Raw genomic sequence first — 141,895 nt, 5'->3', positions numbered from 1 at the left:
TTAGGTAACCTGTAAATTTTCTGTTGCATATCTCAAAACTGGCAATTGCAAAGGCCGCCAAAAATTACAGGGATTTGTATGAGAAAAACAACTCTTGCCACCCAGTCATGCTTGAGTGGTTTTCCATACAAGTCCTTGTAAATTCTGAAATTTTTAAACTGTTGTTAAATCTTTCCCTTCCCCATTTAAGGGCTCAAATTACCTGTTATGAATTAAAAGGAGATTTGAGCCCTGTAATAAAAGGAAATATTTTACAACAGTTTGAAAATTTTTAAAGTCCTTATCAAATCCACCTATGTTGTGCTATGTTGAGCACCTATGTTGTTAGAGGGTCTTCCATTAATAATAATAATAATCATAATAATAATAATAACATTATTATTGTTATATATTGTAGAATCTAAGTAGCGCGACCGTGGTATAATGAATGTGTGGTTTAGGAAAGTGAAATTATTGTCATAAACTCTTTTTCCACTTTCAACCCTATAACTGAAAATGTAAAAACAAAGTCTATACTTTGTGTCTGAGACAATGGGATCTGAATAACTAATGAAAAATTTTAAAATGGCCAGCATTAATAACATTACTAAATTGGTCATTCCTTAAAGCAATGGTTTGCCAAGTGAATATAGGACGTCACACTTCTACTATGTTAAATATCATTCTTTTTAGAGCTTTGCTCCACTTACCAGGATTATCATTGTAATGAAGCTGTTGTAAATTTGTGAAAAAAGTCAGTTTCCGATCTATAACTTATTAAATACATCCCATTCACAATCAACTTCTGTAGGATTGCAAAGTATTGTTCTCTGTTTCAAATTTAAACCAAAATTTCAAAGGTGGCGATGAATGACACAGGCAAACTAGTCACATAATTAAGTTAAATATATACAACACTATCATAATTGTAATATTCCCATTCACTTTTGCAAAGTCTGTTTTCACTTTTGTACTTGTTAAAGACTTCCACATCCCAGTTATGAAACAAATAATATCAAATATGTACAGTATAAACACACAGTGTAATACTTATAATATCAATAATAATTATCAATAATTATTATCACTAAGCTTAAACTGTAAGTTTATTGTTCTTCTGCATGGCTCTTCAGTTCTCATCGGCAACTTTCCAAGACTTTAACAATTTTCTCAATGGCATGTCCACTTGTACCGCTCTGAAAACATCATAAAAACACAAGTAAAATTAATTAACCCTTTAAGTGTAAAGAGTGACCAACATCAATTTTCTCCTAACAACATCAGCAGATCATCAAGAGTAAAGGTCATGAGAATCACTAAATTGATTACCAAAGAGAGAATGCTATGATCTTAAACCAAATTCTCTCAACTATTCTTAAAACAATTGTATGGAGATCAGTCTGGAGAATTTGTATTTGGATCTTGGGGCTTAAAGGGTTAAGTGCTCAAGCTACCGGTAGTTTACAGGCACTCCACCGAATTAACATCCCAATAAAACTGTGTAACACAGGTTACATGTAGTTTTCCCAACCTTTACTCCTGATGATGTTTTGAAATTGTTGGGAGAAAATTGATGTTAGCCACTTTTGGGACTTGGCAGGACGCAAAACATAAAAAGTCCTGGTGAGTTAAGGTTATGTAAATGTTACTTCTCACAGAGTGAAATAAGCCTCAAGACCTCATGCACCATAAGTATTAAGAAACACAGGAATTTGGATTACCTCAGTCAGGGCTCAAAATAAATTTTGGACAGTGGCCTGACACGATGACGGGCCAAAAAAATGTTTGCTTGGTCAAATCTTATTTTCTGACCAGTCAAAACTTGGAAAAAAAGTAAGCTAATCGTTCTGTAATTTTCTGTTAGTGAACATGATTCTATTTTTACAAAGAGACAAAATCTAAAATTTGCAGGTGAGGATTTGGCTGTTTGTCCATGACATAAGAGTCTGTGTGCACCTCCAACATGACTGGCAAGCAGAGTTGTTGGCTGGTCAAGACGCCATTCTGGCCAGATGTTGTCTGTTAACCAACCATGATTTTGAGCCCCCTTAAATAACAGTTCACAGAAATCAAGTAAATGCAACATAATAAAATAGTACTCACTGTGAGTTTAATGAAGCGGAGAAATTTTCTTAAAACAATAACAAGCAAGGAAAAATCTCCATCGGGCAACAGACCACGGATAAAGCTTTGGTTTGCCTGTGACAAATTTTAAGAATTTTAGTTTTAGTTTTTCTTTACTATATCAGTAGCTATGGTGTGTTAGATGAGTGGTTCAGTATTCTTTTATCCTTGGTTAAGTTATTTTCCTTGTTTTTTGGTTAAATATGATAATGGTGGAAACAAAGAAAAATTAAATTGAGCATAATCGCAAGGACATTCTCAAACTACTGGTATCATCAAACAAGAGCAACATATGTTATATCAATGTTAAGATTTTATTTTGATATTTTATTGATTAATAACCACAGCCTCACCTCATTATCTTGTAATATGCAACCAAGGAGAAGTGAGACATATGCAGCCACAACGCTGTCTTCCATGTGCTCGCCAGCTTTTTGTAGAGCTACACAGAAAAAAAAAAAAACTCACCAGTCAGAATAAATCTCTCATGAAATGGAAACAATGAATTATAAAATGTAAGAGCTGAAATCTAAGTCTGTTTTTGAGCCCTACACTGTGTGGTATTTGAAAAATATTACTGGTATATATCATTTTGTGGTTGCACCATCTGCGACAACAAGAAACCATCAATAAAACAGAATGCAGGCACCAAAAACTCAGCCCTCACCTTTGCCAAGCTGCACTTCAAGTGGCAGCACTTCTTCTTGTATTTCAGTGTCGTTTTTGCTTCCTTCGTCTACAGAAACATCAATGTCTTCTCCACAAATCCAACCCCCATCTTTGGTCTGTTTCAGGGAGTCTTGACTGCTCTCCTCTAATCAATAAAAAAAGACCAGTTGATTAGTAGATGAAACACACTCCAGGAATCAGTTTAAGTCAAACAAGGAAAAAAAGGCAAACAATTTACTCCATCTGTTCAGAAACCTGAGCACTAAGCCAGTATTGTAGACTTTATTTTCTGTGATATAAAAAACTTTTCTATAAAATGTCAGACCTGTTGTCATCACAGGTCAGTACTCAACCCACCAAAGTGGTTTAAAAACCGTTTAAACCATTCCTGATATCAACAGACATTGTAATACTGTTCTTCATACAGTTTCTATGGTAATAGTGAGAAGAATTTGATTAACAATCAACAACTCTGTGAATATTATTTTCCTTTTCTCTCATGACCTTTAGATTAATTAAGCGGGGCATTTTTAAGGAGAAATATAGCCTGCAGTGCAGGCGTTTTCTTCAGGCGCACAATTGTTTTTGGTTGCAGAAGTGCCATGTTGAAACTCCAAAAGAGTTAAGGGTTACTATTTCTACTCTCCCCTGTCTTCCTCCGTCATAAAATCCAAGATGGCAGCTACAACAATATGAACATAAACAAGCAGCTTTCGTCCGCCAAAAATAATCCTGCACTGCAGGCTTGGAGAAATAAGATTTTAGTCACCGTTAGGGGTTTAAGGCGTTACCTTCAGTTGATAAACCTGACGTCATCTCATCTGTATTTCTAGCAGCTTTCTCTCTAATGAGGAACAATTGCACAAGAGCCTCAATAGCACTGATCTTGTCCCCCTGATTATCTACCTCTTGACTCTCAAGACAGGGGGAGGTACGTAGCTGCACCAGGGTGGCAATGTTCTGTTTACTATCTTCAACAATGTTGTACAAGAGCTCCAAACTCTGAAATAACAAATCAAAAAAATGTACTAAATGACAAACTTTTTATAATAACATTTTTAATGAAATGATACTTGATCACAGCCTTACACTTTTTCTTGAATGGACAAATAAACACTTACCAGCAAGTGCAGGTCAAACATTTTACTCTCAGCAACAAACTGTGGCAACTTAAATAACAAAGACAAATCATAATGTTTGTGTTAAAAATGGCACATAATAACAAAATAACAAAACAGTCATCCATTGCAAATTTAAATTTGAAAATGGATGGTGACACCAACATGCAGTTCGATGTTATAACTGACTTTTACTTTGTTTATGCAGTGACATTTTTCTTGCATTACAGTAAACTCTCTCCTAAGGGACACCTCTATAAGATGGACACCTTGCTCAAATAGACACCTCCAGTTGGTCTGTCTTTCTTTGCTCCTTTAAGTTGACTTTCTATAGACGGACAGATAGTGCCAGTCATAAAGGCATCTGTCTTACAGAGAATTGATTGTAATAAATTACAGTTCTGCCTACAATATAACACCTCTATGGACTGCTCTTATGATACCAAAAAATTAGTAACCAAATTTACAATTGAGATGCTCCCAACGTCAGTGGCTTCATAGCTCAGTGGGTAGAGTATTGCGGGGTCATGGGTTCAAACCCTGTTGAAGTCCTGAATTTTTTTCAGGCTTCTTTACGAAATTGCATAAATTGTGTTCACTGCGATGATCATTTCTTCATTTTCATTAAATTTACAACATTATGATGCAGCATCACTTCTAAAAGCCAAAAAGGTGAAAGAATGCTTGTCAACTGAAACTAATAATTTTATTATCAAATTACAAGTATGGTAACATTAATGTTTTCTTCCAAATGCTTGTTGAGGTGTTACTAACCTGTAAAACAGTCAAGAGAAGAGAAGAAAGGAAACCTTCTTGCTGTCCAATACATGAGCTGCCTGCCTCTACAAGAACAAGTTTTCGAGTACTGTTCATAGATGGTGTAGGTCAAGAGGAATGGTTTTGCCAAGGATAACTTTTATTTTTAAATCATAATGAATAATAAATACACGGAACCTCACAAAAATGACCATTTTTGGCTAAAATGCGAAACATAATCACTCTAGCTTAGTTTAAGTTCTTGGTATTTTCCACCAAGTATCTACAGAATTCATGGTACTTAAAACATTCTTGATAAGACGATGGATATTGCTGTATCTTAAACACATTATCAAAACTTTAACACTGTGCTATGTTCTTAACTGCTAAGGAAAAAAAAAAGATACACAACACATAACATAACACAGGGGGCAGGGTGGGGATGGAGGGGGACAGGGTGGGGGAAACAGGTAACTCCCCTCATTTACCTCTTACAACCTTGATCATCAATAACTCAAAACAAATACTCCACAGTACTCCATGGTACTTAGGCTACTAAAAATGTGTTAATCATTGAATGGAACCTAGTTTAGCTCAGTTGGAATAAGTTGGACCAGGGAGCAGGGGTGTTAGTCACACATTTGATTGCAGGGGGCTTGGGACTGATATGCAGGTGATCTTAAAGAACTGAGGAGGATGGTATGATCTTTGGTTGGCAAATGGGTGTGAAGAAAATTATGGTTCTGGAAATCAGATATGAGACTTGAATCTTTAAAATTGAAGCATTTTATTTGCAAGAAAAAGGGACCAAGAAAATCTTTGATGCAGTTTCACTGAAATCCAAGTTGCAAGTGGACTTACCAAAGTTGTGAGTAAGATTCAAGAAAACTTTCAGAATACTGAAAAAGCAATCTTCAAAAGCTTTGTCTGGTTTCACCTTGACTTTCTTTTGTGAGATGCCATTGTTCAGGGCATTGAGACATAGTTGTAATAACCTGGAAAATAACCAAACAGTATTAACTATTTAGCTTAACTTATTGGATCGAGCTGAGACAAACAAAATCACCAAACAGAACAGTATGTTTTTGCAGGATTTAATAACAAAGAATGTTTGTCCAAGCTTGTTCACTGAGTATAAATATACCAAGAAGCTGACATTAAAATAATGTACATGAAAACCACAAAAATCATTGTTCTGTTCGAAACATGACACTTTTAAGTTTGCTATCAGGCCACAACACTAAAAATGAACTTTGATAGTCTAGCCCCAGTTCTTGCTCACTTAGCACAGAACATTAACATTATTTACATGATCTTCTTACTATTTATAATAATTATTAACAGTAAGAAGATTATGAAAATCTTCATACACCATTTATCCACAGAGAATCTGCCTTACCTGACCAATGCAGAGACAAAATAACCTTTCTCGTAACTTATAATGTATTGCTGATTACTTGAGTTCTGGATTGTAACCTATCAGCATAAGATCATAAGTAAATGAAACAAATGTTAACACCAAAGGCCTGGCATACAGTTTAGGGGAGCAAAGGACTGGTGTACAGTCAGGTGAGAGCTCTTGCCTTAAACCAATGTGACCTGCAACAGTGACGTTGTATGAACATTGAGTTTGTTGTTGGTACCTTCTCTTGATTTTTGGTTGAGGTTTTTCTCCGGGTTACCTGGTTTTCCTCTCTGCAAAAACCAACACTTAAATATTCCAATTCAATCTGGAATGCACATAGATGTTTGGACAAGTTCTGAAGAGCACAAGCACAGCAAGCTGCAACCATTTTGGTCTTCAAGGTGAGTACAAAGAAATTTTTTGGCCATAATTTGCCAAGCCAAAGAGCATGTTTTAATAAGTTCCTCTTTATGATCCCAATGATAATGAAACATTTGCAGGAAACATAAATAATTTCTTAAGCTCGATTTTCTTTCTAATTCACCTGGCTGTCAGCCAGCGTGCACCTCCAAATTTGTTTGTGATGGTTTGGCAGTCATTTTGATTATCTATTTATCTCTTCATTGAAATTTGAGGTTCAAAGTCTACTTCGGAAAAAGTTGAGCTTAGAGCAGTAAGTACCTGGGTGTTTTGTAAGGAAACAATTGAAGGAAAGCGTGGAAAAAGCCCTAAGAGACTTGTGGTCTCGTAACAAATTCTCCTTTGTTTCTTATGAAGTTACGGACCAGTCTGAAAGTCACTTTAGGCTTTTCTCAAGGCACACTTTAAACGAAAATTACTGTTTTTTATGATCAATTAATTGCTCACGTTTTCAAGTAGTTTCATGCATCTTGTCATCTTCTTCAGCTTAGAAATTGGTACATGCTCAGACTGTACTTTGCCATCTGAGTATCTTGTTAGAAGCTGGTCAATAGTGTTAACACCTAAACAACAATGGTAGGTATTGGAAATAAAGGTACCATCACTTTAGCAACATATTCAACAAGAACTTACTCTTAATTTCTTCCCTTATAATACATCTACACTACTGTCCTGCAATTTGACCTTTACTTCTCAAACTTATTAATAATTCATACGGAAATTAATGTTTAATGAGCGTTTGGAAATCAGATGAAAAACTGCTCATTTTTGCAACCTTAATTTCTCCTTCTAAAATCATTTTGTTTCTTTTCTCAGTGTTACATCTGGTGATGAAGCACTGCATCTCATTCTTGATAATATTTCACCATCAATGAGCTTCATCTTTGTCTCAGGATAAACACTTTGAGGTCCAAAAGAGCTGATGTTTACTTTTGTTACTTTGATCAATCTCAAGTTGTACCAAGGACACAAGCAGGAATGTACATTCTCTCGGTGATAATCTTTGCCTAACCAGGGCCCCAGTGTTATTCACGTTTTGCCCAAATTCATTGATGAACGAAGGAGCTTGTACTTTGCACCACTTGTATGAAGGCAGAGCTTGCATTGTGTAACCTTTGTATTCAATATTTATCATTTTATTACTGGTATTTATAAGAAGACTAAGCTCTTTGGCATCAATAATTGTTATTATAACTGCCATATTTGACCTACATTTTACAAAAAATGTGCAAGTATGTGTATTGCATAAAACACAGTAGTTTGAAAATTGGCATCACTTTACCTATGTCCATAATATGATCCAGTCCTTGCAGAAGTCGGATCTCTTCCTTGAACCACTCCCCTGTTCTCTGTGACGTCAATGACAGCAAGGACTCGCAAGCCAGAGATGCAGGCTGAAGTCAAGATGAGAACAACATTACTACCTTCTCTGTTTTGATGGATAATGAGCATAAGCATTTTACTTATTGCTAAAGTATCATTTTTTTCTCACCACCAACAACAGTTTATTCAATTTGGAAATAATTTATAATATGACTATGTTACCCACAATTCGCTAGAATTAGGGACGGACCATTAGAAAACTTATGGGGGAGCGGGCAAAGTACAAAAAATATATTCGCACAAGGGAAAATTAAATAAATGAAAAAAAATTCATGCAATTAACCCTAAAAAGTATTCATGCTATGGCCAAAAAAAATTCATACAAGGAATTTGATAACGAAAAAAAATTCCTGCGTCTCGAAAATTCCCCCCCCCCCCCCCCCATAACTTTTCTAATGGTCCGTCCCTTAGCTATTATAGGTGGGTGGCAATAATTCTGTAAGGCCCACAAAATGTTCCCAACCACTCAAGATATAATCAGCCAATTTATCTGCAAAAAAGTGATTAAACTGTGCATAATTACTCTGTGGCTTACATTGATATCATCACCCACAGTTGCCAGTAATTCATCTGATGCACCTTGTTTTTCTAGTAATGTTCTACAACAAGCAAACAAAAACAAATTTGGTATAAAATCAATACTACCTGCAAAAACATGTTGCGGAATAATAACATTTGATTGTCATTAACAGGGCAGCAAAAAAATTTGAAATCCACTTGCCCAGTGGGCGAGTAAACTACATTTTTCACTTGCCCCCATTTATAAATATTGCTTGTCTCTAAGGTACTGTCTATAATAAATTCTAGATTACAACAAAGTGTATCAATTAGATGACTAGTAACCTGCGATCAGGCAGTATTTTTTTTTATCTATAAAACACAAGGGAAGAAGGACTGCCTGATTGCAGGTTAGATTGACAAGTAATTAAATGCTGTGCCAGATACAGAGTAACTACAGGATTTGACTCATCGGACTGCTAAGGATAAAATTTCTATTTTTACTTTCCCAGCATCAAAATCTGCTTGCCCCAAGCAATCGGACCTGGGGTTTTTACCTGCCCAGATTGAGGTAAGGTCTTTCCTGTCCTTCAATTAACTAAAGGTCTTTTGGGTAATGCTCTAAAATTTAAAATTCATTCATTATATTTTTGCCTAATAATGAACAGAAATAGAGCTTAAAACAAACCTGACTTTAGTAACATATTTGTTGTAATCCCTCAGTATCTTGGACTGTTGATTGTTGCTGTCAACTGCCAGTAACTTAATTATCAGCTCTGATAAACAAACCGGAGTATAAAGTCAGTCCACTAACATACCAGTATGTCAATTATGAAGGTGGCCTAGAGATCATGTTAACTAATGATATAGCAAAGGTCATGATGGCGACAACAACAAGGACATCAAAAAAGAACCACTACAATGTGACATTCCTGCGTGGGAAGTCTTATGGATGAAAACACACAACAACAAATGATATTATTTGTCTTTCTTCTTCTAATCTTCAATAAGGTGCCCATTAATTCAATTCCAATGATAATTATTTAACTACATTTGACATTTTGTTTAAGGGAGCTGAATTATTGGGACAAAACTTTGAAACAAAACAAAGACTTTTAATAGCGACATTTTTGCTGCCATCGCCATCCTCGTTGCTAAAACTCCCTACTGTCACAAAGACATTGGACATTATTTGAAAGCTGTGTCAAATTTATCTCATGACACTGCCGAAGGGCATGGTTAGTCCACTAACAGGCAATAAGTGCATGGTATATGGTACGCGACTCTTTTTTGAAAGAAATAGAAGAGCAATCTACATGACTACGCAGATGATAATGGGTCTCACCAAGAGCAAATCTGTCCAAGTCAGCATTTTGACGATCTTGAGATAACATCAAAGTTATAGCTGATGTACAAAGAGCAAGGCACTGGAGTGGCAATAGAATGAGTAAATAATTAAAGTATTAACCAAGCAAAAGTGCAAAAATGCTAGTCACTGCACCAACATACATACAGTCTACTCTCAATAACTCGAACCTTCACGGGAAATCAAAAAAAGTTCGAGTTATCGGGAGTTCGAGTTATTGGGAGCTCAAAGAAAATACCTGGGAGTAAAGAAAAAAATAGTTTTTACTGCAGGGTGAATATTTTAAACACAGTTAATTGTAGAAATGCTAAGTGAAAATTGAAAGATACTTCTAGATTAGAAATCAGAATGTAACATAACAAAGCAAAAGCCTAAATAGAGTATGCGTTTTACTGTTTTGAGAAGTAAACCTTTTTCACGTTAGATTTGTGACAAACAAAATCAGCCTCCACCAGTAAACTATATGCCTACAACACGTCAATGGGAAATTCAAAATTCAATGTTTCGGACACCAGTACACTGTTTTTCCCAAATTTTTAAGGGCTCAAAACATGGTTTGAGTTATCAAGGGTAAAATTATATAGAAATGATCTGAGGGGGAAAAAAACTATATCGAGTTAGTGGGAGGTTCGAGCTATCGAGGGTTCAAGTTACCAAGGGTAAAATTACATTAAATGTATGACAGAAATCCAGGGGAAATTGATTTTGGTCTGAGTTAGCGAGGGTTCATGTTATTGGGAGTCAACTGTATTTATTCAATAAATAATCTTAATTCATACATTGCAAAAGGTGAAGGTTAAGTTTGTATTTGAGCCAAGTGGCTCATCAGGCCGTGTCTCCTTCTCTTTGGCATTGTCAGTAATGGATAAATATACCACTTCCTGGGAACCATGGATAAATCCTACATTATTACAAAACATTACTGGCATTGATTCTTGTTAAGACAATGTGATAACTGTTTCAATTTATTGGAATCCTCACCTTATCGGAGGGAGCATCTTGAAGGGATGAAAAAATCTTGGGTGAAAATCCATGGGCTCTTAGACTCACTCTAAACAATGTTAGAGAACAATGTGATGCAAAGTCCAGTGCACTAAGGCAACGTGTTGATATTGATCGGCTCTCTTTGAGGCCATCCAGAAGGTACTCGACATCATCAAAGAACTAAGAAAAAGTCATCACATGCCAGTATACATCTCTATGTTATCCTACATTACTATCTTTCAGGGAGCAAAGAAAGTCATTCAGGCAAGCTGTAGTTAGCATGTAATAGCCCAAAAGTCATTTTAACCAGCCCGATGATGAGCGGGTTGATAACAGTTCTTTTTTGATTAGAATGCCTTAAAAAATTTCACTTGCCAGACAGGCAAGTTAAGAACAGAATTCACTAGCCCTATAGTAAAATCCACTAGCCCCAGGCTATCTGACACACTTTTCTTTGCACGCCGACCTTGAGTTATAATGAAATGAAAGCTAAGTGTTTTTTAAAAGATCAAGGTTTCTTAAATTCAGTATGACATGCTGAATGAAATAGGAGGAGACAGTACAATCTATTTAATATTTATTCTAAGCTAGATTGGGTAGTTTCCCAAAGATAGTCCTGGAAGGTTATGAGAAAGTTCTCAACTGCAAGAGGCAAAGAGTTTTAAACCAGGAAAAGAGGGAAGCAAGTCATGCTGCCAAATCTTATCACCTTCCATGTATAAAACAGTACAGACTGAGGTTACTTGGAATCTATAATTATGGGCTTTTCCCCACATTTTCAGTGATGATTAATCTCTCCAAGATCCAAACTGTTAGCCCTCTGTCAGCTGGATTTTTAATGAACCTGAGTGTACATAATTGACTCATCCTAACAGAAGTGCTAATTGAACAAAAATTCAATAACTAAAATCAATTTTATTTAATTTTTTTTCTGAACTCCTGCTTACTTTTTTTGTTTGTTTGTTTTCTTTTTCCAACATGAAACTGCTATTATTATTAATATTACAAGGTTTCATTTTCAGTGTCACACTATATCACACCTGCTGATCCTCGCCAGACTCCAAGCACTCATGAACTTGTTTCACATTTCTTACAACTGTAAAAAGCTAGAATTGTAAAAACAAAATTGTTACCCGTCATAGCAAAGGCAAAGACAGGAAACTGTTATGCTATTTTAAAAAAATAATAATAATAATAGTAACAAAGTTTTTCACAAACTGGAGGTTGGAATTCAAAAAAAGTCACAGATGTTGATGTTACTTGCTGATCTGTAACAATAACTATTGACTCACTGGTTTCTCTGTTCTTTTCACTCTTACTGCACTCGCAGAGTGTTCTTTCTTTGGCTGTGGCCATGATGAAGTTTGTTTGACACTTGGAACATCAGCGTACTCATCATCTTGGGAGTCCTCACTAAAATCTGCACTAGTTGGCTTCAAACAAAATAAATAGAGCCAATGGGTACAATAAAAACTGGGTGGCCATACAAACAAGGATGGTAAGAGGTAAGAGGAACTACAACGCCCAATCAAAACAACACATGGGACTGGTTTAGGAACGACAAACTGAATCTAACAATAATCAGTGATAAAGTAAATCAAATCATTACCAAAATAAAACAAAGAGGGCTGTAGAGATAAAATGTTGTGGTCTACGCTATACATGTATGCTAGTCGTGGACAGTGTGCAAAGAAAGTCATTTTTACAGCTTGCCATTCAGGCAAGCTGAAGCTAGCAATTACTAGCCCAAAGGTCATTTCAACTAGTCCCCCCAAAACTTTTTGATGAGCAGAAATGATTTCACAGTTGTTCTGTAGGTTGAATTCCTCAAAATACTTCACTTGCCTGTCGGGCAAGTTAAGAACAGAATTCACTAGCTCGATAGCAAAATCCACTAGCCCCGGGCTATCAGACACTACTTTCTTTGCATGCTGCATGGATTTCTTCCAAGATGATTCCCTTTAACCAGCGTGCAAAGAAAGTAGTGTCCGATAACCCGGGGCTAGTGGATTTTGCTATCGGGCTAGTGAATTCTGTTTTTAACTTGCCCGACGGGCAAGTGATGTTTTATGAGGAATTTGAATAACAGAAGAACAAAAAGTTTTTGGGGCTAGTTAAAATGACGTCTGGGCTAGTAAATGCTAGCTTCAGCTTGCCCGAGTGGCAAGCTGTAAAAATGATTTTTTTTGCACCCTGCTTTAACCCAAGGAAAAGCAAAATTTTCATCCCAACTTTGTAACTTGAGGTTCTTGTTAATTCAGGGCTGTCATTAGGAGCTGGCAGCTGGCTTTTTTAGCCACCTACTGCAGTAAAATCAGCAAGCTACTCTAAGTTTGAAAAAAGTTGCTAATCCCAATTGTATTGTAAACCTGAGTGACTGCAGCCTGGCCTATGAGTAGCCGGGTCAAGGAGCAAAGTTCTCTTTCAAGTATAAGAAATGTAAGTCGGGTAAACATAATAATATTATTAAGCTCTTACCAAGGCTGAAAGTCTCCTTAAAGAGTTGCTTTTATTTGGTGATAATGACTTGTCATTGTTCTTTAGAAAATTCTTGAAAGGGGACTGCAAAGTAACAAAGAAACAATATGAAAAGAAAAAATACTACAGACAAACAGTACCATCTGTGGTCAATACCAGGATGACAATAGCACCTGTAACATCTCTACAAAGCCATTGACATGAAAATGAACACAAGAAATGTAATACATTAGAACTGTGGGAAAAAGATTTAACACAGAAATGATAAACATGTATAAAATGTAATTTGCTCATTTTCACATCTTCATTTGGTATATTACAAACCCAAAAAGTGACCAGCTTATAATTGGCATGATAGCTCAGTGGTAAGAGCACTGCAGCACTCGACATCACAAAGGTCATGGGAATCTTGTTCAAGCCTGAATATGTTTCAGGGTTTTTTTTAACTGCTTAAGAAGTGTACACAACTGTGATGATTACTAATGTGTTGAAGCCAATGAAGTTCACAATAATGGACATGTCACAGTTTAAGTCATTTTGTTATGTCTTATGTTTAATAATTAGTTTATTAACTAATTTAAGTTTTTTGGGTATACTGGATCCAGGGTGATTTTCTAATAATACCAAATACTGTGATTTTTTCATTGACAACAAAAGTAATACATTTCTTAGAAGACCCGCGTGATAAAACTGCACACATCTATGAACCAACTCATCTGTTAAAACAAAAACATATTATACGAACACTGTGATGCCTGATCATAAAGCACTTTTGGGGAACCTGTTGCTCTTCTCCTGGTGTTGTTTTATTTTTCATTCGTTCCACGCTAAAATTTGATGAATAATATAATAATTGCAAGCTCGATAGTTCACTGAAATTGGAGAATTATTTTCTCTCCATCTCTCAGCAAAATATTTAAATATGCTTAGACTTACACCAGTTGGCTTTTTCCTGTAATTACTGGAAAACTTTTTTTCACCGCCCTGTGAGGAAGTTTCACTCCATTCCTGTGAGCTACTATAAGCTTCATCATCTGTACTTTTATCGGTAAATTCTGTTGTTAATGCCTGGTTTGTGATTCGTTGTTTAGTGATGGCGTTACTTTGAGATACGATTTTCTTTGAGCCTTGGGTCGTCACGTCATCTTCGTCAAAAGCGAAGGGGTCTTTCTCCTCAATCACGTCTAATTTCCTACGTTTGTTTGTTTTTGATCCGTCTACAGTTGCTTCCTTTGCCAAGTTGCTAACACTTAGTTCAACGACCCTACTTGTTCTCGACCATGGTGACTTTCTGCTGAGTTTTCTTGTGAAAGTGTTTTCTGAAGTAGAGGTCGAATTCGAATTTTGGCTCTTCTGAATTTCATCAAATTCCCTGGAAATTTGCGACTCTTTGCTGCGATTTCGGCCATAAGTCCTTGTGCTGTATTTTGGCATGAGTTCTAGCTGGTAAAAAGAGTTCTTTTCAAGAATCAAGCAGTTTTACAAGCTCATTGCTGTAACTGTTTTCTCCACAACGAAGTAACCTGAATATTCATAATTTACCGGGAAGTGGGGCGCGCATATTATTACCATGGAAGCCGCTGCTATTGATCACAGGCGCGAATTTTTGGCGCGAAATCTTAAGAACGATGGCGCGAAAGGATGAAATCTTTAACAGTATTTTTGTTTTGATCGTTTTATCTTTTTGGTCCAAGTGGTGGTTAATTTGCCGATGATCCACGAAGAAAAATTGCCGGTAAGAATCTATATAATAGCCAGTTAGTTTACAAGTAATTATTCTTTTTGAAATAATGTGTTCCTTTTTAAGTTATATCGAGGAGATGGTCAAGTAAATCATGTCATTCGCGTCCAAAGAAGACAAAGAAACTTGGTATGGACAAATTCAGGCGAGAGGTCCGTATTTGAGTTCGTTTTAATTCAAATATTTCTAAAAATTTTTGTCCATCAGTTAAACATCAGTTTTTCGCTTGATAACAAACTAGCCTTCGAAAACAGCCATCTCTCCTAGCTCGCTCCTCATGCTGTTAGCGAGTATAGTAGGCGATCGAAGAAAGACGACTGTATTCGCAATCCACGTTTATAAAACAAGCGTGCCTTCAAAATAACCTTTCCAATGTGTTTTTTAATAGAAGGGCGACTGGTTTACACAAGGAAGATAAATTTGCCTATGTTTCTGCGCTATGCATTGGCCGTGATTAGCGAGGACACATAGCTTTTAAAATGCAGTAAAAGGCTAAACTAAACAGCTGTTTCGTTAACGCTGATGCTAGCGAAAACAAAAAGCTCCTCTCTTGTTCCATAGGAATTTTGTAGAGCCCTGGCAGTGGAATTAGGCTATTGTGGGTGACTGGTACACGGGCTTTACTAAGTATGAGCATAGTTATTGGCAACCGTACAGTAGCTCTTTCATAATTCACACTTGGTCATATTTAAAATGCTACAAAGATCGTAGCCTCTGGACCACTTTTGGCTTTTTTTAAAAGAGGAGTGCAACTGAGAAGCAAGCACTGTGGATTGATGTAAAGAGCCTGGGGTCAGGCAGCTTTAGATCATACTGCAGCTGTATATTGCTTATCATTGTTATTCGTAGCAGATTCAGTGGCCCATTTTGGCGCGCAGTCACGGATCAGAGTGCAGTTATAATCTGCGGACGAACAGTGTGGTCCGCGAGGCAAGCAAGGTGGGCACAAGTGACGGCGAAAGTGCGACTAGTAGGAAAAACTACTGAACTCGGGCTTCTCAAAATCATACCGTAAACTGCCGCTTATAAGCTTGGCCTTATACGTCTTCGTAAGTAGCCTCCCCGCAGACGTCCTTTGGGGTTCGTTCGTCACGCATTCATTTTCCCCCCGAGGGGAAGAAATGAATGCGTGACGAACGAACCCCAAAGGAAGTCTGCTGGGAGGCTACTTCGTAAGAGGTTTTAGGAGGGCTTATAAACGGAGGGGCTTATATCCCAGGAGTTTTATACATCTTCGTAAGGGGTTTTAGGATGGCTTATAAACGGAGGAGCTTATATCCCAGGGGTTTTATACATCTTCGTAAGGGGAGGGGCTTATTTCCGCAATAAAAAAATGTAAAAGTAACTCGGGTGAAGAAAAACGACGACCGGAAACAAGTCTGCGTTCGCAGGCTAGCTTATACTCGGATGTATTTTTTGTTTGCAGGTATCGGCATCAAACATGTAGATGGGCTGAAAACAAAACTTAATGCCGCAAGGCTGACAATACGGTAATGCTCTGATTCATTTGAGGCCAATATTTCGGCTAACAAAATTAGCCTTCCTGCTCCTAAAAAGGAACCAGTACGTTTTCTTTAAAAAAAAAAGGGGGGGGGGGGGGACTGGCCTATGCATTCAAGGGTTTTGTAGGATGGCTTAGAAGTGGGGAAGCCGGCCCTATAAGCGGTAGTTTAAGGTACTGTATACAAGACAGAATGGATTACCGTATTCTCTCTTGACAAATGTAAGAGAAGCAATAATTATAATGGCCCATCATACTGATTTTCTGGTAGTCACATAAACGTGATAGTCAAAATGGATGGGGCAGTTTCCAAGTTATTTACGACATGGAAGGCATCCATCTAGAAATATATTACAGTCATGTGCTGTTTAAGAGGGTGGATGTTATCGGGTGAACAGTGACGAAAAAAGGTGAATAATAGGTGTTTAACCAAACCTCGCGCTTGTAAGCGTTTTCAAAGTTGGCCAACCCCGACATGCAGATTCGTTCAATTCTGCTACCAGAGCGTGCTTCTTCAGTGCCATAGATCTGCTCAGAGAGTGGGTAGAAAGATTCAAGCTGAGAGCATTACCCCTACACTCGCTGTATCTAAGAACGCGATAACCTGAAGTCATGCGATGGCCACATTTTATTTTCATACCAAAGATGAGGGCTAAGAAGATTGTCAACCGTTACAATTCAACCTCCTAGTCAATACGTAAAGATGAACATTCAACTAGTGCTTCCCTAAACATTCTTTATTCTTCCCTTTCAGTTCCCCGGCCCAGCCCACTTATAGTGTGTAGGCTCTCTGTATTGGTTTAGTTATCCTTCACTGTGGACCTGAAGTGTTTAATGCTCCGTCTCTTTATGATGTATAGCGAAATTTTCTACCACTCAAAAAACGCTCCACCCCTCACGTTAACCTTGATTTTGATCGTTTCAGTAGTGGTGTCCAAGGAGAACTGGCAGTTTTTAAGGGGAGCAAAAGTGGGGAGCACAAATTTAATCAATGGCTCATGAATAAAATGCTCCGGAAACTATTGTTTCTCAAACATGAATTGAAAAGACACCGTAAGTGTGCGGGGAATAAAAGAAAAAAACAAAGCATGTTTAGGCAAGTAATGGTTTAAGAAGAATATTTGTCTTATACTTCTTAACTACAGTAGGTTGTAATGCACTATTAAAAACCTTCTTAGCCCTGGTCTTTGGTATGAAAATAAAATTGGTTATCAATGCAGATGTAACTGAGGCCCTCATGATTTTACTAGCTCCTCCTATTGTTGAGTAGATCTTTTGTTCCCCGCCCAGCCCACTTACAGTGTCTATTATCTCTGTATCACCTTACTAATCCTTCACTGTGGTCCTAAAGAGAAATTTCTACCACTCAATAAACGCTCCACCCCCTTGCGGTAGCCTTGATTTTGATCATGTCTTCCCTTCATATTGTTATTGTTGTTGCTGTAAATTATTATTATTATTACTACCTCGTATTATTTTTTTCCCCACCATATATTCTCTCACTTCAAAATGCAGAATTGCCGGGGAAAACTGATTCTCAAAGTATCCCCTAACTTCTCGCGCAGAACATGCTCACAAGCAATCCAAGAGAGAAAAATGTCCTATGAGTTATCCTTGCTTGTCGCTGGCTGTGAAATTTATGTGCCGTCCATTGTTTTTTGTCGCCTTAAGGCAAAATCGCTACTTAAACATTGAAGTTACGGTAGAAAGCAGAGTAATCGGTCCCTGTAAAACTGTGGACAGAAGAAAGTTGTTACAGTCAGTTGAGCTGTGAATTACGATGTAGGAAGATAGTAATGTTTGCCTCTAATTTACGACATCTCCAGGGCAATTGCCCTAGAGATAATCGACAGTCCATTTTTTCCAGCTTAAAATTACCTTTTTTAAACTTTTGGTGCCAGCCTGTCTTGATGCGATGCCTAATGTCCCTCCTCCTTTGACATGATATGGAGCCCTACATGCAGGTTCACATCAACACCGGTTGAAACCTGCTTACGCTCGCTCACCGCTATCTACTTGAGATCAATCAATTTGATAGCGATTTCCTCATATTTTTCAAGCTGTCGCCGGCCGGTCGGAAAATCCCATATCGTGATATAAACTCCACCAGCCGCCTCGCATCACGTACGTCCAAGTCTCTCACGCTTCACGCGACATACGCCCATTTTTCTGTTCGAGCAAGTAGTTTTCTAGAGATGTAGATATCGGCTCATTTTTTGATTTTATTATATTTTTTAAAATATTGCAAGTAATTGTTTACAGCGGTATCGCACGATTTACAAATGCATTTCGTTTTTTATGTACGTTACCGTAGGACTGATTTACTCATAAATGTCATAAATTGAATCATACGATTACTGCCCGATTTCGACTATTTTGTTTTTCCTAGTTTGGGAAAGAACTTTGACATCCCCCACTCGCGTTCCTCTGTTTGCTTTAAAGGCATGTTAAAACCACTAGGGCACTTTTTTGATTTTATATTTATTTTAAAACTCAGTCTCGCAATAACGAACCATATTTTAGTTTTTTTATCATTGCTATGACCTATGATGTCAGCCTAAATCGTTGAAAACAAAGCTGGAAATATGATAGAAGTGGGATTTATAAAGCCCGTTGCAGATTTACAATATATTTTATTTGTATTCACACGGTTTGAAATTTGTAGGCAATACGGACCAATACGGACAGATGGAGAAGTTGTATGGCGGGTGATCTCTGAGCATCATGTATTAAGAGTTAGCGACTTAATCCGTCCTTTGACGATGAATCCACCAAATAAATTGGAAATTTATAAATCAACTTTCAAGGGAAAATCATATTCGTGTTCGCTCGAAAAAGCAATGTCGTCTATTTCATTTTTATGAAGCTGTTTGATTGTTTTTTGAACAAATCGCTAAAATGGAGCGCGCCGGATATGGTCCCCGGGTGAAAATGAAAAGAGAAATCATAAAAGAAGCGTGAAAATTTGATGAATCAGAAACTCACATGTGGGTGTTAAACAACGAACCAACTCCTGCTAAATGATACATGAAAGTTGAATAAGGCCAATTGAAATGTAGATGAACTTGAACTACCAAAAACTAACAGAAAAACAAAACAAGATTTACAACAGAAAATTAAGTGCTTTTAGAAGCAAGAAGTTCACTTTACTTAAGCGGAAAATTTTGCATTTATTCTTCAAAAGTCATCTGGTACTCTTGAAATTAATAAACGCGGTCTTAAGTTAACAGTGTCTACTCTGTCATTTTCTATAACAGTCGAACTAAAATTAACGCCTATTGCAAACAAAAGCAGCTGAATTCCTGTTCAAAATAAATTTGCTTTTGTGCAATGTATCTGCAAAAGACAATGTCACTATTGGAAACTAAACTCTTTCCTTGGCAACCCATGAGTGCATAAGTTGAAACTGTCATGCGGTGTAATCAAAAAACGGAGAAAAGCCATTTATTAAAGTGAATTAACTGGAGGATTGAGGTATCCAACACAATTAATTCTAGCCCCATTTCCATTACTCTAAGCTCAAAGCTGTCGAGATCAAGTCAACTTTTTTCCTGAAGCCTAATAATCTTAACCGCGATGAAAGGTTTCACTCAAGATCAAATAAGTTACCGACAAGCACTGTTTGTAACCACTGCCCTGCCATCAACATGTCGACTTAGTTTGATAACAGCTAGCATTGAATGACTACATCGTGGTGTACGACTTGCTATTAAGACAAGCTGACAGCTCAAAGTTCAGCTGTCGGGAGCTTTCTAAATTGCCTTGCATGAAATATGTACAAAATCTAAGCAATTTCAGCGATATTGACCACAGTATCACGCACAATGAAAGTGAATTGACCAAGACATGATCCATATCAAAGGGGCACTTGGCCTGATAAAGATCAATGCGTTCTATCGTGTTCACAAGATTGATAACACTTTAGTGAGGCTTTTTTAAGACGCCGGCATTTTCACAACCCCCAGAAGCAATTTTCATTTTTCATTTGCGTCGGCACATCGCATTGACCTGCCAAATTCTGTACACTTTTCGTTCTTGTTTGACAAGTTGGACAAGCGGCCTTGTTTTAAGTAAAGGTGATTTACAGTCACTAATGTTATCTCATTAAGATAGATCAACTTGAAAGTATTCATTTAATTTTTAGTTAGGATTCCGACAAGTGACAGTTCATTTCCTTAGCAGCGACAGTGTTAGATTGGTTTTCGCAGCGGGCGAGCGACGAACAGTCAGGATGATTGGCAGCAAGTAATTGATATTGGGTGAGACGTGGGTTAAGATACGACAGAATAAATAAATAAATGTTAATCGCCGTTTTCACCCTCAAACCGAAAATTGAGCTCCCTTGTAAAAACTGTTTGGATATGTGGCAAAACTCATGAAAATGTCTTTAATGTCGCCGCTTCCTTTTGATCTGTCAAAACTGTCAAAAGTGATGTGAAAGGAAAGATCAGTTGTTAATGACAGCAACTTATAGCTGTCAATCAAACGTTGAAAAGAGTTGTTCAAGGATAAAGAGAAAAGGGCGAATTTATCCGTACGCTACTTTGTCTATAGTGAATGCCCCGCAGCGAGAAAAAAACCGCTATCTTAAAATTGGCACGTTCATGATGACTATTTTATCTAGCATGTTCTTGGGAAACATCTTTGCGGTCATTTTAACTTTTGAGATAAATGTCTCCGGAATATTTCCTTTCCTCGATCACGAACTAAAAACTTAGCAAGCGGCAGGCAAAAAAGATCCTGAAATTGATAAACGCACTCCCTTTCCTCAAGCAAAACAAACCAGACAGCTTTTTTAAGAGAAAATAACATGTTTTATTCATCCGATGCTAAGTTTCTTTACCTTCACACTTGCCAAGCAAACTTTTGCCGGCAAAATCTTTTGTAAGCTTTGTTCTAAGTGTAAAAATTACTCCCCATTAAAAAAGCGCACAAGAATATAAGGAGAAGTTGGTTCCTATTTACACCTTGACTCTTTTGAGTTTTATCAGTATACAACGGCTGCTAGCATCTCAAGTGATCTGTTTTTCTCTTTGTTTGAAATTCACTACAGTCACCAGAAGAGTTTCCGCTAGTTCATTTTCCTGCAATAGAGTCACTTTAACCTACACTTGACACATTTAAGGCAGTCATGAAATTAGCAGCCTGTACTCGGCCAATGTCCAATCTTACGCAAGTTAACCGTGCGCTCCAATGTTCAAAGATTATTTAAAAAGTCGGTGCGCGTCATATCCGTGAAGTGGATATGGTGAATAACAACCTGTTGGTCCGGCAGGAAAACCCGGTGGCTTATAATAATACGGTCGGTATCTCGCGGAGTGCAGGCTTGATTGCAACGGGCTTGTTCTTAACTTGCAAGGACAACCATGTACATTACAAGTCGACTGCGCGGCGTATGCAGCCGGACTAGCTTGGGTTCCCGCTTGCGTATGAGTCCGTAAATGTTGGAATAAATCTTCAGAAGTCGCAAACGATTTTCCGCAGTGTTTAGTGCCCGCTACCCAGTTACACACATAAGGGGAGGTCTCGTCCGCTGCTGAGGTGGCGCCAGGCTTGTACAAGGCCATGTTATGGGGATAGGTAAAGCACGGGAAAGGCGATGGCGGTGTTTGATCTGGTTTGACACTGTCGCATTGAGTGCAGTGTGGTCCACATTGAGAAATTGGGTTTGGAAACGCATAAGGTGAATATTGTGGCTTGCAGTTTGTGCAATTAACATCGCGGCATACAGCAGCCCTCTGAAGATAATCCATATAGGGTGTGCTTACTGGATTGTGAAGTAAATGCCTGCCTGTGCTCATATTATTCAAAACCGGAGCTGTGTCGCTTGGATGTGGAGAGCAAAATCCGCAGCCACACTGCGGGAAACTTGTAGGAAAGCTGAGCGGCATGGAGGTGGGAAGAGCGTGTGTTTTCAAAGTAGGAGACGTGGGATCCTGGCCGGTTGATACGGGATATGGTTGTATAGTTCCCTTGAAAGGTAGAAGGGAGGCGGGATGAACGTAGCCAGTCAGACCGCACTCCTTATGAAGTGCGTGAACACCAAAAGTCTGTTGGCTTGGGTCTACAAACATTCCACATAACCTGCTCTGTGGACTCGAGTGATTGCTTCCACAATGTGTCTCCTTATTCGACGAGTATGCCGGCATCACAGAATTCTTCGCTCGATCTTCCTTGATGCTCGTGATGGGCGAAACGGATGTGTTATTCTCTTTACTAGGAGCTCGAAATCCCGCTTTTTCGGTGTTCATGTCGTCTATTTTCTGAATCTCTCCGGCGGTGTGTTTGTAAGGTTTAAAAGAAGATCTTGTTTCGTCGTCGCTTATCTTACGGCCTAAAGATGTCTTATCTGGCTCAGTGGACTCGCCTGTCTCCTTTGAAGGCTCGCTCTTACCGATGCTACTACAAGTCGCAGCTAGAAGAGCTAAAGGAGACTTTTTCTGTTCCTCTTCCTGTTAAAAAAAAAGTAATAATAATGACGCGGTTTGAATCGACAGTAAAGTGAAAATCAAGGGTAGTTTTAGTAAGATGTTGGCGTGGCGTACGACTTGATAACAACCGGACCTCGTTTAGATATTATAAAATATTACAACCATAGTTTTACTACCTTAAAGGGAAGTGGTTGGATATACTCCTGATTGCATTTAGAAACACTCTGGGTCAACATTTGTAAGGCCTCGAGGGGTACTCGGTGAGACGGGGAACGAGATGTTTCAGCCGAGCTTTCAGTTGCTTTGAGAGCGATTGTTCGCGTCGGCATATCTGGACTATGTGTGTGTGCGGTAGGCCTTGTGAAATATTAAATACTACACAATGAAAGGTGTAGATTTTAGAAGAAAAGAGCCGACTTCAGACAAAGCCTGAGCGCTCTTCTGTCGTAAATGAATTGGCTAGATTAGAGAACATTTGCCGCCAGCCAATCACCAGGCGTTGTTAGCGATATTTCACTCCTTGATTGGATAATCAAAGTGACAAAGTTGTCATCCTTGGACATCAAAGTAATTGGCTATATAAGATATTGATTGATGATTTGCTCCGTAACCAATCAGAGCACAGAAGTTAATTAAGTAGTAGATCGCCTAGCGTGTCAGCGCCATGTTCGTAAGCAATCATCCTGTCAATCTTCGTCAATTATTTTTGTCACCTATTGTTTGGATATACGTGTTGAAGTGAGTTGTGTAAAACTTGTCAATTTCCAACCCGGTGTTCGTTGTATGTTTAAAATCACGCTTTTGTCCTTATTGTTTCCTTAGAAGGGTTTCGAACAAAGGGACCTCCAATGGGGTCCTTAAGTGGCACAAGGAGCTATGGCGTCGCGTTGACGTTAAATCGCGGCGTGCACAAGAGTCTGAGATACTGTGTTTACAGTTCGGCACTGTTTGATCCGCTGACATTTCTTAGTGTTATCTTATCGAGCTATCAATCAAGACTACAGGCGTTCAGGCATTATCAATGAGATTCGATAATGTGTTGACATGTCTAATAGCCTTGACAGATCTGTCAAATAACGCCAAAAGCCTCACCGAACATTTAGAAACTATTAGTGTTGGGAAAAGTACCGCCACGACATGTAATAACACATCCTTCAAACACGGTTATTAATCAAACGGACCTCCTGACCGCCGGAAAGCTCATTTCATAACACAACCTTGCCAATATAGCAGTTGGAAACAACGCTATTCCATCTTTTACTTACCTATATTTGCATAATTAATTCTGAAACTAATAAAGCAATTATAAGAAGCGATAACAGATTTTAAGAAGCTTAAAACACAAACGAAATAAAAAAATGTCTTTATTTTTCGTGAACGAGGGCTCAACTGATCCCGGTTTTATTAATTTTCATTCTTTCGGAGGACTGCCCAGCAAACTGTGTTTGTCGAGCTTTCGCTCAGTTTGAAAAGAAGACAAACTTCATGGCACATACAAAACAGACCTCGAACAGCTGTGGAGAGTTTTCAAAACACTCTTTACAAAAACTTCGGACGAATGTTTGTCTATACCTCAAATAAACCAGATGAGTTCATGAGATAAGAAGTGAAAACTCTTCTCGGAAAGTTATTAAAAGATATCATCTGCTTTAAAAGAGGGGCAGGCACGCGGCAGAAAGACGGGAAATGCGATATCATTTTGCCTAAGTAAAGCCCTTAATCAAACAAGGCAATTATTTTTAAAACGCAAGATTCTTTGCCAGCCTCTAGGTGTTTTTTTCATCAAATATTCCATTAGAAACTACTAAATCCCAGTAACAAAAGAAGTTTGCGGGTATCTGGTATTTATTGTAGGGCTATACATTGAAGTGGTGAAAAGCTTTCACAAAGCAAACAAAAGCGCTAGATAATTTGTTTTTCACAGCCACAACTCATTCCAGTTTTGACAGGTAATCTATAGTTATCAAAAACAAACAATGCACTCGCCGCCGCAAATGTCATCCATCCATCCAGCCGTCTTGGTTTTTATTACGACCGAAAATATAACGAATCTAAAAGCAATGAAGACACGGCCATTTTTTTTAGTTAAAAGAGCTGGAAAGTTTTCAAAACAACTTTTAATAACTCTATCAAGCAAATAGAACACAGCTTTGCAGTAAATTGAACGCGAAAATGATTAAAAACCCAACGTAATTAATTCATGCGCGAAACGGGTGTCACAAGTCTGTGTTACGCAAATAGCTCATTATCGCCTCTGCCTGTCACTCGTAAAGATGTTTGGCGCTTTTGCAATATGACGGATCACCACCGCACACGATCAAAGGCGACCGCTCTTAAGTAGCTGTCATTTTATGCGGAAATGTCAGCCGTTTTTCAAGTGGCCTGTCGTAGTCGTCTGCATATCAACAAATCCAACTAAATGCTCTCCGGTGATCGGCGTCAATGTGGCTACACAAGAAGCACGTGTCAGTGTATCTCTGTGGTGTCCTGTAGCGCCGGAGGGAGTACAATGTACATTTTTCTAGGGTAGTGCAAGATGTGTGGTCCCGGACACTGATGTTTTTCAATATATGGTCTATATCAGATCCTGCTAGGCTCTGTTTTTGCCTCCCTGCTGGAGATTAGACACTAATATCTCTGATTCCTGAGTTTCAGATTTTGTAGGCTAAATTTTTAATATCGTTGATCAGTTTCCCAGTAAATAATACCCGCATGTCTAGACCCAAAATCTCTGATTTCGATATCTTATCCCAGAATAAACTGGATGTAAACCAAGCCCAGTAAAAACGTATAGCTTATACGTGCCCCTCCTTAGCTCTCCGGCCGGCCAAACAGGCTCGATATCAAAGAGTTAAAAATAATGAAAAAACCACCGCAAATTTGTGTTGCTCTGTTTTTCATTATCATTCATCTGCCAGCCCCCTTCATCTATTATAAAGTGCATTACAGCTCAGATATGTCAAAGATCAGGCAAGACATTTTCATATCACGCGACTTGGCTCCGTCAAACAGCTGAAGGAGAGCAGATAGTGCCAATATATTTATTCATTTTCTCAAAAAAAGGAAATCTTTTGAAGTGTTATGTTATTCGACTTTAACATGTATCATCTTACGCCCGCATCTCAATCAGCCTTATCCCTCGGGATACGAAAAAGTCTAGATCCCAGAATAATTCTACATTTCCGTCACTATAACTAAAATACGATAAAGGTAACATAAAAATAATAAATATCTGTCATTGCTAAGTGCTGAGATGTCACTTAATTTATAATGGCAGGAACTTAATACAGAGAAAATTTTCTGCACCCTTTGTTTGGAAATAGAATTTCAACCCAGCTTATCTCCCAGACTTTGTCTTCAACAAAGTTTAACCAAAGCCTTCCGACTTAACCAGGAAACTGTACGTTGTGTTGACCACTTAACTTGTTATTCTATGAGTTAACTCCAAACTGATTGTTAAAACGCACTAAAATATTGAAAAAATCAGCCTCTGAAACAGCTGTGGGTTGACTCAAGAGAGGAGTTAAAGGATGGATTTCATCAGTTAAAAGTTCCTCTCCTAAAAACGTGCTACAACTGAAAGCCGTAACGTTGACAAGAAAGTTCCGGCCGTCAAAAGTTGTGTCAAAAGACTTAAAAGCCATCGAGCATACTTATCATGCTAGTGAGAGATGAACTGAAACCAAAGTATCTGTCCTTGACTGATATCCTGTGGTAAAAAAGATTTTTAAGTGTTTCCTGTGTGCATAATACATAGCTTAAAGTCGGTAAAATACTTGGTAGAAAGTGACCTAAACAGCATGAGTGCAAGAATATCAATGAAGTTCATTCACAAGTGACTAACGCTGGCGTCAAAGACGAAATCGTCTGAAACTGTAACTGTTTAGCTTCAATTCTAATATTTTGCTGTTCTCTCAGGGTGAGTAAAAGAAAAGAAAATAATAAATTTCAGGCCTGTTCCCGACGTGGGCGGCTGTTGCCTAAATTGATCGAGGTCCAACCGAGTATTCATGATAATTTTTGACAAGATATCTGCATAAGTTTCAGTGTTGTGTTGATGGTTGGTGTGCTGGTCTCACGGGCTCGCGTGGGACTTGCAGCTCCCAGGGCTCTCGGCAAAACAAAGCTCTTGATTATACCCAAGGAACGTGCTGTGTTTCATCTTATTGTGGCTTATTGTCTGCAAATTTTTATCTTCCTATTTAGAAACTGATTATTTCAGTGGTGAAGATCGATTAACACACCCAAGCGATATTCAACCATCAGAAAACCCCCCACGTAAAAGGGAGCCATGATTCCATTCAGTAAATCCGTCTAGGAATAATATTAATACAGAGGTCGGGTGCTCGAGTGTGGGAAACTTTTTCAACTTCCTGTACCAAAACTGAAATCTTATTTTAAAAGCCATCACCAACTTCGGTATTAGCGGCACTTCACTCGACTAAACAAAATTGAACGTCCTAATATAGCAAAACCTAGTCCCAGTCCCATTCGATTTTACTGTCCCTTGTTTATACATTGCTTTACCTGCACTTTAACTGAAAACAATAATCTCTTTACGTTGCGGAACACTAGTAACTGATTCAAATTAATCCTAATTAATACAGTGACAGCGGCAAGATGTATTGAGAAAAAACTGCGACTTGAAAAAGTACGTGACTCTGTTTTAATGTCTTTTTGCGAACACATTTGCTTCGATAGTCGACTAAGACGCCATTATTCTCTTCAAACCGGAATTTTAAATAACGTGTCAAAATTTTCTATTCGGCTTTACTCTGTGATCGTATGTATATCTTCTGCAATAAAATCCTAAAATACTTACAAGTAGCAAAAGTTAAAGGAGGCATAACATTTCTTAAAATCCATCAGAAACATGACTCTACTTGACATGTGTCAGTTAAAATGATTAGTCGACAGTGTTGACAAGCAGTATCAGCGGGAGATAGAGGCTGTGCGCAATTGCTTTATTTGCTAGCAAGGCCAGCCAGACTGTAGGTCTCCAAATCAGAGATAATCTGCTGGCTATCATACCAACTTTGCGTATAATTTTGACTGGTAGCAAATTGATGAATAGAGAAAGTTTTAAGACTTGACAGCTGGAAATAGTCGAGAATTGATGAAATCAGACACGAAATCTTTACTTCTACAGATTACCCACTTACATAATTTTCAGAAATCATTTCATGAGAGATTTCGAATCTCGAAGAAGGGAGGTTTTTATTCTCGGTTCAAAAACTCTTGCCAACTGTAACTGAGTATTGTTTTGGCTTCAAGAACGGAAAGAGCTAGTGTAACAGTAGTAACTCCTAAGATGAAACAGATGAGTTGCCTCGTGACAAAGAAACATGCACTCAATTTTTGCATACGTCAACGCTTAAAGCAATATATATATCTCTTTGTCGGAATGTAATAAATCTAAATCAAATGACAAGTAATACCAGAAGTTACATTAGAAAGGCTTGAGGCCATGGTTCACCTAGAGAAAAAGCAGCACTCCGCATCTTCCCACCCACCTCACCCCCCCCCCCCCCCCCCTCTAAGATACCACACACACGCAGTAACGAGGCCTTTTCATGGTGCTTAAGCTCTTCGTTCATCGATAGAGATAAATAATTCCCAGGATGCCATTTCTAAACAGCGTTTTACACACTCTAACAAAGCACGAATTGGTCTGCTTACAAGTAGACTTGCACTTGGTCTTGACTACTCCCCCTTCTGTACGTAGTAAGCAGTCCACTCCGATCGATAAGTTGTTATTCTCCCTGATGACTGTATGGAAAGGCTATTGCCTCTTCTTATATAAAGTTTTGCTCGTGCTGGTGCAATGTTTGATTAGTATCTTGAATTTGCCATGGCTTTTCGTCCTTTCAAATTCTAAGTACTGAAGAACACAGCATCCGCTTTGCCTTATCTTGCCCTCTTTTATGTACAGTCCTTTCAGGGCATTCGACATTCAATTACAAGACTAACACTTAACTGAGAACTTTCGATTGCAACATCACGGATTGTATAAGCGACCCACCAAAACGTTTCGTAATTAAATCTGAACAAAGGAAAAGTTACTAAAATAAAATCCCTTGTTTTTCAGACTAGAGAGACATGATTGTCGCCGTGGGTACAATTTATGTAAAATCAGTAAAAATAATTTGCAGGTTCACGGTACCCTGTTTTATCCTCCGCTTTTCTACCTCTACTCTATGGTGGAACTGTTCAGTTCATTTAACTCTTTCTTTACAGGCAAAATGATAAAATTAGTTAGGACTCTTTAGAATTTTCCTCAGCGAAGTAGAACATCCCTCACTGGGTTTTACGAATTTCCACTTCACTTCTGAATTTTTCAGTTTTAAAATGGACATGTATGTCTCCCTCGACTGCAGCCTACCCGCCATGAAACCCAAATAGTGTTTTTTCCTCTCATATTCACTCACCGTTACTGAACTCGCTGTAAACCTTTCGTGGGATTCCAGATTTAAATCCGTTCTTGGTCGGTTAGCAACCGGAAGTTGTAGTTGAACGTACTCCGGATCTCTTTGCTCAGCCGTCTTTTCGAAGAGTTTCTTCACTGAGATTAAACGACGGTGTACCGCTGGAACGGAACAACACTAACAACTGGAGTAAAACAGCATCGAGAAACCTGTGACGTTTTCACTGGCTTAGAAACCAACCGAGGCTATATTCTAATCGGTGATCTTTTAACAAGGTTTAGGAGACGCAAGTTTAATCTGAATATCTACTGGAGAGTTATATTAGAAATGACTCTACAATTGCAAACAGTTGGGTTTCTTTGGTCGCCTTGAACTAAGGCGCTTCATGCTGCGGCCTGTTTTGAAAGCAGACGAATTAAAGTAATTTTTAAAAAATTACCCCGATTTAGAACATGGTGTAATTATCAGTGACTGTGCGATCTTCTTTTGATGACTGGAGAACGAAAAACACTGGTCCTCAGTATCAATTGGTTTTACTTTTATTTGATTGAAAACTGCAGACGAAATGTATTGACTTTGCATCTGCTCGTATACACCTATTGCCGGCTGTGGATTGGGAACTGTTTTGACTGTTTTTGATAAAATATAGCTGAATCTGACAGAAACGTTTTATGTCATTTCCACTGCAGTTTGCGTTTTTGAAAGACAGAGTTTGTTTTTTTAAACCGGAGTCTTGTCCAAATTGAATATATATTTGAGAGACTGCCTGATTTTGTGGCACGCGTGCTGAGTCGATCAAAATGGCGGGGGCGTTCAGACATTCGGGTAAAAAGGAAGGACTTTGTTAAGATGCTTTGCCGGATTTGACAAGGAGAAGGTATTTTAGAGAACAATCACAGTGCCGTAAAACACAGGCAAAAACATTTCGAGGACCCTGTCGACAACTGAACATTTTTTTTTCAACAGAACACTTCTCGTCCAGAGTATCAAAACAAGCTTCGACGTTCAAAATCGCCGACCTGGAATGATAATTACTCTTTGCCTTCTCCTTATTTAAATAGAGAATCAAAGCATGGTGATACAGTAAAACCTCGACATTGAGAACGTCTATACAACGAATTGAAGTTCTCGGTATAACGAACGATTTTCTTTACCCCGGTAATATTAACATTTATTAAAAAGAACCTCGATATAACGAAGCCTTGTTATAGCGAACGCATTTTACCTGCAGTCTCTTGGCCCTTCCATGTTACGTCGAGGTTTTACTGTAGCTCACCTCTTTAAACGAATCCCTTACAGCCGCCATGTTAATGACACACCACGTGACACACGACAGAAAACAGTCTGGGGCCAAATTGGAAGCAAACTCTGCTGATAAACTCTGATTTAAACTCTGATCTCAAAACAAAAGTTAAAAAAAAGGAAACTGAAACGTATTTGTTGCTAGTCAAGCATCGTCCGTTGTAACCGAAATCTCATTCTTAGGCTGAGTTTTTCTGCAACTAAATCTCCTCCTATCGCGGACGGAGCCAGTTTGCCAGCGAATTGTTCTTGTAATTCCCAAACAAAGGAGATTGCGTCACTGTACTATAAGGCCTTGCCGTATCTTGAACTGACTGAGCTACACAATAGGTTCTATAAGACGACATTAACACAAACAAAATATGACGAAAACCAAGGAGTACTAGGCTTCATAGTATGCTGTTGTGACGTTTTCTTTCCTTGCACACATTTTTCTTGAACTCAAGTAGTCATCTTCAAAAGAGCTTAATTAACAACAGCGAACAATTGCACCTTAATAAAGAGGTGAGTTGATGAGTCTCCGACCCATAGTGGTAGCTACGTCAGTCCGCTTTGTCTCCTCTCGCAGACAAAGCCGAAATGCTGCCGAGGAGACTATGAACCAACACAACTGTGCTTATAAGATATGTCCCCGAAACGTCATTCTAATTAGCACAGCTGATATCGAAGTATATTCAGTATTTGGACTCTCGGTGTTTCTAAATATTATGGTTTTCAGCCAAGCAGTTTCTGAGCCGTAACAGTAAAGAGTTTTTAACTTTGATAGTACAATACCTTATAACTTTCCTTCTGCGTATAGCTCTGACGAATACCTCAGCAAAATTAACAAATAAATGTCGCCGAGCAGTGCATACAAGTACGTTTACATGGTTAAAAATATTGATATTCTAGACTGTAAGGAATGGAATATGCAGGAAAAAAATTAAAAGCATCAAACACATGCCCCCTCAAGGATCGATCCGCTATCGAATCACTCATCAGCTAATACACGCAAAGTTAACATAATAATATATAAATTGACAAGAGTTGCCAGAGGTTCAGCGCTCATTTGCAAATAGATATATTTTTAACTCTTAACACTGTTTGCCAGAACCTCTTAAGAACCACTAATTTGATAGATTCTTGTTGGCCCAAAGCTCTATTGTCTCAGAGTTGGGGTTCATTGTTAGTTTTGTTTGCGTTAGGGCTATCTATTGTTTTCTAAACCAATCCTGTGAGCCGTTCTTAGAGCTTCCGGCCCACCCAACAATTCTCTGCATGATTGTAGATATGTTTATAAAAGATATGTTAGACAAAATAGCAATCTTGAAAACGTTTAATTTCATTATGTATCGGGTAATTGGTCGCCAGCGGAACGGTAACTGAATATAAATATTTTAAGGAACAAAAATGTGCAACCAACTCTTGAAATGAGTTAAGTTTTAATCTTCAAGTTATTTCCCTTTTGGATTTAACGGTTGTGGCCACAGACAACCCAATTTTTCTTAATCTGTCCACATGTCTTTCCGAAAGACAAACCTAAGCAAACAGTTAGATTATCGAAGTCGCCCCTAACTTCAAGTGGATAATCACATGCACTTAATAAGAGAAAACGATCAAACAATTGATGTAAATTGTTAGAACGACAACCAACCAATGGAGGTCAATCAACTTAATGAAGGCCTTGTTTTGAAAACGAGGTAGGTGCAAATTCAGTTCGTGATTCAAGAATTGCAGTATTAGAGTCAACTCTCTCCAATACGGACACCTTTGGACCGGCACCAAGTGTCCGTCTTAGAGAGATGTCCGTCTTAGAAAGAGTCAAATAAGGGAATAAGCAAAGGCAGGGACCAACTCTAGGTGTCCGTTTTACAGAGGTGTCCGTCTTATAGAGGTGTCCGCTAAGAGAGAGAGTCGACTTAGTCAGGTACGTCTTTTTCAGTAATCTCGCGCTATGTGCCTTTCGTACTACAACAGAATGTTAAAGGACAATGATTAACGTGGAAGACAGAAAAAAAATGTCAACGTTGAACGTATAATCATAATCTTGGGGCTTTTGATGGCGACCACTTGAATCCCTCGTGATACACTACTCAGATTAGAAGTGTCACTCATTGCAGAGATGTCCAGCTTGTAGCTAGAGAGTCAAAGAAAATGAACGAAGAACGGCAGAGATCAACCTAGACGTAGGAGAGCGCCTTATAGAGGTGTCCGGGATAGTTGACTGAAGAGTAGAAACTGTTTTCAGTGAAAAACATTTTCCCCAAAACGTATTAGCTTTAGATCTCTCTTTCCGACCTCTTCGTAAACACGGAAGGCCGCATACCAGAAGGTAGTTTGAGAGTACATTTACTTAAGACGTTTTAGTTTCCGTGGATTGGTATTATTTAAACAGGAATTGATTATATAACAAAGACCTCACAAAAGGAGATCGATCTGCGCTGTTCTCTCCTGCGGAAGATGTATTGTTCTATACATATATGGTGGAAGAGGCAGCGTGGCTGGGGTCTGATCCTAGCTAGCACTGGACTTCTATTTGTAGTTAGCCAGTCTCAAGTCCCACTCTAGCCGCTAGCTGTATTTTTTTACAGCAGAATAGTCCCGAGTTCAAATTCTCGTAAATAGTATAAGCTGCTTTGCCTTAGGTGAGCTGGGATACTTAACCCTGTTATGATTTGTTTGAAATGCTTGTTCCAGGCATTTGCTCAGCCCCACTAGCCTTTGCTCTATAAATACCTCCAAAGGTAAATAAAGGAAGTTTTTGTTATGATATATTTTTTTCAGTTTGAACGGTCATCCACACGGCTAAGAAGAGTGGATTCTATTTGTCACCTGGATTAGATTTTAGAAAAAATGGCCCTAATATACAGTCGACTCCCGATAACTCGAACCTTCAAGAAAAATCGAAAAAGGTTCGAGTTGGCGGGTATTCGAGTTATCGGGAGTTCGAAGCAATTAACCGGAAATGAGAAAATGGGATATGGAATGAATGCAAGTAACAGGCACATTTCAAGACCTGATAAATACACTGTGCTGGACACTGTATTTAAACTGGACTGACAAAAAAAGTAAAGACAAAGAATACATAGTAGTTAAAGTAATTTCAATAGTTCAGACTGCAGTGCACTTTTTTTCGACTTGTCAGGCGCTTTATAGGTTCGAGTTATCGGGGGGTTCGAGTTAACGACGGTAAAAAAAAAGGAAATCCAGGAGAAATCGATTTTGGTTCGAGTTAGCGCGAGGTTCGAGTTAGCTTGGGTCGAGTTCTCGGGAGTCAACTGTACACTGACTGCACTACATTCTAGTTTTACTTACTGGGAAGAATTGACTTTTAAAATTGCTTTTGAGTTATCGTAATCGGGTTCTAATCGGTACGCGTATGACACACACAAAAAAAACAAAACAAAGCAAAGAAACTGACGACCCATCTTGCATGAAAAACTTGCAGGTGTACCAATTGATGCGTCTTATAACAATAATCCTCCACATCACGGATCACACGGTGATTTATATCATTTTAAAAGGGAGTCATTCTCTGTGCAAGCAATCCCTTGGGCGAGACCTTCGAGCGCCGTACAGGGATTTTTAACAGTCGGCAAGTCAGTCATGGAAACGTCTATTATTAGTCACAAAACTATATATAGGATAGCTATAAAATGTCTTCTTTTAGCAGGTAAGTTTTCATTTCATGTCAATGTGGTTTTTGATCCGGCTATAAATCGAACATAAACTGATAAGTCTTCTGTAAATCCCAGCACATGGCCACAGACGAAGAAATGATTTTCCATAACAGGAAAAATCATTTTTCTAGACCAGTGCTGCGGTCCGTGCTCAAGCTATCGTATTTATAGTTTAAAGGAGAATAGTTATTAAAGAGTATTCTTCTTTCCTAGTATTTCATCACGTTTTGCCGAAAGTGACCCGTTCGTCAACAGGTGTTCGGTCAACATCGTTGATGTCTAAGAACAATTTTTGTTCAGTAGCGTTCCAAGGTTACAAATGGTGCCAGTGTTATGTGATCTCCCGCTGTTAAAAGAACAGGTTACTGTTATAAGTTGCCAAAACAATTATTTCACCGAAGGATAATAGTCATTCTTGTCCACAGATCATGTGGTCTTCGAGCGAAGCCACTCGTCAAAAATATAGCCGAGAGGCTCCTGGAGACAAGACTAGTGGGATTGTTGCTTGGCAACCAATTTAGAATAGAGGACAATAACTCATTTTACAGTCACAAATGGGAAACGAGCCCGGAGTTGACCTTGTTTTGATACATTCCTTCCCGCTTTTTTATGTAAATCATGTTCTTCTCATGCTAGCTAGTGTTTTTTTTTTTTCAAGCATAATTTCCATTAGAAAAGCGGATGAAGGTTTATATCAAAACAAGATCAACCTCGACCTCACGTTCACTCGAAGGCTAGGACACTAAGCCAGGCCCGGCATGATGGCTAGCTGAATCCGCGGGGCGCCAGATAAATCGAATCCTGTGTTCTGATTGGCTGATTACCCGTATTGGTCCCGAAAGAAAAAGTTATCTTTTAGGCCATACAATATGATTATATGCTCTATTGGCCAAGTCTTTCATAGCGATATTCTTTCTAAAGTTGTTAACATTTCGCTTTAATATTGCGTATTTTATTATTTTATATCAATAACCGACAATTCATATTACATTTTGATGAATTAGGTCTGTGCCAAGCATTGGATCAGTCGCTCTTAGACAACATAGCTACTAGTCTTGATCTGAGATTTGACGTGTTAAACAACCTTATTGGTGGATGCCAAGTTCGTTTAACTTTCACGAATAACGGTCGCCGTGTTATTAGTGGTGATAACTGGACAGTTTATTTTAACTCCATAAGAAAAATCACTCCCGGTTTTACACCTCGGATAAAGATGGCTGTGGTTCACATTGATGGTTATCTCCACAAACTGACGCCTACCAGACATTTCCCACGTTTACTGCCTGGTAAAGAACTGAAATTAGATCTTAAAGCTGAATACTCAATTGTTTCTAAAACCGACGTTATGCCAAACTGGTACGTGGTCGCGCGTGGTTTGGAACCTAGAATAATCCACAGCACTGCAGGAGAAAGTATGAAATTTGTGGGCCCGTTTGACACTCCCTCTAAATGGAAACGCTCAGGACAGGATATGTATGATCCCCTTACGCCAGACAAACGGTTCGACAACATCAAAGTCAACGATATTCGCAAGGCTGGAAACCTTATACTACCCACTCCTTCGGCACTCAAGGTTAAAAGTATATCAGAAAAAGTGAACTTACGTTGCGGAAATTGGAATATAATTGCCAGGAGAAGTTTAGTTAATGAAGGTCAATACTTAGCAGGTTCGTCGATGCATTATTATTATTATTGCTGTTGTCGTTGTTGTTGTTGTTGTTGCTGTTAAAATCATCATCATCATTATTTATTTTGGGGTATGTAGTGGTGAGAGCACTCTCCTTCTAACATTTTCTGCCCGTTTTCAGATCCCGGCGTCGACACCATAAGTAGGCGGAGTTTGTTGTCGGTTCTCTCCTGCGTTCCGAGGGGTTTTTCTCCGGTACCCCTGTTTTCCCCTCTCCTCAAAAACCAACTTTTCCAAATTGGAGTTTGACCAGCTAGGAATCAGGTAGACGAAGAAACACTATGTGAATGGCTACCTCTAAATCGATATTTCTTTATTTCTTTATTTATTTATTGCACACGTTCCATTGGAATATGTCTTGGTCATTGAAGACCAAGCAAAACTGGTCAACAAAGACAAAAAATGTACATGGAGATAAATTTATGACTTATAACTGACCATTACCTTCTAGATAAGCGGTAGAATTTACCAATACTAATCCCTTGACAGGAAAACTTAACATACCAGTACTGAAATCCGCCAAATCAAGAAAGTTTATCGAACTCAAAATTGGTACAGTGTACATAGAAGATAAGAAGAGCGAATGCGATGAAGCTTACAATTTGAATGTCGATCCTCAGAAACTGATCATTCGAATTGTTGGTAATACACCAAAGGCTGTGTTCTGGGGAATTCAGTCGCTTTTAAGTATGTTGGGCGATGGAGAGGTACCCTGGGTTACCATTGAGGACTCACCAAGATATAAGTATCGAGGACTGAGTATAGATGTGGCTAGAAACTTCCTTCAAAAGAACGAAGTTATGAGGATACTCGATGGCATGGCTATGTTTAAAATTAACAAACTCCATCTTCATCTAACGGATGACGAAGGTTGGCGGCTGGAGATTCCTGGACTAACAGAGCTCACTGAAGTAGGTGTACAAATTTAAGAGGTTGGTGGGGTGTGACATCAGAGGGACAAAAGCTTGGAGAAAAGGAGAGAGTCGTCATGCATTGTAGAAACCGGCTGAAGCGACTACAAAAGATTATTTCAAATGTTATTTGCTAAAGTTTTTTTTCTCAAGTTTTTGAAAGGACCTTGGAAATCCAGCAATGGCCATGTTCAAACAAATTTTGCTATCCTGGGTCTGATACATGATGGTGGCAAAAGAAGAGACAACTTTACTTAAAAGACTTTTATGTTTCTCTTCGCCTAAATTTTTCAAAAATGTATCTGTTAGTTGCTTACAGTCAAACCTCCCATTAGACGCACTAAAATTGGAGGCCTGCGGGCTCCTTTGTGCCGTCGTTTACCACGTTTGACCAAAGGACAGAGCCAAGTATCCAGGCTTTACAGATATGTCCAAGATTAGTTTAAAATTGGTATCTTCAGGACCAAAACGTCGCCCCATGTGAAGGAATCGGGATTCCGGAATCAGGGTAATTTTTGCTTGTGAAATCTGGAATCCTGGGCTTTGGATTCCGGAATACAGCTCAAGGAACCCATTGGAAAACCAGGAATCCAAGTTTCACTGAAAAAGAATCCGGAATCCAGGACTGCCTTGGATTCCCTTACATGGGGCGAAAAAACAAAGTTTTCGAAATAGAGGGATATCCTGTACAGAGGTAGGGATTGTATGAAGTTTGGAACTTTGAAACCAACAATGCATAAGGAGAACTTTGATCGTAATTTTCCCCGTTTGTTATTGCTTAACTCCTAGATTGCCTCCCAGCGGTGTCATGACCTTCAAGAGAAGCATTGCATTGAGCCTCAGTTAGGGTCAGGTCCCTTTAACAACACCTCTGGCACCGGTCATTACTCGGTAAAGGACTATCAAGAAATTTTGACATATGCCAAACAAAGGCATATTGACATTATACCAGAGTTTGATCTCCCTGGTCATTCGCATGCCGCCATTACAGCCTCCGTGAACCGATACAGAAAGTACCGTGATATGGGCAAATCTGAGGATGGATTGAAATTCTACTTGAATGATCCGGAAGACAAGTCATTTTACGAATCAGGTCAATTCTTCCGCAACAATTCTGTAAATCCATGCTTGGAGTCAACCTATAATTTTGTAGAAGAGTTGATTTTACAAGTGCAAGCTATGCACGCAGAGATTCAGCCACTCAAAGTCATCCATTTTGGGGGAGACGAAGTCCCTCAGGGCGCTTGGGCACTCTCCCCTGCTTGTCAACGACTGTCTGTGAAGACAAATTCTCCATATCAGGGCTGGAAAGCGTATTTTATCAAACGTGTTACTAGTATTGCAGCAAAATATGGCTTAAATCTTGGACTGTGGGAAGATGGATTGCTGGATGCAACGTTTACACCACTAAAGCGAAGTGAATTAAGGAGCGATGTGGTTTATGGTTACGCCTGGGGAAACACCAAAAATCTTGGATATAGACTGGCTAATGCTGGTTACAAGGTCAGTTGATGATCCGGCTCTTCAAGTGTTCCCATGCCCACTGTTTTTTTTTTATTTTTTATTAGAATCTGATGATGTCAATCTTTGAACATTTTTTTATTGTGCATGCTGAACTGTTCTCACAGTGACCTTACGAAGCTACGACGGCGACAGCAACGGGAACGTCAAAAAAGCAATAAGGTTTAATCAGGGGTAACAACAACAACTATGGACCCACATCATGTTCGTTTTTAAATTTCTTTGCCAGCTCTGTGCAACTAAAATGACCAAATTTTAAGTTTACTTGATAACGAGAACGGCAAGGCGATAAATTCTACCATCTATTTCTGAACTCTGGCCTGGGGCCCGTTTCTCGAAAGTCCCGGTAACTTATCGGGCCCGGTAAGTCGCCCGGTAAGTTCCCGTAAACTTATCGGGTGTTTCTCGAATCTTCCAGTTTGGTCACTCCCGATAATTTTCCCGGTAACTTTCCCGTAAACTTACGGGAGCACGCAAGCTCCCGTAAAGTTACCGGGAGGCAACATTTTTGCAAACAAAAACAAAATGGCTGCCGCAGGCGGACTATTTTTCCCGGTTCGCCGACCTCGGACTTACCAAGTTCGAACAGTCTTGTTTAACATGAACGAATGCGAAGTCATAGAGAGGTTCAGGTTATCGTCGGCGAGAATAAATTGGCTTGTGGAGAAGTTCCGAGGAGAACTGCAGAGAAATACGTCGCGAAGCTGTCCGCTTTCCGTGGAGACGCAGGTAAGCACTTACAGAATTAAGACAAAACGGTGTGCTAGTTCGCCTTTTTGCTTGCTCTATTCAGAGTTAATTTCTTAACCTGGCCATAACACCCTTTTTGTTTGGTTGCCCTCTGCGGTCTTTCGGGATTTATTTATATGCTTAATTAAGCACGCGATCCGTAACAAGGGGCAGATCGCGTGATGTTTAAAACAGGTCAAAGAAAATAAATGTAAGTGAGAAATCGTCCTTGAAAACAATCGAAAAGAAGACGGTCATTTCAATGGGATATTTCCAACCATATGTGTTTAAACAGATAACAATTTGAATCAGAATAAAGATCTCCAAGGCCGTCAAATTTATAGAAACCAACAATGACTTACGATTCAAACTGCTCGATCTGTAGCTAGGGATATGGTATACAAGAAGAAAAATGGCGCTCACTTGCATTTAAAGATCAAAGAACTTCGCTTTTTGTCAGTTTTCAAGACAAATTTTAATATACACAAAAAATAAAAGCTGAAAAGATAGCATACTTTGCCGCAAACACAACAATTTGGCCTTGCTGTTTCCTCGGGGGTCCGCATGATTTTAACTTTTAATTATTGCAAGCTTTTTCATGGCTCAGTTTACTATTTTATTGTATGTCAAAGTAGTTCATATCTGCAGTTGGAAAATACATTTCTTCTGCTATCACCTCTATTAGAATCTTGAACAAATTGGCAAACCATTTTAACCTGACATAATGGCTTTTAGGTTTTGGCAGCACTGCGATACTATGGCACTGGAAGTTTCTTAAAAGTTATTGGTGACACCATGGGAATCTCGAAGGCAAGCGTCAGTCGGTCGTTGATGTCTGTGTCACGTTGTCTGGCCAATATTGCTCCAGAATGGATAACATTCCCCACATCAACAGTGGAGATAAATGTAAGAGTCCATTGGTGACATTTTAATAGGGGTAATTTCAGAAAATTTCCATTGCCTACAAAGGGTGGCATCATTTTCGCTTATGAAAATACAACTAATCAGCAATAAAGGAATTTCTCCCAGTCTTTACCAGTTTTGAATCCCCTACCCTGCTCTCCACCCATGGTAGAGTATGGATATTTCCATTCCATTGTTGTACAGTGCTAATGATTCCAGTAAACCTTGTAGGTTAATTTAAAGCGGTTACCCAGAAAGATGTACATGGGGTTTGAACCTAGTGTCCTATTTTTTATTTCTTTCAGAAAACTATGGCTGATTTCTACAGTATAGCTGGTTTTCCGAGGGTGATTGGGGCAATTGATGGCTCATTAATTGCAATTAAGGGTCCTGACAATGAGGAACACCTGTATGTCTGCCACAAGGGCTTTCATGCTATTAATGTTATGGCGGTGTGCAATGCACAACTGCTATTTACAAATGTTGTGAGTAAATGGCACGGTTCTGTTCACGATTCCGCAGTTTTCCACTCAAGTGCCTTGCAAGTCCACATGGAAAATGAAGGGGGTAGAAATGGGTGGCTGTTAGGAGACAGGGGTTATGGCATTCAGCCATACCTGATGACCCCATTTCGCCCAGATGATGTTTCCACAGCGGGTCAGGCCAAATACCAGAAGGCCCATACCAAAACAAGAAACACCATCGAGAGGGCCCTTGGCTTATGGAAGACAAGATTTAGATGTCTAGATGTTTCTGGTGGATCACTACAGTTCAAACCAAGTAACTGTTGTACCATCATAACAGCAACTGCAGTTTTGCACAATATGTGTATTGTTGACAATACAGCAATGCCAGTCAATGCTGACTACCCACCACAGCAAATCATGGCCTCTGCAGATCCCTGTGAACTCATCCCTGACAATAATGCAGCTGGATCATCAGTCAGGAGTGAACTTATAAATAATGTGTTCAGTTAAAGTTATTTTCTACATTAAACAAGTCAAAATATTATTGTACAACAAAATTTGACTTTCCTTTCTTATGCAAATACAGGGTTGTCATTAAGAGCCGGGGGCCGGGGATTTTCCCCGGCTACTAAGAGAGTGGCCCCCGGCTACTTTTATTGGAAAATAGAAGAAAAATAGAACCAAAAGAAATCCCTAGCCGTATGATTCCCCGCCTACTTGTTGTATTTACCCGGCAACTTGAAATCTTAGTGACAACCCTGCAAATAAATTATTATTCGGTAAGAGAGTGACGCTTAACATCACTCGGCCATATTTGCCCAGTAAACAAAACCTGAACACATTAGGTTTATTATAACAAATAACAAATAACGTCGTTGATCATTGAATGTTTCATGCTAAACAAAACAATTACCAATGTTATAAGAGGTCTGGAGGCCAAAGTAGTGAAACCAGTAGAGATCCTAACTCACTTTCTGTAATAACTTTTATTGTACATGTGGTAAAGGATGTTGGACCTTCATAATACAGTAAAAATCCGCGAGTAAGAACCTGTTAGCCTAAAATTTGCCATTTATATCCCCTATAAACAGGAACCTGTTTAGCCTAGAAAATGAAAAACAGGTTCTTATTTTTTAACATCATATTATTGAAATGCAGCTGCAAAACTGTGCAAGAATCCTGTTTGGGGAATTAGGAACTTGGCATTGCTGTGCAAATAAAAGTAATAATTTATTGATGTAATAAAAAAATAAAGTGCAAAAGGTTAATATCGTAGTATCGCATTTTGAAATTGACAAATAGGCTGATTACCATCTTGTTTTGTAGCTCGTTTTTTGTTAAATTTTTTTTTTACAGAAATAAGAACCTATTTAAGAACCTAAATAGCCTAAAATTGTGTTAACTACCATTTAAATAAGAACCTGTTTAGGCTAACTCCAGAAAATGTAGGTTCTTACTTGTGGGTTTTTACTGTATGTCTTAAAATCGGTAGAGTTAAATGAATTTACAAAAGTATACATCATTGTTTTAAGGCATGAAGACTCTTACACAAGGTGACTCTCAAACATGGTCATTGAAACTGCTCTATATTGATTTTGGCTACCTGCCTTGCACAATATCAAAAATAAAATACATACATATGTACATTGTTAATTATTAAGACGGAATCCTGCAGGAAATTGAGTAATTTTAATTTTCAGTGGACAAGAACCTTGTACCAGAATAATTTAAAGAATAATGCATTATTTTTTACATTTTTCAAGGGCTAAAGATGTAATTAGTCATCTGTAATAACACCGAGGAAAATTTATTATAAGAGTTCGAGAAAATAAATGTCAAATTTCACAAGAATTGTGAAAACACGAGTAAAATTCTGAAAATTTCATGTGTAAGGTGTCATTTTGTGTAATTTCACATTTATTTTAAATTTTCTTTGGTGTTATTATAGATAACTAAAGAATGCAATATTCTTTATATTATTCTGGTGCAACATTTTTGGCCATTGAAAATTAAAATTACTCAATTTCCTGACGGATTCCGTCTTAATTCAACATAAATAAGTACGTTCCAGTTTTATTTACAGTTTTACAAAGAATGATACCAGTGGTCTACCTACTCTTCCACGGAAGAGCTGATTCGACCCTGCAAAAGGAAAAGTATACAAATTGTAGGATGTAAGCTTGACAAACATTTATTACAAGTGAAAATCACAGTGAAAAATGCCGTAATTAAAAAGATACCTTTCATTTTCATCAATAATAATTATTGTGTCTTAATGAATCAACTTGAGATGATTTTTGGTGAGCTTTAGTGCAATGAAAAAATTCTTCATAATAATTTAAGATCCACCCATTTAACACTAAAATTGACAACAAAACACATTCATTATAATGTCTGGCGTGACATAAATGAGCACTCCATGAAGTGATCCATGATGCATATGAAAGAAGACAGTTTAAAATTTGTGGTTTGTACCTTATCTTTCTTGTCTTTTAACATTGATATTTCTAGCTCCACCTTCTTCATTTTCAGCTTGTAATAAGCTGTAACTGTTTCAAAGTACTGAAAGAGAAGATAAGAGAGTTCACTGAGCCAAAAGGGGAAAAACTATGGCTTAAATCACCCTCGTAAACATTTTCATTAACTAAAAGATCTGTTTATTATACTGTACAATATTATTTTAAGTGTCTTACATCCAGTTGAGCTTCAGAAAGAGTCTTTCTCTTCTTGGCTTTGTGATAATCATCCTGCAAGGTTGAATTATTCAGTATCAAAAACAAAAAGGGAAAAACTATGCATTATTTCACCTTCAAAACAATTGCATTTATTAAAATATGTGTATTTCAGATCTCTACATTTATTTTGTAAAAACAAAAATTTCTGTGTCTTACATCCTGTAATGTTTCTGCAAGCATCTTGCTTTTCTTGGCTTTGTGATAATCATCCTGCAAGATTGAATTATTCAGTAAATAAGTAAATAATAAAATGTGTGACTTCATGTAAGATTTTTGTACATGTTACAATGTTATGTTTTAATGAGAATTCCTGTTTTGCAAACAACTCAGAGGTTGGGACTTACAGTGAAACCAGAATAACTGTGAACACTTGAAACACTTCAGGAATGTTTATTCATATTGTGTTGTGACTAGTCAAAGCAAAGATCGGCCATGAAATGCGAGCTACCCACAAAACCACAATCTGATGAACATTTTGATTGCTGTTTAGTTTTCTCTGCCTTTCCAAAAATAATTCTGGTGTTCACGGTTTCCCAGTTTCACTGTAATTAAATCCACAATTAAAAACATATAGCAGCAGTAGACATTATGAACAGTGACAATTTATTTTACAGTGTTATAATCTTTGTCATTATTGCTATAATTTTTACTATCACTGGTACTTGGTTGCTGTAATATTGTTACTGTAATTATTACCAATTTTTTTATTATTACCAAAGTTTTAGTCATTCAGAAGTGTTTCCTTCTTACATTGTACTTACAGTGTCATTAGATTTGACATTGGCTGTACTTGTACTTGGAATGGAATCCCTTTTGTACATGGAATTTTGATGTAAAGTAACTTCCTGATTTGGGCTGACTTCCTGATGCCAAATAAAAAACAAGACAATAAATAAGTGACTTTTGATGATCAGGCAATGGCTGCTTTTATAATATTTTTTACTTTTGACTATCTTTTGTCTGCTTCCTCTTTCCTTCCCTCCTCCAAAATTTATGAAGAGGCAATGGTGTTGGGTGCTAACGAATGGTAACTTTCTGTATCTTTCAAAGAAAGAAATCAGTATAATAAAATTTCTTGGACATTTCCTTTCTTGTAAATAATAACAATGAAAAAACCTGCAATGCACCACAATAATTGTCTTCAAGGAGGCTGTCACTCATCACCGAGTACGTTTCCCACTCCACATCTGACACAGGTTTTGGTAAAGCTGGCAAAAATCAAAGATGGAGTTATTTTTAGAAAAGTCTAACACAGACAAAGCCCCTTAATGAGGTTTTTTTAAAACTGACAAAATTCAGTTACTAGTATTACTCAATTTCATAGTATCTTGACCCCCAGGAATGCCAGTAAAGATTTCAGGGCCGAGTATTCTGGCAACCTCCTGCTCCGACTGGCTTAGAATGTCCACGCTGGGCCCTGCACTGTCTGAGTTGTCCTTTGAACAAGAAAAAAAAACATTATTTGTGTTAAAAATGTCTTACAAAGTTCTGAATTTCCATTAGCAGAATAAAAAATATCCTACTGTTCATAAAGACCAGCAGAATTTGAACTTTCAAATGTCATCATGTTTTTTTGCCATCACCTTCATTTTGTTTGTCACATGAAGGCACGAAAGTTTCAACTTGCACCTGTGTACATAAGACAGCTCACCTCATCTGCTAAGAATCCATTTCCTGTTGTATTTAATTTTTTGAGTTCTTGCTGTCTGGCATGTCTTTCTTTTTTCTTGACACTTCCTGTTACATCTTCCCATTTTTTTTTAACCTGTAAGGATTTAAAGTATTACATGGAGGATCAAAGCATTCATGCAAGTAATATAATTATTATCCTTTAAGGCTCTTTACAGGGTTGTCACTAAGATTTCAAGTTGCCGGGTAAATACAACAAGTAGGCGGGGAATCAAATAGCTAGGGATTTCTTTTGGTTCTATTTTTCTTCTATTTTCCAATAAAAGTAGCCGGGGGCCACTCTCTTAGTAGCCGGGGAAAATCCCCGGCCCCCAGCTCTTAATGACAACCCTGCTCTTTATGAGATTACCAGGATGTAAAACCAGTCGGGTTTTACTAGACAAGTGTAATACATGGTTCCTGGGATACTACTAAGATGGAAGACTATGTTATATACTAGACTATGTTATATACATATAAACTCAAAAAATGAGGTAAAGAAATGGGGTTACTTATCTTTAAACCTAGAGAGCCTTACTGACTCCCAGGGGGGCATTCCAGTGCACTAATCTTCACTGAAAGCATACTTAAACACCTTCCTTTCTGGAAAGGTTGCAAGTACCCTACAATGTGGTAGTTACCTGTTCTACTGTTTTCCGTTCTGCAGGGTTTACTGCATTAACAGCATCTGCCACCTTTATCCATGCCTCTTTCTTCTTCTCATTTGTCACAAGATTGGAAAATTTGCTCTGCAGAATGTACTAGACAGAGAATGTATAAGCTTGTTACACAGATTTTCCAAAACTTTGCTGACATAATTATGTGTGTGACTCCTATATTCATTTTAAGAATTACGTGTTTATGTATATGAATCATGACAACACAGTTCTACATTTCCAGAGAAAGCTTGCTTCCTGAGTGACGTGACTATACAGAGTTAAAGTTACAAATATTTAGAATGACTGCTAAAAACTACCAATGACCTCTTAACAAGTTAATTATCAAAACTTTAAAAAAGAAACAAGACCAACAACATCATTTAAGGCTTAACTTCACTTACTTGATGCTTTCCATAAGCTTCTACCAGGGCATCTGTCATGCCTTGTGTAAATCGCGAACTTCTTTGTTTTTTTCCGGCAGACATCTTTTCAAAAACTTACATGCAAACTGACAAAGTACCAAAAAAACATGATAAAATTTGGCAACTAATAATAATAGTGGACATGTGGAAATGTAAAAGACATTAATTGTCTAGCTGTAGTAGAAACATTTGTCAAAAATATATTCGTAATTTTATCATTGATAGTACCTAATCAATTTACCATAATTAGTAGATGTAATAATTATTGTAATATTATTTTAATTTTTAAACAGATGTAGAGTGATGCAGTAATGAAAATGCTGTCAATAAACCTTTATTGGTTTTTCTTAAAGCATGCTTTATTTTACCTAAAATAATTCATTTATAAATGATTTTATAATAGGATTTAGCTTACTAGGCAAGTACAAGTGCTTTGCTCCTGGCCTAAGTGAAACGGCTGCCTCTTGAGTTTTCCTTAACAGACATCTATTTAATTGCATATTTCAAATACCAAGACGCTTAAATTTTCAAAAATGTCACGGAATGTGTGATGATAATCAATTCATTTTAAAAATTGCCCAACTATTAAGTTTTTCTGCATGAACGCTGCATTTGTTACAGTTAATCTTAATCTCTTTAGTGGTTGTACTTTTATGAGGCTTAAGCTCATTTGCTTATTTTCACCTTTGACATCGTTCGCGAAATGGAGAAGCAGTACGAAAAAGGTTTAAAACCAAGAACCGAAATACAACATAATTTGGTTAATAACAAATAATTGCAATAAACAATTACAAAGAAAGGCTATGATAACTGATTGATGAAGTATAAATAAATAAAAAAATCTGTACATACCTTTAAACACCACAAAACCTTTTTCTGCACAACAACCGGCCACTGGATTGGCGAACGTACAGTACGGAAACATATTTTTTCCCGCGCAAACTGAGGGTAGCATGCCAACCAAATGGTGGTCATGAACTCCATCATACAGAAAAGCACATTCATTTTTAATGCATGAAATAGCACTTACCTGAAATATCAATATACTTACCTCTTAGCCTTGTGTCTTCTGAAAAAAATTAAACATGTAACCTCCACTTCGCACATCCATGGAATTATCAGCATGAGAATAGCTCAACAGTAACTGTAGCTTATCGATGACGAAAGGCAAACATGAATCGAACTACTGAACGCAACTGATTTGTGGTCATCGTCGATTATCGCTTGTAAATTACATGATAATACATAAAAATGACCTCTTGGTTGCTCTCCTTTGAAACAACGACGACCCCAAAGTTAAACTTAGAACATATTGAATTGTCCTTCGAATCGAAACGCAAAAAAAAAAAATCCGCTCGAACAGTCGCACAAAGCGAATGATTCGAATGAAATAGAGTTCCAACTCGTTCTCCTTCTCCCGCGGGCGACCGTGAAGTGACCGAGCCAGAGTCTGGTAACGGCCCGCTATTTTTTCGGGCCCGGTAAGTACCGGGAAAGTTTACGGGTGCTTCGAGAAACGCAACTTCGGGCCCGATAAAGCTTCCCGATAAATGACCCGGTAAGTTAACGGGCCCGTAAATTACCGGGACTTTCGAGAAACGGGCCCCTGGTCCCCTCTCTTCAACTCCTAATTTCCGGGTTTTTTTCCTTGAAACGGGCGCTAAGGAACTCAACATAGTTTACAAAAGGGGAGCAATCGAGCTGCATTTGTAAATTTTTATAAACCCTTCGCCCATTAGGTTGTAATGACGCAGGCCTCTCATCTTTATTTTGATCATCCTTATGAGCCGGATCCTGAAGAGAGAGGTTTATACTGGGCCACAAGATATACTGACACTCGGAAAGCTTTTGGCTTCATGCCTGAACATCTGTACGACAGCTTAGAGAATGATGGAAACGGGATGCCAATCAATGACTTCTGCAGCACGGCGGGTGATTGTGTGAGACCAAATAAACTTCAAAACATTGTTGGTTAGTTGAAAATACCAGAAAGCTAGTTTCTAAAACTCATCTAGGAAGAGAAATTACCACCCTGAAGAAGGTTTTGAGATCGGATAGTACTTACATGTAATTACTTTACAAAAATTTTCCCCGCTGCCTGTCTCAGTGTTTAACTATTCTGTTGAAACACTCCTTCTAGTGTTTGATAGTACTTCTCCATGTTTAGATATCATATGAAACACTTCTTCTTGTGTTTGGTATATTACTCGGCTTAGGTAACAGACATTTTTTATCAGATTAAACTCTCTTTATATTTTGTTTATTACTTTTCGATGTCAGATCAAACATTGAGTCTCTGTATGGGTATTTGCGACGAAATCGAAGCAGCGACTGTTTGAGATTAAAGCGACGATTGCATTGCCATTCCACTCATTTTGTTCGATGACGGCAATGAAATCTGCCAAAAATGTGCTACTGACACATTTAGAGTTTTTGCTTTGCTTATTAACCGGCTGCTTTTTTAATTTTCTCGTTTCCGTCGCCTATGTGGTTGTGCTGAGGTCGCTGGTAGCGTTACTACGCAAAACAATTCTTGACATGCGAAGATGATGCCTGAAAAACGGACGATTTGATGGAAAACGAGCGACGAAATTGACGTGGGCAGGTGCCCATACAGAGACTTAACATTCCTCCTCATGATTGATTTATTTCTTCACGATGATTAAATATCTGATGATTTAAAAGAAACACTCCTTATAGTGTTTGGTGTATTTGATAGTTACATTGTATCAGATGAAATATTCCTTCTCGGGTAAAATATATTACCTCTTATTGTATAGATACCAGATCAAATACTCCTCACTCGAGTTTTAAAATTACTACTCGGTCAGATCTGGATGTCGTTTGATATATAACTTATTAAATATTAGCTTTTGATACCTAGCCGCCCAGCACTAGCTTCGTTTCTTCAGAATCAAACATTGTTCCTACATTTTGTAGGTATGGCAGGATCCGTCTGGTCAGAAACAATAAGAACCCCGTCACAATTTCAGTCAATGATATTCCCAAGAATTCTTGCTGTGGCGGAGAGAGCCTGGCATAAGGATGTTTGGGAAGATGAAAGGAATAAATCACAGAGAAACAGGATGAGGAAAGCAAGTTGGGAAAAGTTTGCCAACACCCTGGGTTACAAAGAACTGTTGCGACTGGACAACCTGGGAATAAATTACCGCATTCCTCTACCAGGTGCCAGGTACACCCTGTTGTTTTGTTTTAAATACTGACATAAGTATGGATACAGATGATACCAGTTGTATTTGTATCTCATTTTAATCACGTGATGACCAAAGACAACTTTTAAAATTCCTTTTCAAGGGTCGGTCAACAGCATTACAGTTCATGCAAAGTCCTGCTCAAGGAACCCTTGTTGTTACAACACAATTACCATTTTAATAATTTAAGTTGTCAGCTCTCTTTGCCTGGGGAGGCATTTCCTGATTTTGAGAAAGTAGATTGTAGAATTAACTAACTGTGTTTTGTTTGGAGCGCATGGCATTAATAAGAGACGTCCGATATAGGATAGCTAGCGCGCTGTTGCGATGGATGTTTTACAAAGCGAATAATAGAACTGTTCATATAAGTGAACTTTTACGTAGTATAAGGTAACATTTTTTCTTCGTGCTTGCCACACTTGATAGATTATGAAAATTCCTAGCAGCCAAAAACATATTCATACCCTTGTTTTCTCTTTTCCGGTTTTCAGAATTGTCGATGGTGTTCTCAAAACAAATGTAGCATTTCCTGGCCTCAAGGTTGAGTACAGTATCGATGGTGGTAAAACTTGGTTTGATACCAAAGGAGCAAATGTCACCAGCGGTAAATTACTTCTAAGAACTAGGTAAGAAAATACCATTAGTCATTTGGATGAGTTTCCCGCGTTCTTTTCTTCGTGAAGTTTTATAACATAAGGTATTTTGTCCCTCTGCTTTGAGGAGAAATAATGGCACAAAACCTCAAAATTTGCTTTCTGTTAAAACGTTTTCACTAGATGCCGTCCTGCCACAAGTTTTCTATGTGGCGAAAGATCGAAAAATCATACGTCTAGACATAAATTAGGCCTGGGATTCCGTTTTAGATTTGCTAGTGTACTGCATAGTTCTGGCATTGCACGTTTTATTTTGCTGTTATACTCATGTACAGTGGAACCTAGATATAACGAGCCTTTATATAACAAAGTCCTCCGGTATAACGAATGATTTCCCTGACCCCAGTGATAGTAAAGTATATGAAAAAGAACCTCGACATAGCGAAGAAAATTTGTCAGTCCCTTGGCCCTTCATCATCGAGGTTCCACTGTAACACTATATGAAACAATTCACAGGTATTTTTCTTTTTTAATTATCCTTCCCTTTATGGGGCTTTTCAAGGATAATGAAACAGATAATTGAAAGCCAACTGGTAGGAGGCAAACAAGATGGCTATTTTTCTTTGACTCCATTTAAGATGAACACGTTCGTCCGTCTAAGAGATAGCTGACTTCTTTGTACTATGATCACTAACGCGACGTGGTGTTGAACTTTTAAGCCTGACTGGTTTATAGAGCGTTTTCTCATGATCTAGCAGGGTCTAGCAGCTTCCATGTTGATGTTCAAAAACAATGAACCGAGAGCCATTCTTGTTTTCCAAACAAATCCTGAGAGGGTTAAACTCTTTTCTTCTGCAAACGCTCTCTTTTGTTTCTATAAATTTGCATTGATGCTGGCTACTTGAGTGAAAACGCTCCCTAACAGTAACGGCCTTATCGATCTCCAGTTCTCTTTTTATCCTTTCTGTATCTAAAAGTGACTAGCGTCTATCTAATGTCTTGATATTGTGCACTTAATCATCATCGCAGGGGAACTTAAAGAGTTACTAAGGCTACTAGTTACTGTTCTATTTTACGGGGTTTTACCATCAATGAGATCCATCGTGTCCTGCATTCCTACCGACCATCATTCTTGCTTTATTTTGTAGGTCTGCTGACGGGCAGAGAACAAGCAGGATAGCAAGAGCTACTTTTTCTACAAACGTTTAAAAGAGGATTTCACAACCACTGTATTTGTATTATTTTCGTTTAGAATGTGACGGCTGTAAGTAGTAGGATTAAAGGAGACATTTTTGATTGGCTATTAAATATTCACTTCTCTTTCTTTCCAGGCTCCGGTGCTGTGCTCTCGGCCCCATTCCTTGCTTCTGAGGGAAAATCCCTGGGAACAAACTTATTTGCTCTGGACTGCCACAGTCATTTCTTTCCTCATATTCAAACCCATCACTACCAACAGTGTCTCCCTTGCACAGCAAGCGTTAACTTGCGAGGAAATGCTATAAGCTACTATATACAGGCTGGTCCCCGAGTTCTTCTAAGGAAAGGCCGGTGTCTCCGGTTAGGGTATCATGGGATATGATAGGGCAATTGCAAATTAGGGTACTTTAAGAACTGCTCTAATGCAACCGATGTTTAGTGAAAAAAGCACTCATTTGGTTGCATGTATCATATTTTCCTTCTGTTTATTTCTCATTTTTAATGACAACGTTTGTCCATGATTGCTATTTTGTTTCTGAGATTAAGCTGCGCTTATCCTCTACGCTTGAATTTCCACAAGCCTACTCATGCGACGTCTGTCCGCCGACCTGAAATAGTGCAAACGAAAAGTTAGTACAAGTGACCAGCTTCATTAAAATGTAAAGTAAAACAACTAGTGATGGTTTTTTTTTATTATTTCATAAACTGACTCCAATCTAAGCTGAGTACAGTGAACTCTCTCTCAACAGACGCCTTTACTAGACGGATTTAAATTTAAATTGAGCTGTACTTAATCATCCTTTCCGCTTATCAGGGGCATTTCAGGGATAATGAAACAAATAATTCAGGTGGAACAAAACAATGATAAGAATCTTGACTGGCAGGAGGTGAACCGGGTGGCGATTAATTTTAGAAGCGTGGTCGAGGATTTGAACTTGGGACTGCCTAGAACAAATCCAGCTAGCGGCGGTCAGTGCCGGGTTATTCGAAGCAGGGTTAACATAACCCAGGGTTAGTGCGAAATTTGAACTCAGATGTGAGAGCTTGAAAAAGCAAATAAAGTTTAATTCTCTTTGCCTACAATTGGATGATTGGATACTCTAAAAATAATAGAGAAAACTATCCTAGAGAGTGCTTTTGATAAAAAGAAAAAGAATCCCGGGTTAAAATTTAACCCCTGGTTAGCGCTAACCGGCGTTTGAACAACTGGGCCCAGGTGGAGACCAGAGTCCAGCACATAACCGCTCGGCCACGCTGCGGACGCCTCCCGAAAGTATCTAGAACTCGTTCATGGTATTCTTCGATAGTATTCGTTGGCTCTCAATAAGGCGGATGGTGTGTTGTCAGTCCTGAGGAGTTACAGTAATATCAGCTGTAATATCTGCTGTTTAGAATTGTCTACCTGGTTCCCAGTATTACTCGACCAGAAACAGCCATCCCGTCTGTGACGTCACCCCATGATAAGCCACCATCGGTACTGTACTGTACTGTTAATCCGGGGATGGCGGAATTCACATCCAGCTTTTGGTTAACAATCCTAAGTCGGTAATGAATATACACAGAGGTTATGAATCAAAAATAAACCGGATAGCAGCATTATACTTTAGCAAAATTATATCGAAGAATGACATAGGGAGGTATACAGAAAGTCGATAGCTTTACCTAATTATTAGTTTTGAAAACTAGGAGACTCAGATCATCAAACGCATGCATTCTCCCTTACCATGACGAAAATATGATAACTAGGAAGTGCCGCAGCCTTTGGGATTATGACTTGCTTGTTTAGCGACGTGGACATTGTAGTGACCATGGAGGTTCAAAAATGAATGGCTAGCAGCCGCGTAGTTAGTAATTTGTTTTAAAAAACAACGATAAATTGACATTAGCAATTTCAGCTCATAATTCCTTACCAAAAATGGTAGCTTTGCTGAAGCGGGACCTTTTCCAAAAAGGAATCCCGTGCTCTGTCAATTTGGGGAAGTTACCGTGGAAATCATACCGTGTCTGTGTGATTACATTTCCTACAGCCTGAGAAAACAGCCGACATTTGCAACGCTACCACTGTTTTCCCCGCAAAATGACGTCTGAGAAACGAGCGCAGAAATTCCATACTGATAACGCGTCACTACCCAGATCTGGGTAGTGCTTCTGATTGGTCGTGCCGCGTGGGAAATTTGATTCAACCAATCAGAAGCACTACCCAGATCTGGGTAGTGATGTGTCATCAGTGTGGGATTTCTGCGCTCGTTTCGCAGACGCCATTTGGCGGGGAAAAGAGTGGTAGCGTCGCCAAATGTCGGCTGTTTTCTCAGGCTACATTACCTACCTTTCCTGTGTTACTACATTACCTTGCTCCAGGGACTGGTACGTGATAATCAATGTTCATTTTATCTAGTCGCGCCAGTTCTTTGTGTCCTAAGCTGTTGGCGAACGCTTCCCACTCGAGGTTTTTCACTCTGTTACGTTTCGCAATATCAGTTTCATTCTCAAAACACCCCTTGTGCCAGGCTCTCTCGGCCAGTGCCAGCAGTCGTGGGAAAATCATGGACTGGAGTTGACTTGGTGTTCTCACCGTTTCCGACCAGAGAGCACCAGCCATTCCTAGATTGCGGAAAAATAGGACTGTTATGGTTTGTTACGCATTTCTTTCATCAATTTTGGTCCTGACAGCACTTAAAGGCGAGGAATGAAAAGAAAGTTGCGAAAACGCTAAATCCACCCTATCTACAGTAGGTTTACCTTACCTACCATTATGCCAGGAGATTCACCCACCCTACCCTCAGAAAATTAACCCATCACACCCATAGTCCCACAGAAGATTTCCCCAACGCCCCAATCTTAGAAAATTCCCTGATGAATCTTTTGTGACTACGAAAAATATTAGTAAGTGGTAGGAGTCTACTAAATCGATAGAATTCAGTCTTTCTCTATAGAAAATTAAAAGGTATGGTTACACGGGACAATTTTACGGTTGGTGAATGGCCCTTTTAACGTGGGAATTTGGTGTGTTTCGTGTGACCGGACTTTCCGAAAAACATTTACCATGGGAAATATCCATGGTTAGGTCAGAAAGAAGAAAGAAACCGCCCATGATATTTAACGTGGTAAATAGCTAGGGTGCTTTTGTTACCAAAGGCAAGAAAACCAATCAGGTTTCTTCATTAGACACCAACATGAAACTGCAATAAAAATTCTTTATTAGAGCGGGTTTCTTGCGCGCCGTTTCAGAAAAAAATCGATGTTGACATGGAAGGTTTTCAGGTTACAATGAAAAAAAAAACAGGGAATTTTTTAAAAAGCTTTAAGGCAAGATCTCAGCTGGTTTCTTGAGCCAGATGTGGGAGAGATACTTATCAAAAAAGTGTCCTCATCCTGACAGATATTCGAAACAAGCTGACCTCGTATAATGGAATCTAAGCGCTAGATTTTAAAAAATGGTATATACCTTCGCTCTTTTATCAGGACTACTAACATAGTAGATGAAATTTTGCTTAAATTTTACGTATATTTTCGACAGAACATGAAATCCTACCATGTTCAAAGGCGATTATTACCGAAATAAGGTCGCGATAGCGTGAATGAAGCCAGTTGAAGCGGCCAAGAGCGGCTATTTACCTTAGTGGTTAATTCATGTATAACCACATGTTACCACGGTAAACTAAACCCACGTTAAAATTACCACGGCTTTTTTTACGATGGGAAATACTTTTTACCGTGGTTATGTGTGACCCCACCTAATGTTCTTTGTATATTGGTGTGATTGTGATACCGGATCCTCCTCAAAATGTTTATTTACATGGCTCCAAATATATGAGATAATTAGACTACGAGTAGTCCCCCATTTTTCCTCAAGGATAGTAGAGCGGGCGAAACGCGAGCGTGCGTGAAAATCACCCCACGCGAGAAAAGACGACACGCGGCGGGGAGAGAGAAAAATGAGGGACTACAGACAAAGCCCAAGCTTTTGAACTAATGCGTTGCTCTCACAACGCAAAACTCTGATTGGCCCTTCCATGGAAATCTGTCAGCATCTGTCAAAAATGCGCCAGCCGCTATCAACACTCGACATAATTACAATTTACAGAACAAATAACTAGAGTTGCTCTTGTTGAAGAAACTAAGCAGAAAGCCAACCCGGCAACTGATGAGGTTCGCGTGGAGAACCAAAACCATGGTCTTGCGTGATCTCAAATTGGGAATAATAGAACAGTCGTAAGGCTGTTAAGCTAATTCAAAAGTTATCACCAAGGGAGGAACTACGTGCTCCAGTCCAAAGACTCACATTATCTCCAGAAAAACAAGCGGCAGTTAAAATTCCTGAGGAGTCATGACTGAGTCACATCGCAATTCTCCATAGTTAATGTAGTTTTAGTTTAAGTTGCAATCCGTTCTTCGAGATTTGGATATCACTATCCGTCCTTCTAAAAACGCTAACGAGCTCGGCCCAGCGTGAAAAAACATTGCAGGAAACCGTCACATTCACGGCCAAAAAGAAAATCGTTTAAAATTATTCAGATCCAGGAGGCAATCGCTGGAGAAATTAAACAACCCAAAACCCTTATTTAGCCGCATTGAAGAGCTTTACTTTTCAAAAGAGGTAAAAAAAAAAAGCTCTTGCATCAGAGGGCAAATCATGCCGACCATAGACAATAACCGCAGAAAATTAATATGCGTGTCACGACCTCTCAGTATGAAATAAGCGGCAAAAATCACATTTGCTCAGTCAAAACGTTTTCCTCCAGAGCATAATCTACCCGTCAGAGAAAAAAAATTCATTGGAATAAGCAGCATTTTGGCATGAGTAAAAGTCGTGTGTTGCCTACACTATCACGTTCTTCACGCGAAAGAGCTGTGAAGAAAATCAGTATCTGGGTTTTCTTTTGCTTGCAATAAACATCCCTCGCAGTTTACCGATGACAAGAGCAATGACAGCTCAATAAGGGAAGGGATGCCATTGGATGCACTTAATTGATTTGGAAGGGGATACGAACTTCACACTCCAAAATCAGTCGGCCGTGAAGGGTCAAAAGCTTGGGCTTTGTCTGTAGTCCCTCATTTTTCTCTCTCCCCGCCGCGTGTCGCCTTTTCTCGCGTGGGGTGATTTTCACGCACGCTCGCGTTTCGCCCGCTCTACTATCCTTGAGGAAAAATGGGGAACTACTCGTAGTCTATGAGATAATCGGTTTGTTCTTTTTTTTCTCATTTTTTTTTCGTACCTATTTTCCTTTCCTTTCTCTACCCACCTGCGATGTTTTGAGGTTTCCTGAGAGGGACGCATTTCCCTTTGTACATATCCTCACACAGGTTCACGATAGGGTCTCCCATCCTCGAGAAATCAGCGTTAGCATAAATTTCGTCCGGCATGAAACCAAATGTTTTTCGAGTGTCAATGAATCTTGGGGCCCAGTAATAACCCCTCTCTTCAGGGTCAGGCTCGTATGGATGATCAAAGTAAAGATGAGTGGCCTGGGTCAGGACAACCTTTAGAAAAATAGTGAAAAAAACGTTCACATCCGCAGCTTCGTCCCTAGGGGACGGTTGGAAAAGGAGGTTAGGAGCCTATTTATAAGCTAATTTTCTACTTCTTTTACTTTTCTGTTACCAGAAATATCACCATTGGAAATAACCCTTTTGCTTTCATTTCCTACTGATCACTTGATATTACTGTGGTAGAGAAAGAAAAGGTACTTGCTCATTTTTTTCATACATGTAACCAACTGAAATTTTCTGTTAAAGTGCAACTTAAATTGCTGTCCGTGCGTTGGAATCCCCCCACCCCCGAAAAAAAATACAGGCATTTTACTTTGGCGTATAGCCACTTCCTTAAGTTGATCTTGTAAAACAGCTCCTTGACTGGGGCAAAAAAGTCCAAAAAGTGGAATTGAATACCTTATAGTCAGCATTAGCTAATTTGTAAGCCCGGTCTCCTTGTCCCCACTCCCACACGTTATCCCAGGCATAAGCGTAAACATTCTTGTTCTTAAGATAACTACGATCATAGGGAGTGTCCTTGACTCCAAGTACGCCATCTTCCCACGCTCCCAAATCAAGACAGTACCTGTGTAAAGAATATCAATTTCAGCACTGAAGCACACGTACCAACTCCGCGTTTTGGTCAGTACCTTACGCATGCGCACGACCATATCAAACGGCGGGATGATTATCAAATTGTGTATAGAAAGTTATCATGATGTTATGGAGTTATATTACCTGGACGAAACGTCAGCCACTCTTCGCACAAAGTACTCTTTCAAGTCCTTCACGATAGAGGGGCTTGTGAAGTTCAAACCCAGTTTCTGCGCCAATTTCTTGCAAGCGGGGGACTTGGTCCAGGCACCATGAGCCACTTCATCTCCACCGAAGTGGAATATCTTTGAGAAATAAAAAGAGTATATCTCTTTTAATGGATATGTTCAGGAGCCCATAACTCTAATATATATGTCATACTTCATCTGTTCAGTGATTTCAACAGGATCGCTTAACTGTTTTTTTTCTTTTTCTACACTTACCTTTAATGGCTGAATATCATGATGCATGTGCTTCACACTGGACACAACAAGCTCTAAGAACTCATAAGTTGACTCCAAACACGGATTAATGGCATTATCAGTAAAGAACTGCACTGACAGGTACTTCGAAGTATCAAGCGGATCCGACAGCAAATACTTATTAGCTTCATTATCTTGGCCCCCGGCGGCGAATTTCTTCTGTCTTGCCTGCATGGCTTTGATGGCGGCGTGTCCATGGCCTGGCATGTCAAATTCTGGGATTACCTCCACATGCCGTTCCTCAGCGTATCGCAGAATCTCGCGGTAATCGTTCACATTATAAAATCCACTTCCAGAGTTCCCCGTACCAGGTCCCGAGCCGAGTTGAGATCCGAGACATGTCTCTTCTTTTACGTCATGACAGCGTTTTGATCCCATCTTCGAAAAAATGACGGAAACGCAAAGAAATAATTTATTTATATGTTTTGGTTTGACGGGAGCAAAAATATTTTTGCTGTTTGCGCGCATATTATCGGCTTTTACGAGTTCTTGGAAACTTGCTAGGACTCTTTACACACAATTATTTTCTGAACCAGGAGCCCATCGTGGGCTTCCGCCTGAACTTATTTGTTACTATTGTGGAGAATTTTGACGATTTTCAAGTTAAATCTTTACCGTTGTATATATATACTTTTTTGTAGCGGTTGATGTCCTTACGAACCTCAGTAAGTTCCGGTAATCCGGGAATCTCCAGTCTCCAACCTTCGTCATCAGTCAGGTGAAAGTGAAACTTGTTTAACTTGTACATTGCCATGGTGTCAATCAATTTCAGTACCTCACTTTTAGGCATGAAATTACGTCCCACGTCAAGCTCCATCCCGCGATACTCATACCGCGGTGCATCATTGATAGTCACGTGGGGTACCATACCGTCTGGTTCATCGAGACTGAGAAGGGACTGGATTCCGTAGAAAACGCCAACTTGTGATTGGCCAGTAATTGCAATGCTTTGTGCACCTGCGTCGACTTGCAGTCTGTATGACTCCGTACTGCTGGATCTAATACCATCGATTTTTACCTCACCGATGTTTAAACGAATTTGTCGGAAACTGTTCATATAATTCAGTTGAAGCCCCACTTTCCCTGCATAAATACGAATGGAGGTAGTTAAATAACAAGGCATGACTTATGATTTGTTATGATTTCATCCTCGCAAAAAATTAAGCTATAAGTGAGTATGGACGACTTTTTTCTATTTATCTGGAGCTCGTTTTTTTTTTTTTTTTAACTCCTGCTTTCACCATGTATCCTACCAATCAAGTGGCCAAATTAACAACTAACTCCAAATTAACAATTAATTAACTTAAAATTTAGAAACAGTATTCTCGTGGTAGTTATACTTATAGCGTGACTCAATCTGCCGAAATTGAGCTAAGATAAACCGAAATTGCAATGGAGTTTGTAGCATGAAGACTTACCTCAGGCCAGTGGTCTTACCTGCTAAGAATTTCGCTTCGTTCTTCAACCCTTTTCCAGCTACAATGGCCCAGTCTCCAGTTCTTAAATTTACCTTCCTTGTCTCATCAAGACCGATTATCTCAGATGGACTGGGCACAATTAGCTGTCCTGGTTTCTTTAGATCGATGATGTCATTGATTGAGTACCGCTTCTCAGGTGTGTACGGATCGTATTTATCCGAAGTAATCCTCTTCCACTTGTTAGGTGCATCAAATGGACCAATGAAAGACAAATCTTCGCCTGCAGTACTGGTGATTGTACGTGCCTGCAATCCGTCAGCGGCAATATACCAGTTAGGCATCACATCTGTTCGGGCTACGTCCCAGTTTTCTGCGTCAAAATCTATCAGCAGGGACTGGGAACCAGGCAAACCTGGAAAGCTGGGAGTTGGCTCAAATTTGTGTTGACACCCGTTGACATGGGTGACCTTGATACCATGACTGCCAGGAATGACGTAACCATTTGGATTGTGCTTTGTGTGGGCTGGTTCTATAACCCGGATGTGACAAAGATAAATGGCCCAGGGTGCATTGGGAATAGGCTTTGAGCCTGCATTCGACAGGGTCATGCGAACGCGGTATGATCTCCAGGTGTCTTGAAAGTTATCCAATACGTCATAGCGGATGTCAAGATTGGAAGCGATGTAATCCAGAGTCATTTGATCCACATTTCCACCAATAACTAAAAATAGCAAAATTTAACCAGTGTTTTAGTGGATTATGCTCTTTAGGTGATCTGAATAATTTTGCACTTATACAAGATTTAACGATTATTGCCTCTGAGACAAACAGGCAAGTGAACTATCCAATTCAGCCACGACGTAAATGACAAAATAAAGAAATTGTTTAGGAGTTTAACCTTGTAAAGAGTTCTTGACGAAACTATGATTTGAAAGGAACCTCTTAAAACCTTTTTGTTTGGAAACTAAATTAAATTGAAATTGAAATTGCAGTTAAACCAATATATTGAGTAACACTGGTTCCTTTGGTGCAACTGTTAACGTGCTTCTAACCCTTTAAGGTTGGACATGAAATCAGAAAATTATAAAACTCATTAAGCTTTTTCTTACTGGTTCTTTGGTGGCATCTCATAGAAAGTGTAAAACTGCAGACAGATGTTGAAAATATAAAAGTTGTCTATAATAAAAGCAAAAAGACGAACCTTGAATAATTAGGCTGAGAATACCCGCTGCAGCTACAATACAGGCTTCCTTTGTTTTCATTCTACTTCATACGAGAGTCCCAGAAGTAGAGTGAGTGCGGTGTCCTCTTCGAGCTAAGAGAAATCTTAAGATTTGGCATGTGACTCGACGTGCTATGGAACATAAGGCACATGAATATAAGCTGGTCACACAGAGGCTGAAGGAACGTTGCAGTTGTGTTCTCACTTGTGTCAACATAATCTCAACATGGCACTCAATAACTGACGTTTTCCGAAAGCCAGGTTTTAGCCATTTAACTGTCTTTGAATTCTTAGTCTGTCATCAAACTTTTCTGCCTCATAAATGCTAGAAACTTTTGATGGATCGCAATCCTTTCTAGGAACTTCAAGGACAATTAAGAGAGAGAGGAAGCAGATTTATATCTAGTTTCACATGACAACAAGCAAAAATTAAAAGAGAAGTCAACTTTTTCCAGCGACAAGAAAGTCGAAATTCTCGCATCTGTTTCTTACATAGTCTTTACAAAACTTTGTAATGATACTTAGTATTTATTTGAAACACTTTACCATTGTTAGACTATTTCTATTCCTTTCTTAAACTATTCCATTTTTACGAACTATTGTAGTTCAAAATATGATGCAAAAGGGAAAAGTCGCCATTCCCCTGCTTTTAGGTTCGTTTGGGTGGAGGTACCCATTCTGAACGGTCTCAGTTGCGTATTTCCGTCAACTAAATTCGAAAAGAAACCTAAGATCACCGTGTATATTCTATCGGTCGAAAATTTGCGAAAGATGAAAGAGTTACACAGCTGACGAATTTCAATTTTAATCAAGGTGTTCACCTAAAGTCGTTCAGTTTTCTTTTTATCTTTTTTCTTGCGGGTCACTCTCCATGCGTCATAGTTACACATTTCTGGTCTTGTTTACAAAACCTATGGCAATGTCTACTGTATTATGCGATTTGGTCGCTTTGAAGTATAAAACAGCCTCAAAAATTGTCATAGCGGATCAGAGCAAAGATGGCCACGACACGTCAACCACCGTGATGAAATGCTAACACAGCGGACCAGGTGGGCCGGCAGTGCTGGATCTCTTTACTGAGACGATTAGAAAAACCATTTCTTTCTTTCTTGTGGCTAATGCGTTGAGAAAAGTAAGGGTACAGTGCAAAAGTGTAGTACTAGGATCTTCCTAGCAAGGCCTTTTCACATGTTGCTAAGATCTTCCTCCTTCTCAGCTAGGAAGATCCTAGTACTAGGAAGATCCTAGCGCTAGGGATAAGTACAACCCTTTACATGTAAACTGAATACATATGTTGCTAATATAATCTGCCTTCTATAGGATCTTCCTGGTGCTGGGCTCTTCTAAGTCCCTCCAAATAAACAGCCCCTAAAGAATTCATTTAAGGTCGCTAACTTACTTTATCATCACAGGTCATAAAACTAGTTTTTGAGCTCGCTCCCACGCCGATACAACGACCAGTTTCTTTATTCTGACCATTGGAGGATTTGTTCAAAATTTCTGTGGGTGAGCTGACGGAGTACTAGGCTGGATAATTGAATGAATGTTATTCTTTCATTGATAGTCTTATTGCAAATAGACGCTCGAACAACGAAAAGGCCGAACGTGTACCTCGGTGAGCTTCGTGAGCTTCTCTATTAAGCGTAGGTTTGATCATAATCATCCCAGTGTCACCAAAATCGCATGAATCGAGTCGAAATGTTTTTAGAAGATCGAAACGATCACATGGAGACACCAGACGCGAAACGATTCGATTCAGACGACTGAGGCCCCTCTATAAGTTGGTTCCATAAATAATCATTAGACTAAACGTCCCGCGGTATCAACCGGTAGCTCAAACACTGAAAAGCACTATCCACCGGCAGGACGTCCGGATGATTATTAGGGAAATAAAATGCGTTATCCCCTGGATAACTATTTATGCCTTAGGTAGCATTATCCGCCTTTACTAACTGAATTGGGACCAATACTCGGTTATATCGGAACGGCTATCGGAACTGGGCTTTATAGACGCGTCTCTGATATCCAAACTGTCTTATTCTTAAGAAACACTTCCGTCTGAGTACAGCCTACTGTGCACCTGTATCGCAGAAGTCATGGGTTCAAAACTTGTGCAAACCTGAAAATTTTTTTCAGACGCTGCATTCTCTTCTCCTATATTTTAAATATATGAAATTTTTACATATTAATTCTCGAAAATTTATTTTTCATTACCATTGACCTCTATGATATTGATCGCAACTGGCGCTGTCGCTCTTGGAAAGAAACTTGTTAATTAGGGACTCTAATATAGCCACTGTCGGTAAAACACAATTTTCCATGTTAACAATAGCTCCGTAAAGTGTTTTGTTGAATGAGCTTGGCTGGAAAAGGTTAAGTTAGAATATGTAAGACTTAAACAGTTGGCTGTGACAATGTATAAAATCCATAACGATCGTACCCCGTCGTATCTGAGGTGGATCTTTACCAACACCTCAAATGTACACTCCCACAATCTTGGCCACCCCAAGTCAGGAAATTTCTCTTCGAACTGGGAAATTCGGAGTTAAATTGTTATGTCCTCAGACCCAGAACTGAGTCTGCAAAAGGGAGCCTTCACTACAGAGGATTGGTTCTGTGGAACAAAATTCCCTCAGCGGTTAGAAACCTGCCTAGTTTAAATGTTTTCAAAACTTCATTTCATGGGAAAGATTATCACACTATGACTCATTGTAACTGTTATTATAATATAAGTTTTTGTATTTTTAACTTTATAGACAAGTAGTTTCCTAGTAAGAGTATTTTAGTGTAATTTTACACACGATTCCTAGGAAGACCATGTAAAAGTGATACGATTTCGTGTATAAATAAGATTGATGATGATTGATGATGATGATGATGATGTAATTTCTTTTTTTCTCGGATTGTTTTCGTGATTAAACGCCAAGGTTAATCAGGCTTTCAACTTTATGCTACATGACTAATGGATGATGGCAGATTTTTACATCACTTAGCTTCCAACTCAAGCAATAACATGAGCAATATAACTGATTTGTTTTTAAAAGAGAAACAAAAGTTACACTTCATACGGCAATATCATCTTTGGCAGCTTGTGCACTTTTAACTATGGTTTCATTTCAATATGGAACCCGAATATAATATACATGAGCATGATTTAACCATCACTTTTTCCTTGCTGCATGCCTTATCCAGATATCCGTCTCGTCTTAAGCAGTTTTAATGAGCAATCAGCTCTTCTCAAGAGGCGAGATTTTAGTCATTTGTCTAATGTACACCCTCAAGAGAGGTGCTCTCCTTGGATATAAAATCAAAGAAATCTAGTATATAGAATCAAAGGGCAGGGACCAACTCTAGGTATCCGTTTTCGAAAAGGTGTGTGTTTTATAGAGGTGCCAATTAACAGAATGTTTTTAAAAAGGTAGCTGGTGAATTCGCTATTCTTAATCGGAACTCAGTTTTTGTTTGGAGAAAGTTATTTATGCAAATATAGAAAGACGCCAAACCATTTTTTCCCGATGCTCTGTTCCGAAGCAGTAGTTATACATGTATCTTCCTAAGAGTATATTTCACGAGCACACTTTAACCCCACTGTTGTTCTTCTGTTTTACTGAAATCTGCAAAATAATACAATTTCTGTTTTTAGTTACACTATCACCGAACCATTTCTCCAATCAACTGAGTCACTGACTCATGCAAAATTTGAAGGACATCAGTCATGACCAATGCCACCGGTGGCTGCTCCGAGATATCGGCACGCAATTAGTAACATTTTGATCAGAACCTTGAATTTAGAATTAACATTCTGCTATTATCTCGGTGTTTTACTACCACATGGAGAAGATAAAAAGGAACCGTTTCTGAACAACCATAGACCTCTTTATTAAAGCAAGAATACACTTCAGTTACCCAAACCGGCGAAGACTACTAGGTTGTGGTTAATTATCTAGAGCGATATTGACTGGTAACCGGTCATTTCGCCCCGGTCACTTAGCCTCTTATTTTCGAGTCACCCAACAACTGCCTAACGACAATAGTCTGAAGAGGGCGTTTACGATACCAAACAAACTAAGTTGCACTTAACGATGCTAAGCCCCGGTATTAAGCAAATGCACAGGAAAATATACGAAAGGTCTGCCTTGTAAACTTTTGATTTTGATATTTGTTTTATCAGACCTGGATTGGATATTTTTACAGTGTCTCAGTATACACTTGGCCAGTGCTATGCAAACTTGAGCAATATATTTTATGTTTTACATGATCAGCGTTGCGTGAAAAATTTATTAAATATTAAGTGCCCAGAAACAAATTTTAGGGCCCAGCGAAGCAGAAAAAGACCAGTACTGTACATTTATGTGTATCATGTTTGCAATGAATCGACAAAAGTTCGATGAACGTGTTCAAAGGTACAGTAATATGCATGCATGTAGCCTGGTAAGCGACGAATAAACTATGTGTGAGAACATTTTTATCAGATTTTAGTATGTTGATCCAGTCAGACTAACAGCAACAACAGTTGAAAAACTAGTAGAGATGACACAATTAAAATTGTTTTGACCTGAAACAAAAGCGTTCATTAAGCAAATTTTGCCGGAACGGAATTTTCCTGTTTTAAGCATTATTGTATAATGCTTTCTTTGCGGTAGGTCCCTTTAAGTCTTTAATTTGTATACATTAGTTAAGGAAGTGAACACTACTACTTAAAATTTTTAAAAATTTTAGTACATCACAATGAAAATCAAAGAACTGTTGAGTACAAAAAACCAAGCACAGTCAAACCTAACTTGACTGATCATAAAAACCACCCTCACATTACGTATTTCTTGTTCGTTTTGTATTCACTGACAGCGTCATGTCACGTTCAAAGCACAGCCCACTACGTGGACGGTCGAATGCGCAACGATACAATACAATGTACATAAATAAAACATTGTTTAGTTGCGCGTTGCTGATATAAAAGATCTATCGAATAAAGCTTTGCGTTCAGTCGTGTAGAGCTCGCCAAGGTATCGACAACACATTTCATAAGTTTTCTGCAATTAGAACTAACAAAACAGCAGCGATGAAGACTTACAGTTTCCTGATAGTCCTTTTCCTCGCCATGGTATCAGTGAATGCACGGCGTTTCCTTCACACCAAAGAGCACGTGAAACGCTTCTTCCGCCCAGAACACAGGCAGTATCTTTCCGACACGACTATGTTACAGCTCCAAGATGAAGATGAGATGGAGGTGAAGAAGATTCAGCAGGTACAGGAAGATGACTCCACCAAGTGCCTGCCTGTCTGTGAGCCCGAGTGTGATAAAGTAGATGTACCCGATTATTTATTGGTAAGTATATTACTCAACAATGTGCAATTGCTTAGACGATTTTTGCCTTTTTGGACATAAGTAAATAGGGCAATATCACAGTTTTGCCATACCTTTTAAAAATATCTGAAGGTAAAAACGTTATAAAATGACGCCTTTAATAATTCTCTTTTCTCTTCCTTTCCAGGAAAACTCAAGTTTCCACAAATTTGAAGATACGCCCATCAAATGCGTGCTGGCTTCCACAGTTGTCTTCGAAAAGAGTCCTGAGTATAAATGCAAATGGCTTGGTTTGTACCTGTTTGATTGTTGCCGAGCCTGTAATGCCGAACACGCGAAATGCCTCAAAAGACTAAAACGTGTCTCCGGGGGACCTGAATACTGCTATCGCGAAGACAACTACAAGTGCATGTGTAAATGCTTAGCTCACCATCAACCCCTGGAGAATTACTCCCTTCCCCCAACCCCCGGCCCCACTCCCAAAGTATGAACGGAAATGTCATAGGCTCTTTTATAACCGATTACACTCGCTTTCTTTCCTTGGTGACAATGAGTCGATATATGCTGTGTAACGAATGACGGATTTTTTTTTTCAACACCTATTTTCAAGTGAATGTATGTGTAAATTTGATTAAAGATTTTCATCTTATCGTCATGCGTTTACCTGAAAAAGTTTGTAATTAGGTTGTGATGCGTGAAATAAAGGTTTAAAAGATTAAAAACTGTTGTCTGTCATCTCTGTTGATGGGGGGTTAAAATCACCCACCTGGGCCCCATTTCTCTCTCGTAATTTGATTAAAAATAAAAACACAAACAACGGTGATAAACAATGTGAGTTTTCGCATTTTTATGAACTTGACGTTTCGTATGCTATTCAACATACATTTTCCGAAAAAGTCATCTTACGTGCATGACCGTTAAAGAAAATTCTATACCTGGACTGAAAACGCCCTTTATAAGTTATTCTATACCCACCAAAAATCAAACAAAAAAATGGGTAAAATTTGATACCGGCCTATAAAGACCTTTTAGCTAACTTCTTTCAACTTTTGAACCGAGGCTGAACGTTAGAGTTTAGTTCTCATTTTATGCTTTGATTGCTGTCTTTTTTAAAGTTTCTTCTAACGATCACACTCATCCAAAACTTTTTTAACCAGGCCCAAATATCTTGAACCCTTTGAAATAATATAAGCTTTTTTCTGCATGTACTGTCCGAGAAATGTGCAATTAAGACCGAAGTGAAAAGACTAGCTAACCGCACAAAAATTTACTTCGCACTTTCATGGACACCGATTGTTTTTTTCGCTTCAAAAGGATTTTAATAACAAAGTTATTTCAAACATAAAGATAATTGTATATGACAAAGTGGCCTTTCTTTTGTAAAGAAAAATATATTGCATTACTAATGCAATCAAATTACATTGGAAGCCAGGTAGCGTTTTAGTGAGGGAAAGTGGTCCGATAAGTGAAATCTTGGATTTCTTTTGCAAAACGTAGCTGTTAGTGTTCGTGTTTGTAAGATAGCTTGTTATCTAGCTAACCCCCTTGAAGTTACAGAACCGTAAATTTTCCGCACTCAGTTAATGACGGTAAGATGGCTATTTAGATCATGTTCATGTTGTTATCCAGGGAAAACAATTTAAGGTTTGTTTTAGGCGGTAGGTAAAGACTAATTGATTTTATCTTTTTGTGAAATTGTTTTTGTGATTGAGCTGATACAAAACAAAACAAAAAATAATCATTTAAATAATTGATAAAGTTCTTGAAAATACACCTTATGAGCACGTAAGATAAGCAAACCCTCCTTAGTGACAAAATCGTAAAGTTTTGAAAAAGAGTTTGCCTAGTTCCGGTTTTCCAGTTAGCGCCAAAGCGCAGCAGTGCACTCACGAAGTTCCTTCCTTGCTAATTTAATAGCGTCGTATTGTGCTGGCTTAGAGAATTTTGGCTTCACTTAATTATAGAACGTATAAAGAGCATTGTTAGTTTTGCCGAGTTTTGCCGACGAAAATAGAGTAAAACAAAGCAACTTGCTTTATGTTTTGCTTTGAAGGAAATTACGTCCTAAACTCAATTTCTCAACTGCCGTTCACTGACTAAAAGATTGATTAATGGTTAGCTGAAGTTCGTTTACTGAGATAACCTGTTCTAACCCTGAAATCTTTGTGCAAATTTGAGCTAGTTCTGGGTTGGTATTTGTTACAAGGCTACCAATATCAAATCTACGTATTTAAACAAAGCTTATTTTTTCACAGTTAGTGGAGCGGCGATAGAATGGCTATTAAGTATATTTGTTTTTTTTTTCCTGCGAACACAATGGGATTTCATTTTTTATTCAAGCTCAGGTGCATTAGTATATAGGGATGATTGAGCTCGTCAAATTTACGAAATTGCTTGCTTAATGAACTGATACCTATACACAGAGTGATTGTTATTTAAATGACGAAGTCCTTGAAAGGATGCGGCCCCCGGTCCCACGCAAGATGCCTTCTCTTAAGACGTGCTCACATTTATGGGAAGAACGTTTTTTTTTAGTTGCAAAAATCTGTCGAAGTTCCGACTTGCAATTAGCAATAAGAAGGACTGATATAGTATTGTTCCTTTTCTTATTAACTTAATATTAAGTTTCCTTTGAATTCTTGCTTCATTGAACAAGGAAAAATTTTAACAACCGGATTAGTGACATTCAACATCAAAGAGGCGGCCCCCGCGTCAAAAAAGGCGTAACAAAAAATCACTCTTGTAGAAAAACAGATTTCTAAAAAACAAAACGGGGTTCATCTCGTAAGACTTGCGCTCGTTTTTCTCTGTTTTTCATTGAAGAACTGACAGTATCTTGGTCAATATCTCAACTACTTTGCATTTAGTAAAGACTTAGTCACTTAAGGCCAAACCACAGCTTTCAATGTACGTTCCTGCACTTGAACTAACTAACGTTACGCATGAGTCAGCTAATTCTTATTCAATTCTCAAGGCAACAAATCAAAAACAAGAAAAGAATATTTTCCGCTTTGGTGGTATAAAAGCCCCTTACACACCCAAGATTCATTCAGTGCAAAGACGCCTTTCCCGTTAATAGTATTGTATTTCTTGCCAACATGAAGTCCGTCATAGCCGTATGTGTTGTCGCTGTGGCTATCGCCACTTTTACAATTCCAGCAGAAGCGCAGTCCTCATCAACTCCTGCTTCCCAACCAGGTGTAATAACATTGGCAACCGAATCGCCCTCCAGAATGCCCCCCCCAAACCATGGCTGCAACTGCAAGAAAACCTGCGAAGCTGTTCAACACAGCCAAGTTCCTTATAAGGTAAGTCTCCCAAAGATAACAATGTTTAAAAACTCGCTGTTTGAAAACTCAAGGGTTGTTTGAATGTTTAATTTAAGGCTTTCTCTAGAGTTTACCTCTTTTTTTCTTACAATCAGAGATGTGCTAGCAAACGCTTTCTTAAATCGCATGCCTTAACGCCCGCCTGACTGGCACTATTGTTCTATATTACTCTGCTGTTTTCAACGGACCATCTGATTTATTTCAAGTCCGGCCTTCTCTTTTAATTTTATTTCTGCAGACCTAACCGCATTTATACACAATTGACCATTAATACATGTTACCAGACCAGAAAATATTTAGAGCGCAGTCTTGACTTTATATGCTGCTCTTAACTGAATCGAACCGGTTCTCAGATAAATTTTGCCCCTTTCATTTCTCCTTTAGAAAGAAAAGTGATGTTATCTATTCATTTGTTTAATTGTATTTGTTATCATTCTTTTGCAGCGAAAGGATGAGCCTAATTATCTCAGTTATGAAAGTTACCCGGTCTTATGCCGAGATGCTGCTGCTAGGTTCCTGGCGCCACTCGGCGGAGAAGAAATATCGGAGAAGTACATCTGCAAGCAGACATTTGACTGTTGCCGAAAATGCAATTCTATGTTTTACACTTGCTTGAGTAACGAAGACCCGTTTGGTGCTTGTATGCGCGCGGCTTACAAATGTATGTGTCGCTGTATTGACAAATCTAACAAAGAGCTTCCTTATAAAAAGTAAGAGTAAAAGGGCTTATTGAACACTTTCATAACCTGAACATTTTTATTTGGGAACTCCTGATTTTTTGTAAACATTGTATTTTGCATGCCTTTGTTTTATTCAACTTTTTGAAATGCACCCAAGTTTAAACCAATGTTGGCTGCAAATGATGTAACAGAGAGTGATAACTGCCTTGTGTAAACTTATAAATAAAGGTATCGTTTTTAAAATGATGTGGCTGCATTTTGAGTTATTTTTTAATCTTCGAGAATAATTTAGTTCACTTTTGGCTTTTTTTACTTGAAATTGCAGGGTCCTTCAATCGCTGAAAGTAAATTAAGTTTACTTTTTCTGGCCCTTCAGATCTGAATAAGTTCATGAAATCTTTCCGCTTTTCTTCCATTTCTTTGTTTATCTTTGTTTGCCTTTAGAATTAACTTCTTGCTTCACTTGTCATAAAACGCTGCCATTTAAATTTGAAATCATTAATTCAGTAAAAGGTTGATCAAAAGCTAACGTCCCCGAAACAACCAATGGACTTTGAAGAGAAAAGAAAAACCGAAAATAGACGGAAAGATTTAGGGCTAGTTTACATGGAGGTGGGTACCCCTTACAGGTGAGGTAACCCACGGTGGGTTACCCCACCCGATTCATGTAAGACCTTAATCAAGAACATTTCGGAGGATGACTGAGAAATTATTTCAGTAAAATGAAAATGAGCGACAATATTAATTGATAGCATATTAAAGTAAAAGTTCTGAGTAAAGTCTGCCAAAGTCAAATTATCGATTTTTGCCAAACGGCTGAGTTAGCTATGAAATCACTGAGTTGGTATAAGTCAGTAAGAGATGGGCTAATATTTCAGATGATAGATTTTAAATAAGCGGTAAAATTTTACTGCATGTATGCGAGGTGATTACTAAGGTTCAAGTACGCCCATAGTTCAGTCAACTCCAATCCCAACTGACTTGTTCTATATAGCGCAAGAGTAACTGATTGAGTAAGGGTAGTCTGTCGCTCAAGGGAGAAGTTATGGATGAAAGCTTCTTGTCTCAATCAAGCCTTCAAATCGAACATTCACGTGTTATTAAACCGCTTCTCAAAAACCACCGTCGAATTTACTGTGGATTGCGGGCAACACTTTAAATCCTACTCACTTAAGCGACACAAAAGCCGCAGCTTGTAACGGTTGACTTGTTTTCTTTAAGAGGGTGCATGTTTTTAAAGACTTTTCATGAGCACTCATCAACTTTTGCTAGATGCTCCGCGGCATACGGCATTATTAAGCAAAGACGTGCGTTGAATGGAAATATTGTTTTGTAGAACGATTTTAAAAAGCGGAATGAATCAAATAAAGCATATTGAACTGTGGATAAAACAAAGATTTGATGAAAATGACTTTCCACGCAGTTTTGTGTTCGGCCTCACCGGACAAGAAAAACGTGAATGAAATAGATTAAGCTCGAGCTCGATTTGCCTATTTTTTATTACTTTTATTCTAAAAAAAGGCAAAACGAACTGAAACGTTGTATTGGCCCGTAATGTTATGTTTCACTTGGAATGTTTTTACTGATTACGATTATTGATGTGATAAGTAATAACTAAGAGTTTGCAGTACGTGGTGCAAAGTAGTTATGCTGGAAATGAAATTATTCCCCTGAGAAATTTAGTCACTCTCATTCACATTTATAATCTAAGGTAATTTAAAATTTATATTTCACCTGCACTCAGAAGGAGCTGAAATCTTTCATGTTCACTCTGCAATAACAAGCGTGATTGCCAGAAGTCGTCTTCCTCAACTCAGGCTTTTTAACTCAATTTATTTATAAACTAGGTAGGGCTCAGAAATAACTGCCGAAGATGGTGGTATGCAGTCCGCTGCTAGCAGAATACTTCAATGATTACATGCGAGCACTAGTGAGAGCACAATATCAGACTCGTCCCGCCTCACTGACCCCACGTGCGACGCAAGCTAATCGGCCGGAAGGCGTTCAGACTCTAAGGGCCTGTTTAGGTTTATATGATAGGTGAGGTGACCAGCCGCGTCCATGTAAACAGGTCCTAAGGTGGCGGAAAGGCAGAAATTCAGTATTAAGCTGAAAAAACCTGAGCAAGGTCCATAAATATTTTCACTCCTTAAATTCACTTTACTCAAGTTAGGACTTAATGCGTAAGAGTCTTCAAGTGGAACTGGGCGTTACCTCGCTTATTTGAGAATCATGCTTCACTAATTTGATAATATAATATATAAAAGTATATACTAATTAAAAGTAAAATGTTATAACTTTTTCTCAAAAACTGTTTGAACCCATAAAAGAAACAATTTGTGTAACTGATCATGTAAAATTTCTTTTATTCACCACCTTATCGCTAGTTTTACTTAGTTTCAATATATATTCTTTCCATTTTCAGAACTATTGTAGATCACTTTTACTTTGGATTAGAAATTTAATTTTCCTATTTTTCACTAACATGTATGAACTTAAGAAACGTCTTTTGCTTCCAAAGAGAGACCGAAATAAACCTCTAATTTTCATTTAGTTTTTCGTTTAGTTTCATTTCAGCAAGGTTATTTCGCCAACTCGGTCAACCCTGACCATTTACCATCACATCACACGTACTCTGGAACGCACGCAATCTGTCCTTAACAACTGACTTTCGTTTTCTTTTTAATTCATTACCATCCTTTAATAGTTATGTTCAGTGAACTTTTCTTAGAACATTCACTGGCGCACTCATAAGCTGTCTTCAAACAGGTCTGTCGGACCGGAGTAGATTTCTGCACACAATTGTGGTATTGTCCATTACATGTGCGACAACATTCAAAGAAACAGAGCTTCATGTACGGTTTGTTTTCAATATCAATTGTACTGTATTCTTTGCAGAAAATAGGGTTGTTTTCAATCCAAATAAGTTTCTGCAATAAGCAAAATAGATAAAATAGTAAAGATTGAAATAAATCTTTTTAAATAGGCAAATAAGTAAAATATTTAAGATGATGGTGTAGGAAACTGATAAAAACTATTAATCAACGCAATTTACACGTCTGTGTATTACTCATTTTGATCCCCGCTTTGGTGTATATTCAATTTGCAATCGCTTCTTGGGTAAACGGAGTGCAAGACGTTTAACTTGAAACACGCTTGAATGAGCAATGGAATAAATCACAAATATAACAAGTAACTTTTCTACCACAGCTCTCGTTAGTGAACCAGGCTTTCCTATTCTTCATTCAATTTTGTCGCTAAAAAATTTTGTAACAGCTTGTTTATGTCTGAAGTGATAAAAGAACCTGTGTGACTTCAGTACAAAGAGGAAATGATATTGTATTATTATTATCCGAATTATAGCAAACTTACTTCGATTTCAGAGCTGTTAGGATCAAGGCAATAATCCGCGCAGTTGCACAAAATATCTCCACCCAGTGTCGTTCTGATTTGTAAATGTAAGCTGTCTTCAGTGGTTCTGCTGACTTCAACTGTCTTTTTTCCTGACGGTCCTGTGGAACCAGTCATCCGAAAACTTGTGCTTGCCGCATGAAATGTATGTTGAATAGAAGCAAAGAAAAGCGAAAAGCATACTAGGAAGGAATACTTCATCTTTCCCTATCAGTCTCATCTACGATTCAACTGCAGTAGTTGTTATTAATAAAAAATACATTAGACGTTTAGGCCATTTAGCCCTCACAATATTGAAACTACAGTACTGCAATGGATGAGTGGTTTTTAGGTATAGTACTGTTAAGCGTTTTGTTCAGATTCGACGCAGTTTGATTATAGTAGTGCATTGTCGTTACTGTCAATCTGACTCCTTGCACAGACTACCCAAGTTTATAACGAGCCATGTACAGCAGAAAGCCCAAGTTGACAAAAAGAATCATATTATATAATCTGAGCTGCCATTTGATATTATTGTCCATTTAAATTATCCTTTTATCTGTTTCAAACATTTTCCGTAGTTTTTTTTTTGTGTGTTTCATTAAAGAGTTCGTCGCGTTGCTTATTAGAAGTCTCTCTCACTAAGGGACCTCGTGGATGCGGAAATTTTGCATTAATTTGTACGTGGCCAAAATCGCGACCGCAACGTAAACAGTGTCTTGTAACATGTGGGTCTGTGTGAGTAGGAGCCCTACTTTTCCGAGATATAACCTAGTTCACGAATTGCCTTGCTTTATCGGTAAAAGTAAAGAAGCTTAAGGACAATCGGATGCTGTTGAGAGGAGAAAACGACTCGAAGCAATCGGATGAATTTCAGGCTAGATTTTGGTCAGCCTCTTTGAACGGCCCATTATGCAGATATATCTTCATATCTCTGTTTGTAGAGATGCTTAGCCTTTCACAGAACTACGAACCGATTATTGAATCACCGCGGAGTAAACAGCAGAGTAAACGACCACAAGCAGTTTAACACCAGCAGTTTTATTGTTGGTTTTACAACACCAGTGTTAGTGGGTTTGAACGTAAACAAACGCCGGCGTGTTAGCTGTGCAGTAAATAACATGCTCAGGGAAGCCGTACGGAGGTTTCTTGGCCGCACTCGTCTGAAGTCTTTACTGTTGTTGATCATTGTTTTACATGTCGCCATTTTTGTTGCTGTGAACTTTTATGTAATACCAGACAATCACGAAGCAGGTAGGTAAAAACCTCAGCATATTCGAATGTAGTCAACCAAGCATGTTATGATTTATTGCAGCAAAGAGCTAAGGCAGCTTAAGAATTGAAAACTCAGAAAACGATTCAAGCTCTGCTCCGAATCATTCACCTCTCCAAAACAGAAAGAATAGTTGAAGAACAAGTATCGGATTGACATGAAAAAGAAAAAAAAAAGATCAAAAGAACACCTAAAGATGCATTTTGTCAATCTCCTTCCGGGTAATTTTTTCATTCGGTAGATATTTTACGAGTTTGAAATGTCTCAAGAATATTACAGATAGCGGTTAACTTGGAAACGAATAAGCCTACATCATTTTAAAAAGTGAAAGTAAGCATAATCCTTTCCCAGTTTTTTTTTTAACACTGAAACACTCAGTTTTTTGCATGATTTTGCAGTAATTTTGTATTCATCTCGGCACAATCTTTCGTTGTAAAAATTGTATATATTTTCGCATTAATATTTCCTCGGTAGGGATGATTGCCAATGGATACGTTGTTGATTTGTCAGCCCTTTCCAAATCAGTGTATTTTCTCTTATCCCAGCAGTTCAAATCCTTTAAATGCATGATTAAACGAAAAGATTGTTATTACAAGTACCGTCTTGTTTACTCTTTATATTAAAAAACGGACACTAAGGAGAATTATATCATGCTTGAGTAAAACACATTCATAACAAACGCGTAATTTGCATGTTAACCCATCACGCTGTGAGTATACTATAATTTCAAACGGGGCCATCCGCCGTGACGTCAGACAGTGCACGATATTCGTTCAGTTCTAACTTGTGTGTAAAACCAAGAGCCATAATATTATGGCTTTTGGTAAAACTCAATGTTTTAGGCTTCGTGGCTCCGTATTAATACTATTTTTTGACTGTCCAATTTATTACGTTTGAGTTCGACGCATCGAAAATACAAAATCAGGACATGAAAAACCAAAAAGTGTATATTTATATATATTCCGTAATATTTTGGGAGGGAAGTGGGTATATGTACATGTACTGTGTGCGCAGCGTGAAAGGAATAGTTTATGACTCCTAGCTACTCCTTTGGCGCGCATGGTATGCGGAGACAGGTTTTCCAGTTGAGTCTGCAATGTGGTAAGCGACCTCCTATACGTCCTAAAACGCTAACCCTACATCAGACCAAAATATGTGATTTCCTCTACCTCCGCAGGCCTATTATAGAAATGAACCGCTATTCTGTGACAAAAGACAAACCCAATTTTAAACCCTCCTTACCACACAACCTCGTTCCCAGGGTTCTCTCCTACCCGCCCTACGCCCGCCCGCCCTACTTTCTCTCGCTCCTTAGGGTGCTTTACACCCCCACCAGAGTTTTCCTTGGTTCACCACTGGTCGTCAGTAAAATCTTAGCGAATCCGCTCTAGTTGTCGTGCAAGCCAAAGTTAAGATGAGAGTGGAACACATCCATAATACGTTCTGATCTTATTGCACAAAAACGTTCGTTCCCGCATAAAAACAACAACAGCAAGTGAACTCAATCGAATTTTAAAATAATTTTGTTGTTATGCCTGAGTGTGGGAACCAAAGTTAAAACATTTATGTTACCCGCCACGAAAAGAGGAGCTATTCTAAGTGGGTTACAATACAATAATATAGTCTCTCACTCATAATAGTAACAAAGTTCAAAGTTCTGGAAAAAAAGAGAGTGAATAAAGAGAAAACAAAACAAGGTAGCACAATTAAAAAGGTAAAACTATAACCAGATACTGATCTTAACATCACTTTAGCTAATCATGACGTGCAATTTAAGTACGCTGATGATTCGACAATCATTGATCCTATATGGAAGGAGGTAGACTACTCCGATCAGTTATTGTCACAGTTTTTAGATTGGACGAATACAAATGGAATGTCTTGTAGTTCAAGCAAATGTAAAGAGTTGATGATCAAAAAGAGAGGCAACCGCGATCTCTATTCACCTATTGGAATGATACCAAGCTGTGAAGAAGTAGAGATTTGGGGCGTCACCTTCCGATGTGACAGCAAAGTTTCAGTGCACGTGAAGAACAAACTTATTAAAGCTAACAAATCCCTACATATCCTTAGAACGCTGCGCAAAGAGGAGTACAATCAGTCAAAAATAGACCTTCTCTTTAATACAATAGTTCTACCTAACATTAATTACGATTATCTGTCTACACCACTTCCGAGTCCGATCTTACACCTGTAAAATGTTTCTTGGACCTCTGTTTTAAAAGGAAATATACGTCTAAGCCTGCAAGTGTTTATGATTTCTTAGAGAGGCAAGACCGTAAAATTTTCAGAAAAGTTTCTAATGCTAAATGAGGACATCCACTCATATCTAGTATGCCTCGTGTTAAACCGTCAAGTTACAATATTAGGAAAGAATTTTTTTTAAAACCTAAGATTAACACCATGCGTTTTAAAAACTCTTTTATTAATCGTTTAGTTTTTAAATATGAATTAGCTATGTAATATACTAGATTTTTTTAATTCTTAATTTTACCTTTTTAAAATTTCTTACACTTACTTGAGTGCGAGGGGATTTTTATCTTTTGATGAATAAAGACTTTATTATTATTATTAATGTCATTATTATTATTATTATTATTATTATTGTTATTTAGATACGATAGTAAAAGAAAACTATAGAGGTAAGGAACGAGAGCACTCTAACTGAATAAGGAGTTAAGGAATCTTATACTGATGAAGATTATTACACTTGCTTTCCTACCATATGTGTCCGTTTTGAGTCACTGGATTGTTTCATAAAAGTGGAAATTTTTATGCAAGAAAGAATGAAAAATGTTTCTGTGCAATAATTATAAAGTAAGTGATCTTATTTATACTGTGCATATATATAACTCCGTTAAGCAAGCGGTATGCTCATGTGGATTTACTACTCTCCACAGGGGACAATCCACTTGTGTTCACCGCTCTGAAAGGTAACGAATCTGAAGTTATACATCAGTTGCTGAAAGGTTTAGAAAGAGATTTTCGCCTCAAAGAATTCTCTAAAGTTGACAATGATGAAAGTCCCTCCGACAGACAAATACTTGAGGCTCATTTGGAGAGAGGCGAATCAACAAACAATAACTTTGAATTGAATTTGGAGGCACTAAGCAATGCGAAGCATAACAAATCTAAAGAGCAGAGTGTAAGTCCAAAGAGAGGCGATAATATGCAAGATGTAAGGATTATAAACGTTACAAACGCGGAAGTTGCAAACGCCAGCTCTTCTGTCTCCTTAGATAAACCGCATTCACAGTGGGACTATGGAAGAAGGCTTTCAGAAAATAGTTCAACAACTCTCAACAAAGGCATTTCTAAAACCAATATAACAATAAAATCCTTAGTGATGACAAAACTAGTGACCACTGTTTTGTCAAATGTCACCGGTGCCGCCTTGAATGTGGTGGTTAAGACGTTTGGTGTTGCTAAGCAAACAAGTTTTTTACCTACAACTCCGACAGTGCTTTTGACTCAACATATCATAGACAGTATAGCCCAAAATATGGAGGTCCGCTTTGAGATCCTGCAGAGTTTTAATAGTGCGGTCATAACTTTAATAAATAAAGGATCGGTACTAATTGGGGGAAACCTTTGGGCAATTTATATGTGTCTAGCAACAGGATTGGAGCTTGGGCATCTTGTACACAGAGAAGATGGGTACGTACTTCGTGACAAAAAATCGATCAAACTGACTCATTTGAGTGGATGTTCATTTAAAATTGAGCCAACAAAAGACTTTCAAGCTATCCCGCCTGGTAAATCAATGGAGATCATGGTCCATACCGGTTTAACCGAGTCGAGGAGTGACCTGGCCCCCAGATGGTACGTGGCGGCGGATGGACTGGAACCAAGGATCATTCCCAACACTGCCAGTGAAGCACTTGACTTCGTATTTTTCCCACCACAGAGAAGAAAATCGTGGGATAGCTTTGTAAACTGCGATGCGGCTGATCTTGGGAATGTTCCCCTTTTAGTTATCCCAACACCATCGGAGGTTGTTGGGTTCAATGCAACGAATAAACTATCTGTTGATGGCAATTGGATTGTTTTAGGGGAGCCGGGATTAGAAGATGAAACAAGCTTCCTAGCAGGTAATTACAATATCTGGTTTTCTTGCAAACGAAACTTTCGAAAACTTAGCGGGGAAGACGAAGTTAGCTCGCACGGAGCAGGTGCCTAAGAAGTATGGGTGTGGAGGAATGTCTGGAGGTAAATGTTTTTCACATGCGCGCGCAAGAGGGGGACTCCAACGACCAGTGAGCTGAGGTAGCTTACTTTCTCTCAAATTTACCCGAAACGAGCTTTTCAGCCATTGTGAAAAGAAACAAAAAAACAAAAACAAAAACTCTACAAATATAAATAGTCAGCTACGTCTCACTTTACCGTGAATCCACTCACAGGCGGCTCATGGTTTGAATTTTGAACATTTTTGAAGTCATTTGTATGGTCTATAAGAGTACAGACATTGGAAATAATTACGTATGTCTTAAGTAAAAAATAGGAAATTTATAAAAAAACTTTTTTTCTCTTCAGGTAAGCTTAATATACCAAAATCCTTTTCACAGTCTACGCGCGACAAAGTCATCAAGCTTAAACTAGGGAGAGTGTCGGTACAAGGAACAGACATATCCTCCAGTGAATCGTACCACATTCAAGTCAATACTTCCGAGATGTCAATCATCATTACTGGAACTGGGAATGCCGGAGTGTTCTATGGTGTCCAGACTCTTCTTGCCCTCATCACCAAAGAAGGCCAGGTTCCTGAGGTGCAAATCAGAGACTCTCCTCGTTTCTCATATCGAGGGCTGATGGTTGATATTGCCCGGAATTTTCAACCTAAAAATGAAATATTGAAGCTACTGGACGTCATGGCGATGTACAAAATGAACAAACTTCATTTCCACCTCACAGATAATGAGGGATGGCGACTGGAAATACCAGGAATCAAGGAATTGACTTCAGTGAGCATAGCCTTTTTCAGACGTTCAGATAGTAGAGTGCGGCGCTCAGATGGTGGGGAGCGAGTTAAATCGTACGCGGGGAAAACAAGGGGAAAAACGAGGGGGGAATGGGTCGAGAGCGAGGGAACATTCCGCTCGTCAATTTTTCTCCCGCAGTCTACTATCTGAACCCCTGGTGCAGGCTACGGAAAGCAAGGGATCGGAAAATACAATTTGATCGTTTTATGAAAATTTCTGTGAAAATGCGTCAGGTGAGAATGTTGTCGGAATACCTGATGAAGGATTTCAACAACCGTATGGGCAACTGTTTTTCCCTTTAAGTCACCTAACAAATTTTTCTCAAAGCTTTTTTCTTCTTCTTCATGGAATAAACTCCTTGAAATTGCTATTCGAGAAAATTCAACACCCCTAATTGGCTTCAAAGTATACCACCATAAACCAGTTACCGGATTATGAAAATGGCTTGGCGTTTAAAACCTCTTATTCTGTAAATTGGAAATAAAGAACGACTTATCCTGCATGTAATGGAATACTTTTATTTATAAAGCGAGAACAGTCTTCTTTGAAGGCGCGATTAACTTTTCCTGTTCGTTTCGTTATCGTTTAGGTCGGTGCCAGAAGATGCCATGACTTACAAGAGAAAACCTGTATCTTTTCTCATCTCGGCTCAGGTCCCGACACCAGCACCTCGGGCACTGGGTTCTACTCTACTGAAGACTACAGGGAAATTTTACGTCACGCAAAGAGACGTCATATTCAAGTGATTCCGGAGTTTGACTTACCAGGCCACAGTCATGCCGCCATTAAAAGCATGATAGCTCGTCATGATAGGCTGGTTAAGGAAGGAAAGGAGTCCGAAGCAAAGGAGTTTCTTCTAAATGACTTCAAAGACGAATCTCGGTATTTCTCCGTGCAATTTTTTACAGACGATACAGCCAATTCTTGTTTGAGGTCGACATACAGGTTTATTGAGCGGGTGTTGAGAGAGCTAACAAACTTACATCACGATATTCAACCCCTGACTGTTTTTCACTTTGGAGGAGATGAAGTTCCCGAAGGAGCATGGAGGAAATCACCCGCGTGTGAAAAGATTGCTAAAATCTTAAACTTTACATATAAAAGCGTTCAAACGCACCAAAAATTAAAAGAATACTTCTTAACACAAATATCAAATATTACGGCAGAAATGAACCTCGCTTTGGCCGGGTGGGGAGATTTCTTGTTCGAGAAAAGCAGGCGTACACTTATTCCAAGAGATTTTTTTTCAAATAAGGAAATTTATTCGTTTTCGTGGAGTGTGACAGGTGCAGTAAAAAACCTCAAGGAAGTTTCTTTGATGGCTAATCACGGATACAAGGTGAAAATCATCATGTTTCAATGTATTATTTTTTCTTGAATGTTAACGTAAAATCTGAGCTTCTATAGTCCTATCAACTCCTTTAAGCTAACCATATCGCTCACTTATAGTAGTCATCTCATAGAATAACAAGTGAATGTCTTTTACAGGTGCAAATTACCTTTACTCTATCAGATCAGTTGAAAAGTTTACATCTTTTATAACCTCCCCCACAGAAGCTATAGCAGCCAAGTCCCCAGACGTGCCCTATTTTTGGTGAAAATCTCGACATTCTGACACGACTGTGAGCCATGACATCGCCCTAGAAACCCACCCATTTCCCCCCAGTATTCAAGCAGACAAAGGGGCAAGAGAGAACCACTCGGGACCAGGCCCACACCCCATTTATCCATTTTTTCAATAACGATCATAAGGGATGACTATATTGGCAACATTGTTTTTTCGGATTCAGTAACAAATACCGTATTCTGATTGGATGAACTATGATTAATCGCTAATAACAAAATATATCTATTATCTGCAGGTTGTGTTGTCAAGCCCAGACTATATCTACCTTGATCATCCTTATGAGCCTCATCCCGAGGAGCGCGGAAAGCACTGGGCAACACCTTACACTGATACCAGGAAAATCTTTGGTTTCGCGCCCGTTGATCTTTACAAAGAAATCACCTGCAATTCCAGTAATTGCAGCCAAGCACAGCAAAACGTTGTAGGTAAAAAATATATTTTATATGCAACCGCTAGACTGTTTACAAATTGTCGTGTTGACTTCTGAGTTGCCCTCTCCAGACGCAATTTGCCTCCTAAAAGACATTCACGAGCTCTTCAGAAAGATTCAAAAATAAAGGGCTCAGTTACATTATGAGTTGAAAAAGTAGTTTATCAAAATCAGCTAGTTTTGAAAGCTGACTTTTCGAGCGCTACGTTTTCGTCAGAGCAATGTGCCATCTCTTAACGTCACCTTTTTTTTATCTCTTCGAGCGCTTCTTCTTCTTGAGAAAACTAATTTTCGGTCAGCCAACACATAATGGGGGGTGTGACAGCAAAGCATTGGGATTTTTTCAATAAGATTGCAAGCTGAGACAGCTCAGATTGCAGTGCGTGTAGGTGCAGCTTATCAACAGACGTTCCTCAACCCACATATAAAAGCGGCTCTAACGCGTCCAACGTTTGCTTTAGGTATCGAGTCAGCGTTGTGGGGCGAGACAGTAAGAACTGCGGAACAAATGTATATTATGCTCTTCCCTCGGCTTCTTGCTGTGGCAGAGCGAGCCTGGCACAAAGCATCATGGGAAGAGGTCACTGACAGGCTGACGCGAGAACGTGAAAGGACTGGTGACTGGGAGAGGTTTGCTAACACTATTACCTACAGGGAACTGGGCCGACTGGATGAGATGGGTGTACCATACCGCGTTCCTCCACCGGCCGCAAGGTAAAAAACAAGAGTGTACTTCTGTTATCATTAAGAAAAACCTTGAGAATAGGCTACAAGTCAGACTATCCGCTTAATCAAAGTTTACAGGAGGTATCTAACGTGGGGATGAGACATGACTATATTGTAAATTGTTTCTGTAGGATTACAGGGAGGAAACTTGAAGTCAGGACTGCGCTGCCAGGCCTTAAAGTTGAGTTCTCGCGAGACGATGGAGAAACCTGGAATGACGTCACAAGTGGCGGCGTAGAGGTTGATGGGAAATTACAGTTGAGGACAAGGTAAGGAATTAGGGTCGTCCATGGTCAATTATTCTAAAAATATTGTTAGAGCCTACAACTGAAAGATGAGCAGAAGCTCTCATGCACGTACACCTCAGTTGAGTGTTATGGGGCGACTGATCACATGAAATCGTTATGCCCATTCAGTCTTTTGAGTTTTCATGAATCCGTCTCTACCCAAGACCAATACGAAAGCGTTGTGCTTGGAAAATCTAAGATTGTCTAGTAAGATTTGTTGAATTTCTGCTTTGAGACTTGATTCATACAATTGGGTGCTCTGACGTCAGTTTGTGGATAACATTGGTGAAGATGAATAAAGAGAGGAATTGTCGTGTTTTCCCTTGAGACGCTTTCTGATAACAAAACTGATAAAAACGGCCTCATAGATGAACGGTTTAGTCTCCTTACTTTGGCGTTTCAAGCCAAACACGGTGTTGAATTGCTGTGTGGTGATTAAAGGGAACGCATTCCCAGCGCTAGTTCCAGCGTTGACGTCAGACACTGATGAAGAAGGGGTTATTTTCGAATGAATTACAGTCATCATAAAAACTCTGAAAACAATACTTTTTTGCTTATATTAAAAAAAAAAATCCTTTCTTCACTGGTTAAAATCACACAACAAAATCGTCTGAGGATGTGTTCAGGTGTTTTTCATGTTTATTTTTTTGTTCATTCTTCTTTTTTTCTTTATCCCTTTATTTCACTGTTTAAGATCCGCTGATGATGAACGCGTGAGCAGGACGGTCGAGGTTGAAACGCTGATCCCTAAACTAGCTGACCAGAAAAACGAGAAAGAACAAGATTATAAAAAAACGAGTAAACAATTACATCACATAAAGTAACAATCTCCCAGCTAGTTGATTTACCACGTGAAAGGTTAAGGCCAAAAAGTGCAGATCGAACCTAAAGTAACGGAAAACAGAATAACAAACCACGAAGACACCATGGAAGAAATTCTTGCAACGCGCGATTTCACCAAGAGAAGAGCATTCAAAACCTTGGAGTAGTTCAGATAGAGAAGAATATTCACAACAAAAGAACACAACCAAAAAAAGCTGAGGTGGTATCTAAATCCAAAGATATATCAAATCAAACCAATACTAAAAACGTGCACATAAGAAAGAAAATTATTTTTTGGAAAAACAATTGAATTAGTTCCAGTCACTGAGAAGGATAAAAAACATGACCTATAAGTTTCGTGTAGATTAACGCAGCCAAAAATTATACTGACGGTGTTTCATGCAAAATATTAACAAAGAGATGCGTTTGAGGACAGATGCTCGTCGCCCCAGAGTGTGTACAAGTATTGTGCTGAGCATTGTTCAGGCAAACTCCATGGTAAATCGCTGGAGGGGAAAGGGTTCAATGTAAACTGTAGCAAAATTATCGCAAAATCGACAGAAAAATGACTACTACAGTAGCCGTGAGTTTGGTCATATTTGACGTCATGAGGTGGGGTGAGCAGCCTTTCACTGTGGGCTTTGCGGTGGCCACTTCCATCTCAACAAGCCTGCTATAACGAGAACCATCCGCTGACCTGCGAGATTGATATAAAACAGGGTATCATTAACAATAATTCAATTTCAAATTCTAATTCTGCCACTGCTTAAGGGGCATGCGGACTAAAAAATTGACTAAGCAGGTCAGGAATGATTTTTATAAACCTCGTTTATCTTAACTTAGGCAAAAACGAGTTAAGTTTTCATTAGAAAGGTGGGTGTACTCTCCTACTATTTGGAATTTTCTTTACATAGGCGTGACTAATTTGCAAGCCAACATCACCTAGAAATTCTGGTCTATGTCAATTTCCTAGTTTTAGACTTGTGACCATTTGTTTGATGTTTATTTCCCAATAAAAGCAGCTTTAAAACTGTCGAACCTTTTTGCTAGGGACGGAACCTTTGTAATAAGGGCGGAACATATTTATATCAACATCGTCCACATGGCTTTTAACTTGTATTTATATGGCAAAGAGCAACCGAGTCCTGAACAACATTTAAGATTAATCAAAGCGGATGGGTGTGCAACTGAAAGCACATTATCGAATCTGAATATGAGTTCAGTCACGCTGTGTTTGCTACACAATAGGCCAGTTTACAGCTGTGGACTTAGTAACTTAGTCCTTGAGTGAAAGTCAGGCTCAGGTTCACCTTGTTTAATGACAAAAACCTCTTTCCCATTCTTGTGGAGATTAACTTAAAAAAATACTAAATAACATAATAAGGCAAGAAGGTTTGTATCAAAACAAGGTTAACTCCAGCCTCGTTTAGAGAGTTTTCACATGACGTCACGGCGGCCATATTGATGTCCCAAACCAGTCCTGTGGGAGTTGAACTCTTTTCTTATGTAAACGCTTTCTTTTGTTCCCATAAATTTGCATAGATGCTGATCACGTGAGTGAAAACGCTCTAATGCTTTTTCCCATTACGTACCCTGTCCACCCACCAATGGCATTTTGAGAGACCTTTTTGCCAGTCCTACGTACCTGGTCCGTAATTTAATCTTTCCTTTCACTGTTGTATCACTGGTGACGTCCTTCCAAGTTATGCCATCAGCGGAATACTGAACAGTTAGTCCTGGATAGATAGCCATGGTCTTCAACTTGCCATCTTCAGCACTACAAATATAAAGAAAAACGGGGAGAATTATGAAACAGAGAGGGAATCTTATGGCATTGGTAGGGAGAAGGGCATTTCACTTAAGTTATTTTTAGATGTTGTAATTAAACGGAAGTCTTATTCCTGAGACGTCATACAATGGCGGAACTGCCACAAAATTGAGTTAAACGTAAAAATAACAACTCAAAACGTTAAAAGAAGGTATAAATCAGTGGCAGATCCAGGGGAGGGGCCCCCCGTTATTTTTAGACCAAACTGAGGCCTGAAGGGCCGAAAAAAATGTTTTTTAGCCCGGCCCCCCCTTATCTCAGGGTTTGGATGACCGGACCCCTCCCCCCCCCTCCCTTATTTGAAGGTCTGGGTCCGCCACTGTAAATAACACAGCAAATAGAAAATGAGGCTCTGCTGCACAAAGTTAAAGAAGATGGAAACGGATTGTAATTGTGGTTTTTGAAAACTCGTTAGCCTAACAGTATATCAAAGTTCATTTTTGTTGTTTGTATGGTTGGAGGTAATGCTTGGGAGACAGATCATTTGTCACGAAGCTATGATTTTGTCGTTCACATATAATTTCTCATGTTTGTCCATAGCCTGCAAATAAGGACGTGTCGGTTGGCATTATTAAAAAAATGAACTGGACAGCCGTGCAGGACACATCTCCTTTAATTAAGCGTGCTTCTGACCTGGCCCCTGGGGGAGGAACACGATATTGTACGCCCATCTTATCCAGTAGAACCAGCTCTCTGTTGCCCAGGGCACCCGCAAATTTAACCCAATCAGCTTTCATCATTTCGTCTCTTTTTTTCCTGTCGGTAATATCTTCCCAGGATGCTTTGTGCCATGCGCGTTCAGCCAGTGCTAGCAGGCGAGGGAAAATCATGGCGAACATTTGGTCAGGATTTCGTACGGTTTCTGTCCATAAATGACCTTGCATTCCTAAAAACACAGAAAATAGGCAAGAAATTTTCCTTTTTGAGGCCGCCACCCCTGCCGGGTGCCCGCTGGTGCCTTAGAAGCTTAGACTTTAGGGAAGTGCTTGTCTAGACGGTGTTTAACTCTGCAGCTTGTTGACTTATTCATCTGCAATAGTTGATGTGGCTTCGGTCTAAAAGCGAATAAGCATAAACAATAGCCTTAACTCCAATAATGCTATAATTATACAGTCAATACCTAGCAACCGTATAGTAACAATTACGCAATCGAAATTGTGTTTCTGGTAAAAACACTAAAAAGGACTATTGTAATTTGCTTTCCTTATTAATTCCTTTGTAACGGCAGATAATATACAGCACTGAAGGAAAACGTTTATATTTGGATTAAATCAGCAAGAACGAGAATGTGTTCTTTTAACCCAGCCACATCGAGAGAATAATTTGATAAACTTGAATCTTTACTGAATTGAAATAACAGACTACTTTGGGACTGTTTCCAACTCTTGACACCCAAACACTTTCAACAGCACGCCATATTTCCAAATCCAGAGTTTTAGCTCCCAAGAATTTTTTTCCTGGCCGATTGGCTGTGCGAGAATGTTTTTTTGAGTGAAAACTTTCGGGATGGAAGTTCTTGTACCTTCTGAGGTATTACCTTTTCCCCGCTTTAACCTGAAATTTTCTCCAAAATTTTGTGGATTACCAATGCCAGGCTTCCGCTCAAAAGAGCGAAAAATTTAAAGGTATTTTGTAAATGGTACCACTCGTTTCGATACGAAAAAAAAATCAGTACCATTCGTCGAAAAATTTTCACCGAAGTTTTCCATACAAATTGTAAGCTCTCTGTAAGTTAAAATGAAGCGGACATCTAGAGTAACAGCCCTAGCAGACAAAAGAAATTGAGAATCAACCTGAGTGAAAAAACATTCATCTGGAATCAAATTTGATCTGTAAAACAGTTACATAATATGCGGAAGAAACGACTTATAATTTTCTGTTGAATCAAGAGTTGTGTCTTCAGTTAGCGATTTGCGCTATCATATTTGGAAATGAATAAAGTTCATATCTAATGTTTTGTGGACAGCAGATTTGCTTTGGAAAAAGGAATCACGATACAATATGCCATGGTACATAAAAGGCTTACTACTTATTAAGATCCCTTTAATCTCCGTTATATTCAAAAGACGAAAGATGTTATGATATAGGCCCATTGGTAGAGAGAATATTTCCAAGAAAGCCGCCATACCTACAACATTTCCCTTGTGCATTAAATCAGGACAGACGTCTTGAGTTCTGCAGAACTCTTCCCTGGTTAGTGGGGCTCCGGTGCGTTCTACCTTAATATTTGCATACAAATCATCTGGCATAAAACCAAATACTTTTGGAGTGTCCGTGAACCGAGTGGCCCAGTAATACCCACGCTCCTCGGGGTCAGGTTCGTACGGGTGATCAAAATACAAATGAGTGGCTTGGGCCATGACTACCTGTAAAATTAGGAAAACATCATGTTATGGGAAGAGGTGTTTGTATGTTAATTGCTTTCTTTTATTTTAATAAATGGGATTAAATGGGTCCTCCGCATTGCTTAAATCCTTGCTTGCAGAGGCGAGCAGGACAGGTAACTCGCTTGCAGAGTTTTTCAAGTCTTGTAGGCAATCTTGCTTGTTTTGCTTACTTATTTCTTACTTGGAAATGATACGATGCTATTAAAATAGGTTTGGGTATAGTAAGTGGGGTATGGCGCGTTTGAAGAAAATTCGCATATTCACAAATAATGTTTGGACCGTACCTTATAACCAGCGTTTGCTAGTGCATAGGCTCTTTTACCGCCACCCCATTCCCAGATATTGTTCCAAGCATATCCATAGACTTCCCTGTTCGCCATTAACTTCCGATCATACGGAGCACTTTTGACATCCATAAGGCCATCTTCCCATCCAGCGAGATCGAGGCTGTAATTGGCTGTGATATTAGAGATACGCTGAACAAAATAATCTTTCAGCTGGTCAGCAATTTTCCCTACGGAGCTATTTAGTCCCAGTCTCTGCACGAGATTATTACACGCGGTAGAGTTCATCCAAGCGCCATGAGCAACCTCGTCTCCACCAAAATGGAATATGGTCAGCGGTTGTGAATCGTTATGCAAGTTCACCACAGACTTGACCACGTGTTCAACAAAAGTGTAGGTGGATTCTATGCAAGGATTTATGGCGTTATCGCTATAGTATTGAATGGATAAATATTGAGATGTGTCGTTGATTTCATTTAACAAATACCTTTCTGCTCCAGCCTTATCTCCCTGAGCTAATAATTTGTTGTATCGTGCGAGCATAGATTTAATAGCGGCATTCCCATGTCCCGGCATGTCAAATTCAGGTATGACTTGTACGTGACGCTCATTTGCATAGCGGAGAATTTCTTTATAGTCATTGACCGAGTAACTTCCTGACCCCGAACTGGTGGAGTCTGGGCCCGAACCAAGCTGTGATAGTAGGCACTGCCCGTCTTCTAGATCAAAACAGCGTTTACTGCCAACCTGAAGAAAGAAAAAGAATAAGGATAAACGAGAACTTAGTGTATAAAATATGCCGTACACATGTATGTGCATCCTTTTGTTTGAAATCAATTGTCCGCTTGGTCAGAGTTAGGCCCGTTTCAAACGTCGTGCTACTCCCGTGCCGAACTCAATTCATAAATTACAAATGCATTAGAATACATTTAAAAGTTTGCTGAACCGTTTCTTTATTATTGTGTTTTGTTTTCGGCAACAGCCGTTCTATTCGACTGAATTAAATTCGACGTCTGAAACCAAGTCGTGCTAGTGTCGTGCTGCAGTCGAACTACAGTCGAGCCAGCTTAGCGCGGCAGTGGCACGACGTTTGAAATAGGCCTTAACTGTGCTGCACTTCGCAGCAAAGCCTCCGGAGGGCAAAATGTTGGCTTAGGGGAGGGTTAGGTGCGCAGTTTCCCAGACACGTATAATAATTCCAACCTTCCACCCTCTAAACGACATGTCGCTCCTTTACGTCATGTTATTTTAATTTACCTCAGTTAGTTCCGGTAATCCGGGAATCTCCAGTCTCCAGCCTTCGTCATCAGTGAGGTGAAAGTGAAACTTGTTTAACTTGTACATTGCCATGACGTCAACCAACTTGAGGACTTGGTCCTTAGGGACAAAGTTGCGTGCCACATCAAGGTGCATTCCTCGGTACCCATACCTCGGAGTGTCCCTGATTGTCAGTTTGGGGACTATGCCTTCGGAGGTCCTTATTCCAAGAAGAGTCTGCACTCCATAGAATACACCTGAAGGACCCTTACCTGGGGTTAAAATTCAACACATTTTTAGAAGTAAAGAAAGATAAAAATTGTGTACCAATAAAATGATGTTCGACGCATAATCTGATGAGTGACCTTAGTCAAAATTTGTGCAAAGCCACGCATGGGCAACACAGTTTGGGTGATCAATGCCTATTGCAACTCAATCGCTGAACTGTTTCAGTAAACGCACATTAACGGATTTTAGATCGATACCACAATATAGGAAGGCTCTTTCTAATTTAAATTCTGCGTATCCTTGACACTGGCACTCTGATCAAACTTCCATAGAACATAGCGGGCTTAAAAATCAACAAGGAACACGCCAGAAAGAGTGACGTTTTATTTTTTCAGAGAGGATCACGGGTAGAGACTGACCTGTGATGGTGATGGCATTCTTGTCAGCGTCAACTTCAAGGCTGTACGACTCATGCGCACTTGGAAACTGCTGACCGCTCTTGCCAGGCACAGAAACGTCGCCCATCATGAGCTTGATTACTTTACTTTTTTGTGGTGTCGAGGTTACTGTAATCCCAAGTTTGTCTGTTTTAAAATAAAAAAATACTCCCTGTGCTTCATAAAAATCATTTGTCTTGCCTAAAACAGCTGAGTCGTCACTCACAACAGGTAGCCTATTGACAGCAAGCAAGTTCAGGAAGACGAGGCACGTTTAGCCCAGACCTACCGCTTTTTCGGCTATCTTGTTTATTTTTAAAGTGCTATGAACCTTTGAGAAAATTGTTTTCCCCGTTTCATCCGGCCCGCTGTCTTTTTTCAAAACCGCCACCTTCTTTTTACGCTAATGGGCCTTCCCCAAACATAACGTCAGAGCAAGTTTGCCCTCGTACTCAGGCGAAGGCACACTCCAATGCCGTTTCAGTTTTTTCTGTGTATGAGCTGTACGTGTCACTGCATTTTTGAGACAATTTGCAAGATAATCAGCGCATTTGCAACGCTCTCTCTAGGAAAGGTCTTTTGGGAATGAATGTGATAAAGAACGTGATAACTTTTCTCAAAAAATGATTATTTCTTTATGATACCTTTCAATAGAGCAGCTTCTTTTTCTAGTCCAGCATCAACGTTTATTAACCAATCTGACGTAACAACCACGTGATACTGTGTATCAATATTCATATCCACTGGGGTGGGGATGACTTTAGTTGCCGCTGTCTCTAAATCTGACATAAAGTATTTGACGTAGCGATCCTCAGGGGTGTATGGATTGTACAAATCTTTGACAAAACGCTTCCATTTTTCTTTGGTGTCAAAATTTCCTACAAATGTAAGCTCTTCATCATCAGTATTGTTTATGACTCGAGGGGTCAACCCTTTTGCCGTGACGTACCACCTTGGCATGACGTCAGTTCGAGCAACGGACCAATGATCAGCCTTGAACTTAAACGTCAAAGAAGCACCAGCAGCAATGTCTTTGAAATCACTTGTGGTTTCAAACTTGTGGAGGCAACCATTGATATGGGTCAGACGGATCCCATAATTTCCAGGGATAACGTATCCTGCGGGGTTATGCTTCAGATGCTTCGATTCCATGAGTCTGATATTACAGAAGTACACGACCCAGTCGCCGTGCTTGATAGGGACTTGTCCTTTGTTCGTCAGGGTTATTTGCGACAGGAAAGTTAACTCAGAGGCCAAATTATCAAGGACGTCATATCGTACCTCCATGTTGGAAGCCAAATAATCAATGTCCCCTTGAACAGAACCTAGAAAGGCATTTTGAAGAAACTTAATTTGCATACTCTTGGAATAAACACGGATTGCAAACAACTGGCAAAATTCGTGCATTTTGATAAAAGAGATCATATTTATGTCCACTGTTCCCATTCTACTATGTAACAGTTTGGTTTTGATGACAGCACTCTAGTACCCGGCCCTGGGGGGGGGGGGGGGGGGGGGGAGGGGGTGCTACTCCCTATAATGGCCTATGAGGGGATGCTCCCCCCGAATTTCCTTGCATTACTAAGGCCCGGGAACTTAAGAAGCAAACGTCTTGATATAACAGTATTGAGCATTTTTTCAAGCGTTATTTCGGTAATGTTGATTTTAATGTGCGGTACTGCGGTATCATCTAGCCCTACGGTATCCGGTTTTTCATCCTTTTTGCGGTATTCGGTAAAAGAAGATCGATCCTTCACGGTATTGCGGTACCATTTATTTGCACTCTCCTGTCTAATACAGGTAAATACAATATTCAGCTAGAACCACAGTAAGCTAAATAGGTAAATAAAAGTTAGACTTTAGACTTAATGGTAATGACCGGGCTTTTCAATCGTTCTACCGATCAATTCAAGATCTTCTCATGTTTACTCCAAATGTCTAAGGTTGATGTCTGGGGCATACATGCTTGAGGTGGCAAACTCGCGAGATAGATACAGCTTTCAGTGAAACGTGACCCATCACAAAATTCGGTATCGGTATTTGGTCAATTTTGGACACGGTATTTCGGTGTTTTCCAATTTTTCTTACGGTATTGCGGTATTGGGTACCCCCCAATGTCCCTCTCCTAAATCAGAAAGGCCAGCATACGACATTAGAAGTCATCGTAGCAACTGAGAAATTTACAAACATTGCATTGATAATGGTGTGAATCATTGAAAGTGACAAGTCAGTGTCAGAATCAAAACAGGATCTGTTTGTAGCTATTGCTCGTTATCGCAGCTGAAATTAGGAGAAGCTATTAGCCTAGGAAACAGAAAAGTCGGGTCTTTCTGCAGGTACCGTCATCAGAAAAGAATCAAAGGAACCGAACAATAGATTTCTCCCGGGGGCTTAATTGTTTGGTTGTATTGTTTCTTTTGTTGTTCGTAATCGGTGCCTCGGTACCCACAGAAGGAACCGAAAAGTCGTGATCGCTTTCTAAATAATACAAGGGCCGGAATCTTCTCCATCGCATATTATGCTTCAAAGGGTGTATTCATCCAAATAATGAAGTCTATCGGGCTGTATTTTCCTTTCTCCATTTCTTTGAGGTTTTTCATTCTGTTCATTTTAATTTCTTTATAAACGAAGAACGTTTTGTTTTGAAAGGTGAAGCTTCGGTAGGTCATTGTGGCCTATTCGTTCGAAAGAAACGAGAACCGCGTGAATAAATCGATAGTGTAACCCGCAATGGTTTAACGCTCCAAGTATTTCTACTGGTCCACACCTAGCATGAATGCCAGGGTAGCAAAATAATTTACACAAGCTTGTTTTCCTAAGTATTTCCTTTCATAACTAACCTGCGACTATTTGCAATAACCCAGCCATCGCTATCCAGATCAGTGCCATGTTTGTGAGGTCGACTTGTAGCAAGTCTATAAACACATCCGTCTGTCTGCTATAAAGGAAAATGATCCTATGCTATAAGCCACCGTCACGATACGCCTCATTAACTATAAAATCGTTAACTTTTCTCCCCAGGGGGTATTCCTGGGAATTTGTAGCGTGGGTTTGCCGTCCGGCTCTTAGTTTTTTCGTTGTAAGCGTTTCCAGATATATAGATAGATAGATACCGTATTTATTCGAATAAGCGCCCAACCTCGAATTAGCGCCCACCTCGAATAAGCTCCCATCCTAAAGGCAGAAAAAGTTAATAAGCGCTCAGCCTTGAATTAGCACCACCCCCTCCTCCACCCAATCAAACTCAAATAAGCCCTCACCCCCACCTTTCACAGCGGTCAAACGAGTGAAATTTGCAAAAGTTAAGCGAAATACTTCAAAGTTAAGGTTGCTACTCTCACTATCGAAAGTTTAGGGTATTACCAACATCCTGTTAGTTTACTAAACTTTTTAAAAGTTTACTAAAAAAGTTCTAAGTGATTGAAAACTGATGCTGACGTTATTATCGGCGCCATTTTCAAACATGATTCTCTTCTAGCGCGAAGCGTTTTCAGCGAAAAAAGCTCAAAATTTTGAGAAAAATGGAAAGATAGTTATGTTGACTAACAGATTTATACATCTTTACCCATTTTTCTCTAACTGGTAAATGAAATCCCAGCAATAAAAAACAAAAATAACGATTTAGACGTTTGACCGCGGTGGTACCCCCACCCCACCTACTTGAGTTAATAAATTCTAATAAGAGACTTCCCCGAGGATGGAGTGTTCTTCAGAGTATTTTACAGAAACCTTGCTTTGTTACTTCTTCGCGTTTTGTTATTAGCATTTATTGTTTTGTTGCAAAGTAAACTTACTTCACTTGCTGAAAATGGTGAAAATTTAATAAGCGCCCAGCCTCGAATAAGCGCACACCTCGAATGAGCGCCCACTCTCAAGGTCCAAAAATTTGATAAGCGCCCAGGGCGGTTAATCGAATAAATACGGTAGATAGTTTATTTAAAATCATATTGCAGCCGACAGATTGAATTAGGCGATTATTTACAAATAATTATGATTACTTAAAAATACCAACACTAATATAAAACAAAGGAAGCAAGGCTGATTATTTTTTACCAAAATTTGGAACGCTCCACGATTATGCGTGTTATCCACTACTAAGCTATCTATAAGGAAAAATGAAAGAAACGAATAACAAAAACAATACGTGAATACATTACAGTATAATTGTGATTTGCAGGCTTGTGATAGGCTCCTAGATTTGTTAAAAAATACGAAATAAAAAACGAAATCGACATGAAAAAAGCAATCGAAACTTCTACAACTATAGATCAGGAACATAGTTTAAGCTTTTAGCGCGTTGGAAGTAAAAAAATTTCGGTGTGTTTCTTAGGTTCGACTAGAATGTGTGAGAGAGAAGGCCGTGGAGCTTATTCTCGTTGTTCTGTACAACTTCCTTAAATATTTTGCCTACAAGTTCCTGCTGGCGGTCTGAAAGTTTAGTCAGGCTTGGCTCAACTAAAGACTCATTGTACGGGCAGAAAGGGAAAATAATGCGCATAGCCCGCTTTTGTACTCCCTCAAGTTCATTGGAGAGATACGCGGGAGGACTGTCGTGAAAGACAGGACATGCATACTCCGTGATAAGGCGAATGCAAATGCAGAAAAAGTGAACTAATGCAATAACTCCAATCGAGTTATTGCGCGAAAGTTAGAGGGGAAGCAAAAAAAAAAAAGGTGTAAGGGGTAGGGGGAGGGGAGAAGAGAAAACGCTTGCCCTCAAACCCCACGATTCTGGAAAACTCCCCTTGATATTTCACGGTTCGGTTCATTTGTAAATTGACAGCTCGTCAAAATAGAAGTATAACGAACAGACTACCTGGATTACAAGATTTGTAAAATTACTTTGTTCCCTAATAGAACGTGGCCGTTTTATGAGTTGTACTGTGAACGGTTTTCTCTCTATATAAAGAGGAAAGTACCCTGGGCACCAGAGGCTTTTCATGGGCGGTTTCCGGTTTCGGTCAAGTCTTAAAAAGTCTTCGCCGCTCCTGTCTTCGGCCTTCGGCCGAAAACGTGTCGGCCTGTGGCCGACGAAACGAAGCTCCCCTTCGCACGCGTGAAAAAACCTCTGGTACCTAGGGTAAGAGGAAAGAGGAAAGAGGAAAGAGGAAGTTCAAAGTGTTCGAAAACATGGTTTCGTTTTCTGAGCCCAGCGAAAACCAAACACTAAACTTGAGATCTAAAAAGCAAAGCATTTCAGGATCGCTTGACTTTTCTTAATCGACATATGATAGTTTAGATTAGATGGATTTTTTCGATTTGTCAAATTTTTTGAGAATATAGGACTGCCGGTCATTTAAGGTCCATGTGGTTTTCGTCCATTTGATCTTCATTCAATGTTGAAAATTGAAAATCAAAACTTCACAATCGTGATTTTCAATGTTTGATTCCTCAAAAATTGAAAATAAAAAATTTACAATCTCAATTTTCAATGTTTGTTGCTAAGAAAGGTAAAATTAAACATCATTCTTCAATATTTTGAACATCAAAAACTAAAAATTGAAAATGGCCAGTTAGTGGTTTTAACTTTTTGTTTTCAATTTCCTCTTCCCAAGACTCAAGCTATTAAAAATTCAAACTTAACAAAGCAATTCATGTGTAACGGTGTTACTGCCGGGTGAAATCCAAAATAAAAATCGTTTTTTGATTTTCGTATTTATGAAAAACAAAATTGCCAACCGACCAAAAATACCTGTTATGGAAGGGGAGGGTAAAACTGGAAGTGGCGCGACAGCATTGAAGATGGCGGTCGTCTTGAAGTGAACGAGTGTTCCCAACCTCGTCCCCAGGGTCTTCCCGCTTTCCAGAACGGACCCTGGGGACGAGGTTGGGAGTGTTCCGTGTCTTCGTGGAGCTGTCTCTAGAGGAAATGTTACGCTAACAGCAATCTAAGGCCTGCCTGTATCATGGCCGAGACGTTTTCAAGGAAATGAGCTGAAGTTTTTTTCACTGGTAAGTATGCTTTTTTTGTAACCTTGCAGCATTACTCTACGCAATTATTCTACTCAGGGTAGAGCGTTTCGGATCGGCAGTATAAACTGCGGGCTGCGGATCACGGAATATAAAAAACACGGATCAGGTATAAAATGCGAACTACATGCTGTTTTAGTTAGACTTTCTCAAAGTCCTTCGCTTCTCATTTCCGGTTCTCGCTCTCTCGCTCGCTTGCCGCAGAAAACTTTAAAAATTTACCGCTCGCGCTTCGCGCTCGGGAAAACAAATCAAGCCCGACTTGTGGGCAAGTCTATGTTTGAGTCTAATAATATTGTCACTCGACCCTAACCGTGTATAACCCCTTCAATGTGATGTTCACGTTCTAACAATCAATGGTAGCTGTAGCGTCTTGATAAGACCTGTTTAAATAGCAAGACCGGTTTTGGAATCTAACATGAGCCGATTGTATCCGAAACAGCCATAAAAGTCATAACAATTATAATGAAATGACAAATGACTTACAAGTGGCTCAGTTTAGGCCAAAATCACTAAGAATACCATAGTTTTTCACCATGACCAAAATACATAAAACTCTTCCTGTCGGCAGACCAATCGTCTCTGGTAGCGGTGGCCGCCACAGATCGCACTCGCACTCGCTTTTAAAAGACCAATCGCGCAAAAACAAGAGTCTTACATCAAGGACACTACACACTTCCAGGTGAAACAATTTGAGCTACGTTGGACATGTGTTCTCTCTGCACTAACATTCCCCAAGAAGAGGAAATCGAAATCGTTTTTCACCATTACGAAGAGCATTATCAGTCAAATTTAGCTATCCCTACGTCATATGTCTCATATTTGGAGGACTTAATGCGACTTATCATAAGAGAAAATTAATTGAAATTCAACGGCAGACACTACGTAACACGGCACTTGCAATGGGCACAAAAATGGCGGTTCATGTTTTCTCGGTCATTTTCACGGCTTACTTTGATAAACAACTACTACATAGAGTTTTTTCATATTCCCAGTATGGACTCTTCCCGAAACCGAAATCAACAACTTTAATGATTTCACGAACTCTTTCCGCACAACAATAAATTTTACACTCGAGCTGTCTTCAAAACAGATTGTTTTCCTTGACACTGAAGTTTTTAAAGGACCAAGATTCATTCAAACGCATTTTGAGACCTCTCAAGCCGACAGAAACGTTTCAAAATACGCATTTCCCCTCATTTTACCCTCTCAGCGTTAAGAAGGGCTTTGCATATGGAGAAGCTGTGAGGCACGAAACGTTTCTCACAGGACGATCGTTTTAATAATCCCACGTTAAGACAGAAAATTCTTGACGATTCTTGCTCTCGACGATAAGTAAACAAAGTTTATTGAAGCGAAGGGATGAGACGTTAATAATGTTGAAAAGAAGCGATGCGAAGCGATGCGAAGCGAAGCGATGATTAGGCGGTGTAGACGAAGAAAACGATGTACAAAGCGGTTTCGAAAACTAAGAAATAAATACAGCGAAAACTATAGTTAGATTAACTAGAAACTACCTTAAAACTACGAAAACAAACTTTGGATTTCATTAATACGATGCAAAAAGGCTTTAAAAAACGTAACATATCATGCACAAAGTGAAAAGACTTACTTCTGTGTCCGCTTTAAGGATTTCACAACGTTGACGTTGAGCCTTACTTTGATCTTAACACGATGACACGTTGACTAGAACTGAAAAAGTTTCTTGAGCACGTTCGACAATGCTAACTAATACAAAGGATAATAGATTTCTTTGTTTGTAAATCATACGTACGCAGGTATATCCGCGTTAAAAACCACAAATACTATAAGATAATAACGCAAACGAAACTACAAAGGGTTCGATAGGAAATACCTGGGAAATACGAAAAAAACAGAAAATATTAGGCGGTAACAGGAACCTTGCGCTTATTTAGAACAAACTCGGTTAAGGAATAATTGGAGTTGAAGAAGAAATAATTTTTAACTCGCCTTACAGAACGAGGTTACCTCCGGGACCTTGTGGAAACAATCCTAACCGAAGTCCGCTTCGAATACGCGCCTTGTGGCTTTATAAGACAAACCCAAAACATCAACAAAGATTTCGCCGATTGTAACGAGTTTCAATCCCATTCTCAAAAAAGTCTAATAAAACACTAGCACCTTATATTACAGGCAAAAAACACTCGCGCAAATATATCCTAACGCCGCCAATGTTGCTTATCGCAAGGAAAAGATCTCTAAAAGAAATTCTTGTTAGAGCCAACATTTCTTCACTTTAACAACAACATTAAAGGAGTTTTATACACGGTTACGGTCGAGTGACAATATTATTAGACCAAAACATGGCACGTAGTTCGCATTATATACCTGGTCCGTGTTTTATATACACCCAGTCTGCAGTCCGTGGTCCGCAGTTCGCAGTCCGCAGTCCCTCATCTAAGGCGCTCTACCCTGCGTAGCGTAATGCTGCAAGGTGACAACAAAAGCGTACTACCAGTGAAAAAACATTCAGCTCATCTCTTTGAAAACGTCTCGGTCATGATACAGGCAGGCCTTAGATTGCCGTTGGCTTAACATTTCCTCTAAAGACAGCTCGACGAAGACACGGACCCACTCGTTCACTTCAAGAAATGTCAAGACGACCGCCATCTTCTTTGCAGTCGCGCCACTTCCGGTAAGGTTGCTCGAAATTTGCTCGAAATGTGAAATATTGCTCAAATGTTGCCCAAAGTGCGAAAAAGTGCTTAAGAGTGCTCAAAATGCAAAATAGTGCTTCAAACTCAAAAAAGTGCTCAAAAGGTGCTCAGCGCAATCGGGAAAGGCCTACCCGCCGTTGCATCACGCAAAGAACAACTTTATGAGCAAATGACATCTAATCCAGCCTTTACTGAGAGAAATATGCAAAAAGCCAACGCTAATCTCAATATTCTCGTCAGGAGCAGAAATCTTTGGTCACGTATCACACTCTACAGAGCTTGTACGTAAGTGTTTGGCTTGTCAACACTTTGACTACAACAGCGCCGATTGGATCTGTGATCTCCAGCCGATATTTTCGAACAGTGGGAAAGGAATTTATCTTTCAGTTCAGCAGACGTTCGTAGGGCAGGAACGCGTGACGAACCCCTAAGAACGTGTGCGTGGGGGGCTAGACGGTCTGTTAATACAAAATACAGAAACTAAACGGCGAAGACTGTAAAACTAGTTAATTGTGGCCGTGGAGTACACTTAGCTCGAGTCACAAAGCAGAAAAATTAGGAAAAAAGGCCCGGGGCTTGATAAATCTATCATAAATACTTTTCGTCCGAGTTCGTGAAACAAGAAAAATTAGAACTCCAAAAAAGGCCGCTTGAAGAGAGGAGTTATCACAACGACTGAGAAATATTTACAAACACTGTGTTGACAATGGTTTAATTAAATGGTTGAAAGTGACAAGTATGTCAGGCAGGATCCAAACTAGGACCGAAGTCGCATTGAACTAAAATTGCAGTATTTTTCGCCTTGAACTAAATTGCAGTATTTCCCTTTTGCACCATTTGTTTTAATTCGTCATGCTGTCGATGCTCTTTCGCTTCCTTGAATCAAAATAAGGGAACTTAAGATGGAGACGTTTTCGGGGCGACGGCGACCGGACTGGCAGAGAAAACCTGGAACTGAGGCAGCCGTCGCTTCCCGTCAAAAATCGAACATCAAGATCGCAGTGAACTCAGAAGGACGGTGCCTTTAATTAGAAGAATACTGAAGAGGAAAATATGGCTTCACATAAAGAATTACGAGAATAAATATTTGCTGTGCAGACAACATGAATCGGATGAAGAGTTTCTCGTTTTGTGGGAAAATTATGAGTCCAAAAATCCCGATTTTCCTCGGGACAGTTACGATCCGTTCACACTAAAAAACATGCGGGATGCAGCTGAGTGCAAGGCAGAATTTCGTGTTGAAAAAAAAAAAGATCTCCACAGGCTTGCCGAAGCCTTGCAAATTCCAGGAACATTAAAATGCTACCAAGGAACCGTATTCTTAGTTTGGTATTGAAAAAATTCCCGGGAAATACTTGCATGCAACAACAACAACAACGGCAACAACTTTATTTCAGTATTCCCACGTTAGTACATGGTATTCTATATAATTATTAATGCATTTCATTTATACGATATTCTAACGAAAAGAGCGAACGAAAAACACACAATTAAAATATCGGAGTTCATATTTTTTGTCTGGATACTTTTATTTGACTCGTAGGACAATTTTGTCCATGTCAAGCTCACTTACGGTTGGCTGTTTGCCAAGTTGGATCTTGACCCTGTGACATGAAAACACAGCAAAATTCAAAGATGTAAGTTTAGATAACAGAGCTCGGAAATCGAGCTTGAAATGTGCCTCAAAGAAAACAAGGACAATTTAAGAACGATAATCTGCAAAATTTTGGTTGCTAAACGCAACAAATCTGATTGAAATGAAAGTTAAATACTCACGTTTTCGCCACAACGCCAAACAGCCCAGTTTCACGTCGCCGACGGGACCACGACGGTTAAACCACGACGGCAAGGTGGTGAGCAGGAGCATGCGCAATATCCAACAAATGATGATGTCACGTCCGGTTGAAGTTGCCGTCGCCCCGAAAACGTCTCTATCTTAGGTTCCCTATAGTCTCCCACGCAGCCTTTCTTGTCTCGTCGCACAACGCTCCTCTCTTTGCGTGACGAGACGAAAACTGGGAGACCATTGATAAAATGGTAAACGATAACGCTCTGTTTTGAAGTGCGAAGCCTATTTTTCACTAGGACATTGCCTATAATTTTTCCATTCGAAGGGAAAAAGCATCGCATAAAAAACGTCGATAGTTACAAGACGATTGTGCCTGCAACGGCTTGTCGCTCAAAATATCCATTCCGGTCCATTCCGAGAGGAATGCCGCGCGCTGAAGTGACAAAATATCTTAAAAACTTTTGTCAATGTTTTTCAAAGAGTATTTCATGACTAACCTGTGACTATTTGAAATAACCTAATAATCGCTAGCCACATAAGTAGTACCATGTTTGGGCTGGCTCTTTGTGTTCGCTGAATCCCTTTTAGATCGATCCCGCCTCGGCAGCGTGAAGAACCCACTAGGGTAGACGCAGCCGTTTCAGGGGGCGGATCTAGGGGGAGGGTGCAGGGGGTGCGCACCCCCCCCCCCCGAGATGACCTGCGGTTTTCTAATACAAGTGGTATTCTGCAAAAACAAAAAAAAAAACACCGAGTGGTTTATTGGTGTTGAAGTAGAGCAAGAGACGAGTGCACCCCCTCCTAAAAAAATTCCTTGATCCGCCCCTGCGTTTATATCTCGTCACGCAAAGACGAGACAAAAACGTTTACTATTGTGGCCCGTGGGCACTGAGGCGGCGTTTTAATGTTTTTGTTTTGTTTTGTTGTTTTTTTGGCGGTTATTATCTATGCATGTACACATTTATATCACACAGACTGCGGAGTCTAATGCTGTGAGCTTTTTGCCGAAGTTTGGGCTTTCACTTTGTAAAGAGATTGAAGGGGCCTCCAGTTAGGCGTTAGAAAAGCGGGGGTTACGTGAACGTGACTGTTCTCGGATTCTGCTAATTTAAAGCAAATTTATAATGCTGATCTAGCCTGCGTAGCAAGCGTTTCTGTGCGGTTTAGGAGCAAAGAACGAGGAACAAGAGTCAAAGACCGCGCGAAAAATGACGCAATTAAAAGAGCGGGGAGGGGTGGGGTTTTCTTCCTTCCCCTCCCCCTTCGCCCCCTTTCATTTTTTGGCTCTCCTTTCATTTCTCTCGCGGTCAAAACCGAAATCCTGTTCCTCGGTCTGTTTTTTGGCTCCGAAACTAAACGGAAACGCTTGCTACGCAGGCTATTGTTGATGGGGCTCGCTGAATGCATAAAGATTACGCTTCTTTCCCTTATCATTTTGTTTTTTCACCAGCACCAACAAAGAAAGCACGTAAACCAAGGAAAACCCAATCACCACCCCAGCCAGTTTTGTGCTTTAAAAAGGGCCCCCAGAAGTCCTTGCACGACATAACGTCATCGTCGAAAAATAAAAGAGGAAGCGGAAATGCGAGGAAATTTCCAAGAAGTCTGCCTCGAACGTGTTTCGTCTGATTCCTCAAGGTTCGTGGGTAATAACAAATGCTGAAAAAAAGGTTAAAGCGTATCGTCGGTCAAAGATGTCTTCTCCAGGACAAGGAAAAGGTAACAAGCGAAAATCAAAGGGAAGGGGAGGTACAGGAAGAGGAAGAGGGCGACAACAGCTGCCATCGACAACACCAGGAAGAAGTCAAGACGCCGCGAAGCTTCCTGATGAAAAGAGTGCGGATGAAGGACAGTTAGCTGGGGCAAGCTGTATAAGTTCTAATTCAGCAACACCTGCTAGTTTTTCAGATTCAAAAGCCCAGTCCGAGGATAAAAGCGGGCGGGAGAGCCGGTCTAAGACAGATTCCAGTTTTAAGGCTTCGTCAACGCCTACAGCTCCTGTAAAGACGAAAGAGACCACAAGTCCTGTAGAACATCGTGAGACGCTGCAGAAATCAAGCCGTCCTTCTCCTAAAACAAATGAGCCGGGAAAATCAATGCAACAGTCATGTTCAGTAAAAGCTATTAAGGCAGGAAAGTCACCTTCATCATCTCCATCGTCTTCATCATCTGCCAGTAGAGGTAAACTTATTTTAATAGACCTTGTCACGGTTTTCGACGCCATCTTGACGATCGAGTAGGCAAAACGGTGCGAAATTACAGTGTTTGTATGAGAATCTAATGTCGAATATTTTCCATAAAACGGCTGTTCTGAAAAAAATATCAATTGTAAACTAAAGCTTCAAAGCAATTCTGGGGGCGTACCTGTACTTAAATTTCTCCAGACGCTTGCTTTAGATTTTCCATATATTTGTCTGTAATTTTCCCGGGACTTTCTTACAGACAAATGTATGGAAAATTTTAAAAAGTGGCTCTAAGTCTTCTGGTGCATGTAACTCCCCCAAATTTTTTTCAGTAGAATCCTTAGGAGTGAAGCTTTAGTTTACAGATCATATTTTTTTCAGAAGAGTCGTTTTACGGAAATTATTTGACATTAGATTCTCACACAAACACTTTCTCACGCACTTGCCTACTCGTCAAGATCGCATCGAAAACCGTGACAAGGTCTATTTTAAAGAAAAAAATAACCCTAATCCTATCTCCTAGTGGGTAACACCTGACAATGATGGATCGATCTCATTCAAGCACATACACCGTCTATTTAGCCGGTGTGACAGGAGCTAGTATAAAGAATTTATTTTTCGTTAAATACCTAACTGGCTTCTGGCACTGTTTTCCTTACCCTTTTTTTATGGCTCAAATAGAGCGTTTTCACATGATGTCATGGTGGCCATATGGGTGTTCCAAAACAATAAAACGGCGGCCATGTTGATGTTCCAAACCAATCCTGTGGGAGTTGAACTCTTTTCTTATGTAAACGCTTTCTTTTGTTCCCATAAATTTTCATAGACGCCGTGGCCACATGAGTGAAAATGCTCTATTGTGAAATCTCTTTATTCTTTTAAATTTTTAACTAAGAGTCTAAAAGTTAGTATCTCTTTTGAGTAGAGCATCCCCTATATTTTTATACATACCAGTAAATGCAGTAATACCGGGGTCTGTGGTCTGTGTAATTGGAAGTAATAGTTTAACTTTTTCCTTCTGGTCCTTAGCTATTTATATATAGTGATGTAAAACTACAGTAAAAGCATGTTTGGCATAAACTTATTAAGGTTAGCTACTTCTATATTGGTAATGCATTGTACTGCATACTAATTACTAAGAGCCGAGTATCAAATAATACTTACTTATAGCCAGTGGCCAATTAAATGCAATGTGTAGTTCCAAAAAATATCCATACCCCCCCCCCCCCTGACGGAGGGCAATGGAAGTTCAGAGGGGAGGTGGAGTCCAAAAGGAGGCAATTTCCGAGAGGGTGGGAGTAGCCTCTCGAGGCTTTTGTCTGGGGGCTCTGAGTAAGATTGATGAGCAAGCTATGAGCTAAGTGGCGGATCCAGGGAAGGGGGCCCTCCCTTATTTGTGGACCAAACTGAGGCCCAAAGGGCCAAAAAATTATTTTTGGAGACCGCCCCTCCCCTTATCGAAGGGTCTAGATGAGCAACCCCCCTGATCTCAAGCTCTGGATCCGGCACTGCATTATCTTACTTTTGAATGGTCTTTCAAAGCAAAAAGTATTGTTTTCATCCACAATCTGTTATTTGCGGTTGGCTGAGTGCTTTTTTCATGGCTTGCATGATAGTTTATGTAAGACTATTGTTGGCAACTAATGAATAAACTTCCGGTTATCCATCTGTTGCTTTGTTACACAATATATTGTGGTATTCAATGTAATGTGGTCACCAGGGTTGTCAGAAGGTTTTGAAGTAGATGGCCTGAATGTAAGCTGCCAGTCCAGGGATATTTTATTTAAAAAATGCCATTCATGAAGAAATGCCAAGCAAATGACAACCCTGGGTCATGTTCTAATAAACCTTCTTCTAACATGTTTTTAACTGAAAGGAAGCAGAGCTGTAGCTAGGTGGGGGGGGGGGGGGGGAGGGGGCAGCTGCCCCCCTTGGACCTGTTATGCCAGACACATCAAGTCTCTGGATGGAGATGTTTTCTTTAGACTTAGATATTTTGATTATAGTGTCTTGCCATTTTCATATTTGAGGTCGATTTTTCAGAGACATCTCAAGACAAGTGCTGAAAATAGTGTTGCGGAGCCTCCATATTTGAAAATTGTCTGGGGTAGGATACCCCCGCACTCCCTACAAGGCTCATGCCTTCAGCACTAGCGATAATACCCCCCCCCCCCTCCGTTACAAAAAACCTAGCTACGGCCCTGGGAAGTAATTGAAGTTCATTTGGTCTGAGAGATGGCATCACTCTGTAAGGCAAAAAAATTATTATTTGAGATTATTTGACACTGCATTAATATAAATATTGAGATTTTTTCTCTCTTTAGCGTGGAAACAATGACAGGCTTTCGCATAAAAGTATAGTGCAAAGGCATTTTTGACAGAAATATTCTTCCTGGGGGTACCCAACAAAGTTGGAAAATTACAGAAATTCCAGGGGGTGGGAGGCGGGTATGACAAGCATCCTGTGAAATGAAAATTCCAGCGGGGTGAGGGTCTAAAAAAAAAGTGCCCTCCATGGGGGAGGAAAGGGGGGAGGTATGGATGTTTCTTGGAACTACACATCAATATATCTTTTATTGATACAGTAGACCAGCCTTTGAAGAAGGCTCCGACCATTGCAAGTGATACTACTGCTGATGATGAAAGAGATGTTAAATTAACAACCAAGTTTGGTTCTAGTTTGACTTCTGAAGGTAAAGACTTGAATTTTTAACTTGTCTTTGAATGAAATGTCAATTAACTTGTGAACGTTACAAATGTGCCTGTTTGATAGATTTCAGAAACTTTCTGTTACCATTAGTAAATCTGCATTCTTTTCTACTCACCATGACGACCATGAGGTTACCACAATTAAGTTGTGGATTTTTTCTTCAGGGCCCAACCAATACTGACTCAATACCCAATGACTTGATATAGCAGAAAAAGGAAGGTGCTGCCCCCCCGGGGGGAGGGGTACTCAACTAATGTTTATACGGGGAGGTTCAGCCTGAAGGTCAAACCCTTTACCCTTTTAAATACCATTTTTCACAAAAAAGGTGCCCCTTCTGTATACCTTCTATTGACAAATGGTACCCTTTCACATACCTTGTTTAGAACTTTGCATCCCTTTTAACTGCTGTAAATGCACTGTCTTGTAAATAGGAATCAATCATAAAAATAGAACGTTTTTTCAATGTTTAAAAGCCTTAAAATTCATCTGTTAGCCCTTTGGGCCCTTTCACAGACCCAAATGACAGATTTCCCTATTCTTTTATATACTTCAGCTGGTGAAATTCCTACCCTTTGTTATACCTGAAGCCTGAAAAAGATACCCCTTTTGGGTGGAGCCTCCCTGTATAGGCCATTATAGGGAGTTCCCCCCCCATGGGTGCTGCCCTTGCCTTTATAACGATTAGACCTCTGTATGGCTCAGATTACAATGTAGAATTGGGCATAACACAGTGCCCTTGATTTAGTTAATTTCATGCAAAATATTACATTGACAATTGGATAAAGTAGGTAAGCTTAAGTATCACTGATGTATCATTCTTACCTATTTTATCAAAGCCCACCAAACTCAAGGAGCTTACCATCGTCCTAAAAGGCCTGACTATGGCACTGAAGGCAAACCTATTGCATTAAGAGCAAACTCTTACCCCATTAAGATCTCAACTGGGCTTTCTGATCTGTATCACTATGATGTGGACATAACACCAAGCAGCAGTAATGTTAAAGAGAAAAGAGAAGTTGTCAATGAGATCATTAGAAAGTACAAAGATATAACATTCCAAGGTCATGTACCTGCTTTTGATGGGAAGAAGAACTTATACAGTAGAATTAGACTTCCTGTGGGAAATGGACAAGGAGTGGTAAGCAAAGTTTATTACTAGTACGCATTGACCTCACCAACACTTTGAGCTCTTTAGCTCACCCCAAGAGTGCGTCTGATTTATTACAAGCAGTAGAGTGATCAAGCCAAAAATTTGTAGGCCCGGGCCTACGCTGTCTATGGGCTGGCTATACTCATGATTATTAACAGAAACTCATGAGGGCCAGGGTTGAAACTCACAACTCTCATATGTTTGCTTTGTCCGACGGCTCGTGAACCCACGCAGGGTACTCCCATACATTACCTATACGGGTATGTGCCGCCCAACGGGGTCGTGATTTTGAAGCTCCTGATTTAGAACGGGGTATCCATTTCAGAGGCGTTTTCTAGAACGGGGTATAATATTTCGAACGCACGAAAGCTCCAGTTTTGTAAGGAGCCATTTGAAATTATTCAAGGACAGATTGCTTTTTAAAAATACGGTTCAGTGCGTTAACAAGCAAACTGTTGTACTCTTGTTGCACCCTATAGAACGGAGTATAAAAATTGGCCCATTTCTAGAACGGGGTATCAATTTTAGGGGAAATTTTTTTTAGAACGGGGTGCCAATTTTGAGTCCCGGGCGGCACATACCCACCCAAAAAATACCCAAGTGCCCCCCCCCCCCCCCGGGCTCGTGAATGACGTAATGAAATTTTATTCCAGGTAATTGATAGCTTACAACTGAGACGACGGGTACGAAAACGTCACCAAAGATGAACTCGCGATGCTTCGAAAATTATCCGGCACTAGTATATTCGATCTCTTTTTGTCCGTCAAATGTTCGCCTTGCTCTTGGACAAAACACAGGTCAGCCAGGCTCTGTGATAGTGCCACAGTACAGTTGCAGTAAAATTACAGTGTTTGTATGGGGTAAAAAGGGGCTCCTAAAATTTCTAGGAAATACTACATAAAGATCAATGAAACTTACTCTGCAGTTAGTTGTTGCTACCAAAGTTAGATACCACTGCTGGAAATAGATGGTTTTCACTGTGACGTCATCAAATTGTAAAGTCAAAATAGCGGGGTTTTACGAATTCTTATTTACACTAGGTTGAAGATAAACAAAAAGTAAATCTTTGTACAAGTTTCCATTTCCGTAGCATGTTTCATTCCGAAAATACAGCAATTTGAACTTCCGAGTTTTCACAGTGCTTGACACCAAAATAGGAATACTGTCTCGTTGAAAAAAAGTCTCTCCTCTTGATTTTCAGCAGTATATATAACCACTTCAAGTATTAGAAGATATGTTTATGCGTACGTATGCTAGTTCTCGAGTGAAAAGAAATAGCTTTCATAGAAAAAGTGAACTCCAGATGTTTTTGTTGATTTCCGGCGGCCATATTGGTGCACCAAAACGGTGCACGGCGTATCCATACAAAGCTCTACAAAGGTGAGTGAAACGCTTCTGCAAATAACTCAAAGGCCACAAAGCCCTGAGACTTGAACAAATTGTTTATGTATTAGTCTTTTATAACATTTCATTTTCTTGGCTTCTTCCACTGGACGGTTGGTTTCCAATGTAATTTTTGTTGCGTGACAGTGAAAACGGTCTATACATTTGCTAGAGGACTATATTTGTTCACTTGAGACAAACGCGACTGGCCCAACCAAACTACATGTTCCAGTGCAAGCGTGAAAATGAGAAAAAAAGCACGTGCATCACGCTTTTTTTAAATAAACAATCGAAGTAAGTGTGATGGTGTGATGCACATTCCAAGCAGATGTTTTGCTAATCTGTAAAATTGTTGTTTGTTGTTAATGTTGTCGCTGTCGTCGTAGTCAATTAAGCTTTTGCGCTTTGAAAATTGGACCTTTCCGAGAGTTAAAAAAAATTGCAAAATGGAAACATCACCTTTTACATGTTTCTTTCCTTTTTTCTTATTTTCACGCGTGCACAGGAACTTGTAGTTTGCTTGGGCCAGTCGCATTTGTCTCAAGTGAACAATAGCCCTCCAGCAAATGTATTTCCAGCAGGGGTGGCTAACTTTGGTAAAGCTATGTATCGGTCCCTAGAAAGGTCAACCCAGGACACCCGGGATGGATTTTTTGATGCACAGTGCCCAGGCGTCATTTTCTTGGCCGCGCGTTGATCTGGCCCGGCTACTTCGGCGCGCATATTCTCGGCCTTTTTGGATTACATCCTTCGAGTTTGTCAAAGTCTGCGGGATTCGTTTTTCTATCTGGGAAAGCTTCATTGGTTTCTATATCTGCTGCTATCCTATTACTACGATCCTTGCATGTTTATTTTCTGTTGGAGTTCGCATTTCGTGGAAAAAATTGTGTTGAATGAGAGCATGGCGGGCAAGATGGCATCTCGTGTCTCCTACCTTGCATATTATTATTGTAAATAGAGTGAATTTGAACAAATTATCAGGAAACTTCGTTGGAGCATTGAGGACAACAACAACTAACTGCAGAGTTAGTTTCATTGATCTTTACGCAGTATTTCCTAGAAATTTTAGGATCGTATTTTTACCCCATACAAACGCTGTAATTTTACTGGAACCGTACTGTGGCACTATCACAGAGCCTGGGTTACCTCTGGACAAAAGCGTGGGGAAATGGAGTACGAGGAACGTATTAAAATTTTGAACTGGCCCACCTTAGAGAAGCGGAGACACTTCATTTCATTCTAGAATGCTATAACATTGTTTTTGGCTTAAATAGCCTGAAGTTTAGTAGTTTTGAACTCGCCTAAGATAAAAGGATACGACCTAACCACTCTTTTAAATTAGGCGTGAAAAATGCAAGGGTTAACCCTATGAATATTCCTTCTTTTTTCGCATAGTGAAAGAATGGAATAATTTACCGCAGTGTGTGGTTGAAACATCCAGAATCTTTAAAACTGTTTAAAGCGAGGTTAAAGTCTTTTTTGAATATGTGGATATGTAAATAGTGATTTTTAACGTATTTTTTATTCCTTTTTTAGGAAACGTTATAGGGTTGACCTCGTGTTTCTTTTTCGCGATGTATTTTTTATTTTTATTTTCTTATCTTTAAACGTTCGAAAACGTCATGAATAAACCAGTATTGTTTATTGTTTATGTTAGCAAATGTTTCTGGAGTTGAATTTTGAAGACTTTATCGAGGTTCAGGAAAAGAAAAAGAAAGTAGTTGTCTTGTCGTTTCGCCCTCCACAACCGAAACGTCAAATTAGGCTTTAACTCACGTCAAAGTCGTGCAATGACGGCAAAGAAATGTACAAAAAAGTTTGAAAATACTCTGTTCATATTCTTCTTTTTCTTCTTTTTTCGAATATGAAGCCTGAACTCAGTGTCAAGTTAACCGGTGAAGATGGTGGTAAGGACAGACATTTTAAGGTTGGTTTTTCACTGGCGTATATTGCTCGATTCAAAAAAGTACTTCTTCTTTGAGCTTCTTTTGCATGGCAAATGCATGGTAATAAAACAAGTACATTGCTAAATATTCTTATCTTTCAGAGGCGATTTCTCTCTGCGTCTTATTTATTTTGTAACTAATTGACAGCATGTGAATATTGTTTACTATAAATCTATAAATCTCTGTTGAATGATCCTTAATATCTGTGAAACGGTGGTACGTACGAACTTGTCTATTCTAGTAATAGATCTGCATAAGCTGAGAAATTATCTCTACGTAGACTGAAACAGCAAAGCCCCTCTTTTTTGCGCACTCAGGGGATGGGGGTGTAATATTGGGGTTAGCGTGAGTATCTCCCTTCCGGCTTATCTCTTCTCTCTTCCGGCTTCACCTTACCGGACTAGCCTGCAGAAATTGTATTTAGGTCTAACATTTCTACAGTTTTTAGCACACTAGAAAACTTATATTGACGTTGATTTCTTATTACAGAAAATCCCACGCCTTCATCCGGTCGTTGCTAAGTAACTGTAAATTCCTGTTTTATAAATGTAGAAAAGATATGGCGGGGTGGAGAATTTTCGAGCTGCATGAATTTTTCGTCAAAATTTCCCTTTTTTCTTTAGTTAATTTTCCCTTGCATGTATTTTTTTGTACTTAGCCCACTTCGGCCTCCCTTATGATTTTTCGATAGGTCCGTCCCTGATGCTTATCCTTCGATCACGCATCCTTTTCGGTTATTATCTAATTTAATCTTATTACTAGTCTAATTTTTCATTTAATTCCCGAATTTCTTTGTAACTCATTTATATTTCAGGTCATCCTCGGAGACCCAGGGGCAGATAGTGGGGGCGAGGGAAAGTCTAAACGGGCGGAAAAATATGGCACGAAGAAAAGTGAAGAACGGCGAGAAGAGCCCCTGGGGACAATGGGCGCGATCCATTCAACCAAAATTTCCGGAAATTTCGGTCCAAAACTCAATGGATCGGTTCGGTCCAACCGGAAAAGTTTCGAAAAAACGGGTCCACCTTTTGAGGTGGTCCTCTTTTCCCGGTCGGACCGGTTGGAATTTTGGTTGAATGGATCGCGCCCAATGTCTTACCAGACCAGTTCCAAACGGGCGCCGCCGTTCTGACTTCTGATTGGTGCCAGAAAACGTTTGTGTTTTTCTGTCCAATCAGAAGGTAGAACGGCGGGGACCGTTTGGAACTGGTCTTGTAAGACATTGTCCCCAGGGGCTCTTCTCGCCGTTCTTTACTTTTCTTCGTTCCATATATATTTTTCCGCCCGTTTAGACTTTCCCTCGCCCCCACTATCTGCCCCTGGGTCTCCGAGGATGATTTCAGTTCGATTTAGTGGTGTAAACACCACCCGCTCAGGTCTGCAATTGCTAATTGCGGGCTGTTCAGTAGCTTTCGGCTTAAAAACTGAATTCTCAAAAACTATTAGAAATTGTCCGTTGGATTTCTGGAGGGTTAACTGTTGAACTTATTTACCAAAAACACTGTTTCTCTCGCCTCTTTCTCGCCAGGTGAAAGTCCAGTTTGCTGGGCAAGTGAGTTTATATGAGTTGAAAAAGTTCTTAGATGGTGAGGGCAATGGACAAGCCCCTCAAAAGGCTATTCAAGCTTTAGACATCATAATGCGTCAAGGGATGCCGTCTCTTAAATTCATGCCAGTTGGGAGATCATTCTTTCCTATAGTCGATGGATTTGCCTGTCCTTTGGGGGAAGGTTGTGAGGTGCGGTTTGGTTTCTATCAGTCTGTCAGGCATTCGGAGTGGAAGGTACCACTATTAAACATTGATGGTAAGTAGTTCCTTGCAAGGAGCCGTATTCATTTTTAAACAGTACATTAAAACGTAGCGACTAGGAACCTGGATTTTCCCAAGTTAGTCTAGCAGGTTCTTATAAAATGGCAGTTAGAACAAGTTTAGGCTATTTAGGTTCTTTAATAGGTTCTTATATATTCCCGAAGAAAAAAATATATTATTGAAGAGTGAACACTAATAATTCTTGGTCATATAATTTGTATACTGTATTTAATTTGCAATTGTATCAATAACAATTTTATTTGATTTTAACATTGGCATTTACATTGCAGTTGGATTGATAAGGCACTTATATCTCCATAGAGGATTCTGAATGTTGACTGTATCTTATTTGCCCAAGTCTACAGAATTTTTTCATAGATTTTAGAAAATAAGAACCTCTTTCAAATTTTAGACTTAACAGATTCTTATATAGAGGGGGCTTAACTGGCAAATTTTAGCCAAACAGGTTCTTAAAATTCAAGTTCTTATTGGTCGCGGAGTTTTACTGTACTCAACCTTTCCGACTCCCTCTACCCCTCCCCTTACTGGAGTCATGATGAGGTGGCCCAGTTTGAGGCATCCTTGGAGACCCAAGGGCGGTGAGTCGGGTCGATAAAATGTTCGTGGTGAAAGTTACAGTAAACTTTCCCCACGAACATTTTATCGACCCGACTAACCGCCCCTGGGTCTCCGAGGATGAGTTTGAGGAACTTGGTCGTAGGTTGCACAGAAAGATAATTAACTTAAATGCGGAGTCTACATAATTGTTGCTTAGGTTTTGTACGTCTTTTAGTTTAGTAATACCTTATTAATTGTTTATCCCCTTTTTTAGTATCTGCCAAAGGATTCTCAAAGACTCAACCAGTAGCTGAATTAGTCTCGGAGGTTTTTAGGCTAAAACCAGGCGAACTTGAGAACCCCGCGAGACTAAGAAAGTTGAACTGGGACAAGTTTGTTCAAGTTATTAAAGGTATATGTCAGTTGCGGAACGGTATCCTTTTGATGATAATTAAAAAAACGGTCAACGGATAATTCTGAAATAAAAACGTTGAATTCAGAAGTCGTATTTACATGCAGTTATGCACTTAAAGCTTTCAAAATGGAACAAGGACTTAATTTTACTTACCTTCTATGCTTTACTGCACTCATGTGGTAGCATATACAAAAAGTTACGTGAAAGATAAGGAAAGATGGGAAATTTTAAACTCGGTAATGAATAAAAAGACGTAGCTCGCGAAGGTGATTTCATCTTCGTCATTATGAACTTGTAATAATAACAAGCAAACAAACAAGAAATCACCTCTTCTGGCAAAGACGATTCATTAAATTCGATACGACATTCATTGAGGATTTTTTCACTTTTCCAAAATTCTACTTCCCAGTCTTGTCCACCATCACATATTTTGCTCATACATTCCGAAATTGCATCTTCGTGTAGCCTTATGGCGAATAAAAGCACACTGAGGCCGACGGAACCGTGATTCATGTCTCTTAGCGATACTGTATTCCCTTTACAAAATGCTTTTTGTGATTTAATTTCGTCTTTGTAATATGTTGCATTTTTTTGCTTTCTACCACTTAGGGCTTCGTGTTGAAACCAACCATCTTCCCTACAAAAGAAAATACACAGTGTGGGGCGTGACAAAGGATTCGGCAGATAAGCGACAGTTTGAAATCGATGACAAAGACAGTGGAAAGAAATATAAACTAACTGTGGCTGAGTATTTTAAAGAAACTTACAAGATGCAGCTAAGGTGCACATTTGCTGTTTTTGTGTGATTTATAGAGACTTTATAGAATCACCTTTACTACAAACGTCAATGCACACCAAGTGATTAAGATTTTTCTTTTACTTGTCGTTTAATGTTCATAAGGCCAAGGCCAAGGCCAAATGTCGAACTTTTTATGAGACGAATCGAATTATAATTTGAGTAGACCTAAATTAAGTTAAGTTCGTCTTTTGGGTCAGACGTCGAACTAATAGTCGAACCAATCAGACAACAAATGGGACCAGGGGGTCTCAAATACCGGATTGTGATTGCTTGAATTTTCTGCCGAAATTTATTGGGTTTTCAGCTGCTTTAAACCGCCGCCCGGTTAGCTCAGTTGGAAGAGCGCCGGTCTGCTGAGCGGGAGGTCGTGCGTTCAAACCCCGGCCGGACCATCAACCAAGGCCTTTAAAGACCTGGTGAGATCATGCTAGCTGTGACTAAAACCCCTTTCTCAGTTCAGATGATCGTGTCATTGGGCGGTGGCGTTAAGCCGTTGGCCTTGTCTCCTTCATCCTTGTACTCCAGTTGGAAGGGGACGTGAAAGAACCCGTGCATTGTTCGAAAAGAGTAGGGGACGTAGGCCCCAATGTCATGGTCTATCTGACTTATGCCATCATCGGTCTGGTTGGGCGAGGTGTGATCAAAGCATGGACTGAAGTGGCTGCAAGAGTGCGCCTTTACATGCTGCCGTCCGATCTCACCTCTCTGGTTCCTCCGCAATTTAACCACTGGCTGCAAGTGAGGAAAGCTGGCATCATATGTTTTTTTTTTTAATATTTCAATCAGTATAGTGAAAAATAAGGGCGACATCAATCAGGAGGGTCAACAAACGTTCAACCACTTTCAGACATCCCGGGAACGTTCACATAATTTAGGCCATACACCATAATAAAATGCAAAGTTTATTTTTCAAATTCACAATCTGCTAAACATTTCTTTTCTAGGACGGGCAGATTATCGGCCGCTTTTTTGGGAAATGATCCTGCGCTCCTCCGAGTGTGTGGCGGAAATCGAGCTCGGAAAAAAAAAACATTTAAAGCGTATGCACCAAGTACAACGACTGATATCGACAGGTTGACGAGATATTCATAACTGGATAACAGACGAGCGCATAATTTAAAGTGTTTACGTGTACGTGTAGCACAAAGACTGTGAAAAAAATGTTTACAGCTATTTCGAGAAAGGTTGTCAGAAAAAGTGCACGCGACAATCCCGAAAGGTGTTGTGGGTGGTTTTGAGTTCACTGTTCTTCCAAAAAAAAATGAAAGAATAGATCGAGCGACCATGGACGTATGTTTGTGAGTGCTAAAAGAAGGCAGCAAAACTATGTTCGTCATATATGTTTAACTAACGATCTGAGGAAAAAAGTGCCCATGAAATGGTAAAATTTCAACACGTGGTCAGGGAAAGCTTCCAAGTGTCCCTTCAAAGCCTCTTTTAAAAAGCTTTTAAAAAATATCATTAAAACACTTTAGTATTCATTCAAAATATTTCCCCAATTCTGATTGGCTAAAGGCGCAGGCATAATTCACAATGACCAGTTACTGATGACCAAATTTGGAAGAATTTTGTGTTTAACGAGGAAGTGGTGTCAAAAATGCAGCCCGCTACTGGTTCACTGGTTAAGGCACCGTTACCGAGAAGACCTGGAGACGAGGTTGAGTTGTTTTGGTTGTGAAAACAAAAATGGCGGTCAACTTCTCTCGTTTCAAGAGTAAGAACTACAGCTGGAACTATTGTAGGTGAAATAATAGCTAAAAACATGGCAAAAACAGCAAGAAGACAACTCGGAGGGCGACATCTGCTATTTGGAGAATACAGTTTGCGGAGCTGGACAAACCTAAACGTACACTATCGAAAATGAACTTAACATCGATGCAGGTAAGCATGTTTTAGCTAGCTTCGGCCTCGGTGGATAACACCCTTCATGTCGTACTCAGCCTCATTCATTAATTGCTAGCTTTCAAAACACACTTTTTTCATAGCCATTTGCTTTTTAAAAACAACGCGTTACTCCTAGGTAAATTCCCTGGTACGGTTCCTCGAAAAATTTATAACTTTCATTGTCTTGAGACACCGGCAAAGAATTTTCAATTAAGACTTTTTTACTGGATTTAACTCTTGGCCTCCGGAAACGGGGCGAAGTATTAGATGTCCTAAGAACAGTGGTTTAAGGGTATATCCCAAACAAGTTTAACTATGAAAGAATAGGTTCAGGTTTTTATCTTACTTATCTAAAACGTCCTAATTTAAAGTAAGACACTTGAAACGAATACCTGCCATTAATACTTACCATGCACTATCATAATCAATGGCCGTTGCTTCTAGATACGCTCATCTGCCTTGTTTGACAGCCGGACCAAAGAAAGACCGTTATCTACCTATGGATGTGTGCACAGTTATACCTTCTCCGAGAAAACAATTAACTGAAGAGCAGACTTCAAACATGATTAGGAAAACTGCGCGCCCTGCACCCGAACGACAACAAAACATTGACGAATGGGTAGGCTTTTTTTTGCCAAGTTTCTATTGTCTTATAGAAGCGCGTGCGGGTTTGAGAGGCAACAAAACTTGTCAAATATAATAGGGCTAAAGAATACCAAGCGAGACTGGCACTAGTGCATTGAAAAGGCTTATTCCTTCCTTGTCCCTTCCAGTTTCCAGTGACATTTTGACACGAGGAACAGTTTTCAGGTAGTGGGCGAGGTAGAGGGCAGATTGAGGTATTTGAAAAGGTGCGTACAGGCTCTCCCGTTCTCTCCTCCAGCCGTTTTTCGCTCGTTCGTTATTTCACTGCTCGCTTGCTTTTTTCGCTCGTCCGCACAGAGCCTGGTGCAGGCTAGTGTATCCCACGCATATAATAGAGGTGATAACTTTTTTTCGGTGTAAATCTATAAAACCAAATATTTTATGATTTCAATTTGTGTCATTTTTACTTTGTTAGGCTTATGAAAGGGCTAAACTAAGCGATGAAGGCAAATTCAAAGGAAAGCGAATATTTTGAACTGATTGATGTTTGCTGTATGTTTCATGTTTTTAGCAAATTAAGACGAGGATTTTCTTTTTCCAAACCCACACAGACTAAGACGTACGTGGAATTCAGCACCGAGTACTTAGAGAAGGAGTTCGGAATCTCTGTACACTCTGAAATGGTCAAAGTGGAAGGCCGTGTGTTATCAGCGCCTCATCTTTCTCTTGGGCCGCAAGATGAAGTACTGACCCCTCAAAAGGGAGGATGGGATTTACGCGGCAAACATTTGCACAGTGGAGCTCAGTTAAGTGTCTGGACCGTGGCGTGCTTTGCCTTGGAGCCTAATCAGCACAATGATGGTTTGCTGAGGAAGTTTGTCAAGGCATTGACCAACATGTCGTGTCGGGAAGGAATGAAAATGACAGAACCAGGTGATTGGGGATACTTCAGAAGCAGACATGAGGTAAAATAGATTTTTTGGGGGCATTTCTTGATACTGTTGAAATCTCTTTAAGTTAGCTTTTACGTTTGTGGTGACTGTTATTTGGTGTCTTGATATTTGCATCAAATCGTTATTTTCAAGAAACGGAGAGACATCCAAACGATGTTGACTTCAGTGGTGTCTCCTGTCACAGGATGGTCCAGGTTTTTTTGTGTCGCGTCCTATACTCTTTACTGTATTTTCCATTGTGACCTTACGATAGCGTGCACTCACGTTTACTTTAACAATTATTTTCTCGCCCTTATTTCACTCTGAGTGTACTTTTGTCGCCTTTATACGCCTTTGTTTTGGACCCCGTAGAGGCGTGGTGGCCGAGCGGTTAGCACCTCAAACTTCGGATCTGTAGGTCCCGATCCACTGTCTTCCTTCACGTAGGATGGACAAGCACCCAATCCAGGGGGGTAGCAGTATTAATACTCCTTACCTAGGTGCTTCTTGCTACTGAAACCGAGATATGTACACATGTGAGCCTCCTCAGCTCTTCCTTTTGGCTTGTGTGCGCCTTTATCTTATACCTCTTTCGGTTGCTATTTCATTCATTCTTGTTTGTCTGTTTGCCGGTTTTAGATAGCAGGTTCATTTCGTGAGTGGAAGCAGAAATTTCCAGACCTACAGCTTGTCATGGTTATTGTTCCAATGAAGAATAATAAAGAAATTTATGCTGAAGTCAAACGAGTGGGTGACAACGTGCTTGGAATTCCTACCCAATGTGTCAAGATCAAACAGGTTGAAGGTGCCAAAGCGCAAGTCTGTGCCAACCTGTCGATGAAGATTAATGCAAAACTAGGAGGAGTGAACCATGTTATTCATCCTTCAGTCAAGTCACTTGTGTTCAAACAACCTGTTATTATATTTGGCGCTGATGTAACTCACCCCTCTCCTACAGAAAATGGAATTCCATCAATCGCTGCTGTGGTGGCCAGTATGGACGTCAATGCTGCAAAATATCATGCGCGAGTTCGGGTACAGAAACACGAGAGGTCTGGAGGTGCACAGGAGATTATCAAAGATCTAGCCGTCATGGTGAAAGAGTTGCTTGTTGATTTCTATAAAGAAACTAAAGGATGGAAGCCTAAGCGTATCATATTCTACAGAGACGGGGTAAGCGAAGGGCAGTTTGATCAAGTGTTTGTTCATGAAGTGCGCGCTGTGCAAGAGGCCTGCGAAATGCTTGATAAAGAGTATCACCCACAAATCACATTCATTGTGGTTCAGAAGAGACACCACACGAGGTTGTTTTGTGAAGACATACGAGATGCTTCTGGGGAAGAGCAAAATGTCCCACCAGGCACCACTGTGGATAAAGGAATCACCCATCCCTATGAGTTTGATTTTTATTTGTGCAGCCATTACGGAATTAAGGTAGGCTGTCAACTTATCTTAAAGATCAGAATTTGAATGGGCCTTTTCCACTTGTCTGTTTTGTTTTCGCAATGTATTTTCTTTTTAAAAAATAGAAAGTCGGCTTGTCAAAGTGAATATATCAAATTTCGAAAGAGAATTTTCCCTTGGTTCCTAGCAAGCGGTCTACAGACCTTTCCCACATTCTCTTTTGACTCCGGTGCCCGGGCACACACGATGAAACGAGGTTGGCAATATCATACAAACTCGCACCGTATTTTGCTGTGAGTTGGTACCTTTTTTTATGAGAATGCGGGAACGATTTCAATTATTGACCAGAAAACCTCTTTGAAACAAAATAAATTGCTTAATATTGGCTATTTGAGTGAATGCAAAGAAATAAATAATCGATACGAAATTTAATGTGAAAACGGCGCTTTTGACCTTCTGACCGGTTTTCGGTCTGTTTTTCGATATGTAAGGTACCTTAATTAAATCTATATCATAGTTAAGTTTTGTGGTTAAAACTTCAAATTAATTTACTACAACAAACTATATATAAAAACAGAAAAAACCTCTGTGTAAGTTGTCAGTTGGTGGTACTGTTTGTTGGTTTGTCTTTTCATTTTTTACCAAATAATAGTTTTCTGTGATTTTCAGTCTGGGATTTTCGAAGTTCATTAACTAAAAGCGTTTTTTTTCCTTGTCTTCTTCCTTGTGTCATATTAGGGGACAAGCCGACCAACACACTATCACGTTTTATACGACGAAAACGGTTTTAAGGCTGACGGGCTTCAAAAGCTCACATATCAACTGTGCCACGTTTACGCCCGATGCCCGCGGAGTGTTTCCATGCCAGCCCCCGCATTTTATGCCCATTTGGTAGCCTTCCGTGCCAGATACCACGTGACTTATGGAAGGTGAGAGGCGTAATAATAACAACAGGAGGAAATGGTAATAGCATTTTAGCTGCCTATTTGCACCCTACCTTACATCAGATCAACCGGTAATTCTTGAAGCTGACACTTGATATATTTTAAGAACTCTCGTCTTAAACGATTACTGATTACTGTTGTTTGTTCTCTACCTAGGGACGGTAAAGCTATTGATTTGGAGACGTCAGCCAAAGCCATAGAAGTTAACGACAAAATGAAGCAGTCGATGTACTTCGCTTGAGCATCTAAACGACAGCAAAGCTACCCGATTGTTGCTGAATTTCTCTTGAAATCGTTGCTTGTTCCCTCGTCAAGGGTAACCCCAGGACATAAGGCTAAAGTTAATGAGAAACTAGAATCCCTGTTTTGGGGTTAGTTTTTACTTAGTAAAAAGCTAAGGTTAAATTAAGGAGTACGGACGAGATCAAGGCAATAACGCTCTTGCTCCAACGGAGTAACAGAAGGTCAAAACGCGCGTGATTAGATTGCGTTCTGTATATTCCATTTATTCCTAGTGTCGATCTTAGTGGAAGTCCAAACTACTATTGCTGGCTACATACGAGCATTCTGGAGATTAGGATTGCGGGCCCCTGTAGTCGCCCGCAAAAATGTTCAATATAGACACTCAAGCAACCTTGTTCCCAGGCTCTATCTTCTTCCCGTGCCCTAAGAAGAGAGACACTCTGGATGAATGAGAAATGCTTTTCAAACTTTGCTATTCCCTTGCTGTCTATCAAAAACAGTTCAATTTGCAACAAGTTCCGTTTAACCCACACACTACTCGTCAAAGTTGACCTATTCATCTTCACTATACTTTCGAATTTCCATGAGCCTAAAAAAAAAAAAAAAAAAAATTAAGAAATGTTGTTCGAGTTTATGTGGATCTTGATCGGAAACGCTTTCAAATTTGGATAGAGTGCGACCTCGAGATAGCCAATAGCAGAGATCCCTGATGGAAAAAGAGAAGAAAAGAAAAACATTTCAGCCGTGTAGCAAGGGATTTTGACACTAAGGGCCCGCTGAATATTGATTGACCATAAATGTTCAAGAAGTTCTTCGTTTTCAAAAACGTCGACAACTAGATGAGGCCAAGAGCTACCCTTAACTTAATAATAATAATAATAATAATAATAATAATAATAATAATAATAATAATAATAATAATAATAATAATAATAATTGAGCTGATGCAGAAGTCGGTCATCTCAAACACTTTAAACATTGCCAGAACATTTAAGATAAATACTTAGTCAGGGCGCTAAGGACTCCAGTTTTTAGGTTTTTGATTTTTTCTCTAGAAATCTAGAAACACAAGCTTACTGATGTTTTTACTGAGATTTTTTTAGAGCATTAGGGTTTTACAGAGTATAAGAACTTAATAATATTTTAAATTGGCTTTTTAAGTAGAGAGGTTCATATCATTATGTATATTAGGATCGTATTAGGTTTCGTACCGACCTTTTTTTTTACTTCTAAGTATAGGCTCTCAAGTGGTGTAGGTTACGCTATGCGCCTTATACTACTCATAATGTGGACAGCATTCCAAAGTTTCATACTGCGACATAATAATAATAATAATAAGAAGAAGAAGAAGAAGAAGAAGAAGAAGAAGAAGAAGAAGAAGAAGAAGAAGAAGAAGAAGAAGAAGAGAAGAAGAAGAAGAAGAAACCAATCTTTATTTAAGTGTCAGAACAATAGAATATTTACAGTTTTAAACTATATCGTATTGTTTACAAATTAAAAACTAAACATATGTCCACGATAGAAAACTAATTACAATTGTGAATAATTTTAAAAAAGTGGAAAAAGGAAAATCAAGCATAATAATAATAATAACTTTATTTATATAGCGCTTAATCAATAATTGCTCCAAGCGCTTAACAATGCCAAATTAAATAAAAACAAGACTAAAGGGTACATATACGAAAAATAATTATTTAAGAGTTCAAACTAATATATACTATTCTTTACAATAGTTCAAAGGTGTGTAGTTATCAAATAATATTAATATGAAATACTTTAAATGTCCAATTAATCGTAAGTACTATAACATATACAAATAATAAAATATATATTTATATATACAACTAATCTAATTCGTAGGCTGGTTTAAATAGGTGAGTCTTCAGAGCTCCCTTAAAAGCATTTTCACTTGCAGACTGTCTTACCTCTAAAGGAAGGTCATTCCAGAGCCTTGGGCCTGCGATGGAAAAGCCCTATCACCTTACGATCTATTGTTGGTCTTACCAACCTCAAGGTAATTCTGCGCAGGAGACCTAAGTGATCTATTATAGGTCCTGTAATTAAGCAATTCTGAGATGTAAGAAGGCGATTGACCATTAAGTCTTTTGTACACTTGTTAAGTAATAAAATCTTAAATATAATTCTTTGATTTGTCGGTAACCAACGAACTAGACTGTAGAGAACGGGTGAAATATGATCAAATTTCCGGGATAAAGTAACAATTCTAGCAGCAGTGAGTTGAAGTAACTTTAATCGGTTCAATTTATAAGCGGGTAGTCCATAAAGTGATGAGTTGCAGTGCCAGTTGGAGCTAACAAACGTGTGGATCAAAATCTCTGTTAAGTTTATGTCTCCTGGCATTCCTTGCAGTCAGAAAAAATCGTTCTAGTCTTTTGAAGACTTAAAAGGCAGTCGCAGGTAGCTGACATCATATCTTTACTCGACCGCCAATGGAAACGCTCGCAGAACTCATCATGCCATATATTTTATTGCTGTTCATTAAAGTAATTAGCTTAGAAAAATGTCGCGGACTGTATTACTCTATATGCAACAATGGCCATTATGGCAATTGTATTGTTACAAGAAATCTGTTTTGTTGTCATTGAACACTGAATTAATTAGCACATTGTAAAGTTATAACAGAATATTTGTTTTTTCAGATAATGTAATAAACGTTTTCGAATTTCTGTCTGTAGTCCTCCCGCCCGGGCGTACTCCGGATTTATAGTGACGGGGAGGAGAGAATGGTGAAACATCATGAAAACCCTCCGAAATCCCTCGAATGTAAAGAACAACCCAAAGATTTGCCTGAAAAGAAATTAAAAACCCTAAAAAAAAAAATTTCAAATGGCAGAACCTATCGTGAATGGACTGGACGTTTGGAACATGCAACTACCTTTTAAACAAATGTAGAGGTACGATGCAACAACTGCAAACTGATACTTACGGCGATCGAAAAGAATGACAAAAAATAGGCAGTGTATGACTACATGTGCCTAGTGATATGAAAAATAGTATCATCTGCAATGACTACATGGCACAACAACAACAAGAAACTTTATTGTGAAATAAGTATCAACTGTAACAATTCATAATTGAACAAAATATCACCTTTGTCTCCTAGCCCAAATAATTTCTGATGATTACTAGAAATACGTATCTCGCAATAACCCTCGCGAAACTCGGTTTGGTAACGGCACTCAAGTTAAGCCCTGTCGGTCGGGGTTAAGAACTGGATGGGTGACCAACCGCGAATATCGTCTTAAAGGTCCGTACGTTGTTCTTTCTTTTCTTCTTCTTCTTTTTTGCGTATTATGTGATCCCGGGGGGGGGGGGGGGGGGGGGGGCACTTGGGTATTTTTTGTGCGGGTATGTGCCGCCCAGGACTCCAAATTGGCACCCCGTTCTAAAACAGATTTCCCCTAAAATTGGTACCCCGTTCTAGAAATGGGCCAATTTTTTATACCCCGCTCTAGAATTCGCCCTAAAACTGATACCCCGTTCTAGAAATGGGCCAATTTTTTATACTCCGTTCTAGAAAGTTTGTAAATTGAAATAGCCCTGTTTTTAAAAAAAGATATTACTTTATTTGTTCGACTTATACATCAAATAAATGTTTCTTCATAATCATCCGGAGTACGTTTCCTGTGCATGTGGATACACTGTGCGGTTAATTATGACGCAAAATCTCTCACCACGCACAGAACCACGCTCCTAAGATAACGATTTTCCTTCTCCTCCTCCATCCCTTTCTTTTGAGTCCATCTCCATCTCCCTCGGGTACATTATGGACTTGTTCCAGACTTCCGCACCCCTATTTATCCAAGATGGCGGAGTCAGCGCTCGTGTCTCGCGCCAAAATGCCTGCCCTGCACGCTAAAACACAGGGTGCAACAAGAGTACAACAGTTTGCTTGTTAACGCATTGAACCGTATTTTTAAAAGCATTCTGTCCTTGAATAATTTCAAATGGCTACTTACAAAACTGGAGCTTTCGTGCGTTCGAAATATTACACCCCGTTCCAGAAAACCCTTCTGAAATGGATACCCCGTTCTAAATCAGGAGCTTCAAAAACACGACCCCGTTGGGCGGCACATACCCGTATAGATAATGTATGGGAGTACCCCCCCCCCCCCCCCGGGTATGTGATGTTATTGTTAACAGTGTATTGAAAAGCAGATTAAGCATTATTTCGGCGTCCGGATTTAGAAAAAGACAAAAACAAAGAACAAATATGGCCCGGTGCAGTTCGCCTGAAAATTATTATGGAAATTCCATCTTCTGTAGAAGTTACTGATCGCTAAACAAGGCATATAACGACAGGATTCGGCAGGAAACGCTCATCCACGGCCACTGATCGAGGGAAGAATCATCAATACTTTCTTCAGTTTCTTCACCGATAAAGCAAGAAAATTCTCGAGAAATCCCTTCATGTTGCTTTTAAGATCAAATTCTTTGAAAATCCACCGAAAGTTGAGCCTGGCTCTATTTATCGTACTAGGATTGACGGTGCTATAAAGAGAGTATGGTGTGTCGAATCTGTTCGAGTTTATATACATTGTTTAACTAAAGGACATTATAAATTATTTGTGAAGTGAATTTCTCATAACTAAAAAAAATTGCTCCCGCCCCAGTCTCTTTGCGGTTTTTCTGCCCTCCCGCGTTTATTACTTAGCGCGCCCAACCAAAACCGCCATGCTACGCAGGCTAAATACTTAAGCACACGTCAACTCCGCGGTATCTACCCAACGCATGCACACAACAATATCACCCCGGCGGTGGCAGCCAGGTCCCCATTAGGACTAATCAGTATGGCTGATAGCCCCAGGTTGCAATCATCGACCTCGACGTTTACTACCGAGGCGAGTGCTTGAAAAAGCACTCCTTTAAGCGCCAGCTCCACCGTAGCCAGATTGGTGTTGTTTAGGTATCTTAACTTGCAAGTGACCTCGAGCTAGCCAATGACAAATGAAAAAGAAGAAAAGAAAAGAAGAGAAAAGAAAAAAAAAAGGAAAAGAGAAAATAAAATAAAAAACTTTTCAGTCATATATTAATTTTAACATGGCGATATGTAATCTTTTGACGCCTCAACTGGGGCACTTTGTAATTCTGAGCACTTGAAAATGAAGTTTGGCTGAGTCATGGTAATGCACACATGACTGGCACTGAGCTTTTAGACTGTACAACTGATATTTGCCCATGTTATTTCATCCATTATTACACAATATAAGTCAACCCCGTCATTTGCTGAAAGGTTATCTGTAACAAACGGCTAAATTAAGGTACTACATTTGCTATCATGGAAACAAACTGATCATGATTGCTCAAGAAGTTCTAACTTCGGTAACTGACGTACCTTTCACATCAAGATGAGGTCAAAAAAAGGCTACACCTCGATTTGTTGCAAATTTCTCGCTGAAATCTTTTTTAAAACGATACTTTGGCAGTCCCTCAGCCAAGAAGAATCGTGTAAGGACTTTATGTGGCCTTCGTCACTCAAAGTCACTTCACTTCGTCTACTTCGTGTTGGAAGGTCTTGTAATTAGCAGATCTAAGTGACGCCATATCTTTACGCAACTTTCAGTGAAAACGCTCGTAGAAGTCACGCCGGATATTGGCACAAATGTTCGTGAATGTACTTTGTTAGATAATCTCGTGAACTATATAATCCTCGCTAAAACAATAGTCAAAATGGCACGTTTATTATCACAAGAAATCCTTTTTGTCGCCTTTGCATGCCGAGTAACTTAGCACATAATAAGGTTATAATGGGATATTGATTATTCACATGATTTTCAAGTTTTAGCCTCTTACTCTGTAGTCTTCCACAGGGTGGGGGGGGGGGGGGCACTTCGGATTTCTGGTTACGGGGAGGTGCAAATGGAGTAATAGATTATGAAAACCCTTGGAAACCCCTCGGACTTGAGGCAAAACCTAAAGAATGGCCTAAAAAGAAATCAAACCCCCCAAATTCCCATAATGAATTTTAAATGGAAGAGCCAATCGTGCAATATGAAAACATGCAACCACTTTTTAAACAAATGGTGTGCTTGTATGACATAGAAGAAACAACAGCAAGCTCATCCTCGCGGCAGCAATTGCTCTCCTCGCCATGAAAATCATTTTGACGTTTTTACTTCAATTTTGCCTTTTTTACTGATCCAGATCTTGTTTAGAGATCCTGTCACTGAATGCATTGTTTTTTCGTCGTAGTTTTGCTGTTCTGTGAGTCTCATGTGTAGATTGAAGTTAACAGTTTTTACCCCGAATTTTACTATTTTTTGCTTAATAAACACTCTCTGGTATTATCAAACTAACACCCACAAATACTAGCCTTAATTTTCTTGACAAAAATTTACAATATCGCGGATTTTAAACCCGTAAAATCCTCTGCACCTCCCGGAAACGGTAAATCAGAAGTTACCCCCGGCTCCGTAGGCTTTCTTAAAAGCTTTTCAAAAAAAGCAAAACAAAACAAATTCAAATAACTAATGAGAGAATGAAGCTTCTTTTACTGTGAATAAAATTAGTAAAGAATGCTAAGAGAAACGTAATTTGGAAAGGGTTGAAGACCTTGGACATAAATCGCTCCAAAGTTTTTCTGTGATTGCTGCAACAAATTCAAAGTACATTTCACGTACGCATTGCGGATCTATATTATTCTACAGGTATTTTGAGGAGAGTCACGCAACAAAAAGGCCTGGTCACTTTGAGGAATTGAGCAACATGTGAATGTCCATGTGAATGAGCTATAATGTGAATGTACCAAACTGTTGTCGAATTTACCGGCGTTGTTCTTGTTTCGTCTCATTTCCCTGACTAAGTATTTAATTATATTAGACGTACTTGTGTGAAAGTAATTTCGAGCGGAATCTTGTGGTAAGGTCTTTTCCTCATTGTTAATTTCGTCATTTCCTATTATTTATTTCAACTCCGACGTATTGAGCAGCTGCGCAGTTGATAGGTGTTGTTTGAGGTTGCCCCTCTTTGCTGTCATTTGCTGAAGTCTGATGATTTAACCTCAGACATTGCACTTCCAAGCGTGACTTCACCGGTTCGAAAACACCTGATAGGTTCATTTCGTGACCCATCCCTGTTATTTGCGCTATAATCTCAAAACAAACGAACGTCTCCCATATTCAGTGTAAGTTTGTTTTGCCTTCGAAACCGATCGACACTTTTGTTAGCTAAATGTGAGTTATCGAAGTTGTTCTGAGTTGTTGTAAGTAGACGTTCACCGAGCAGGTGTCCCTAACACTGGTTTTCTTCTCTTTTTATGCTTAATTTAGCTCAAGTTTCGACAATGGGTCTTCTTTCACTTGGATCGCCTTTATCCTGGTCAGAAACGAAGCAATACGCCGATCATGTACGAAAACATGGCATACTACAGTTTCTTCATATTTACAACAAGCTTAAAGATAGAGAAAATGACTGCTTAAAGTGGGGAGACGAGGTACAGTGCTGATTTTTTTTCACCTCAAATTTGTTAATTAAACATGCATTCAGAAACGTCTTTAGCAAATCATCGTAAACATGACAGTGCATAATTTAGCGCTTATCCTTGTACAGCTGTAAGTTAAGGTTTTCACTGACCTAAGCTTTAGATTTCGTCATTCTGTGTATTTCAGAGTAGAAAAATTTTCTTCCATCGAGTTTACAATTATCGTTTTCTTAAGGTGGAAACTTTCACTATCATGCAAACGGCACAATATGTAGATGCCTAATAATATTATTGTTATGTAAAGGCCGTTGTTGTTGACACTGTGCAATAATGGGCCTAAATAATCGCTTAATTGCAGAATACTTGTAAAGTTATTAGCCCTTACATGTAGCTGGATCAGGAGAGGAAATTCATTCAGTGAAAGCAAAAACTGAAACAAAAACTCCAGCATACCTTGTACATCTAACTGTATCTACCCAACCGGGCCTTCTCATATTTTAGGTGTTTGCAAAAAATGCTAATATTTACTTTTTGTGGTCCTTTGCACCCATTTTATCATTGATACAGCAGATAGCTTGCATAATGATTCCTCTTACAAATATGGTTGTTTATTAACCTTGTTGACCTCTCCCAGGGGCCTAGACCCTAGACCTCTTGCAAACAAAGACATGCAACAAACTAGAACAAATAAAAAATCATTTTTTTTGGAGAATTCTGGGTCAATCCGCAAAAGATAGAAAATTTTTATGTTTGAAGTGGGTTGAACTGTTAACTATACTTTTCCCACATAAATGTACCCCTTCGTACTATCAAGCCTCAGTCCATTGTTTTCTACCTCCACCTACTCCTTCCCCTCTCAGACTGTTCATAAAGTTTGAATCAGAACTCCCTACCTCTCGATCTCCTGAGCTATTGCAGTTCTTCAGGCTTGAGCATAGCACTCCTTTATGCCCCTCAAACCTATAGCCCCCCTTGGTTTAACAGGTTTGAGTACAGTCTCTTCCTTATTAAAATGTTTCCTTGTAGTCTTTGTTATTTCTTAATCATGTTTAAGTACAGTCTGTCTCCCCCCAATTCCCTGAACCCATTTGGCTGGTCTACTATGCTCATACACATGTAGAGTGTTAATAATAGTACCTCATTTGGAGAATTAAGGTCCCCTTCCTCTATACCCCCTACCCATATATATAAGCAGAAGCAGCTGTATGTTAAGGTCCCTGTTGTTTTGACATTCTCACAGAATTTATTGAGAGCCAATTGTTCAAGCCATGTACCTACTCTGAAATTACATTCTTGTGAGATGTAGTTGTGACATTATTCAAAAAAATTTTCAATAAAAAATTGTTACAGCCTTGACACGCCTCCAATAACTTTGTTGTACTTGTTGTATTTAATTACATGATTATCCATTCATGATTTTTGAGGAAGTGTCGAGCTCAACAGCTTGTTGGCAGCTAAAAATATTCCTGCTTTTGATTACTTTTAGGTGGAATACACATTGCTAAAATTCGACCATGAAAACAGGAAGGTGTTCAACAATTTAAGGGCAAAAGAAGTTCTTGATGTCCTGCAACTTGATGAAATAAAAAATCCCAGGTGACACATAATATTCCAGTTTATTGTAGTAAATTCTGGTAGTGCGTACATGTAGCTAGACCAAGCAGTTGTTAACGCACATGTGCATAATGTAAGAATTACTGGAAATCATGTATGTCAACATTGTCGCTTTGCCTGAATCAAAACTACCTAATATGTTGCGTAACCTGAGCAAGTCCTCTTCTGATAATGGTGCCCTTAACTGTTTACAAATTAAAATAGGTACATGTATGGTACATCCTGAGTCATGGGGCCCAAATTGCCTGAGCTTAAGTCCATTTTTGTTACATGTTTAGCACCTCAAGTATTATAATGTTTTATTTGATTTTTAAAGCACAAACAAGACGGCATGGAGACCAGAATATGCTGGCTACATGGTTGAAGGTAAAGGCTTTTTTTAGCTGCAAAAAAATAAATTATTAAATCATAATTGCAGCAGGTCGTATTTTTAAATCACAGTGTGATCGTTTTTCTGATTTGACTTTTAATTATTATGTAGACTCCTGGTCCCTTTAAAAGGTGGATAAATCTCTTTCCACTGAATAACGCAATTATTGGTTTCCCTAGTACTAATATCCTCTAGATAGTGATTTAATGTAGTGGATAACATTATTATTCACCTTTTGAACAAATGGGGCCTGATGATTATCTACTCTATAGGGACTCCTGGGCAGCCATTTGGTGGCTGTATGAGGCATTTTAACATGATTGAAGCTAACATGAAATTGAGGTATGTGCATTTACATGTATTCGATCAGTTCATCAACATTAAAACTTAGACATACATTATTGCAACACTTTAATTGTACTTTTACAGAAACATTGGTTCTTTATACAGTTGTAATCAAGGGAATCTAGCTGGCCGGGAAACCAGGATTGATAGAAAAATATACTTTAAATTGTGATATTAATTTCTTTGCTTTCGAAATCCGTTGAATTCAGTTGATTTATTGTTTAAATTCGCCCTTACTGTTGTTTGATAAACAGACGTGAAGAAATTCAGAAGAATTTGACAGAACCTGGAGAAACAGTTCAATCAATTGTTGCATTTCCCAGGTAGATATCTTCAGATAAGTGTTTTGTATTAACTGGACTCAGAATATGATTGTCTGGGGAAGTTATCATCAGTTTCTTTTCTCTGGTAATTGTTCACATTTCAGTCAGTATCTACTTTAATCCCTTAATTGAGTATATCACCACTGAACCAAAGACTGTACACGGTAGGTGTTTAGACTAGTGTCATAGTGTCATTAATTTTATTTCAGACTTGGGTGCCCGAACTTTACGTTCCCAAATTTCAAGCCTACACCGGGAAGAGGAATAACAAGCTCACTGTTTTTCCCCGATCAGGCAATTTTCCAGGGACATCCAAGATTCAGGCATGTTACGTGTAAAGTAGTCTGTCCAGAAGTTGTAGCCTGCAAATGTGTAAGATCAATTACCTAGATTTTTTCTGTACATATAAAAACTTTTGTTTCTTGTTTCTATCAGCACCCTGACCAGGAATATCAGAGAGCGAAGAGGCACAAAAGTTGCTATCAATGTTCCAAGTAAGTTAACTTTAATTTGTAGTTGATTGCATCAAATTAATCATCCAAGTCCTATTGACTTTTGTTAGTTTTGCTTGTCACTGTGTAATATTCAGTTTGTAAACAATGTTGAAAATTAAGTTGAATTGAATGTATTTTTTGTTGGGTACGATCGCAAGTTTTCACACCAAATTTGAGTGGCCTTATAATAGTTAATAAATTAACATGCCAATGTTATCCCTAACGTTTATATATGTTTGTGGGGTACACAGTTAGCTTGAAAATGTAAAGTTGCCCTTTTCCTTAATGATCATGTTGGCAAAGCTAAGAATTTTTTGATGCAAAGACCAGTAGAGACCAAATTACTTGGGATGCTATTCCAAGTTAATCACTTAATCTGCTATTATAAAATTTCACCCAAATGTGGCATATTTTTTATCAACAGTCTTTAAAGATGTGAATACTCCTTCTCCATTCATTGAAAAGTTTCCTGAAGTTGAGGGAGAAGGTGCACAGGCTGCCCAACCTGACCACATTTACTTGGATGCAATGGGCTTTGGCATGGGAATGTGCTGTCTCCAGGTACAGTTACAAACAAAAACAAATATAATTAGAAAAGAAAGGAAGTGGCACTAGTGTGCAAAAATATGTAGACATGTTTGGTCAAAATCTCAGACGTGCACCTCTCTAAAATGGACACCTTGAGTTAGACATTCTCCAGTCACCGCGTGTCAGTAAATAACAAAATAATTTTTGTTTTATTATAGATGACTTTTCAAGCGTGCAGCATCAGTGAGGCAAGATATCTTTATGACCAGTTGGCAGTTGTCACTCCTATTGTGGTAAGTTAAGATACAATGACTGTGTTATTTTATTAGAAAAATTCTCATACATTGTTAAAGTTTTATGGTAACTTTATTAGGTGGTTTAATTTCTACTGAAAATTGATTTGGAAATACAACCTAAATCATTGTCATAACTGTTGAAAAGAGTTTCTTTATCCAGTTAAAAGCCTGTGAATTTGCTTTACTAAAAATCCAGCCCAGGTGCCTACCCAACTGAGTTCTCACCACTAAAAATAATTTAAACACAAATTACACTGCAGAATTATACAGACTGTACTTTTACTGTAATTTCCTTTATCTCAGAGCCATTAACATAAAAACTGACACAAAAAAAGAACACAGATCAAAGTTGTTAGACATTTTTAACCAAAGAAAAATTTGAACCACAACCCATGCATCACACTGTCAGATGTTGAAGACATGGCTTAATTCATGTCTTCTGGCTGAGGTGCTTATTTTTTTTTTTTTGCATTTTTATTGCCATATACTGTAGATGGCCCTGTCTGCCGGTACTCCTGTACTGCGTGGGTACCTCTCAGATCTGGACTGCCGCTGGTGTGTCATTGCTGGTGCAGTGGATGATCGTACTCCGGAGGAGACAGGCCAGGAGGTAACAGTATGTCCTTCTCTAGTATGACGTAAAGTGTATCATGAGTTATTTTCCCAAATAATAATAATAATAATAATAATAATAATAATAATAATAATAATAATAGTAATAATAACAATAATAATAATAATAATAATAATAATAATAATAATAAACACATTGCATGTAAAAATGCAACAGAACAATTCAGTTTGTGCTGATTATTTTACTTTCTCATACACAGTGTAATAATAGTCAAGTATCAACATGCATTTAGTCATCATGATCAATGCAATTAAATGTCAGCATTGTCATACTGCCTGATCTCGATCATTAATTTTCTAGAAATATTGAGAAAATCACCTTTTTCATTTTTATATCAGTGTGGCTAAAATTGTTAGTGCTTGTTTTCAGCCCCTAAAGGAAAACCGATTTGTGATTCCCAAGTCACGATATGACTCCATTAGTACTTATCTGTCTCCCGAAGGAAATAAGTACAGTGATATTGACTTGGTTCACGACAAGGAGATTTATCAGCAGCTTGTGGATGCAGGTTTGTTTTTATTCTATTTAATTACATGTATACTGTACTTCTGCCACAACTTTATAGTTTGGAACCCTTCCATGCATGATGCTGATAGTCAAATGGCAACAAAAGCATTCTGTTGTTGGTTGACATTCATGACTGACACGACCAGTCTTCGTGTTTGTCAGTTCTTTCATAACTTTCTTTCCTTATACTTTAATGATTTCTGTGTTCCAGTCAGGAAACCTCTAAGCTCTACTGTCTGTAGTACTTGGAAAACAATTTAAAACAACAAAACAAAATAAAATCGTGTCTTAAGTTAAAATACCACAGTCAGCACTTACTTGAAGAAACTGCTTCAAACTGTTGTTTTTATTTGATGAAATTATTCATGACAAGTAAATTTCTTAGCGAAATCATTTAGTGTCTGGGTTGAATTCCTGAATTTTAATGATTTTTAATTTCCTTTTACAATCCTTGACTTGATCATTGTTTTTTTTTTATCGTGATCATCAGGAATTGATGAACAGTTAGCGCGGCATTATGCTCATCTATTCATCCGTGATCCTTTGACATTGTTCCATGAACATATTTATGAAGATGACGAACAGCACACTGATCACTTTGAGGTACATCTCAGTATACACTGCTTTCTCACCTTATTTAATCAAAACATCATTAATTTTTTTCTGTGCTTTAATTGTTTGCCTTTTCCGTGAAAAAGAATAATTTAAGATAATATGTATTTTAATTCGTGAGATAGAGTCGCGTGGCACACATCACATCTTTTTAACTCTGCATTATTCTTAAACAATAATTTTCAATAAAGTCAGATCTGAGGGAGAAGCATTGAAGAACTCTCCCCCCCGCCCTGCCCTCAGACCCGCAGTGCCGAGTCACAGAGATGCCTCGTTTTGCCTGGAGAGATCCCCTCCCCCCCCCCCCCCCCCCCCGCATCCCATTTTCTAGCTGTTATAGAAGAGTACAGATCGATGCATTCCCCAGAAATATATTGATTTCTTTTGGCCCCAGAAGTTGCTTATCATTTCAACAGGTAAACCAGTCGGTTCAGGGTTTAGATAAATGTGAAGTAAAATTCAGAACTTACCATTTGCACAAGCCAGTGCCATTTATCGAAAACGGTCGCAAACACCTGAAACTGGTATGAAAGATGGGTTTGAAGAAGTGGGACAGGAACTTCCCTTTGGAATACCGTGTATTCCAACCGGGAAAACAGGAATACCTTTTCAGACCTTCTTTTACTCCCGGAAATTTTCCACGGGAACGACCCCGGAATGGAAAAATGGTAAAACACCTGAAAGATGCAGGAATGCGTAGAGTGGGATCCGTGTGCCTTGGTGGAATGGGATTTTGATTGTTTACAGAGTGTTGTGTCTTGTTTTTTTCAGAATATTCAATCAACCAACTGGCAGACAATGAGATTCAAACCACCTCCCCCTAACTCATCTATTGGCTGGAGAGTAGAATTCAGGCCAACTGAGGTAACAAGAATCTGCAGAACGGGCGTTATTTTTTCGCGTTTTTCAGGCGAGCGGGGGCAAGCGCGAAGCGACTTTGAAAGGCGCAGTGTCTCGCCCTTCACGCCCGCTTTGTGTTTGCCTTCGCTCGCTAAAAAAACGCGTTAAGATAACGCTTGTTTTGTAGGTTAAGGTAACTATTGAAATTCTAAAAGTATTACTACTTTATTGAAAAACATGTAAGGCTTCTCTCAAGATTCAAGCAAGTCGCTTTTCAGGGTGACTGTGGCTATTATTGTATCGATGAAAATGTTCAAATAATTAACAATTATTTCACGAGGGTGCGCTGGATATGAGATGGTAGTAGCTAACGAGGCGCGTAGCGCCGAGTTGGCTATAATCATCTCATATCCAACAAGCGCGAGTGGAATAATTGTTTTATTAAAAACGCGCCCAAAATATTGATAATTCGTCTTGACTTTATATTTAAAAACAAACGATTTTCAGCTGTTTTTAATTTTTGAGCAGGCGCGCACAGTTACCATTTTTGGAGAGCATGGTATAATGGCTCATATACCATGATGGCAAAGCCAATCAGAGCTCTAGAATTGCATTATCCAATGATTCAGTTTTTAATAATACGTAATCTAGCATTTGTTTAGAGACATATTGTTAACAGGTTGAACTGTTTGCTTTTTCAAGGTACAACTGACAGACTTTGAGAATGCTGCCTATGTGACGTTTATAGTGCTTCTGACGCGGGTTATCCTCTCATTTGACCTCAATCTTCTGATTCCCTTATCCAAGGTAAATAAACAGGTTTTATCTGACTAGGTTCATGCTCTGATTTCTAATCCATCTAGAAAGCTGTACACATACTACTGTATGACACAGCTGGATGTTCTTTCGCGCTCAGTTTGAACCGTGAAATCCCGATAATGGTTGTCACGAGCATTCTGTATTACTTTCACTTTAAAAAGAACGTGAGAAAATATTTTCCTAGAGTATACTATATGGCCAAATATAGATATTCCTTCTTGAGGTAACAAATCAGGAAATTCCAAGCTGGCGAGTTAAGCCTGTCTCGCTCGCAAGCCAATCAAAACACAGGATTCGATACATTTAGCTCACCCACCGAAGCAGTCATATACACACTGTAGTAAAAATTAACCAGAAGTTCTGCTGCTTTTGGGAGTTAGTTATTTTTATTCATAGCAGTATAGTATTGATAGTGGAGGTATTACCGTGTGTTTTTATTAGCAACCCCGTTAGTGAGTAGGGGTTGTCCAATTTGGCTTCATTGATATCCTCTCAGGTTGACGAGAATATGATCACAGCTCAGAAGAGAGACGCTGCACGTCAGGGCCAGTTCTACTTTAGGAAGACCTTGAAGAAATGTGAGTGGATGATAAAGTTAGTTTTTTTCTATCTAACGCAAGATATAAGAGAGCTAAGCAGGTGCTGTCATCCAATCGCGTTCTCCAGAGAATCTCGTAGGACCCTCCGACTGTTTCTATTCTATCGCTCGCCATTTCTGAGTTCCAAGAATCCTCCGTTTCAAAATCAGGTCAAATGCAAAACCTCTTATGCGTAGAAGAGTTTATTTGCAGGAGATTAAAAACAAAATAAAAGTTGATATCAAAGTCTCTGTTCATACCCTCGAAGTAACTCCACTGGCATCCCTTCGCTCCCTACCCTCAATAGAATCGGTCAGACATTATTCGGTAATAATAAGCAGAAGTGGGGGTGGGGGTGGGGGTTGAGGTGACGGTGTGCAGTACGCCAGGTTTTTGCCATTAATTAGCGCAAATACATTTACTTCGTAACATTCAAGCTGGTTTGTTATGTTGGGTCCCCAGTGGCGTAGGAAAATGAAACCATGTAAGGAAATGTTTCCTGCATATAGCAGATTTCGTGAGAAAGAAACAAAGAAATCGTTTTTTCTTTCCTATCCTCCCGTTAGGCCTTACGGTGGTTAACGGAGATGCGGCAAATGAAGACGAAGCTTGTAAAGATGAATTTGAGCTCATGTCAATTGACAAGATCATTAATGGCAAGGTTAGATTCACTCAGCCTGAGTTTATGATTTTTGTATTTTAATTGGTCTTGGAGTTCAGCCTTTGTTACTACTTAGGGCCTGTTTACATGGAGGTGGGGGACCCCAGGTAGGTGAGGTAACCTGCTTAGGTGGGGTAACCCGCCTGTCCATACAATCTCTCATTTTAATGTGATCACGTTTACATGTTAGGTGGAGTAACCCGCCACATGTTACCTCACCTACCTGGGGTCCCCCGCCTTCATGTAAACAGGCCCTTAGAGTCACCCAAGTGACAAATATACCACCCTCCGCTATAAATGGATATCTTATTGGTAATGGAGCGCGACAGGTTACTTTGTTATATGTTTTTGTCAGCTTTTCGAGACTTGTGCAAATTGCTGAATACCATTCCTATCGCTTTGAACTAACTATAAACTAGAAAATTCAATCACAATATGTGAACCAAAAACAAAAACAAAGGATTGTGCATGGCCAGGGAGCTCCCAACATAAACTGCAATACGGTTGTCTTATCTAATTTTTGCCAGCTGTCACAAACAGTTCCTCTACTATGACTGATGACTGATGAAAAACAATGGACGCTGCCAGTTTTCCTGTGTAGTCGATTCTTATGTTCTTTTTTTTCACCTGTTTTTAGGATGGTGAATTTCCTGGTCTGATACCACTGATTGAAAGTTACCTTGGCAACGTCGATGTGGACATAGACACGCGTTGTACTATTTCCCAGTACCTAAAGTTTATCCAAAGGAAGGCTTCCGGTAAGTTATACTGAAATACAGTCAAGGTTAAAGATAGCGGCGCCATGTAAATTATGCCGGACAAGGCCAACTTCACCCGGGCTGATGCTTCCGTCCAGCTGACCTTGGTAAAAAAAAGGCGATTGCATAGCCTGCGTCGCTGATGGTTTTGTAGGCTCTTGGGGAAAAAAATAGCGAGGAAAGGGAAGGGAAACGGAGGGGGAGGAGGGGGGGGGGGGGGCTTTTCCCTTTCCCTTTCCCGCTCGACCAAAGGCCTGTTCACGGGCTAATGCTTTTGCTCTTCAAGCACGCAAAACAAACCAGCTAGGTAGGCTAGTGATTTCACAAAGAACGTTTCAACCTGGCAAACGCTACAGTTTTTATTGTTGTGGTTTTCGTTTGTGCTTCGTTAAAGAAGAGATACGGCTGCTTCCGCGTGGACGTATCCCTTACTACATGAACCACAAACGTAAAACACACCAAAAAAAAAAAACGCCAGCTACGCAGCGTCAGCGTGTCAGTGTTCAAAAGTGTAATCATCAGTCCCAGGGTTAGGTTAAATGGCGCGCTTTTTTTTTTGCAAATGTTCCTACCTGAGTTAAAGTATTGTGTCAAGGTAAATTACAGAATTTGAGCAGGGTGGGTAAGTTGAAATCGGGCCAAAGTGCAAATGATGAGGAAAGTCTGTCTTACCAATTTACCACAATTTTCATTCGCATTTGCCCGTTTTCTACAGGTGAGCTGCTGACCACAGCACAGTGGATTCGCAAATTCGTAGAGGTGCACCCTGAATACAAACAAGACTCCGTGGTCAGCGAGAGTATCTGTTATGATCTGATGAACACTTTTGATCGCATCACTCGGGGGGAACTTGGCGCACCACAACTTTTTGGAAAACCCACATCCAAGACGAGCGACGTTCTGTTAAAGAAATGTCTAGAAATAAAGGAAGAAATGAAGAAAATTGAGGCAGAAAAGTAATTTGACCAAAACGGTCGCTTGTTTTTAACTCTTGAATTTCCAGAACGCAACCTAACCCGGGCCGTGAATTTCTTACTTTTGATTCTGTTCCAACCAAACTTCTTCAACTTTGTATCGTTTTTGTTTCTTTGCCTTTAAACGCTCTTCTCAGCGGAAGGTGTTCCGTAAGTTAGGAGAATTAGATGGGTTTGATCAACTCCACTTGTTTAGACTCGTTAAATATAATATCTGAATGTATCAAATATCAAAAAAATAAGTTAGGCGGTAGAAATATCTAGTTAACTTAATCTATCCCTATACTTAGATTATAAAACAACATTTAACGAGAAGGGAGCTTTTTTTGAAAATTAAACAATATTCGATGGTATAAAATGTTGAAACATAGTTTTCTAACTATTAACTTGAAACTAAAATGAGGGGCTAAAATTCTAACTATTTTGCTGATCTTTGTAAGGTTATTGTTATTATAAATAACATCTCAACGGGTCTACCTTTCTCATATTCAATTACCCGAATGATAAGCCTTGTTTTCCTACGTACTATTCGGTAGAGTAATTTCAAGTGGACAGAAACTTTGAATTTTTCCATTCAGTAGATAAGTCCGGAGTAAAGATATTGAACTCAATTTATCAATATTAATATCTCAATGTTCACCAGAAGAATGCTGTTTACAGTGCCGGATCCAGACCGGGCCTCAGTTTGATCTGACAATAGGGTGGGGGGACTGGATCCTCCACTGGTGTATTTAAGGACAGTTTACTTTTAATTATATAATGACGTCACCGTGTTTTCATCAGTAGGCATGCGTCGTTTTTCATGTGTGAAACAGTTAATTTGCTGTAAATATTTTTTAATTACATCTGTATATGTTGTACTGAGAGTGTTCAACTCACCACCCGTGAATTGTTAACTGTTCCACTTGTTTTTAGCTGTATAACTTTTGTCCATCTTTGCCTTCAAAATATTGTACCCTTTTTAGAAATAAGGAGATACTTTCATTAAAATGGTCTTCCGGAGAGCCGTAAAAATTACCTTAAAAAACAACGAATTTACCAACCAATAAATTCTACTGATATTTTTCTCTTTCAAAGTAGTCCTTACTAATAATTTCTTTGTTTTTTAAAATGTAAGAATTAAAAGCGCGTGGACTTCCCTAAACTTAGCACCCGCCGGGAGTTCGTTCCAAAGTTTGATTCATTCTATCCTGAAGGCGGGGCTAAAGGCCGGTTACAACACCGACTAAGATCTGCGGATACTGTGCGAATTAGTGGGTAAACTAATTGATGAAATTACTTCTTAGTTATGTGGATATGTAGTAGCAATGATTTTGTACATTAAATAACTAGTTGTTCAGCTATCTTGTGTTCTAGTCTTTATCTCGTACCGCACCGTACAAAATGAACGGGTGCATAAAGACCTTTGAGCCGTTTGGTTCTTTGCGATAGACCTGTACTGTGTATATACAGATACAGAGTAAATCTCAAGCTTAGCTCGGCCTCGTTCCCATGTCTACCTTGGGAACGAAGTTCTTTGGGCGCAAACTTAGGGCACTTTCAATTCGTCAAAACTGACCGGCCAGACCATTCCCGTCGCAATGATAATTTCCCTGTTAATCAAAACTACTCGGCCTGATCAGTCAAATCCTAAATAGTATGCACGAGGGAGATGGGTTTTTAGCAAAAACTCTCGGAAAAAGCCGATGTCATTTTCACTAACTGACTGGTCCAGCCATGGTCCGGTCGGCCAGTTCTGACAAATGGAAAGCGCCCTTAGTGGAATATTGTGGGAGTTTATTTACGCTGTTTCTTATCGATGTATGTGGCACTGATTTAAAAGAGGCCGGCGAGATTAATAACATTTCAGTACTTAACTAAAGACATGCTGATGATATTCCGACATTATTTCTCCCACAATTGACAAACAAAACGTATTAACGTTACCCTGAGAGTTCAATAAATAGTAAAACGCCTTTAAGATAGAGTCATTAATAGCCAGTCGTAGTGATGGAGTGCGCGCGGGGAGGGAGCTTTCCACCCGGTGAGAAGGAAATACTAATTTAAAGAAAAAAAAGCGACAAGTTGCCAAATGAATAAAAAATATAATAATGACGATAATCTGCTCCCCAGGCGGGGAGGGAAGAGGGCGAAGGGAAAGTTACTTTCATTTTTGAGAAACAAAGGTGTTTTCCGCCACAGGAAGGCCAGATGACAATGTACTACTATATGTTTCAAGGTGCTTCTTTCAAAAGTAGGGTATTTGTTACGGTTATTGGCCTTTGATAGGGTACTTTTCAAAATCATGGGACCTAAACCAGGAAAAATTGATCTGAACAACAGGTTTAAAATAACGAAAACGGATCGACTAGGCTTTGAATTCTACAATTTATGAATGTCTATGAAGAGAAAAGAAATCAGATTATGATCTTTTCACACAATCAGTTCTGTTTATTTTTCTTTTCGGTATAAATAAGGCCGTTTCATTTTTCGTTTTGAGCGGCCTAAAATTAGGTGTTAATTTTCAATTTTCGATCTTCTAAATAGGACCAGAGGAGAGGGCATACATCCAGTATCCAAAACTGTTTGGAGCAGACCCAGGTAGCAATACCTCAAAACGCTTTCCCACCCAAGGGGTGTATTACCGCGGGTAGTCTGTCGAAACCTTCTTTTTAGAGGTCGTCAAAAGTCGCGTGTGAAAATAAAATAAACTGCGGGAGATCTATTAACCGCCAACGCAAGGGGAAAAAACAAGGGAAAAAATGTCTTTAGGACAGCCTGTCCTCTAATTCAAATCAGTAATTATCCTACTAACGTTTTTCCTCTTGCTGTTAAACTGCCCTTTTGTTGAAGCCATGCTTTCATTTTCCCACAAAGTTGATTTGCGTTTGTAGCAGAGAAAACACCAAGAGGACGTTTCGCGATCTCAGGTAAAGGCAGTTGTGTCGATCGTTATCTTCAGTGATGGTACACTTTTGCTTTCCGGGCGATGTTATGAATTCCAAGTTCCGATTGTGTCCATTTGTATTTTCGTACGTGTTTTTGTTCCTCTGAAGAAGTACCCACCTTCACATCTAGCAAAACAGTTGAGCTTTTCAACTGACCCGAATCTCAGGTATGAAACGTAGCGATTTTGACGGCGTCAAAATTGCCCAGGCTCTCAGCAATTTTACAACTAAGCATCAATATTCAATAAAAAGAAAAGTATATTATAGAATCTTGGTGTAACGAAACCTAACATTTTGTGCTATTCCTCTTGCAGAAATGATGAGGCTATCGTGTTTTCTCTGGATTTGTATTTTTTTCACCGTTCCTTCGATGTTGTTTTCCCGGCCGTTCAAGGAGGGTGAGAGTGACTTCTGTTTTGTAATGCGCAGATTTAGCTCGTTAAAACCCGGACAGATCCTAGCTTGTAATTAAAGGATTAGAAAATTTCATCTTTTGCCAACAGGTCAAGTAGTTCACTCAAGTGTCAACATATTACAGTGCGGCCTTTGGAACTGCACAGGTCATGGTAGACCCACTGTACCTTACTCAGCTACTTATTTTGCGGGGCTTAGGCCTGGTTCAGACGCCGTACTTTTCATGTGCCGAACCTAACTGAATAAGTTCGACTTTGGAGCGACACTGGCGCGACATCTGATTCAGACGGCGTACCGTGTGTCGAACCTAAGTTAACTTCGACGAAAGTTCGAACTTAACGCTTTTGCCGCACCAAACTAAAATGCTGTACCAAATTGATTCAGACGCCGCTGTTTTGCCGTACTTAATTCATCAGTTAGGTTCGCCACTTGAGTGGAGCGGCGTCTGAACCGGGCCTTAAATTTCGTGTTTTCACCTGGGTCTTAAATTTCACGTTTTTTTCACGATCGAATAAAAATCCTTTAAATCACAGAAAAAAGTGATCATAATATAACATGATAAAACATGTTTTAACAACAACCACCTGAGGATCCATGGGAAGATTTGCGATTATGTTTAAAATATTGCCGCCAACTACTCTTTTGCCAAACAATAATATTTAAATATGCGTTTTGCTTGCTCCAGTTTATCTAGACATTTGAAAAGATCAGATTTTTTAAAAAATATATTAAAATGTAATATAAAGTTACGCCCTTTTTTCTCATATTTGCCCGTTATATATTATCGCGAAAATAAAACCCCGCGAAATATTGTCTGGTTAATAAGTGCCAATAAGGTGAATTCAAAATAAACTCGTTTCTGCTGCGGTTTTCTTTCTCATCCTTTGTCCTTAAAAACGAGTTTGTGCACTGTTACCCTCGGGCCTCACAGATCTCGTAATGTCGCCCAGTAAGAGATTTTGGCACTGAGGAAGAACTTCTTGGTTAAAATGAGCTATGCAAACATTCTTATTTTTGTTGTAACAGATATAGCTCCAACGGACCCTGATAAGAGAGACCACAGAGACGAGCCGGCAAGAAAGATCTTAAACCATAACAAAGTGTATGATGAGGGCCCTGATTCTGTACCACAGGATGAAAGGACCTTCGAGCATGGGACTCGAGGCAAGGTTAACATTGAAGATCCTCATCCAGCCCTCCCTGGGAAAAGATCCTTCAATTATGGCACTGGAATAGGTCATCATACCCACGACGATGAAGAGCAGTATTTGAACGATCTTGAAGAATTACTAGACTCATTTGGCCATATCCTAATTGATTAATAAAAGAGACTGTATATTTAGTACCAGGGTAAAGGTACTCCTGTATTTCTGTAGTGAATAAAGTCGCTAAAGAGCCAAGGAAAATTATAATTATTCAGTATGTCTTTTTCATCTTCATTATCATCACAACTCTCACATCTTCGGGTTTTATGAAAGATTAATTCCCCCAAAAGAGAATAATGATAATAAGAAAAACGTGAGAAAAACGCCAACTGTAACAGTTATCAGGCTTGCCCCGGCCTATTTTATTATATTCTCTTATCGATCCAAATCTTCCCACTTTCAAAATAAAAGATTGGTACTTCAAACAGGAAATAATGAACGCTCGCTTCCATCCCCCGCCCCCTCCCCTTCAAAAACACCTGCTACTCGGGCTTAGTAACAGGGAGGTTTTTTAAAATTGAAATTTACTTAACAATTTATAGAATATTGTTCCAGTATTTAGCCTATGAATTGTTTACAATGAGGAGCTGATGCAACATCTGGCTTTACCTGATTGCTACAGTCCGACATATCCAAACAAGTTTGACAAAAATAATTTCAATGACGAAACTTTTTTCTTCTTAATAATAAACATTTACAGCTGCAATAGCTAGTAAACTAGAAGACAAGTACAACTAGGCAAAAATACAAGAAAAAGTAAAGAATGATACAG

General features: G+C 39.2%; 10 protein-coding genes across 13 annotated transcripts in view; 5 read left to right on the top strand and 5 right to left on the bottom strand.

Annotated features, from left to right (window-relative positions):
• Window positions 1–14,844, bottom strand: part of LOC140946219 (wings apart-like protein homolog) — a 15,045-nt gene extending 201 nt beyond the window's left edge. Inside the window, exons 1-19 of the mRNA XM_073395302.1 lie at window positions 14,117–14,844; window positions 13,181–13,264; window positions 11,995–12,135; window positions 11,743–11,808; window positions 10,700–10,882; window positions 9,698–9,779; window positions 9,041–9,128; window positions 8,390–8,453; window positions 7,754–7,865; window positions 6,919–7,034; window positions 6,046–6,122; window positions 5,508–5,641; window positions 4,665–4,732; window positions 3,894–3,941; window positions 3,564–3,774; window positions 2,771–2,917; window positions 2,457–2,545; window positions 2,083–2,178; window positions 1–1,175 (exon numbers count right to left, since the gene is read on the bottom strand). The exon at window positions 1–1,175 is cut by the window's left edge and continues 201 nt beyond it. Of these exons, the coding sequence (XP_073251403.1) occupies window positions 1,116–1,175; window positions 2,083–2,178; window positions 2,457–2,545; window positions 2,771–2,917; window positions 3,564–3,774; window positions 3,894–3,941; window positions 4,665–4,732; window positions 5,508–5,641; window positions 6,046–6,122; window positions 6,919–7,034; window positions 7,754–7,865; window positions 8,390–8,453; window positions 9,041–9,128; window positions 9,698–9,779; window positions 10,700–10,882; window positions 11,743–11,808; window positions 11,995–12,135; window positions 13,181–13,264; window positions 14,117–14,614 (2,364 nt within the window). The 5' untranslated portion in view covers window positions 14,615–14,844 and the 3' untranslated portion in view covers window positions 1–1,115. The remainder of the gene's footprint in view (window positions 1,176–2,082; window positions 2,179–2,456; window positions 2,546–2,770; window positions 2,918–3,563; window positions 3,775–3,893; window positions 3,942–4,664; window positions 4,733–5,507; window positions 5,642–6,045; window positions 6,123–6,918; window positions 7,035–7,753; window positions 7,866–8,389; window positions 8,454–9,040; window positions 9,129–9,697; window positions 9,780–10,699; window positions 10,883–11,742; window positions 11,809–11,994; window positions 12,136–13,180; window positions 13,265–14,116) is intronic.
• A 6,369-nt stretch (window positions 14,845–21,213) lies between these two features.
• LOC140946006 (zinc finger protein 503-like) lies at window positions 21,214–23,369 on the bottom strand. Its single transcript, XM_073395072.1, has 2 exons — window positions 23,030–23,369; window positions 21,214–22,874 (listed from the first exon to the last, which is right to left on the bottom strand). The coding sequence occupies exons 1-2, from the start codon at window positions 23,180–23,182 to the stop codon at window positions 21,627–21,629; spliced, it is 1,401 nt and encodes a 466-aa protein (XP_073251173.1). The 5' UTR covers window positions 23,183–23,369; the 3' UTR covers window positions 21,214–21,626.
• An 11,883-nt stretch (window positions 23,370–35,252) lies between these two features.
• On the top strand, window positions 35,253–50,955 carry LOC140945604 (beta-hexosaminidase-like). Its single transcript, XM_073394617.1, has 7 exons — window positions 35,253–35,906; window positions 36,416–36,837; window positions 37,627–38,340; window positions 47,681–47,912; window positions 48,882–49,134; window positions 49,645–49,779; window positions 50,895–50,955. Exons 1-7 carry the CDS (start codon window positions 35,453–35,455, stop codon window positions 50,953–50,955), a joined length of 2,271 nt encoding a protein of 756 aa, XP_073250718.1. The 5' UTR covers window positions 35,253–35,452.
• Window positions 41,425–47,313, bottom strand: LOC140946748 (uncharacterized). Of its 2 annotated transcripts, none has more exons than XM_073395854.1 (11): window positions 46,794–47,313; window positions 45,921–46,015; window positions 45,502–45,621; window positions 44,844–44,957; window positions 44,505–44,628; window positions 44,309–44,400; window positions 43,954–44,055; window positions 43,349–43,402; window positions 43,151–43,204; window positions 42,933–43,019; window positions 41,425–42,599 (listed from the first exon to the last, which is right to left on the bottom strand). In XM_073395854.1, exons 1-11 carry the CDS (start codon window positions 46,894–46,896, stop codon window positions 42,570–42,572), a joined length of 975 nt encoding a protein of 324 aa, XP_073251955.1. In that variant the 5' UTR covers window positions 46,897–47,313; the 3' UTR covers window positions 41,425–42,569. The 2 variants fall into 2 exon arrangements, with proteins under 2 accessions (XP_073251955.1, XP_073251957.1); XM_073395856.1 differs by having other exon boundaries at window positions 45,921–46,027; window positions 46,794–46,811.
• Window positions 50,956–51,414: 459 nt separating the features above from the next.
• On the bottom strand, window positions 51,415–59,626 carry LOC140946226 (beta-hexosaminidase-like). Its single transcript, XM_073395315.1, has 9 exons — window positions 58,929–59,626; window positions 58,153–58,574; window positions 57,453–57,869; window positions 57,154–57,314; window positions 56,833–57,001; window positions 56,187–56,424; window positions 53,292–53,544; window positions 52,346–52,480; window positions 51,415–51,551 (listed from the first exon to the last, which is right to left on the bottom strand). The coding sequence occupies exons 1-9, from the start codon at window positions 59,605–59,607 to the stop codon at window positions 51,503–51,505; spliced, it is 2,523 nt and encodes an 840-aa protein (XP_073251416.1). The 5' UTR covers window positions 59,608–59,626; the 3' UTR covers window positions 51,415–51,502.
• A 5,502-nt stretch (window positions 59,627–65,128) lies between these two features.
• Window positions 65,129–65,926, top strand: LOC140945603 (uncharacterized). The gene is made up of 2 exons (XM_073394616.1): window positions 65,129–65,457; window positions 65,624–65,926. Exons 1-2 carry the CDS (start codon window positions 65,191–65,193, stop codon window positions 65,924–65,926), a joined length of 570 nt encoding a protein of 189 aa, XP_073250717.1. The 5' UTR covers window positions 65,129–65,190.
• Window positions 65,927–77,277: 11,351 nt separating this feature from the next.
• LOC140945602 (chitobiase-like) lies at window positions 77,278–82,990 on the top strand. The gene is made up of 7 exons (XM_073394614.1): window positions 77,278–78,199; window positions 78,642–79,069; window positions 79,677–80,426; window positions 80,950–81,139; window positions 81,606–81,858; window positions 82,002–82,139; window positions 82,852–82,990. The coding sequence occupies exons 1-7, from the start codon at window positions 77,278–77,280 to the stop codon at window positions 82,979–82,981; spliced, it is 2,811 nt and encodes a 936-aa protein (XP_073250715.1). The 3' UTR covers window positions 82,982–82,990.
• Window positions 82,942–97,123, bottom strand: LOC140945878 (beta-hexosaminidase-like). The gene is made up of 10 exons (XM_073394936.1): window positions 96,983–97,123; window positions 92,241–92,338; window positions 90,045–90,725; window positions 89,383–89,547; window positions 88,736–89,007; window positions 87,479–88,225; window positions 86,936–87,173; window positions 85,441–85,693; window positions 84,625–84,756; window positions 82,942–83,676 (listed from the first exon to the last, which is right to left on the bottom strand). The coding sequence occupies exons 2-10, from the start codon at window positions 92,287–92,289 to the stop codon at window positions 83,523–83,525; spliced, it is 2,691 nt and encodes an 896-aa protein (XP_073251037.1). The 5' UTR covers window positions 92,290–92,338; window positions 96,983–97,123; the 3' UTR covers window positions 82,942–83,522.
• A 4,232-nt stretch (window positions 97,124–101,355) lies between these two features.
• Window positions 101,356–121,470, top strand: LOC140945936 (protein argonaute-2-like). The gene is made up of 12 exons (XM_073394997.1): window positions 101,356–102,018; window positions 104,606–104,713; window positions 105,567–105,868; window positions 109,134–109,190; window positions 110,738–111,014; window positions 111,852–111,989; window positions 112,602–112,773; window positions 115,120–115,294; window positions 115,872–116,225; window positions 116,832–117,626; window positions 118,335–118,525; window positions 118,697–121,470. Exons 1-12 carry the CDS (start codon window positions 101,532–101,534, stop codon window positions 118,779–118,781), a joined length of 3,141 nt encoding a protein of 1,046 aa, XP_073251098.1. The 5' UTR covers window positions 101,356–101,531; the 3' UTR covers window positions 118,782–121,470.
• Window positions 121,471–125,532: 4,062 nt separating this feature from the next.
• On the top strand, window positions 125,533–137,920 carry LOC140946236 (glutamate--cysteine ligase catalytic subunit-like). 3 transcript variants are annotated; one of them, XM_073395330.1, is made up of 19 exons: window positions 125,533–125,662; window positions 126,073–126,236; window positions 127,711–127,820; window positions 128,155–128,204; window positions 128,481–128,550; window positions 128,808–128,876; window positions 129,086–129,199; window positions 129,312–129,370; window positions 129,795–129,931; window positions 130,117–130,191; window positions 130,688–130,804; window positions 131,198–131,336; window positions 131,826–131,938; window positions 132,719–132,811; window positions 133,490–133,594; window positions 134,103–134,184; window positions 134,751–134,845; window positions 135,483–135,603; window positions 136,319–137,920. In XM_073395330.1, exons 2-19 carry the CDS (start codon window positions 126,087–126,089, stop codon window positions 136,561–136,563), a joined length of 1,944 nt encoding a protein of 647 aa, XP_073251431.1. In that variant the 5' UTR covers window positions 125,533–125,662; window positions 126,073–126,086; the 3' UTR covers window positions 136,564–137,920. The 3 variants fall into 3 exon arrangements, with proteins under 3 accessions (XP_073251431.1, XP_073251432.1, XP_073251430.1); XM_073395331.1 differs by lacking the exon at window positions 125,533–125,662 and adding an exon at window positions 125,734–125,927; XM_073395329.1 differs by lacking the exon at window positions 125,533–125,662 and adding an exon at window positions 125,734–125,976.
• The last annotated feature ends 3,975 nt before the right edge of the window (window positions 137,921–141,895 follow it).

Source organism: Porites lutea, chromosome 8, assembly GCF_958299795.1.
Source record: "Porites lutea chromosome 8, jaPorLute2.1, whole genome shotgun sequence".
NCBI classification, from domain to species: Eukaryota; Metazoa; Cnidaria; class Anthozoa; order Scleractinia; family Poritidae; genus Porites; species Porites lutea.
This window is presented reverse-complemented; position numbering and strand designations above follow the sequence as displayed.

Bases quoted from the DNA above. Each gene is read 5' to 3' on its own strand.
- LOC140946006 (XM_073395072.1), bottom strand. From the start codon at position 23,182: ATGCCGACGCGAACAATCGCTCTCAAAGCAACTGAAAGCTCGGCTGAA. The intron at 22,875-23,029 runs GTAGTAAAACTA...TTTTTTTAACAG, and splicing joins TCCAACCACTTCCCTTTAAG to GAAGAGGAACAGAAAAAGTC.
- LOC140945604 (XM_073394617.1), top strand. From the start codon at position 35,453: ATGGCTGTGGTTCACATTGATGGTTATCTCCACAAACTGACGCCTACC. The intron at 47,913-48,881 runs GTTAGTTGAAAA...TACATTTTGTAG, and splicing joins TAAACTTCAAAACATTGTTG to GTATGGCAGGATCCGTCTGG. The intron at 49,135-49,644 runs GTACACCCTGTT...TCCGGTTTTCAG, and splicing joins ATTCCTCTACCAGGTGCCAG to AATTGTCGATGGTGTTCTCA.
- LOC140946748 (XM_073395854.1), bottom strand. From the start codon at position 46,896: ATGCTACCCTCAGTTTGCGCGGGAAAAAATATGTTTCCGTACTGTACG. The intron at 44,958-45,501 runs GTAACTACCACA...AAATCCTTACAG, and splicing joins AACGGAAAACAGTAGAACAG to GTTAAAAAAAAATGGGAAGA. The intron at 42,600-42,932 runs GTACAAACCACA...TTCCTTTTGCAG, and splicing joins TAAAAGACAAGAAAGATAAG to GGTCGAATCAGCTCTTCCGT.
- LOC140946226 (XM_073395315.1), bottom strand. From the start codon at position 59,607: ATGACTCTGGATTACATCGCTTCCAATCTTGACATCCGCTATGACGTA. The intron at 58,575-58,928 runs GTAAGACCACTG...GTATTTATGCAG, and splicing joins CGAAGCGAAATTCTTAGCAG to GGAAAGTGGGGCTTCAACTG. The intron at 53,545-56,186 runs GTGGGTAGAGAA...TCCGCAATCTAG, and splicing joins GAAACCTCAAAACATCGCAG to GAATGGCTGGTGCTCTCTGG.
- LOC140945603 (XM_073394616.1), top strand. From the start codon at position 65,191: ATGAAGACTTACAGTTTCCTGATAGTCCTTTTCCTCGCCATGGTATCA. The intron at 65,458-65,623 runs GTAAGTATATTA...CTTCCTTTCCAG, and splicing joins ATGTACCCGATTATTTATTG to GAAAACTCAAGTTTCCACAA.
- LOC140945602 (XM_073394614.1), top strand. From the start codon at position 77,278: ATGCAAGATGTAAGGATTATAAACGTTACAAACGCGGAAGTTGCAAAC. The intron at 81,140-81,605 runs GTAAAAAATATA...CGTTTGCTTTAG, and splicing joins AGCACAGCAAAACGTTGTAG to GTATCGAGTCAGCGTTGTGG. The intron at 82,140-82,851 runs GTAAGGAATTAG...TCACTGTTTAAG, and splicing joins AAATTACAGTTGAGGACAAG to ATCCGCTGATGATGAACGCG.
- LOC140945878 (XM_073394936.1), bottom strand. From the start codon at position 92,289: ATGGCACTGATCTGGATAGCGATGGCTGGGTTATTGCAAATAGTCGCA. The intron at 85,694-86,935 runs GTATGGCGGCTT...CTGTGTTTTTAG, and splicing joins GCACAAGGGAAATGTTGTAG to GAATGCAAGGTCATTTATGG. The intron at 83,677-84,624 runs GTACGTAGGACT...TCAATCTCGCAG, and splicing joins AAGATTAAATTACGGACCAG to GTCAGCGGATGGTTCTCGTT.
- LOC140945936 (XM_073394997.1), top strand. From the start codon at position 101,532: ATGTCTTCTCCAGGACAAGGAAAAGGTAACAAGCGAAAATCAAAGGGA. The intron at 117,627-118,334 runs GTAGGCTGTCAA...GTGTCATATTAG, and splicing joins GCAGCCATTACGGAATTAAG to GGGACAAGCCGACCAACACA. The intron at 118,526-118,696 runs GTGAGAGGCGTA...TTCTCTACCTAG, and splicing joins TACCACGTGACTTATGGAAG to GGACGGTAAAGCTATTGATT.
- LOC140946236 (XM_073395330.1), top strand. From the start codon at position 126,087: ATGGGTCTTCTTTCACTTGGATCGCCTTTATCCTGGTCAGAAACGAAG. The intron at 128,205-128,480 runs GTAAAGGCTTTT...TCTACTCTATAG, and splicing joins TGCTGGCTACATGGTTGAAG to GGACTCCTGGGCAGCCATTT. The intron at 129,371-129,794 runs GTAAGTTAACTT...TTTTATCAACAG, and splicing joins AGTTGCTATCAATGTTCCAA to TCTTTAAAGATGTGAATACT.